Source organism: Sabethes cyaneus, chromosome 1 (genome assembly GCF_943734655.1).
Source record: "Sabethes cyaneus chromosome 1, idSabCyanKW18_F2, whole genome shotgun sequence".
Classification (NCBI taxonomy): domain Eukaryota; kingdom Metazoa; phylum Arthropoda; class Insecta; order Diptera; family Culicidae; genus Sabethes; species Sabethes cyaneus.
The window spans coordinates 141904868-142005862 of NC_071353.1; the positions used below are offsets into that span (position 1 = coordinate 141904868).

Below are 100995 nucleotides of genomic sequence, written 5' to 3' on the forward strand. Positions count from 1 at the left end.
CGGTTGATGACTGTCCCAATTAGTTGGCGAAGCCAGCGTAAGGATTGGTAACAGAATTTTTTATTCCGAAGAAAATGATTCTTACACCAATACAAGGTCGACCAACGGCATCTATGGCAGTCAATATGACCTCTTTCTTACTTCGAGTGTCTTTTACCGCTTGTTACATTCCTCCACTGATATAGGAAAAAAATACAAAAAAAAACAAATTTGGTAGAAGTAACGGGTGGCAACTAAAATTTTGAAATTTTTTTCTCAAGCTGTCAAAATAAGACAAAGATACATGAAGAAGATCTGATTTATCGAAATTAAAGATACATTATCCATTGTTGAAAAAAAAATTAGTGTACATTTGGAAATGGTCCGTAATCGGCTGTTCGGCGAAGCTTTCATTTGACGTCGAAACAGGAGCGTTGTACGGCCGTCATGTTAACTTTGTGAATGCATCTCTTGATTCTACCAATCAACTGTTTGCAATTCGTGGCTCTCCAGTTATTTTTGTGCACCAAGGAACTCAAAATCCCGAAGAAATCTTCGATTGGGCACATTGAGACAGATTTTTCGGGTCGTGGTTTTTGGGTAAAAATGGTATCGAATGGGTATTCAGGAGCGATTGTGTTTTTTTGGCGTTTAATGCGATGATGCTCTATCCGGCCAAAACACGTATTGTCCATCTGCATGATGTTTTTGTAGAAACGGGATCAAAATTTCATTTCTCTCTAAGCTCAACTACAAGAGCATAAGGGCAGCAAAAAAATTCCAAAATTTTAGTAGCCACCCGTTAGGAAAATTTTACAACTCAAAGCACTAAATTTTACGTCCTATAGGTTATATTATTATTTGGGTCTCAAATTCCACTAAATACAGAACTTTAATTTTATCTTTGTCATAATTGATTTTCTAAAAGTGTTTTTTCAACACTTTCACTCATCGAAGCACTGCGTAAAGTTACTTGACGCGCATAAAAGACTGACTTAGCGCCCAAATTGTATTTCAGAAAGTAATGACGTGATGAACGCTCATGAATTAGTAGGACAAACTGCCATGGTACTTGTTGTTTACACGTATCCAAGGCAACGCTTTCTATATATGAAGTGATGCCAACCTCAACTGGGTACATCTACCAGTAGCAGACACTTTGGTTAGTACTTGAGTTGTATTCTTCTATATGGATTAAAAACTGACCATACAAAATACACCCAACCAGTGGCACTTACCATCACGAGCGTGCCCAGACATGAACAAATGATGGGGCACCTGATCTTTCAGAAGTATGTTTTGGCCTGGAAAAACGTAGTAATCGTAGGATGGCAAATCTATTATCACTTACTTACCACAAAAATACCAACCGATTAGCTTGAAAACTCCGGACTTTCGGGTGCAACTGGATTTAATATCAAAGTTATAATTGGAGTTGACATAGCGCTTTTAATTACACTTCAATTTGTACTAATTTGGGTTAGAAGCTTTACTTCAAATAGAACTGAAAATTGTACCTAAAACTGGGTTTGAAATTAGACTTAAATTTGGAATAATTCAAGAATTTTAATAAATTAAAAACTTAGAATTTGGACATGAAAATTTGGAAGTTTTACTTAGAATTTGACATGAAATCAGACTTAAAGGTGAATTGGAAGTTTTTAATTCAAATTGCACTTGAATTTTTTTTAAATTGGAGTTGGAATAGACTTGGAATCAGATTTGATATTAATATTGAAATCTTAAAATTGGAATTGAAGTTGTACTTGAAATTGGGCATAAATTGACTTACATTTGAAATTATACTACAAATTGCATTTGAAATATTCAAATTGTATTTGAAATTGGACCTGCAATCAGAGATTAAATTTAACTTAAAATTGAACCAAGAATTGGAAGCAATAATTGAAATTGGGCTCAAAATTGGACGTTCATTTGAACTTGCAATGACAAATCTCAGTTAGGAGCTAGGCGGTGCTTGTTAAATAGACTCGGTATGATCGATGCATTACCAGCCCCGTAATTGCCCTGTACTCTAACAGAACAGCCGGTTGCGAAGTCTGTCGGTAAAAAAGGGTCAAGTCATAGAAAGACGTTTAAGCCCAAAGCTTTGCTTTTCGAACTTGAAATTAAACGTGAAATTGAACATTAAATTAGACTTGAGTTTGGACTAATTTAAAGTTGAAATTTTACTTCAAACCGGAAAATTCGACACGAAGTTTCACTTAAATTAAAATTGATATTTTTCATCTTATTCTCTCACATTTTACCTCTTTTCTGTTTTGATTTTTCTCTTTTCGAATCCCGTTTTTCGTTTTTTTATCCTGATTTTTCTCCTTTTCTTGATTTTCTTGGTTTTAGCTCTAACTTTCCATCCATTCTTTCGTATTCCATTTTTTCTGTTCCAGGAAACATCCTGTTTACTTATTTCATTTTTTTTCAAGCCGAGTTTTCTTAAGGTTTTTCACTCGTTTTTTTTTGTTATTTTCTTTCCCGTTTATCAACTTTCTCCCTTTTTTTCGTTCTCAGTTTCCCCCTTTTTTTAACTTTTTTTATCAGCTTTATTTTTCGTTTTTCTACTTTATCTGTTCCGTTTTTCTCTTTTTTTGATGCGCAGTTTTTCCGTCTTTTGTATCACGTTTTTGGTTCCCTTTCCCATCCGATTTCCTTTTTTCTTCTGTTCATCATTTTTGTCTCTTCCGTTGTAGCTTTTTCTTTAGTTCATTTTTTCTGTTTTTCTTCCCTCCTTTTCTGTCCCTTTCCCCGTTTTTGTACAATATTTCCTTTTATTTATTTATTTATTATTCTTCTTTTCATTTTTGGTTTCTCTGGTTGTCTTGTTTTTTTGTCTCTTGTTCTTGACAGTTTTTCCTCTTTTTCTCGCTCGTTTTACCTTTTATCGGGCAGCTTTGTCCCTTTTCCCTTTGTGACCCTTTTCCTAAGTTCCAAATTTGCTCTGTTCCGTTTGCCCTCTTTCTTCCACTTCTCTCTTTCTTTCTTTTTTTTAATGTTCGGTCTTTATTCGCTCATTAACACCTTTCCTATCACGTTTCTCGTTCGTTTATTTCGTTAGTTTTCCTTTTATCTGTTGGGTAAGTCACTTATTATGTCCTCCTTTTCCACCTTTTCTGTCACGTTCTGTTATCCTTTTCCCTTTTTGTCCCTTTTGTTTTCTATTTTCATTTTTGTTATTTTATTTTATTTCCAGTGACGTTTTCCCTCTTTTTCTGTTCTCGGTTCTCCATTCTCCTGCTCCTGTATTTTCTTCATTTCTTTTTCTCCTGTTGTATCTCGTTTTCTCGTCTTTATTGTCCCATTTTTTCTCCTTTTCTGTCCAATTTAACCCCATTTTCACTCTCGTTTTCTTAATTTTATTCACGGTCTTTCTTCTTTTCTGTCATTTTTCTTCGTTTCTCTTCCATCCATTAACTGTCTCTCACTAACTTTCTCTCCAGTCTCTTGGTTTTTTGGCTCGTTTACCCTCTTTTTCTCTCCCGTTTTCTCGGTTTGCAGTTTTGACGTAGGACTACGTCTTACGGCAAGTTTTGAGATAGGGTGTCATTCCAAAAAATCGAAAAATGCGAGAGTCACGAAAAATGAAAGGTTTTGAGCGCTAATAGCTCAGCGGTTTTCCGATCGATTTTCAATATTCTTACACCAATCGATCGGAAAATCTTCTAAGAATTGACTCAAATGAAGAAAAGTATGGATTCTTGACGTTGAACTATTGAAAAATTGAAAATAATGAACCTATGTTTTACCAGAATTCTCGCTTCGTGGTTGGTTGGAAGATTCTGTACGATGATCTAAACCTATACCAATTTGATATCTGTGCTTGGGAAGGAAGCCAAAACAAGTGACAAAGCTTCCTCATTTCAACAAGATTTCTTAACACCGCGGTTCAACCTAGACCATTTTGATGTCCTTGCTTGAGAAGTACTCCAGAGAGAGCAACAAAGCCCCTCGTGCCAACAGATTTCTTACAAACGCAATTAAACCTAGTCCAATTTGATGTCTGTGTTAGGAAAGTGTGCCAGAAAAAATGACACAAATTCGTTGTCCCAATAGATCGCAAATTCTTTACTGCGAGACGATTAAACCTAGGCGATTTTGAAATCTATGTTGGAATAATGTGCTACAGCTGTAGTGTTTTATTACAATATGACTCTGTATGAATACGCATGCTTACCGTTTCATTAGAAAAGTGAAAAGATGTGCTGTTGATAAAATAGGATTGAATTTGTAAAATCCCTTCAACGTGGGAAACCATGGATAATAAAAACAATCTTTAATTTCGATAAGGTAGCAGGAAAGCAATAGTTTGTGTTCTTGATTTTGTTAAATTGTTTTCAAATGCACAATCTTTTGAGAATAGAACGTATGCAACGTTACTACTTTGATAAACGTTACATAAAACGCATGTAGCATGTATATATGTTACATATAGCACGTAAACATGAAGAATCGAATGATTACAAGCATGAATACATGCTACTATCACTATACAAAGAGACTTACGTAGTCCTGCGTCACCTATATATGCGGTCGTGTCTTGTACACAACCCCTTTGATTTTTTGTTTCGGTTTTCCATTTTTCTGCTCCCGTAATTCTTCTTTTCTTTTTCTCCTTTTGTATCGCGTTTTTACTTTTGGTTACTCCCGTTTTTTCTCTTTATCGATTCAGTTTATCCCCATTTTCTCTCTTTCGTTTTTTATTTTTTTATCTTCTTCTGTCCAGTTTTTCTACTGTACTATTCTACTGTTCTGTTCTGTTTTTCAGCTGGTTTATTGCCTCGTTTTCCCTCCTTTTCTCTCTCCCGTTTTCTTTTTTTTTTGCACTTTTCGTGTCCCGTTTTCTGCAACGTTTTTTCTTTAATTTTTTTTTCGGGACAGTTTTTTTTCTTTCGCTTTTTTCTAACCCGTTTCTCCAGTTTTGTCACAATTTCCTTTATACTCTTTACAGTTTTTATTTCTTTTTCTGGAGAGCAGCAGGAGACGGACTACCTCTTAGTTCGTCGGAAATCCATCAGTGAATATGGTAACAAAATTTACTAACATTTGTATAAGCAATTTGCTCTACCTTGTTTGGTTTATGTTCATATGTATATTTGGTTCACACGTAATGTGATAGAAATAAACTTTCCGACTTTTCTTTGGAGTTTACTACAATAAAAAAAGCAGAGTCTTGGGTTTAAAGGCTTTTCCACCATCATTTAACTTAAAATTATCAAAACGGAAATTGAATTGTTATTCAACTGAATTTGAAAGAAGACTTGAAATTGACAGAAGACAGAAAATCGAAGACGCTGACCTGGTGAAGGCCAAAAAGGTGTTAAGTTTGTTCAAGCACCGGCCGAAAGTTTTGATTCGCGATGCGGCGAAGCAGACGAAGACACCGAACCGGAACGGCAAACAAAACACAGTGCCAAAACCAGCGCCGGGAAGTAACACCGAGAGGACTGATGAATCCGAAATCCGTCGTGGTGATTTACATCAAGGCAGAGCAGGGGTTTTACAGTGCCACATCACGGTTGACCATTTCTGAAGAAGTAAGAAAAAAGAGCATCTGTGGGTGTAGGAAGATGAGCCAGTCGTACTTCACGACAGGTACCATTAACAGACAAATCTACCGGGATGAATGCCCCCAGAAGCGCCTGCTATCTTTCCTGCGGTCGAACGAAGGCAACACCCTATTTTGGCCCGGTTAGGCCTTCTGCTACTATGCGCCACCGATGTTAAACTAGTACAGAGATAATAATGTTGTTTTTGTACCAAAAGACGTCAAGCCAATGAACTCGCCTGGGCTTCGCCCGATTGAATAGCTACGGCTATCATGACTTCAAGAAATACGTAAAATGTTGGAGAACTAGGCGGCTTTGAGCACTTGATAAAACACTGGAGAAAAATACCAAAATCAGTCCCTTCAGTGCGCTAAACCTTCTGGCTGATGTCAAGTCAAGGTATCAAATTGTCAAAATTCGACTTAAAATGAATTTTTAGCAAAATTTTTTTAACATTTTGTCTTCGAAGCGGCTTCGATCACAGCGTCTCACGGAGGAAAAAGCAGGTCCAACATCCAGATTGAATGCATCTTTGAATCTCCTTACTCGTATTATTGTTGGTGATGGCTAGAGATCCCACCCAGCCAGCACCAACTCGTATATTGATGTACGAAAACTATCGTAAATATCTCTTAACAAATTCGGATTCGTAAATAAAGCCTAGTAAAACGCACACAAGTTGATATTCTATCGTTTATAATGCTAGTAAATGACTAGTAAAGTCGTATAGCTGCATGCAGCTAGTCGCACTTAATCGGATCTTATCGTATTGAAATACCTATATAAGTGTAACGCTCAAAATTATTCCTCAGTGCGTATATCGCCTCCAAAATGGTACGGATATCAGAACGTAACTCTTATTTGCAGTCTAATTATACGTATGAAAATGCTGACTGAGCAATTATATGAACTTATCAACCATTTCCAGTTCATCACCGTCAATAGTCACCGTCCGTGGGATTTGGTTTTCAACAGTTCGTTTGTAACCCAATCCTAACCTCCGTATGGCTAGACTTGTATGACATAAATTGCCTCCGTCGTCCCAAGGTTTCTAGTTATGATGTTAAGATCATCTGCGAAGGCTGGGGGTTGGCTACTTTTACTAAAGATCGTTCCTCTCGTTTCGATGCCCGCACAACGGTTCACACCTTCAATAGTGATGTTGAATAACATACATGATAAACTATCCCCTTGCCACAAACCTCTGCGCGATTCGAAGGAATTCGAAAGCGCTCCCGAATCACGCACGCAGCTCAATACCCGCTGTTGGCGCTCGACAGTCTCGTATGCTGCCCTGAAATCCACGAAAACATGATACGTGGGCACGTTATATCCCTTTGTCTATTTGAGATACTAAAGTGATAAACTATTTTCAAATGCCGAGCCTCATTATAAGTCAAGGTATAAATAGCAAAAAGAGCGTTTATTTCTAAAGGTTTGCTTTGAAATGTAATTCTTACAGTAGGTCTATAACTATTAAGACTTTTTTTCTACCAAGATCAATTTTAAGCAGAATTCAACAAATATTTATTACAGAGAACCAAAAACGTTTCATATATTAATTAATAGACAAATAGAACCAAAACTTGTTTGTGAAGAAAGTTGTAACAAAATCGAAGTTAATAAATAACTTATTCCCTCATTTTTCTTAATTTTAGAAATCTGCTAAAGTAATCGAAATTAAACAACAGTTTTTCTAACAATCTATTGCTTCAAAAATACGTTAAAATAAATAGTTTCTCATAATGCTAAGCTTTGTCTTTATTTTTTAAATATAGGTACCTTAATTTGATCGTTTTTTAAGACTCTTCCGTTTAACTCTTGAAGAAATACCCAAAACAAGTAAATCGAGTGGGCTGAAAAAGAAACTCATTCAGATTCAGAAAGCCGCCGAGACGTGGGAAAAAGAAACGGTTCATTCAGCCAACAAAATTACGCAATTGTCCTACGACGTGCTCCCATTAGGTTTAATGTTTGTTAGATCAATTCATACCTAAATCAAGTCATTAATTCTGCTTCATGGTTCCAGTTCGATTTGCTAGTCCTATCTTCGCACTTGCTAAGAGTACGATGACGTAAGTTGTCATCGATTTGACATTTCGTTCGTTCAGCAGCAGTTGTTCAAGTCACCGACGCGTTGTGTTGTTGGTTGATTCCCAGTAAATCGTCCGCCCAGCAGCAGTTGTCCGGGACGGACGGACGGACCGGACCCGGACGGCCGGACGGACGGAACGAAAATAAATCGCAAGGTATCTGTTTTAATGAAATCCCTAGCCTCCGGATGATGATCTCTCCCGCAGGTTGGCGAGCAAAAATAAACGCATTACAGCAGAACGGATTCCTACGGTGGGTGACGCATGCAGGCTATGTAAAATGGCCAAAAGTTGCAAACTACTTTTTTAACGATCCGAAGCATGGGGCTGCTAAGTTTGTTGCTATCTAGTATGGAACATGTTTCATCGTTAGTCTAGACCCTAGGTGGTAACTGATTTGATAGCTTTAGGTACATCTATTTTTATTATTTAATCAGTGGCGCTTTAAACAAAACAGTTCAATTCAGCTTCAACATGTTTTGGCCGGGCATTTGTTATTCGTCATTGTTTTCTAAAAACAAATACGTCATTGTTTTCGAATCAAAGTTCGATTATTTCAACTAAACACCTTCCATTTTCCAATACAATTCAACTAAATCCCCAAACAACGCGTGATACCATTATTAGCCTCATAAGCATCAAAGGATCCTCATCACCTGTTTGCTCGTTGCTGTTACCGAGATTGGTCACCAACCTCCGCTTTCCATTCGGCTCTCTCTCCGTCGTGAATGCCTCCAACGCCCATGGTGATGTTGGCTCGGTGCCACCCAAGCATCCGTTAATTTTTTTTCTCGCCTTATCCACCCTCTTCCCTTTGCCCTGCCTGGTGGCAGTGTGATTTGACCAACAGCCAGCCAGCCAGCCAGCCTGTTGAATAGGCATTTCAAGCGCGCTTGGAAGGAAAGCAGACATGCGCTTGTTTTACCGTTTCACGGCAGGACACGGCAGCGCTTCTCAGGACTCGTGGACGGTTCATATAAAAGGTGCCAGCAGCTAGCCGAACGGTACCATTCGATTGCAAGAACTGCAAGTTATCTGGCCGAACATCTTGGCCTTACCGGTTCCTCAAATCCAACCACTCTGAGGGGACTCAAGGTGGGCGAGGATCGCAGCATAGTGGTCAAAGAACAAAGTGAACAGAACAGAATATCCTTCGGTAAAATGCTTCCGGTGTCACAATTAAAAATGCTAGTGTACGTCTCGTTATTTCTGGTTGTGCTTTCCACGGCCAAGTTGTGCCACGGTGCTGCCGCCGATGGTGAGTGAAGCGAGCAAAGCTGATTTAATTCAACGGAATAATAACCGACCGGTGCTGTGCCGGATTTGCGCTGGATAATTGCTGGTGTTGCGAGATGGACCTCCGATGACAGATGATAATGTGTTGTGTGCAAATCGGAAACTTAGTGTAGGCGGTGGCAGCTTACAGCGTTACAGTGAAATTTTGAGCTATTTTATTTGAACAAACAATTTTATTCGTTGTGTGTAAATTTGCGAAGGGAATCGACGCGAGAATAGATGTTGTAAACGTTTTATCGTAGCCCCAGCAGAGGGGAAAATATCTCAAGCACTGGGTATTTACGTCTTCCAAAAACTCGTTGTCTACAGTCGAGAAGGTATCCTGTGCAACAGCCTCCAGTAAATGTTTATCGAATCATTGCTCAAACAGATCATATCATGATTGGGTTTTGTAGACTTAAATCACAAGCTCACAGGCCCAAACAAGTGATGCATACGGATATTTAAGCCAAGCCAAATTTTTGGCCACTACTCAGGAACAAAACAATACTATCGTTAAATTTTGTTCATTAAAAGAGGATGAATTGGCAAATAAGAAAAAAAAATTGTGGAAAAATTTGTGCAGATAATATTTTTCCTGCGTAGCTAAGAAAATTTACTTACAATTTCATCAAAGGATATTTACTCTGCGATGCTTTGTTCCAGAGATATGACTTTTTGAAACAAAGAAATTCCTAGAACAATCAAGTTTTTCGAACAAAACTCTACAATAACAAAAAAAAAATGCCATCGTGAAATTTTTGTCACTAAACGAAAATGAATTGGCAAATAAGAAAAAATATTTTGAAAATTGTCCAAAATTTAGGACATGGTTTTTCGACTTTCTTTAGAATTTTCCAACGTCGTGGATAATTTTACGAAAAACTTTTTCCAACTGATATTTTTCCTAGATTACTGAGGAAATTTTCTTGTATCTTCAATAAAAATAAACTATTGTTCTACGGTGCTTGGTTCAAGAGTTCCTGATTAACTTTCAAGTATAGTGAACCAAAATCTTCAACAAAATGGTGACCAGTGACCAGTCTCCCTAGTTTTATTTTGCTATACTAAGTTACCAGGGCTATTTAAGAATCTCGTTTTTGTTATTGGTTGCTGGTTTTGCCAGGAAGCTTTTACATATATGACGGATTTCACGCCAACTCGACCAGAGGTTGGCATGACCCTCTCAGAATTTTATGAAACGTTGTGTGTGTAAAGAGTTCATGTAAATAAACATCTTTGCATACTTAGTTTTTCGAAAATTAGTCTAGGCTAACTTTTGGAAAGGGCTTAATTTTTTTTCTCTTTTTTATTATAAAAAATATAACTCGAAAACTAAAAGACCTACAAAAAATTATCTATGGGTGTCTTTTAGAAAATCGAATTTTCATAAAAAAAATTCTGAAAAAAATAAAAATTAATTGCTATTCTGAGAAAAAAGCATTTTAAAAAATAAAAATCGATTTTCCAAAAAAGGCCATCTCAGAAATTGATAAAAATATTTTGAAGATAGATAATTATATGGACTACAATTCTTCCATACATCACAAAATGGGCATATTTAAGGGAAAAAAGTTTTTCTTACAAAAACTTTTCCGGAAAAAAGGTATTTCAGTATTTTCGAAAATTATAGCATCTACAAAAAATGATCAATGAGTGACTTTTCCAAAATTTGCTAATTTTCATAAAAAAAAATCCAGCTTTTTACACTCGAACAACAAACAATCATGGATGTTTCCATAGTAACTCCGTTAGGGTAAACTCGACGCTCCTGAATGTCAAAAGATTGTGCCCACTTGTGCCCAATATCCACCATTATCGCTCGTGGAAAGATGGATACTGAAAATAATAAAAACCATTTCCACACTGAGAAAAAAAGCATTTTAAAAACTAAAATTCAATTTTCCAAAAACGCCAATCTCGGAAATTGATGAAATTTGTTCTGAAATGTAGATATTTATAAGGCCTACAAATCTACTGATCTAGGATCAATTGTCGTAAAAAATCTTCAACTAAAAGAAAAGTTAACGAAATCACAATAAACAGGAGGTGTATTTATCAGCCATCCTTGCCTGTGAAACAAGCCGATCACGATCAAGAAAATGTATGGGGAAATTCGAATTTGAAACTATTTAGTGATTGAAAAACAAACTTATAATAAAAACCACACAACTGCAACATCCATTATGAATCGATTGGTATGCAAATCAGCAAAATCCTTTTAGAATTGACAGAGCTTTCACCGTTCGACATCTTTCATAGTGTCGTGGCGGTAACTAAGTAGAATCCAAATTAAGGAATGACACCATGTAAGATTTAAAATGTGTTCCTCAAAAAAGTGAAACTTAAATTTCGAAAACCAAAACCATATTTTGCTCGGACAGTTTTGCCCAAGTGTTTGCTATATGATATGCTTTATTAAATTTTACGCGTGCTTGTGTGTAATTGGGTTTTACCCTTCCTTCCATGATAGCGCACAGTATTCCAAAAGGGCGAAAAGTGAAACTTTTTCCTAGTGTCTTTTGCTTTCATTTTATCATTTATGGTCTTCAGCACTTTGCTTCATATAAATATCCCCCTTAATCTAAAACTGTCAAAAGTTAGTCATCGCTTACTATAGTGAAAATAAAAAAATAACTTTTTTGTATTAGGAAATATAGACATAGTTTCTTCGGCAATGTTGAAAATAATGTAAAAACAAGCAACTTTACTGAAGAAATAAAATTTCTATCTTTATCGAGTATTGAGCTATAGGGCATATTCTTTAAAACTACTTTAAAAATTAGTTTTTCAGACTTAGCTTTTCTTTGTTGCATTTTACGAGAATACAATGTTCTAGGCAATTATCGAAGCACTCAAAATGCACGTTTTAGCAGAAGACCGTAAATCTTTTGGGCCTTTACTTGCTGAGTTATCGCATATCCAAGCTATAAATTTCCATAGCTTCACGAGCCCATGGGGTAAAATGGGGCAAGCGGATTTATGAAATCAGCACTTCATCTTAAAGCTTAAGTCGAGTACTATAAACTTGTATGATTTCCGCTTGTCCTCAACCACCCAAATGAGAGTACGGCAGCCATACGTTTTTTGTGTTTCCCATTCGCTATAGACTCGATTCACATCCATTCTTTTGTGTTAGTAGATAGACACATGGTTTCTTCGGCAAAGTTATAGAAAATAAAAAGGCAACTACTTTGCTAAAGGAATCACATTTCTATCTCTATCGAGTGCAGAGCAATTCTTTACAAAGTGGTGCAAAAACTGTGCAACGCTGTCCCCAATTATAGCCATCGCTAGCGCAGACAACCAGTGCATTTAACTATATGAGTCATTTTTGTACTGTCAATAGGCCTTATCGGGATAATATAGAATTCAACATGAACGGATTCCGTGCAGTCTAAATGCAAGTATAAGGGCTCCAAAGAGCTGCCGTCTTCAATGATGAGCGTACAAGTACGTAATACAAAGCTCTCAGGCAGTATGGATCACGAAACTCATTTGCAATTCTCATTATGAATCCCAGCTTCTTGCTTTCTTTGGAACTAATGCTGTTGTAGTGGTCCTGGAATGTAAGTTCGGTATCCAATAGAACACCAAGCTTCTTGACGACTACTACGCGTTGCCGTTTATAGGCTTCATTTACAGTTTTTTGCTCAATAGATGTTCATTTGACTGTAGCACCTCAACTGAACAAAATTCGAAAAAGTAGTGTTTACGGCAATTGTAGAGCTAATTATTATCTACATTATTGTTGAAGAAAGCTTAGTTTAATCTTTTGTATTTACGGCGCTATGCGCTATGGTAGAAACCCCGTTGGTAGCCAACTGAGCGCTCTTTTTGCTACCAACGGGGTAGTAGCCCCACAGCGCCATAAATACGAAAGATAGAACTATTCTTTCTTTAACAATTATGTAGATAATAATTAACTCTACAATTGCCCTTTACATTACTTTTTCGAATTCTGTTTAGTTGAGGCGCTGCAGTCAAATACAAAAAACCGAGAATGAGACCTGTTTATAACTGATTACGGAGTACTTGGCAACGCTAATGTTGAGCCGGTTGCATACACAACATCCGTAAAACATATCGATCAGCTTTTGTAATTCAATACAATCAGCAACTGAGCGAACTGCAAGGTAGATTTTGAGGTCATCAGCATACTTCCTGGAGGGAGTGTCATGCAGATATCGTTGTAATACACCGAAAATAGCAAAAGTCCGATGTTGCTGCCCTGAGGCTCGGCTGAGGTACTCCGGAAGTCGCAAAACTCAATGCTTCCCAGTTTCACAGAAAGACAGCGGGTTTCAAAGAAAAATTTCAACCAACGGACAAAGGCAGCAGAAGCACCGAGAGGCTTTATTTTGGCTAGAAGCATGGCTTGGTCAATACGATCGAACGCAGCTTTGATGTCAGTATATACCGTGTCGACTTGTGCAGCACCTTCTATATGTTGTAGACAAAATAAACTGAACTTCACCAGATTTGTGCTATTCGAGCGACCAGGAAATCAGGCCATGCTGATCAGTTGCGATGTATTGCGCAAAACTTCTGTGCAACGAGCCACTGATAAGGATCTCAAATAATTTCAAGCCAGCACAAAGCGGCGTAATCCGGCGATAAATGGCAATATCGTTTTTGTTTCCCTTTGTAAACACAGGAAATATATAGGATCTTTTCCAGCATACAGGAAATGTTTCCTGAAGAACCGATTAATAATAATAATAAAATGTAGAAGTTTCGAAAGAGTAGATGCGCAATTTTTCAGTAAAATCGAAGATATTTCTTTCGACCCGAGAGACCCGGGATTTCAACTGCTTCAAGGCAACTTCAACTTCATATTGCGTGAATCTAGTTATGTTTATATCGCACACGTTATGTTTATGTCTTAATAAAAGACACGAGCACATAGAATCACGATAGTCTTCTTATAAAATATGCAATGTAATGTTAAAATCAAAAATGCTGTAAGCGAGATTGAATGCATTGGCAATGCTACGGATTGGCTCATTTTGCCCGTATTGTCGAATACGAGCTGTGATATGTAAAAAGTGACGTTGACGTCTATGCTCTCTCTGGAGCATAGAAGTAAAGCTGCCGGAGTAGTTCAGGCGAATCGACTTCCGAAGTGATGATCTTAACAGCAAAGAGAGTGTGTGCAATCTTCTCCTTTCTAGGGTATCAATTCCAAGTAGCCGGAAGCGATCAGTGTATGAAAGCAGGTTGGCGACATCACGCCATAGCACCTAACGAATTGCGCAAGCACAGCGGGACGCAAGAGTCTGAGCCGCGGAGATTTTGAATATAATGGCCAAGTTGTCTGTTAGCTTTTGTCAGAATATCGTTGTAGTGAGATTTGAAGGTCAGCTCGCAGTCAAATGCAGCTCCTAAATCTCTAATCTGATAAACAATTCAACAATAAACAATAAACAGCAATTGAATACGCAAGCATGATCGATTTCTGTCTGCGATAAAAGGTTATCACATTGCATTTGTTGGTGCTAAGTATTAAAAGCAGAGGGACTGTGCACAAGACACGACCGCATATGTGACGTAGGACTACGTAAGTCTCTTTGTAGCGATAATAGGATGCATCCATGTATGTAATAATACGATTCTTTATGTATACAAGCTGCATACGTAACGTTTATCAAAGTAGTAACATTGTATACATTCAATCCTCAACCGATTTTGGAGTTACATCCATGAATTGATTGAATCTATTTTATTAAAACGAAACCAAGTCACATTAAACCAAACAGCAAATAAATTTTTATGATCTAGAAACATTGAATAGTGCTTTTCCTCTGGTAATCGGTAGACGGTACGCGCGAGTTTTCAAAAAGTTGAAAATTTTGCGCAAATTTTCTGCGGCTTACAAAAGAACACTGATAATAAAGCATTTACAACCGGCAGACGTTTTGGAAGTCACAGAAAATGTCGCCCGTGACCAGAAAACTTATTTTCGTCATTTGTTGGTCGTCCGCAATGGCGAAAAATTTAACTTTTTCCTCGTTGCCTGTGTTATTATGGTGTGGCCCTTAAAAGGACCACCAGGCACGGCTTGTTGCAACGGACCAACCGGAGAGCCTTAGCAGCTATGCGATCAACGAAGCCGTTCGTGTATGGTCCTGACTCACGATAAAATCACTCCAAGTGGCCAGCTGCAAGCGACGTGGGATAATTCTGGTCTTTTTGTTCTCGTAAGCAGCACTTCCGCAGTTAATTATTCCATCACGGCAGCCAGCTCCAGCATTAATAGTTTCCATTCCTCAGCAGTCGATGAATACGACTGACCGGGAACTGCAGACCTGTACGACTCGAGCGTGACTTTCGCTTGTCCTTGATGTTTTCTCCTTTGTCGCGTCCAGACATGGCAGTAACTCAGTTAGCGTTTGAATAATGCTGTTCGCTGGCTTACCTCGTATTATGTACCAGAACAAGCGACAAGAATCGGTTCCGCCTATTTTTCGTGGTCTGTCATTCCAACATCTACGTCGAAGAAAATGGAGCATTTCAATTTTAGTCTGAACAAAAGAGCAAAGTTACCAGTGAGCCGTTCACCTTTTGCTGCCAAAGAAAAATTACGCTACATATTATTACTATAGCATTGGTGATGGATAGATTTGTGTTGCTAAAGAAAACCTAGTGAAAAGCTCTAAGTTCTAAGTTTCCTAAGTTTCATCAATTACTGAAAACCGTTCTTTTAAGAATGAACAAATGCTTATACGAAGATGCATCTTCGTATGGTGTTATTAAAACAATTCCAATCCATACTTTTCAATGCATTTTAACGCTTGACCGAACACATTTATTTGGAGGTTAGAGCTGGTATATTAGTTGACTGCTTTGGTACCTTCCGAGACGGCCAACTCAACCGGTAGCAACAAGCGAACATAAGCGCGAGAGATGATCGGTTAAAAATTATTTAATATGAAGCGAACAATTGGAATCAATCGAACTGAATCGAATATCTGTGAGCGAAAATTCCTTAAATCTCCATGAACATACGTTTCGTTCTTAAAAGAATCGTTCTTCAACGTGATATGTTGGAAACTTAAGTCTTCTTTTCCGTCTTCTTGTTAAGCAACAAAACAGCTGGATGTTCGGAAAGACACTTCTCTGTGGTGACACCGGACAGCAATTTGTTCCACTCTTCGTCAAGTGACGATAATTCTGATCGTTTTGTTGTCGCGAACAGCATATTTCCTGCCAATTCCAGAACTTCAGCAGCCAGATATTCCATTACGGCAGCGAAACCACTTTCATTTCCTCAGCAGCCGATGAATACGACTGACCGGAAACTACTGCAGACGTGCACGACTCGAGCGTGACTTTCGCTTGCCCATGATGCTTTGTCAGTAAGATGTTGGCAGTAGCTTAGCTAGCATTTGCATAATGCTGTTAGCTAGCTTACCTCGTGTTATGTACCAGAGTAAGCGACAAGAATTGGTTCCGCGTATTTTTCGTGGTCCGTCATTCCATCATCTACGTTGAAGAAAATGGAGCATTTCAATTTCAGTCTGAACAAAAAAGCAAAGTTACCAATGAACCGTTCATCTTTTGCTGCCAAATAAAAATTACGCTACGTATTACTGTAGCATTGGTGATGGATAGGTTTATGTTGCTAAAGAAAACCTAGTGAAAAGCCCTAAATTCCAAATTTCCTAAGTTTCATCAATTACTGAAAACCGTTCTTTTAAGAATGAACAAATTCTTATATGAAGATGCAAAAGATGTCACTAAAACTGCTAATACTAATACTGCTTATATGAAGATATAAAAGATTGTTGTTCTCCGCTGATCACAATAAAGTATTGGGTTTGGTTTCAATTCATTCTCCTGCGCATTTGTTGCGGTCAATAGTGTTTAATTTGATGTTAACTTGGTTTCAATTGCTATCACTTGTTCACGGCAGACAAGTTTTCAATGTGACGATTATTGAAATTGAAATAACTGCGGCACCGCTCGTGTTGCCGTTGGTGGTACATCACAATAAGGAATTATCAAACCAATCAGCAATAAACGAGAAAGGGTAGGATTGCATTTAATTCTCTTGTAACTTTGTTATAGTAGAATTAAATGGAATTTTCCATCAACTTTCTCGTTGGTTCCTGAATTGTATCAAAACTTATTCGAAAATAATTGGAAATTATTCCAACCAATCACTAAGCGAGAAGTTACACCTCGACGAAGAGTTGAACAAACTGCTGTCTAACTACCGAGTAAGATTTATTTTCAATTTTTCAATGGCGCGCATTGAAAATCAATAGTTTACAATATTTTTCAATTCGATTTTCCGATCTATTGGTGTAAATAGCTTGGAAATCTATTAGGAATTGACTGAATTATTAACCGAAGCGTGAAAACGCATTACCACTTTGATGACGTAATTTCCAACAACCAATCACGAAGCTAGGATTTCTAGGTGGACAAGGCTTCATTATTCCCAATTTTTCAATAGTGCGCACTTAAAAATCAATAGTTTTCTTTATTCGCGTAGATCCGTAGAAGATTTTCCGATCGATTGGTGCAAAAATATTTAAAATCGATCGGGAAACCGCTAAGGTATTAGCGCTCAAAATCTTTCATTTTTCGTGACGCTCGCATTTTTCGATTTTTTGGAATGACCAGGAAGGTAGCTCCTGAAAGACGTAGTCCTACGTCAAAAACTCAAATAATTTCTTACTCTTCCAGAGTATGTTATACTTCTAATAATGAAGCTAAGAGTCATATACATTACCAAAATCAGGCTATCTAAAAATTAGTCTAAGTGGGAGTCGAATGGGGATAAAAACTTCGATCCAAAACTGTTAATCATCCAACATTTTCGAACCGCTTCAAGATTGATTGAATTGTGTTTCAACTCCGCATGTCTAGACGAACCCTTTTTTTTTTGTTCCCAATGGACGACATGTTAAGTGCAGTATAAATTTCGAAGAAAAAATATCATTCATTTACCGGGTATGTGACTGTCAGGTTCAAAGTCAAGCAGCAAACCCAATCCGGGATGTGCCAACCCCTGACCCCATAGATTGAGAAAAGACTGACTGCCGAGAAGCACCTTTTTTGTTCTTCAGAAGCTGGTTTTGTTTGAACAGAATTTTAACCGTTAACGTATATGCTCTGTTTGACAAGTATCTCTTGTTTTAGTCTTTTCTGTCGCAAGCACTCGATTGAAGTGCGACTGCCGTCTGAATCTTCGACAGTACAATGCTGCAGGATATACACGTTTTTCTTTTTTATTTTTTTTTTTTTTGTAGGCTGCTAACATAATTAATATTGATGTTTTAGAATATAACTACCAACCACAATTTTAAAAGGACTGGATTTTAAATTTTAAACCAACCTGAAGCGTGTCCTATTTTCTAAAGAATACAAAATAAAATCTGTTTCCGCTGAAAAGTACAATCGTAATTGAAACTTCTTCAATTCTGAATCAAACTCTCACCGATAGAGCCAGCAAAAAATGGATCTAAAATCAGTTTCTACAGCAAAGTTGGCAACTGTAGGTACACTACAGTTGTGTCGAGCATAGCCGTTGGCATAATCATCATAACGACTAAAGTCTCTATCAATTATGTTTCCCATTGTTTGTCCTTGCAACGTCAGCTTGATCTAGAACTAGTCCGGCTGGGCTCTGGTTATGGTTACCCACTGGCGGACGGAGGAGATAAGTCTCTCTCGGCCCCTCCTGTTCCCGGGCGCTGCGCTCGCAATCAAGAAGGTTTTAATCATTGTGTTGTTTTCTTTCAATTGACACGTCTTTTTTGCACCCATCGTCTCTCGAACAATACCTTTCCTGTGCGTCCGCCCGTGGGCAACAAACTCCAACAGAACTGGATGGTTCCAGCGATGCGATGCGCCACAAGCGAGGACCCACAGTAGGCTTGTTTGCATTTCCACGAGTCGGGCGATCCGATCCGGAGCTGGTGGACTGGGGCGAAGCTGCACTTCCGGTCGAGCTGGCCGATGATTATGGTAAGACGGCGTGTAATTTGGATTAGTAGGTCTGATGACAATCGCAACTGCTATTTTTGTTTGCTGCTCTCTTTGCAGGGGACTATTCGATTCGAGAATACAAACGACAAGGGCTGGTACCGTTTCCACGGGTGGGTCGTTCGGGACCGAGCTTGGCTCGCTTCTGGCCCAAGTCGATGCAGCAGAAACGTGCCGGAAACTCCGGCGCCAGCAGCGGTATGTGGTTCGGTCCTCGGCTGGGTAAACGTGCCAACGCGGCTGCCAGCGAGATCAAAGGTGAACAATTATAAATACAGGTGAATCATTGTTCAATGTTGGATGAAAACTTTAACCCTGCTTTGTTTATATTTTTCCCCGTATTTTTCAACACAAATCTTCATGTTCACTGAGATGACGAAATTAGTTTGTGGGAACTGAAAAATAGGTTCAATTCGATCTGCATGGGGTACAGCACGATGCAAACGAAATGACTGGCAATCGAATGTTTTATTTTTGTTAATGTTATATTTACATAACTAAGGATTTACTGACGGTATTTTTTCAAACGACAGGCAATGAAGTCTACACACCACGTCTTGGTCGCTCCTACTTTAGCAGACTGGTGAACTATGAACGACAATTCCAGTCATCGCTCCCTATACCACTATGTTACTTCCGGTTAAACCCACCACAGACTAAATTGTCCGCTGAAATTCCACTACCTAGCGATGCAATAACGATAACTCGAAAGGCTGGGGAAAGCTTGTTTGGAACGGGTAGCGAAGCATTCCTGATAAACAAGCTTTCCGAAATTTAGCATCCAATGGAACTTTAGCAAACAATTTGTGACCACAGTTTTTCAACCACTTATTTACGAACAACACGAAGTATCACATAGCTCAAATTGTTCACTGAAAAAAAAATTGAAGTTAAATTTTTAAAAACAACAAATAAACCCTATACAGTAGCTGCAATTGTTAGTAGTAGAAGAATATGAAAAGTTGTAAATAAAAACTAGAAGCATATTCGATTTGCATATTGAAGAAAAAAAATAGTGTCAATTTAGTTTCTGTTAAAGAATCAGCAACCAGTAAAGTACACTTACTGTATCCGAAAATTGCTTATCTCCCAGTGTCGACTCATGGTGCGCTAGCACAATCTTGTACAGCAGTGGAAACGTAATTTTCAAAACCTGCACCTAGCAAGGGTCTGCACTCCATGTTAGGAGCGGCTCACGACAGTGTCTGACTCGGTACGGGCTGCTGAATTGAGAAACGTGCTGGCTCAACGGCTAAAGCAAAGATGGGAGCTCCAGCACGAGGCTCGGAAGCGTGGCCCTCTCTGGTCTTTAGGCAACTTACTTGAAAATAAGATTACGAACAATTAAGAAAATACGACTCGGAAAATTTGGCATAGAGCCAAGCAAGCAACGTAACGGTATAGAATAAGAGTGCTAGAGCTGGAGCTACCGAGAGGTACTCGTGCCTACTGGATGAGGCACTAACCTCCTCTCTAGAGCTAGTGCCTCGACTGACAGAGATGACTGGGGAGGATATCGAGGTCGCAACCGCGGCGCTAAGTGAAGAAAATTCGTGGAAAAAAGAGCGTTGAAAATCTATCTCAGCATTGCCACGAGAGAGAAGTTGGCCAAGTATCAGCGAGCATAGAACCAATTAAGCATAATCCCGAGAAAGGAAAAACATCAGAAAGAGGACAGAGTTCGTAAACAATAGGAAAAACAATTTCTGGGCAGCATGCGATACAGTTGATTGAGAACATCTATGACAGATAATGTACGAATACAGATTTCTGGATAAACTGAAGCGGTTAATCAAAGTTAGTCTAGAACAAAATATGTGCTACCACGTGCGCATTTTGAAGGCACGAAGCCTGAAAAATGCATTCCGCCATAATTGTAGGGCCACAACGGCCCTTGAAGCATTGATAGGATTTAGCAAGCTACCACTAAAACCGAGAAATACTTCAGTGATACCGTGACAGCGCAACGGGATAGTTTAAGTCGTACCCTCAACATACCTAATTTAAGTTGTTAAGCAAGAGCTGAAAAAGAGTGACCAAGTGACTGAGGAGTGAAGGTACTGTGTCCAACTTGCCGTTGCCGGATCGCTGGTCGATTCTCCATTTACTTTGCAACTCCGACAGAATTTGCGTCACTGCTCCGCTAACGGCATTCCAAGTGGTCTCTTCTTGACAAATTTCGGCGACAATTCTCTCAAGGTTAAGAGTAGGCATCTCTCTTCGCACTGCCTCGAATCTAGGACAGTCGAATACTACATGCTCTGACGTTTCATCCATGTTTATACATTCTGTACAAAGGACTATCTAAAGCAGCCGTGACCAGACAGAAAATGCGTCAGGTAAAAGTTAACTTTGCCATGCTTTCTGTTCACCCACGTCGAGAGATTCGGTATTAGTCTGTGTGTCCGTCTACCATTCACGCACGGCCGTTTCCCACTGTGACTGCCACTTAGGGACGTAAAATGTACTGGTTGGTGACCAAAATCTGAAGACATTTGACATTTTTTCTTGCGATCAGTCATGCGGCAGATTTCTAGTACATACGCACCGAGAAGAAATACCAGAATAACGATAGCATCGCTTGCTCGTCGTGTCGCACACACTTCGGAGCGGCAGAGACACGCTTCAACATTCTAGCACCATGCATGACAAAAGGTGTAGCAGTTTTTGGTATTCTCGTTTACTGCTTCGTTCGTATGTCTACAGCTTTTCCGCACATAATGCGGATTCAAAGAAGAACGTTCCCAAAATTGAAAACGAACTCTACTGCATCTATTCTTACAAGATCTTTAAAGTAGATGATCAAGCACAAAACCGTGCAAAAATTCAACAATTTTCATTACATAAATTTCAGGTGAAAAACGCATCAATAATTACACCTTATTCTCTATCGCTTGTCCATACTATTCCAGCTAGAACTGTAAGCAAAAAGCGGCGAATGCCTGTTACTTTTATACTGTGACATTTTTTTCGACTGGTCACAGTGAAATAAGAATGTTTGCTTATTATTATGTACGTTTTCCAGCTAGTTTCAACACATCAAGAGATAGGCTCTCTCGATACAGACACAGTACGACGCGACGGTATTGGCTGAGTTTCCTTCCGCCTATAGCACTCACTCCCTACTAGCACGGTTGTTACAAAGTAGTTGTGGTAACCGAATTATAACTAGTTTCAGTCGTAATCCGGTTGCTTCAACTAAATGGACTTACAGTGTGCTACTTGGGCTGCCCTCCTCCAATAGGATGGGATGGGTCGATGGGAATCATCCCGGCGGTAAGGCATACTTCAACTTCGCTTAGTATTCCGTTTAGTATTTAATGCTGCAATCCATGCAGGGCCACCGTACCTAAGTATCGACTAAGATACACCGGCCAGCAAACGTCTTCTACTACTCCTTGATCCTGAGTTGTTCGGCATTATCCTAGCAAGTGCATTGGTGGCCTTCGCCGCCTTCTCGCAAGCGTAATCAACGTGGCTATTGAGATACTCCCAGGTATTTCAGCCTCCGTTGCGAGACTGTGACATGATCTCTGACGGTGATAACGTAGAAACAAGCAACTTTGCTGAAGAAATAAAATTTCTATCTTTATCGAGTGCTGAACTCTAGGGCATATTCTTTAAAACTTCTTTAAAAATTGGTTTTTCATACTTAGCTTTTATTAGTTGCATTTTACAAGAATACAATATTCTAGGCAATTATCGAAGCTCTCAAAATACACGTTTTTGCAGAAGACCGCGAATCTCTTGGGCCTCTACTTACTGAGTTATCGCATATTCAAGCTATAAATTTCCATAGCTTCACGAGCCCATGGGGTAAAATGGGGCAAGCGGCTTTATGAAATCAGCACTTCATCAAAAAGCTTAAGTCGAGTACTAAAAACTTGTATGGGTTCCGCTTGTCCCCAATCACCGAAATGAAAGTACGGCAAGCATACGTTTTATGTGTTTCGCGTTCGCTTTTGTATTAGTTGATAGACACATGGTTTCTTCGGCAAAGTTATAGAAAATGTACAGGCTGACAACTTTGCTAAAGAAATCACATTTCTATCTCAATCGAGTGCATGGCTATAGAGCATTTTCCTTAGAAGTTTTTCAGGAATTAGTTTTTCATACTTAGCTTATGTTGGTTGCATTTTACAAGAACATATAGTTCTAGGCGATTATTGAAGGACTCTAAATACACGTTTTTACAGAAGATTGCAAATCTCTTGGACCTTTCCTTTCAAAGTTATCGCTTTCGACTCGTAAAGTTAAGGAAAAATAAAGCTTTAATAAGCGATTACTTTGTGCTCAGCAAAATTAAAGAACATTAAATTTTGAGTAACTTTGTCGAACCCTACTCGCAAGCACGCATAAAATTTAATAAGCATATCGCTCATTCAATAATAGCAAAGAAATGCAGTACATGTTATACGATAAACACCCGGGCGATATCACAATAGATCAACGATACTCGCAGTGGTCGCAGTGATGAGTCCATACAAGAAAAAAGATCGTTGATCGTTGAAAATCACAATTTTTACGTGAATAGAATGGATAAAAAACGATAATAAGTCTAAATGCTTGTATATATCTTAATCATGGTTGTGTTTTTTTTGTCGACTGGATTCACTTGTAACTATTGAGATATTGGCATGGGCAGTCTTCAGAAAATATCAAGACATAGATTTGATGTTTTCCCGACGTTTCGACACTTTGTTGGTGTCTTTTTCAAGGGGTAATATCATTTACGTCTTTTGTTCTATTTTGGAGAGTGTAGATATTACGGTCATGTAGGATTTTTGAAGGAAGGAGGAGTTTGAATTATTTAAAAAAAAAACTTTTCCTGCTTTGTAGCTGTACTGCGAACACTACGCTTCTTTTTTTTCAAATAATTTAAAATAATTCAAACTTATGTACCAACTACTATCCTCCATGACCGTAATATGTACACTCTCCAAAATAGAACAAAAGACGTAAATGATATAACCCCTTGAAAAAGACACCAACAAAGTGTCGAAACGTCGGGAAAACATCAAATCTATGTCTTGATATTTTCTGAAGACTGCCCATGCCAATATCTCAATAGTTATCTTAATCATGTGTAATCAGCTTATGAAGGTAGCTCTGTTTTTTTCGAGCTGAAACATAGGAGGTCTGAGTGCTGTAACATTAATTAGCTGTGGTTGTCGAAAATATAAGATTAATTCTCGCTGAAACCTGGCCACTGCTGAAACGAGGTCTGCAAATATTGGAACTTTTGTACTTGATTGGTTGGGGTTCGACAGTTTCAAAAAATAATGCTTGATTCCTTTAGAATTGGAATAAACTTTTGCTCATATTGTGGCGCTCTTGGTGGACGGATTGGGAAGTTCTTGGCGCCCACTTGTCGGTAATTTTGTTAGTTTCACCTATGTATTTTTGACATTCCGCAAAACGATTGTATTTTGTAAACAAACAACATGGAAGCCGAAAGAAGGGAAAAAATTGTGCACAGTTATTTGGAAAATCCATCGTGGTCTGCATCTACGCTAGCTAAACAGCTGAAATTGCCCAGAAATACCGTATGGTGCGTTATCAAACGGTATAAGGAAACATTGACGACGATTCGGAAGCCTCGAGCTAATCATCGGAGTGGAACTGTCGACCGAAAACTGCGTGGTAAGATTTTGAAGACCATCAAGAGGAATCCCAATCTGTCGGACCGTGATTTGGCCAGAAAATTCGGTGTTGCCCATAGTACTGTGAGAAGAATTCGACTCCGGGAAGGAATCAAGTCGTATCGAGCTAGCAAATAGCCAAACCGAACCATAAAACAGAATAATGTGGCCAAAATCCGGGCGCGAAAGCTATACGACCGGGTGCTAACCAAGTTCGACGGGTGTCTTCCGAAGGACGATGAAACCTATGTCAAGGCTGACTTCAGGCAAATGCCAGGTCAAAAATTTGACTTGGCAACGGCTCGGGGGGATGTTCCAAACAAAATTAAATTTGATTTTGCCGACAAATTTGCACGAAAATTTATGATTTGGCATGGCATTTGCAGCTGTGGCAGAAAAACGAAAGTTTTCGCTACAAATAAGACAATGACGTCGAAACTGTACCAAAAGGAGTGTCTCCAAAAACGAATTTTGCCGTTCATCCGATCCCACCACCATCCCGTGATGTTTTGGCCAGACTTGGCAAGCTGTCATTACAGCAAAGTCGTTCAAGAATGGTATGCAGAGAAAAGGGTCCAGTTTGTTCCAAAAGACCTTAACCTTAACCCACCCAATTGCCCCCAGTTCCGCCCTATTGAAAAATATTGGAAATTAAATAAAAAGAAAACTTATCCAATTTAAGTCTACTATGTATATTTTATTCTTGACAGATACGTAGGGTATGTTGCTGCTTCGTCGTAATTGCCTATTCCCGTCCTATCCAACACAAATTATTAAAAATATCAGCGATTTTTATGACACACAAGACAGAATGCAAAATTAGCTATTCCCTAATATTTTAGCTTGTTGCCTCTGATACGCGATCAATCAAAGTGAGCTGAGACCTATTTAAATGCTTTTCTTCATTAAAAAATTCCTAGCAGCCAAATTTTCAACGTTTTTTCGTGCGACGAAGAAGAAAATGTCGACTAATCGTTTCAATTTCCGTCATTCATAAATGAAAATAACTCACGCAACGCATTGTTGTTCCTCAGCAGCCGGGAAAACTTGCATAAGCTACAGAAATTTTGCAGAATAACATTTGTCATGCTGTCCTACACAAATACATTCGCGCTAGCTTCGTAAACATTATTATGATTTTTAGTTCGGACGATGAATTTTGATGGACGGATTTTAAAACGGTACGACGAATTTAAGATATGAAGTCAGTTGCGTAATTTCAATCAAATGCTTTATTAATCGCTTTTTAGTGAATTCAAAGGGCACGGATCGGAAGATAGGTGTGTTTGAGTCAAATCTGCAGTAGAGCATTTGGAGTACTCATTAAATCCACCTAAGAAATGATGAAAATTAGAGTGGCTTTCCTTACTACGACGGGAATTAGAAATAAACCCTATTTCGCCTACGACTTGCAGGCTTCCTCAGTGTCTGTTTTCGAACTGAGACACTGAGGAAGCTTGCAAGTCGTAGGCGAAATACGTATCTGTCAAGAATAAAATATACATAGTAGAATTAAATTGGATAAATTTTCTTTTTATTTAATTTCCAGGTTTCGTATTCTACTAAGACGCTTTTAATGAAAAAAATCTTTTTCATTAAAATACATTATTTAGACATGAAAATGGTCGGATACTTTAAATAATACTCAAATACTCAAAACGTCATAGCGCGTCACAATCATGATACGATACATTATAGGAAAAAATCGTTCATTTAGCTAAGTCATACTTTCCCAAAGCTCATCGCCTTATCTGTAATCGCGGATAAACACTGCTCGACCGTATCTAGCCACCTCGTGGCAGGATATAGAAATGAAAATGCTCCAAGGACGATAGTTTATATTGCATAACGCGCGTAACGGTACTACAACCAGGAACAACATTCACTTCTGTTTATGCAATACACAAACCTTCATCGAGTGATGTGCATTATCCTGAAAATTCAAACTCGACAGCGGGAAATACTCTCCGCTTTTGGTGCCGCCGTTCTCTCTTTCTCTCTTTAATTCTCCTTTCTGAAAAGGAGCGAACCCTCGCTGCAGGAAGTTTCTCGCATAAATTTGCCAGCAGGCAGGCTCCGTACCAAAAACGACAACATTTCCTTCGCCATTCGTCAGTCTCGGTCGGGATATCTAGCGAAGCGGAAGTAGCAAAAGCACACACAGGCTGTGCCTGCTAAAGGACTAGGATAGTAAATCTACTCCCTCGTACTACCATTGAAAGTCACTGGCCCACCACAAAAGCAGCTGTGAGCATAAGCAAGCAAGGAAGCAAGTGGGGGTGCAAATCGAGAAAGTGTGGTGGTGGGTGAAGAGCGTTCGTTTCCAAAGCATTCGATCGGACCGACGACGGATGGCGACGGAGACGGCGTCGGAGGCGGTGGTACGACGACGGAGGATGATTTAATCCCGGACCCATCCCAACTGAGCCAGTTCGAGTGAGTGTAGTGCGTTTACCAACCAACACACGGTACTAGGACCCCGGAAGAGAAAGTGCATGCCCACGTGTGTGTTGTTTCGGTTCTACTGTGCGAGGAAGTAGAAGAAGGATGCCGTTGCTCTAACATAGAAGAAGTAGTAGTTCGGTGATAAGAACGGCTCGTTCGGCTACCGTCGTTGGTTAATGTACGTACAGAACAGAACGAAAGTACTCCTGTTTCCTCCCAGGAATATTGAATTCCATTCTTGTAGGAGGCAGCTCTTCTTCGGTACGCTACTGCTGCTGCTGCTACAAGCCATTGTTCGAGGATCAACGCACAGCCAACGAAAGCCAAACGGATAACAACGGTGACACAAAAAACTGGATGAAAAGGATATTTGAAGTGGTTTTGCTTGCTGCTTCATTGAGAGGGGGGAAATCTGAAGTGATAGAGTGATAAAATAGCACAGAAGTTAGTCAATGTTCGCAGTTAGTGTGATAGGCAAAAATTAAAGCCGATGCTTGTACATCGGTTAAAGTTGTTGCGAAGCTGAAGACCGTAATAAAATTAATTGAGGGTAATTTAACATTTAGGCTTGTCGGAAATAAATTGAACACGTGTTCATGCAATTGCTCCGATCGACGTTGGACATCGTCTACATGCTTCAAGCACTGCAGTGATTGAAATCGAAGGCAAGTGAAGAACACCTGCAACTTCGAAACAGATACCGACGACGGACGGTCGACTAAATATAGTTAAGTACCTCGTCGCCTATACGACAGCGATGCATGATGGCTTCGATGATGGATCGATTGTACTAGTGTGGTTCCTCGCCCTTCAGAGAGGGGTGGTCCCCCTAGCAGAGGTTTTTCCGGAAGGCTCGATTTGCGGATGCCCAGTGAACCATCGTAAAAACCAAAGTGCGAAAAGTTGTAAATAGTTGCTTCAGTTGCTCTGCTCCGCTCTGCACGCTTGAAGGCTCATAAAACCACCTGCCTGCCTGCATTGCTAGAATAAAACCATAAAATGAACCGGAAGTGAAAATCAATACACGTTACACGGTCCGGTCGCACAATCATGTGCGAACAATAATAAAGCTAGTCAGCGCATCCTTGCAGAAGGAAATCTCAAATCTCCAGCCCCCCGTATACTGCACTAGGATTAAAGAGATCAAACATAAAAATGGTAAGGAAACAAACCCAACGCACGGAACGCAAGAAGAATCCCCTCCCCCCCGAGGCCAACGCACGGACGGGGGGAAGAACGGATTAATTTAATTACCAACGCATGGTGAAAATTTCTTGCAACTTTTTTGCCGAGTTCCGTTCCCTGCCATATCACAAGGGAAAACTTTTTAATGAAACTTTCAAACAATGAAATCACCAATTTGGAACCGTGTCGCCGGCCGGTTTGCCCCGGGTTGGCAAACACAAAGTGACAAAGTGATGCTTGCCGGGAAAGATTTACGACGCTGTTGAAGAAAAACAAATTCTCATCGAATGTTTTTTTTTCTGTTCTGTACTCTTCTCGGATTTATTACTATGCTCAATCGTGGGAAAACGCCCGGCCCGGGTTTGCATACGGATGGTGGTGACCATGGAAAAACTTCCCCCGCACTCCCCCGCTTCGCGCAGTACGGATTCGTGAACTATGCACTGGAGCTGTTGGTACTTAAAAACTTTGGATTAAACACGTGGGAACAAATAAAGTAAGTTTTCGTTTTGTGGTGCTGCAGAAATAAAGATAAGCTCGAAACGTGTAGCTGAACACACACTCAACAGTAAAACTTAGCTCTGCTTTTTTTTGTCGGGGGAATGTAGCTACCTACCTACCAACCAACGAATGCTTTTTATAGAAGTATAATTTTCACAATTGTTTGGCACTTTTGCTAGAGACGTACAACCGGCGCGGTTAACATTGTTTCGTCTGTTTCGAGGTTCACCACGAAACGTAAATGTGTTGTTGTTTGAGAAAATAAAGAAAACTCCGTGGAAAGCTTACTTAGCTGAGGAGCTGCAAAAAATCTTAACATGTTTGTGTTGGAAGTTAGTTTAGCACAATGGCACAGGAAAAATGGTTCCGTTTTTTAGTTATCCTTCCTGTTTCTCGTAAACTTCGGTATTGAATAGAGTATTATATGAACTAAACTAAAACTAACCGGAAAAATGCAGTAGTCTTACTATGGCGGATGTATTTTTACGCAATTAATTATCGCAAACACTGGCGTACCCAGTTCTAAACAGAAGATGTGGGATCGACCCTTTCAAAAGCATATTTGATGGCTGAGAACTAGACTTTAAACTGAGCATGAATTGAAAGTTAATTGGACTTGTAATCAGACTTTGAATTAAACTGAAATTGAAATTAAATTAAACTCAAATTGGGTTTGAAATTGGATATGAAAGTAGACTTCAAATTAGCATTGGATTTGACTAGGAATTACACTTAAAATCGGATATAAAATTGGACACTTTTTGTTGTTCTTGAGTTAAGATTGAAAAACTCAGTTTTCCTAAATATTTACCAAATTCAAAAAGAAAAAGAAGGCAGACAGATAAACGACAAACGAAAAAGAGCACTGAAAATGTGACAAAAACTGGACAAACATGAGAGAGAAAAAAAGAACAATAACTGGTATGAAAAAAAGAAAAACGAGAGAAAAAACCTGAAAAGGAAAATAGGACATAAAAAGAGAAAAAAAAGCAGCAAAGAAAAAAAGAGGAAAAACGAAGCAAAAAAGAAGGTAACTGGACCGGAAAAATGAAGAACGGACGTGAAAAAAAGGATAATGAGAGAAAAGAAGAAAACCCCATAGAGAAAACCAAGAAAATGTGGACAGAAAAGTTGTAAAAATGGGACAAAAAAGGGCTAAAAAAGGAGAAAATACGGGAGCAATGAAGAAACAGAAAAAGAGGAAAACCGGGACAGAAAAAATGGAGTGAAAATATGAAAACGGAAGACAAAAATGATATAGCGGAAAAGAAAAACAACGTGACACAAAAGGAGGAAAGGTAGGACGTAATAAAAGGAAGAACGGAACAGTCGAAAAAGAAAAACGGAATAGAAAAAGAGATAAAAACGAAAAAAGACAAAAACCGAGAAAACAAGAAAAGTTGGAAGTTGGCTAGAAAATGCCAAAAAATGAGACAGGAAAGGAGGAATAACAGGCCTCAAAACGATCAAAAACAGGAGAAAAAAATACTAACGGTACAGCGGAAAAGCAGTACTTAAGAACGAAACAGAAAAGAGAAAAGAAAAAGAACAAAAAAAAGAGGAAACAGCGGACAGAAAAAAAGGAAAAGCGAGAGAAAAAAGGGGAAACGAACCAAGCTAGGGATTACGGAACAGAAAACAAGGGAAAATAATTTAAAGAATAACGAGAGAGAAAAAAGGAAACTAATAGAGAAAACAAGGAAAACGGGAAAAAGGTCAAACGGAACCATATGAAAGCAGAGAGATGGGGTATAAAACTGAAAAAGAGCAAAAAACGGGCTAAAGAAAAAGTTAAAACGAAAGAGAAAAAGGCGAAAAATGGCAGATAAAAAATGAAACCGAAGAGGAAAGAGAAAAAAGGAAACCAATAACAGAATAAACGTGACAGAAAAGACGAAGAATGGAGGCACCAAAAAGAGAAAAAAACTGAAATTTATTCAAACGTGAAATTGGCTATAAATTAGGACATTGAAATTGAACCTGCAAATGGTATTTGAAACTAAACTTGAATTTACCCTTTATATAGTGTAATTACTTGAAATTAGACCAGAAATCGCAGGAGAATTTCTGGCAACGGTTAACGTCCGTGGGAGACACACGTTTGTTTCCCTTAAGCCTCTTCCTTTCATGTATTTGGCCTTCGACACATTTATTAGATCTGACATCGAAGATACAATTGGAACTGAGCAGTGATGGTAAAAACTCAAAATCTTAAAACTCATCAAAAATCATAATCAACTGTAAATCATGTCAACTTGATCCTATGCAGAAAAACTCACGCGTGAGCTTTTCTGTTTTCATATTTCTTCCTGCTTGATCACATTCTGCTTTGCTTCAACTGCTACCCGGAGCTATGCACATATACATACAAATTCTTTGTTGAACAGCATAGGCATTCTCTCGTGCGATACGTAGCTGTGAGTGAGCGTGAGAGACTGAATGGCAAAATAAATTGCAAAATTAAGCTAAAACACACATTTAAATTACATGTTTATCTAATTCTTATTAGGCTTTTTATTTTCTAGTTAAGAAAATGTCGATTCTCGCAAAGAAAAAATGTAAATTCCGCCAATATGTTTGCCATCTTAATTCATGAATGTGTGCGGCAGTTTTCGCTGCTGATGTTCTCTCTGACGGTAGATTCTCTTTCGCTCTCTGGTTCGTTGTATGGCATTTGGTTGTGGAAGAATTAAGCAAAATACTCACTACTGAATTTGGTTCACATCGCATAGCAATAGAGACATCGCGTATAATAGCGAGAGAAATTCATATGTGAGTTTGGCAAATGTGATCAAGGTTGAAATTTCATGTGCTTGAGTTCTCATTGAGTTTTTTGCTGCTATGAATTTTTCAACACTGGAACTGCGTTGGACTTAAAATGGGACACTAAATCGAACTTTAGAACGGAGGCGAAATTGGAATTAAATCGAACTTGAAATTGAGTTTAAAATGGGGTATTTCATTTGGACTTTAAATTGCGCTTGAAACCTGAATTTTAACTTTATATCGGACTATAAATTACACTTCAGATCTAAAATCGGAGAATAAATTGTGTCGAAATCGGAGGTAAAATCGGAACTAAATTAGATAAGAAATCGGACTTAAAATGGGACATAGAAACTGGACTTCAAATTGCATTTGAACTAATTGGACATTAAATTGCACTTGTAATTGGATCCGAAATCGGAGGTGAAATTGGAACAAAATTAGAAAATCAGACTAAATGGGAGATTAGGACTGTCCTGCACTCAGTGCACTTATTTTGCTTATTTAACTGTAACACCTCAACCAAAAAAAATTCGAAATTGTTATGTATGGGGCATTTATAGAGTCAATTATTATCCATAAGATTGCTAAACTAAGTTTTGCTCGATCTTAAATATTTACGGTGCATTCCCAGTTCAACACCGAAAACATTTTTCATGCGAGGCCATATTGTCATATTCTAGTATTTTTTTAGCCCGCAAACAAAAATTCATCAAAGCAAAATATGAGCAGCAGAAAGAAAGTTATTATTAATCGGTTTTTCTGTCACAGGAAGCACCTAGAACAATTTTATTAGAAATTGAGATTGACTAATTGAGTATATTTATTCTGTTAAAACAAAAATTCGAAACTTCCCAAATTCGTTGGCGCGTTAATTTTACCCGCCAATATGCACGATAAAATTTAAAGCTGGCAAACTGCACAACGGAAACTGTTGAAAATTTATTATTTATTCTTTGAGTTATTTTATTACGCTCAGATCAGGACGAACTGACAGTAAAACTTTACCTTTTCTTCTCATGGCAATATATTTTTTTAAGTTAACAAAGCAGGCTGACTGATTTCCCAGCTAGCATTGTCATATGTATAAAAACCCGATTTAATCCACCTAGTGGTGAAAGGAACCTTTGTTATACGGTCTTACTTGGTATTTGAGATAGAAATCGACACGTTTTCGGAACATAATTCTATTGGTTAACGTTGCGTAATGCGTTGGTTTACATAAAATTTTTAAAAATTGAATAAGTTTACAAATTTTGAACAAAATAGGAACACTTTTAAATTTTGATAGATCCTTTTTTCATGAAATTGCTGAGTAAGGATAAGTAAGTTGTTATTAATTTGAGTAAGTGCAAATAAAAGTAAGTTGTAAGAGGAAATCTTATTCTTTAACATATACATTGCCTAGTAAAGGTCTAGTTTATAGGTTTTTGAACTATGCATAATTTCCTGTAATGCCATTCTATTTGATTCACATCAATAGAGTTTTCTTGAATAATTTTAATCAATTTTTATTAACCTTCGGTTACTCACGCTGTTGTATTTTGTACAACACGTGTAGGTTTTTCAACGCCATATTGTTATAAAGTTACAAATCGATGTTTAACTAACGAATATTCTTCAATAAACTTATTCTGAGCAAAATGTCATAATTATTCAATGCATTAATAATTTAAATTGTTTGAAAAATAGATCAGCATAAACCGTCATCACAGAAACGAAACAATCAGCATGCGAGGTGTACCGCAATTGACCTCAAGTGGAATTTCCTCTCGTTTCTTCATATGGAAAAATGGTGTCTGTATGCTAGCCAATGTAAAATGTTTAAAATGTATCCGTCTGCTGGTAGTCGAGTAATTCGTAGTCAAAATTAAGGTATTTTTTATAATCAAAGTTCTTCAGTTCCTAAACAAGCAAACATAGAGGTATACTATATTCAGCAAAGTTGTGTATTTTTATCATTTGTACAATTTTGTAATACAAGAAAAAGTCATACAACAATTACAAAAAGAGCAAAAATATAAAAACTGAGTTTACAAATTCATATACAATAAATAAGATTTTTCTATCTTAGCTGTAGAGATGGAAGGTTACTGTCTCTAGCAAAATTTCTTGTAATAATATGCTCTATAACTTTGCAGAGCACATCAATGTGTTATATTGACACTGAAGAAAAATAATTTTTTTTATTTCACTTTTAGGGGGATTAATCAAAATTTAGATTCCACCAGACGATAGAGCTTTTAATTTCAAGAAACTATTCTAAAGGTTCGATAAACCTAAAACCAAGTTTTCCCAGTCAAACCTCTAGTGCACACGTTTTCTTTGGTTTGGGGTTATAGTGCGCGCAAGTAACTGTGTTGCAAAAGTTGGCGCGAGTGTTCGAGGGTTAATATCTTTTGACCGGTACAACCAATTCTTATGAAATTTTGCATATATATTCATAGTGCCAAAACCTCTCGTTTGATATTAAAATAATTGAAATTAGGTAAATTATCTTGGTTTAAATCATTATAAATTATTGTTAATTTTGGTGTGGTGTATACGGTTGCTCATAACTTTCAAATTAAACGTCCAATCAAAAAATCATTCAATAGTGATCTATTAGCATATATTATCTTTCAAATGAGACTAATAGCGCATAAATCGGTTTGGCCATCTCTAAGAAACAGGCGATAATTATTACCTTGTCAAAACAGGTTTTTTAAGCATAACTTTTAAACTACTTGTTTGTTTTCAATTAAAAATTTCTGAATAATTTAGCTTTAATAAGGGCTTTCATTTGATACTAAGATCGTTGAAATCGGTCATGTAGTTCCGGAGAAACCCGTGTCACGTATTTTTCACATTTTTGCTTATAACTTTTAAACGAAATGTCGTATCACGAAACAACTCAATAGTGATCTACTAGACAATAATACCTTTCAAACAAAAGTAATAGCGAACGATTCGGTTCAGCCATCTCTGAGAAACAGGCGATAGAAAAAATCATTACATACATACACACACACACACACACACACAGACATTGCTCAAATCGTCGAACCCTATCGATTGGTATATGTGACTTGGCCCTCCGGGCCTCGGATCAATTTCGTGTTTTTCGACCAATTTTTAAACCTTTGTTATAGTATAACAAAGGTAAAAAGGTAAAAATCAGCATTACGTACAGATATACGTGCTAAATAAATCGTATTTCATGCGCAAAATTGGCATATCCGTACTATTTTGGAGGAGATATACGTGATTACGAATAATTTTGAGCGTTACGACTATATAAGTATTTATGTACGATAATATCCGATTAGGCGTGAGTCGCTCCGTACTACTCTGCGATTTTGTGCTGAAATTCGTATGTATGTCAGTCATTATCATTATATACGACAGAAAATCAACTTGATCCCACTTTATCCAGCTTTAGTTACGATTTTGAGTTGGTTAGGAGATATTTACGATAGTTTTCGTACATTGATATACGAATTGGTACTAGCTGGGTTGGCTTCTTTGGTTACCAACAAGCTTTATGCTTTACAACTTCGTCGACCAAAGCGAAAAGCTACATTAAATTATGGCGGAGGCTCTCGAGCAGCAAACTTTTCGCTTATCGGTTTTATTACTACAACTTAAATTATTTCTTGGGAGTGGTCCTAATATTCTGACAAAAAGATAAATCAAAAGTTGGCACACACTCGAAAGTTATAAAACGTAAAGCCTAAAGGATATAAACGTCTTTCACACTTGAACCTTTTTTATCAACAGACTTTGCAGCTGGTTATTAGAGTACGGGACAAACACGTGGCTAGTACAAAGATCCTACTGATTCTAGCAGCATCACCCAAAAGTAAAAAGTTAAAGTTGATATTCAAAAATAAAGTTCAAAAGACTCAAAAGTCAATAATTAAATTGTAAAAAGTTTGTAAATCAAATGAGGAACGTCAGAATTGACGTTCCAACGGTCAAAATTTTAGTCAATTGAACATAAAAACACTAAAGTTTACCTGAAATTCGTCATAAAACCGCACTTAAAATAAAATAACAAATTATACTCGCAACTGAACTTTGAAACAAACTAAAACTTAGACTTAAAATTATGCTTGAAATTGGTTTTTAAGCTCGATATTTTACTTTAAACCGGACTTAAAATTAGGCTTGAAATTGGATTTTAAATCGGACTTAAGATAAACTTGAAACTGGGCCTTCTTACCGTAAAATTATCGGGCGGATAAATTCAATTCTCGGACTTTCGGCTTGAGATTTTTTTTAACAAGTCTGGTGAATGCGGCGGGTAGAATTAAACTTACCAGCCACTATTTTCCAAAAAAATGTTTGAAGATAGATAATGCCATTATTTTCTGAAACACATTTTTTCTCAGTATGGACATAAAAAGTTTTCGTCTTGTGCCTTATTGAGTTACAGGCCCTTTGACACCTCCAGCTACGGTGCTGCTGGGTAATACTGGGCGGAGTAGAGAAAAATCTAAATCGAAATTAAGATGAAGTTGGTTCAACATCAACATCATTTGACTTTCTAAGTTAGCAAACAGGTTGAGAACAAATAAAGACAATATCAGAACAAAGTTGTTACAAAATTTGCAAAATTTCTAGATTTTAATTGAATAGATTCTAGATAAGAAACCATTACCTGATTTTGTCTTCTGAGTTATCTGTTTTTTGTCAAATTTTGGTATGATTTTGTATGAAACATACAAATTTACTTAGATGTAAATTGTAATTAAGATGTAAATTTTACATCTTAACTGTGCTTTAAGTAAATTTTATACATAAACGTTCTACTATATTATGTGTAGAATTGCTTTCAGTTTGGTACAAATGCCCGTATTGGTAATAAACCAGCAATGGTAATTGGAAAGAAAGCAGCAATAAAACCGGTTAAGCTTTCGCTGCTTTACAGCCATCGCCATAATTTAAAAAAAGCTTTTCGCTTTTCGCATTTCTGACAAAACCTAATTCCGCGATCAGAAAAGTTTAAATTTTACACAAAGATCATTCTGAACGATTTGGTTTATAGCGACCAGAATAAAATATCCCATAGAATATTTATTAAATTTTAAGCAATTTCGTTGGTTTGCAGCACGTGCGCATTTAATTTCATCGTGCATATTGATATGATAGGTCGATATAATCAGCGCGCCACTGAAAATTTGCAATTTTCGAAAACTAGTTGTTTTAACAAATTGAGAATATTCAGTTACTCAATTTCAATTTCTAGCAAAGTCATTTTAGTTGCTTCCTCTGACAGGAAAACCGATTGATAATAAATTTCTTTCTGCAAAACACTTTGCTTTGATGAACTGTTGTTTGCGAGCTAAAACAAAATACTACAATATGGCAATATGGCTTCGCATTAAAAAATGATTTTGTTGTTGAACTTTGGTATTCTACATAATAGCAGCAAAAAAACTGTTTGGTTAGGGTGTTACCGTTTGAATAACTCCATAAAACTAACAAATTTATTGCGGTTTGACAAGTAACCGCGATAAGATCAATTTTAATAGATGCGCCATTTTGTATTGCCACGCCACACTTATGGTAAGTTTATAAGAGACGTGGTGCAGCCAAGAAGTTTTAACGTGGTAATATGAGCAACCACAATAAATTTGCTTTATTAGCAGTTTTATTATGGTTTTCTAGCTAGCTATAAGTGTGTTTGGACTCGTATCCTCTTGGTATTGCGCAATACCACAATAAACCCAGAGGTAATGATTAATACCGCAATAAATCCTTTATAAAATTCAAGTAAAACCAAGTGGCTTTAGAATTGTTACTTGGGAATATGCCGTATGAATAAAAGATATAGAGCAAATGCTCCCATACGATTTAAACGGGAAAAGCAAAGTAAACTGTTTTGTTCAAACAGCCTAATGGCTCAAAAAAAGGTACATCTTCAGTTACCATAGAAATTGCATAGAACTGTGCTCCGAAAGACAAGACAGACTATAGAAAGATAGAATACAAGTTCGCTGCTAAAATGGGCCGCCAATCGAATTCATACTGTTCATACCTGCTTCCCATATTCCCCCAAAATGGGGACATAAATGAACATTCCTCTTTAAACACATTTCAGTAGACCAAAGTTGATCGTAACACTTTTACAATGAGTTCTTGAGATTCTTTTAGTTTAAAAGCATTTTCGTTCACTAATTTCACATCACATCAAATTACACCAACAGCTGCAGAAGGTTGAGAAACGTTATCGGAGCATTCCGCTCTCAGTGTAGTGATTTGCTTTCGATTTTCGCTTCCATTCCGGATTGGTCCGCATCGCTCAGATTGATGCTCTACTAAGATATTTTCTGGAAAATTTAGTCGAATTATTGTTATCGTCAAGAGTATGAATTGATTGAACAGCAAAATCAAGTGCCCAATTATGTACAGATAAAAGCAAAGTCGTGGGTTTAAACCGTCATTAGACATTACCCTTCTTTATCGACAGACTTCGCAGCCGGCTGTTTAGAGTACAGGAAAATTACGGGGCCAGTGTAACGATGCTACTGACTCTATCAAGCAAGCACCGTCTAGCCGAGATTCGAACATGCGCCGACTGGCTTGTTAGACCAGCATCGTACCTCGAAGCTAAGTAGGCCGTATTATGTACAGATATGCATCAAATTTTATCTTGCATATTGGAATAATAACCGTTGTAAAATGTGTAAATTTGATTAACCAGCAATAGCCATTGCCATGACAATCATGACAATTTTCTTAATCGGAGTATAAATAAACAAATCAATTCAAAATCTGTGCAACAACAAGTGTTATTTTAAACATGGGGTGTCAAATATATTTACTTGATTAAACCAATTTTCGGTTGGAGAACTCTCTGCAGATAAAACCTATAGCAAATGGCACATCCTCCACTCTTCCGCTCAAATTGCTTCTAATAGTTAGCTTCTCAGGTTTTCCTTCTGTCGCACCGTTCTGTCGATTAAATTCAATATTCTATTACCCGAACTGCCAATCCTGTTTGAAGGGAAAATTTTCACTTTTTCCCCCTATTCCCGCCAACGAACAAATGATCTGTTTTAAAATCTGGCCCAACGCACTCACTCTCTCTCTCTCTTTCTCTTTGACATTGCGATGGTTGGCTGATCCAGCAGTAATCCAATTTGTATCCTCTTCAGTTATGCTGCACACACTGCCACTGCTGCTTACTGACAGCGACGACTAGCGACGCGAAGTAGGCTGTCTGTCTGGTAAATTAGATTTTTATACCATCCCCCCCCCCCCCACAGGCCACAGCCCCAAACAGGAAAAAAAATCAACGTGTTTGGATTGCGGGACTCATAGCCATGGATCGCTTCCGATGATGATGACAACGACTACGATTGGCGCTGCCGACCGATAACACTCGTCGATTTTGCTACTGCCGAATGCTGCCAGTTAGCTGTGCAGACAACAAAAAGCATATTCAAGGAAAAACGACAGATCAATTCCCTTTAACAGAAATCAATTTAAAGCCTACGCCTTTTTTACTGCGAAAGATTTAAGAGGCTTTAGACTTGAACAGTCTAAGGACGCCTACATGTGCGTTGCTGCGTTGAGTTGAAAACTTGTTTACCAACAAGTGTAGGAAACGAGACCGGTGTGTACCCAAGATGGGCTACACTGGGTTCTCTGGTTAAGATATGTGGCAGATCATGTACCGCCCCATCGTTCGCATTGTTCACTGCAGGACACCAGTTTGCCTCAAACTCCGGTATGTTGGACTTGGAAGAGCACTTGTCCTAGGGCACCATCTGCACGTTGTTGGTAGCATACCATTCCAGTGTCTTTGTTCCGTAGTGGCAGGATGGCAAATCCGACCAAAACATCACGGAACAATCGTGTTGCTTCTGAAAAGACAACAGGCAATAGCCGTTTTTCCAGACACTCGTTCACGTAAAATTCCTGTTTGGCGGTCCCTTCAATAGCAATGTTGAATGTCATACAAGACAGTCCATCCCGTCGCCGCAAACCTCTGCGCGATTCGCAGGGACTTGAAAGTGCCCCCGAAACACGCACGTAGCATATCACTCGCTCTAAGATAGCTTTGATCAGCTGCGTAAGTTTGTCCGGAAAACCGTTCTTATGCATTCTCTGCCATGGCTATTCGCGCTCGACTGTATCGTCTGCTACCTTGAAATTCACGAAAACATGATGCGTGATGGGTACGTTGTACTACCGACAATTTCTGAAGGATTTGTCGGTGTAAAATTTAAGCCGTAGTAGCACGGTCCCCCATAAAATCCGCCTGATACTACCCTACGAGTTCTCTTGCTATTGGGGATAGACGACGTAACAAAATCTGGGAGAACATTTTGTAGGCGGCGTAGACCAGCGTAGGTACAACCACACATTCTATCCACCCCTCCGGTAATTTCTCCTCCTCCCAAATTCTTGAAATTTATCCAATGGAGTGTCATTGCTAGCGGTTCTTGGCCATTTTTGTAGAGTTCCGCTCACGAGCCGGCACGCTGTTATCGTTAGTAGGTACTTCTAGGTTAACTTCCGTTCCGTATCCTCCTAAGTTTAAAAAAACGTATTAACCACAAAACAAACGAAAGTCAAAAGCATGTTGCCTAGCTTCGAACTTTTTAACTAAATAAGTTCTAAGACTTGTTGGTGGCTACCAACCACAGAACACAAAACGCTCACCAAATTGTCCCTTCCGTTAGCACTGTCCTTTGTGCTCTCTGTAATGGCCCCTATATTCGAGGCTATAAAACAAACGTTTCAATTTAAGTGCCCAGTAGGGCCACTCGGAGGTGGTAAATGGAACCTGCAAGCGAAATATGTATCGAACAGACAATTTTTCCCCATCACAATCGCCATTATCGTTGCGCTGCGGTGCGGTGTCACTTATGCTGCTACATTATGCAACGCTCCGTCGTCCCTGTGGTGGCTGGCTACAGGAGGAACCATGTGCTGACTACTATGTACCTTCACCTGCTGCTTATTGGTTTACATAGTGCTATTTTTATATACCTCCCGGGTGGAATTCAGAACGGTGGCCGTTTCGATGCCTGGAGCATCCTCTTCGAGGACCCATCAAGGCGTACGGTGCCACACTACTGACACTGTGGCAATGACAAAGAAGTGAATCGTTTCAATCGTTATTCGGTGAAAGTGGCTGCAAACCTTAATTGCTCGTTTCCGTTCAGCTTCAAGTGATTGCAAAGCGGAACTCGGAGAAAACCACGTTCGTTTCCAAGTATACTAGTACATAGCACGTGATAGAACTGTCGAAATTTATTCTGCAGGCTGACACAATGCTCGTTTTGTTACGAAAAGAATTCGAACGAAATAATATGCACTGCCAGCGAGGGATTTCATTCACATTCATTTTAGATTATTCCTATCCAAGTGTTTTATGGAGTTCCAAAACCATGAATATCATGAACCAGTATTTTTTTACCCACTCGGGTCACACAGTTTCTAAGATCGTTTGACATCTCGACATTATTGGACCCCAAAATGCTTAAGCCTGCAATCTATTTAATCCTCAATAACGTTAGTTTCAAATTGAATACACACTAGAATACATAGCAAAATTTAATCTCACCGCCTTATAAATGGAAAAACGGACAGCGGAGCGTCCTGTTGTAGCGAGCGTGACATAACCCGTCATCGTGCACAGCACGGCAAACAGAGAAGGTCGGAAAATCGGAAAATCGGAAGCCCTTTTTTTCGCAGGCTACTTTGTTGACAGCATACAAACGAGCGTCTGTATATAGATGTGCGTGTATTTATATAGGTGTACGTCAAAGAAGGTGTGCAAAAGCAAAAACCTAACCCTAAACAAGTTAGAATATGGTTTGCGGGATCCCCGATGATAGGTACAACAAAATACAGAAAAAAAACTCCGGTACAAAGGGAAACGATAAGATTCCGGTTTATTGCTGCTGACCATCCCGCCTGCTGAAAGTGTATGGGAGATCAAACTGCTGATACTGACAGTATTATTTGCGCATTGTCCCTGAAAATTGAAATGATTATGGTGCTGTACCCTTTTCTTTCCGGGTTGGTTGCTAGAACGCTTGCTGCTGAACGCCTCACTGACTGGCAGTTCAAATATTTATTGAAAATACTTAAATTTAATATACCGGCATGATAAACATCGGCTAAAGGAGCCTCTTTCAGATAGACCGGATGGACCGCTCTAGCTAAGAAGGGATTCTTTGTTGTTCTCGGTTTGGGACGCAGAATGAAGTCCTTAACTTTTTTTTAAAACTTATCAAGCTGTTGTAAGTTGTAACCTTTAGTCACAAAGGTATGTAAATTGATGGTTTTATAGGGTGTTTTGCTGATGATTTACACTGGCGTGCCCAGTCTGGGGCATATTGGGGCACGTGCTCCACTTTATCTGTAAAATTCACTCTAAAACAAAACAATTTCTGTAACCCAGAAATCCTAAAATATGAATTCAGAAGGATCGTCGTTCGATCTACTAACCTTTCCAACCTGAAGAACTGATATGCCTTCTAAAACATCTTAGGTAAAACTATCAAATTGGTATTTTGATTGTCTACCAAAATTCTTGAGTAAATTGGGGCAAATTAGACCCCTAGATAAAATTGTATTGGAATTAAATTTTGCGCATTCCTTTTTCGTAATATTCTTATCCTATGCTTACCATAGAATCTCAAATTAGAGAGAAATTGATATAGAGGTGTTAATAAGATATAGAGGTTAATGGTGCAAAATGGGTAACTTTTCCCCGTTTCCGCGCATTGAGACCATCGCCAATCGATTTCTCATGATTTTTTACATAAAAAATTCCATCAGTCAGAAAATAGCGGCAATAAAAAGTTGCGTTTTTTCGATTTTACAATGCACTGCAATACGAGGGAAGATAGACAGTAATAAGGCACGTAATAAGAGAAAAAAGAGAAAGGAAGCAAATAGGAGACAAAAAGGAAAAATTAGGTAAAGAAAGCAGAGATTGGACAAAAGAGTAGGGTGAACGCAACAGAAAAAACGAAAAATGAGAAAAAGGATCTAGAAAAACGAAAGAGAAAATGAGGACAAATGTGGACAGAAAAGCAACAGAACACAAAAAACGAAACCGGAAAAGAGGTAAAACGGGCCTGAAAATGGAAAAAAGACAGAAAACGGAACAGAAATGAGAAAAACAAGCGGAAAATTAGGACAAAAACGGGACAGGAAAAAAAGATAAAGAAGAAGCAGCGAACTGAAATAAGGAAAAACGAGAGAAAAAAGGAGGGAAAACGACACAACAAAGAGAAGACGGAACAGATAACGAATAAAAACATGATAAAAAAGCCAACAAGAAATCGAAAATGAGTTTATAAAGTGTCAAGAAAGAGTTAAAAAAACTGTAAGTGTCACAAAAGTCCAAAAAGTGTCAAACAGAATCCAGAATTCCTAAAAAATATATAAATAGTGCAAAAGGAACCCAAAAAGGGACCTAAAAATGAAAAAGAGGTGCCAAAAACAAAATCCAAAATGGATCCAAAAATATTCCAAAAGAAATCCAAAAGACTCCAACAAGTCTCAAAAGAGTCTGTAGAGAGTTCAAGAAGAGTCCAATACGAATTTAAAAAGATTCCAAAAAACTGTCCAAAAAGAATTCATAAAGTGACCAAAAAGAGTCCAAAATAAATCTCATAAGAGGCCAAAAGGACTTGAAAATATTTCAAAGTTAAAAAAAGTCCAGAAAATCATAAAAATCCTAAAAGAGTTCAAATGTGTCCACAGAAAATCCAAAACAAATTAAAAAATTTCGAAGAAAAGTACATACAGAAAGAGCCCAAAAGAGTCCAAAAATTAACCTGCTTTAGTTAAGTTCAGAATCCGAATCCGAAATAGGTCCCAAAATAATTCAAAAGGTGGCCAAAATAAGACCAAAAAATCGAAAATATTCCAAAAAACAAAGTTAAATCCAAAATAAGTCTCAAAAGAATTCAAAATATATCCAACGGAACTTTTGACCAAAAAGAAAAAAAGTCTAATAGCTGCTCAACAGACTCCAAAAAGAGTTCAAGAAGAGTCTAAAAAGACACAAAAAGGTTCAAACGGAATCTAAAAGAGGCGAAAAAGAATCCAAAACTATTCCAAAAACATTCTAAAAGTAATCCAAGAATTCAAAGAGTTTCGAAAAAGTTCAAAATACGACCATAAACCCAAAAAAGATTAAAAAGAACACAAAATTCATATAAAATAAGAAAGGATCCATAAATATTCCAAAAGAAATCCAAAAGAGTCCAAAAAGTACCAAACGAGTCTAAAGAGTTCAAGAAGGATCCAAAAAGAGTTTAAAAAGAATCCAAAAATAGTCCAAAAAGAGTTCAAAAAGTGTCCAAATGGAGTTCAAAGAGACTCGAAAATATTTCAGACTCCAAAAGAGACCCGCAAATCGAAAAAATCCTAAAAGTGTTCCAAAGTGTTCACAAGGAGTCCAAAACAAATTAAGAAATTTCAAAAAGTAGTATAAAAAGACGGCAAAAGACTCCAGAATAGGTCTAAAAATAGTTCAAAAAGTGACCAGAATAAGACCAAAAATAAACCAAACCAGAAGTAAGAAAAAATCCAAACGAATCCAAAAAGACATCAAACATTTAAGCATCCTTAAAGAGTCTAACGATAGTTTAACTCAGTGACGGCCAAACTGCGGCCCGCGGGCCGCATGCGGTTCTTCACAACAGTCCTTGCCTAACTAAAGAAAAATAGTCAAAACAAAGATTGCGATTTAAAAAAAATCCAAAAACATTCTAAAAGAAATCCAAGAGTTCAAAAACTTTCAAGAATGTCCAAAAACTGTCCAAAACGACCATAAAAAGTCCTAAAAAGATCAAAGAGATCTCAAAATTCGTATGAAAAACTCAAAAATAATCCAAAACGAGTTCAAGTAGGTCCAAAATGTGTTCAAACATAATCCTGAATGAATATTAAAAGAGTCCAGAAAGAGTTCAAACGAGTCTAAAAATCCAGAATGAGGCCAAAAAGAGTCCAAAAACACATTACAAAAATTTTCTGAAAGGCTCCAAAAAGATGCAAGTTTTTAAAAATTCCAAAAGTCTCTAAAAAGTGTACTAAAAATGATACAAAACAAGCATAAAGAAAACAAGGAAAAAGAAAATGAGGACAGAAAAAGACAGAACATAAAAAACGAGACTAGAAGAGGATAAACGGGCCACAAAATGGAAGAAAAAGACAAAACATGGAACAGGAAAGAGAAAAACAAAAGAAAAATTAGAGCAGAAAAGGGCGGAAAACGGGACAGGAAAAGAAGAGAAAGAGAATGCATCGAGCAAAAGAGAAAGTAAAACGGAGATAAGCAGTCTCTGTAACCGCAAGGTTACCGAGTCTGCTTTGACAAACGAGTCATGGTGGGTTCGAATCTTAGTCGAATCAAGCCATTCCATGTCAAGTGACTTTAGCATGGATTTATTCTCAGGCCCCTCATTTACCCTTTCTTCATGCTGAATTCTATATTTACCCACTAAAGCCTCTTGACAGTGCAAATGTGCCTCTTATAGTTAAGTTTACTGGTCAGAGAAATGAATGAGTCCTCGCCATGGACGGCTACAATATGGGATAGTACTGGCAGCGAGGAATAAATCGGTAAAGTAGATCAAGCTTTGAAGGAAGGGTAAACCTCAATACACACAAGCACGCATAAATTTTATTAAGCATATCGCTCACACCTTAGCGAGTATAGCAAAATGAAATGCAGTGCAAGTTATACAGCAAATACCCACTGCAAACACTGGTCGCAGTGATGAGTCCACGCATGGAAAAAACGGAAATAACCCGAGACAATAGAGGGCAGACGGATAAGAAACCGAAAAAAACATGAAAAGAAAAGAGTCCAAAAGGAATCGAAAATGCCTCTGGCTGTGTGTCACAAAAGTCCAAAAAGTGTCAAATAGAATCCAGAAAAAACCCATGAAGAGTACCTAAGAAATATAAATAGTGCCAAAAGGCGTCCAAAAAGAGTCCTAAAAATCAAAGAGATGTCAAAAAAGTACAAAAAGATCCAAAAATATTCCAAAAGAGTCCAAAAAGTCCAAGGCGAATCCACAAAGTTCATGAAGAATCCACAAAATTCATGAAGAATCCAAAAATAGTCTAAAAAGAATTCAAGAAATGCCCATAAAAAGTTCAAAAAGGCTCGAAAATATTTCAGAGTCCAAAAAAAATCCGAAAAATCCTTAAAGTGTTCCAAAGTGTCCACAAGGAGTCCAAAATGAATCAAAAAATTTTAAAGGAGTGTACAAAATGAGCCCAAAAAGAATCCAAAATAGTTCCAACAATAATTTAAAATGAAAATGGCCAAAAGAAGACCAAAAATTACCCAAAAAAAAATTCAAAGACGTTAAAAAATCCACAATAAGTCTTAAAAGAATCCAAAAGGTTTCCCACGGAAATTCAAAGGTCCAAACAGTGTCCTGAAAGAGTCTAACAACTGTAAAACAGATTCCAAAAAAAGAGCAAGAAGAGTCTAAAAAGAGGTCATGCAGCCCAAAAAGGTTCGAATAGAATACAAAAAGAGCCCAAAAAGACTGCGATTTCGAAAAGAATGCAAAAATAATTGCAAAAGCATTCTAAAAGAAGTCTAAGAGTTTAAAAAGCTTAAAAACTCCAAAAGCTGTACAAAATGACCAGAAAAAGTCCAAAAAAATCAAAGTGAACACAAAATTCGTATAAAAACAGTCCAAAAAGAGTTCAAAACGAGTCCAGATGGGCCCAAAACGAGTTCAAAAAGAATCCTAAATGGATCTTAAAAGAGTTCAAGAAGAGTTCAAAACGAGTCCAAAAACACATCACAAAAATTTTCTGAAAAGCTCAAAAAAAGACTCAGTCTAAAAACTTTAAAAGTCTCTAAAAAGTGTACTAAAAGAACCTAAAATGTTCTAGAAGATTGTTAGTGAAAGAATTAAAAGACTCTATGAAGAATCCTAAGTGTCCAAAATAAGTCTCATAAGGGCCCACAAAGAGCCTAAAAACCGTCCATAAGAAGTCGAAAAGAATTCAAAATAGTTTAAAGAAATACTACATAAGCTCAAAAATCCGGTTCGAAAAAAGTGCAAAAAATAACCAAAAGAGCTTCAAATGTGTCCAAAAAGAGCGAAAAAGAAAGTGAATACGGAACAAGAAAAGGAAAACGAAACAAAAAACAAGAGAAACCATAAGGAAAAAGAAAAATAGTGTAAGAGAGGGAGAAAACCCTTAGGAGAAACGAGCAAAATGGTAATAACGTGATATAAAAAAGGTCAAACGTGATATAAAAAGGGGGACAGAATGGGAATGGCAAAGGAATGCGAAAATATGACAGACAAAGAAGAAAAAAAAAACAGGAAAAACCGACCAACGGAATAGGTAAAACTGAAGAGAAAAAGAAAGAAATATTGTCCTGTCCCGCAAAGCCGGAGAGCAAAGAGAAAATAGGGCCGAAATAGAATAAACGTGATAGAAAATAAGGGCATCTTAAAGAAGAAAATAACACAATAGATCAAAATAATGGACGCACACCTTCCGACAAAAGAGTAAAAACGGAACAGGCGAAGATGAAATACAAAAATGGGAACAGTTAAAACAAGACGAAAACTGGAAACAAAAAGGAAACATGGAAGAAGAAAGACGGAAAACTGGAAGAAAAATTGCAAAATGTATGTATGCACTGTATGAAAAACCAGAGGAAAAACAAGATAACAAAATAAACCTGACAGAAAACATGGAAAAGGAAACAAAGAAAAATGGAACAATAAAAGAGAAACCACGTGAAAACCATGAGAAAAAATGAAAAACGGAAGCTAAAACAAGAAAAGTGAGAGTACAACCCAGAAAAACAGTACTATACACAAGAAAAAAGTATCGGGAAAATAGTAAAACGTGTGAAAGAGTAAGATGTCAATCCTAAATTCAAGTAAAAATTTGTGTCTAATTTCGTGTCCATGTCCAAATTCAAGTGCAACGGGTTAAGTACAACTTCATGTCAAATTACATGTCCAATTTCAAGTCTATTTTTGATTCCAATTTCAAGTCAAATTTAAACTTTGATTTAAAGTCCAATATCTCTTCTAAAATTTGAGCTCCAATTTTAAATCTAATTCCAAGTCAAGAGACAAGACCAATTTATCCAATTTACGTCAAAGCCGATTTTGTGTCCAGTTGCAACTTTAATTTCAAATTCAATTTCAAGTCCAATTCAAAGTCTAATTCAATTCCAATTTCAAATAAAATTTTAAGTCCAAAACCCAAATAAAATCTTCAAATTCTATTCTAAGTCTGATTTCGTGTCCAAATTCCAAATCAAACTTCCATTCCAAATTTAAGTCCAATTTCCAGTTCAATTGGAAATTTAGCTACAATTTCACCCGTAGTCCAAATTCCAGTGTAATTTAATGCCCCCCCAAGTAACAATCCAAAAGCCAATTGGTCTTATTCATTTCTTATAGTAGTTTTATCAGAGCATTGCTAAGTGTATCAGATTTTATAATGTTTTTCCCCAAGTGAATTTTATCTTATTTGATTAATATTTCTGAAGTATGACTGAAGGAGACTTGAAGAAACACTCATAAAACTGTATTATCAATAAGTGTAATTCACCTTATAAGCAGTTTTAAGGGATACTTGATTTACGCTTAAAAACGACGCTCCTCAAAGTTTAGCAATAGATTTGAGAAAAAATTATGACATTCTTCTGCAAGATTGGTTTATCTCAACAATACTGCCATAAAACTCTCTTAAAACCGTGTATTCTTGAAAGAGAAATCATACTCTTAAGAAAGAACATTCTAGCGTAAACAACTGATCTGTCAAAACGGATGTCTGAACCTGGAGAAAATTGAAAAAATATGGATCTTTCAAACGGAAATTAAGCTAAAATCGGCCCAATATTTTGAAAACACTTTCATATAAACAATCAGCGGAGTCACAAAATGAATGACGAGAGCAACATAGCTGGGGAATGACGGTGCCGGTGATGATTTATCAGTAGTAGATTTGTACGTAAGCATAAGCATAAGCATAGGATACCGCCCGTGTGCTGCTACTCCGTTATTGATCAGTAGTAGATTTGTACGTAATTAGATAAATTTGGTTCGATTGTGTTTTGCCGTAGACGGTGCGGGTTTCCTTTAGAGTTGTTTGTATTTTTTAAACTGAATGACCTCAATGTCACTAGTATCTTTGTTTGGAAAATGATTGAAGGGATCGAAGTAATTGAAGCGTATTTTGTAAAAGCGATGGTAACGATAAAGTGTATAAAAAATTCTGTAGAAGAAATTTTCCGCATGGAACTGTCCTCTTAATTTTGAAAATCAATTTATATTGACAATCAACATGTCTGCTGTACTTAAAAATTATCGCGCTAAGGGGAAGTATATGAATCTCCAGCACGTCCACGTCGTTGACGTTTTCTTTGTTTATACTAGAATGGTTGCGAAAAAGCTTGGTTCCCTTAAGTAATTCTAACAATTCTTATTCAAGCGCAGCTTGTCTTCTTCAAGAATGCAATAAGTATAGATGAACTTATTGCTCTCTTGCAAAAGTTTTCTTGGTCTTGTGCAAGAAATATTAGTCTACGAATCGCTTTCTGGTTGATTTAGATAAAACCATTGAAAAAATGGCGAACAGGGCTATTTTGAACTACTTTTGAAATTGTAGCCAATTGCATGTAGGCGTTTATAAACATGGTGTTTTGCAATACCATAAGTGATTTTATCTTTTTAAATAAATGTTTGAACATATAATAGGCTTTTCGCCGCAATTTGTTCAAAATTTGGTAGCAATCAACTTTTTATTGAAACTATTGAATTTTTTTAATTAATTATATTTTTCAATAATCTAGCAAAAATAACCGGCGCGTTAAAATTTTCTAACTTTCATGTGACAAAACATCGACAAACTGAGCTTGGCAAGAAATTTTTTTATTTATGGGCAGCAAAGCAGCTGCTTTTGTTACCATTTTTATTTTCAATTTTCATCTATATCCATTTTGGAAAAGAAATATCTGTGAATGCTTTTTTCTCTTATAGCTCTCAGTCAATTAAAAACTTTAAGGCTGCGAAAAGTGTATGATGTCTTGCAAGCGTTCTTTGAGAAGACAACCATAAAATCAGCAACACTTGTGGTGGTTTTCTTTTAGTTTCAAGCGACTCTTGAAAGTCACTACAAATAGATATCGATAAAAATTACAAGTTTTAAAAGGACCTTTGGAATTATTCTTAAGAACCTTCTTTAGTGTGGGCCTCCCAAGTTTTGTAAGGGTTTTATGGCTGTTTTATCGCAATTTTGTAGAATTATAATTCTTATCATCGGTTTTAAGAAGAAAATGCTGGAAACCTCTTCAAGTGCACCTTAAAATGAATTTTGTTACTTGGGCCGCGTTAAGGCCGATTTCAAGTTCAATTTCAGCTATAATTCTAGTCCAGTTCCAAGTCTAATTTCCAGTCCAATTTCAACTTTGATTTTAAATCCAATTTCACCCGAAACTCCGAAGTTTTCAATCTAATCTGCCAGTATCGTTATCGATTTTCCAGGCTAAAGCATTCACCGGAAAGGTCGGGTGGTCCACCTATTGTTTATGTCTGGGCACACTAGTGATGATTTAACTCTTTACACAGTACAGTTTAGCTGAAATTGACCCACGTTTTTGCAAAGTAAACACGGGCTGGTAAATTTTGACCGCACCCTTCAAGTTCAACAACAAACATACCAATAATGGTAGTAGGAATCAGGAGCTTTCAGGACATCAAACATAAACGAAAAGTTAATCCAACTACTTGGTAATGTTCTCTACACGGTACAAAAGGTGTATTTTTTTATATACCTTTCATATAAGAATCTCTCGTGAAATTCAACAGTTTTTCGGAAAAATTAAAGAAAAATCCATATAAAAAGAATTATTCTAGAAATTTATCAACAAATCGATTATCCAGAGTTAACAAACACACTTTATGCTACTCATACTTTGGACGACTTCAACTTGTTGAATCAGCACCAAACAACGTATAACAAATGCTATATAGAACCCTACAGCAGTACGAACATAAGTTTAATCTACTGCGAATTATGTTTATTGCCATTTTACCCTCCCAATGCAATGTTCTGCAAGAAGCAGCGTTTTGTTATATCAACTAATTCTCTATACCTACCTACAGCAGACAACCCGTAAGCGTATTCCCGGGAAAGAGTTCCAATAAAATACCTAACCAGTAAGTTTCGTTCATTAAAAACTTTCGTTTAAGTGGATCCTTCTCCTACCAGTGCCAGTGCCAGTGCAGCTCGCTACAGCTACAGCGGGTTAGCTAACTTGCACGAAGAGCAAACAACCGTGCAATGAATGCTACGCACGTAACCAGCCAGCAGCGCCAGCGTAGCACTTCCTGCTGAATGCACTCGAAAAGTAGACTGCAGCAGCAGAAAGTTCATTTACTGATCATTGATGCACAGAGCACAGAAAGTTCTTAGCGAAATTATGTGCCCTTCTAGAGATATCTTCTTTCTTTTTTTTTTGTTCCGGATAAAAACTTAGAGCACATACGACGCGACCTTTCTGATTTTCTCAACACTTTAATTGTGTGTAGATGGAGATTCAAAGTTTTCGAACAAACATTATCACTATCGGTGTACTTTTGAAAATCTTTGTGTATAAATGGAGGTGGTATATTCAAAAGAAAGGAAACACTAAATAATAATTATAATAAGTATGTCCCCTTTTGTTTCAACGTAAGAGCCGTAATCGTTGTGGCATGTTTTCAACAATGTTTTCTGACATGAAAAGGATTACTATTCATCCATGCGTTATTTGTTTAAGATTCGAACAGATTATTGCGGTTGGTCACATCTCCTTTGTCAACATTCTGATCCAAAATAAACAATAAGTGTTCTGTTGAATTCGAGTCCGGTTTGTGGAGTGGTCATTCCTATAGTCTTAATGCTTAAAGCAGAGATTTTTGCTGAAAAAAATGAGCTTGCTTCCTTAGGACAGTAATCAGTGAGATTACTTTTTTGGGAATGCTGATGCACCATTTTCCCGTCCTTATTCCATTTGTAATTGCTTAGCTTTTTTAACCAGGGCACTTTTAAACACGACAGTGTCTATGTTATTGGCGCAAGTGTCATAAAATGACAATTTTGTTTTGTTTTGACTTTTGCTGCAATAAACGAGGCGTCTCCTTCATGCAAAGAAAGGTGGCTGCAGAACGACGGCGACGCATGGTTGTTTTTCACGAAACCCAATCGATGGTTTACCAAGCGTCTCCTGGGAAAACTTAAAACATGAATTCCGTTAACCTAGTTAACCTAAATTGCCCAAATTACTGTAATTTGTTCTATAATGGTAATAATGGTAATTATAGAATAAGAGTCTTTGTGCCTAAATAATAACTCGAGTTTGGCATTGAATTTTGAAAAAAATACTCCTGTCAAACGGTGGACCTGTGGCTGCAGGTCCACTTGCAGAAACCTGGCAAGTCGGCTTCCTCAGCTTCCGGATCAAGTGCAGGACGTAGACTGCAACTGTCCAGGAGAATAGCCAACGGTACTTAAACATTTCCCCGTTTCTTTTCAGCTTATGCGTCATTATTAACTCCTTAGCGAGTCCTCCTTGCCGTGTTGCAGTAGGATCGTATAGAATTCCGCTTCGATGGTAGCCAAATCTTGTACCTCACTCATCCGGCGCGCGAGATCATCGTATTAGATTACTAGGTCCACGTATTGGCTGTGTAAACCTTAGCCCAGATGAGATCTTGTTGATCATAACACCGAGCTTCGCTACCTCTCTATCCAGTACGTTTGGCCAGTACACGGGCATCTGTTCAACTCCGGGGTACCCCTTGTGCAGCTGTTGGAGAAATGCTTTCTAAACATTGGTAGAACGACCAACCCTTCGCTGCAATGGAAGGCATCTTGCTATCAACAATTCCCGGCATTGGAAGAATTATTGAATTTGGCTCTTCGACGACCAGTCTTCTTTGACAAAGCGAATGTTTCTCGGCTAGATTGTTTGAAGCCGATTTGCGTCTGTCGAGGCGCTAAACGAATTGGCGACGAGTAGCCTAGAACAAAGTACAGTGGAGAGGAGTTCTTGATACGACAAGAGACAGACTGGTAGAAGTAAGTTGGTCACTCGTTCTGAATGTCCTTCAACGACAGCGGAAAAATCTGTAGTCACTCATCAATCGTGTTGTAAACGCTATCCTCCAGTTCGAGATTGGCGATTATGTGCTCCTCCCATGGCAGCACATGACGGTTGTTGAGTTTTGAGAGTACGTCAGCGGGACCGAAACTATTCGCGGAAATATAGTCGAAGTCATAGAGGAGAAGGGTTACAGCCCACCGTTGAAGCATGTTGGCGATGCACATGAGAATGCTCTTCTCCGGCCCAAATATCTGTAGAAGCAGTTTGTGGTCTGTGAGTCACGCGAGCTTCCAGCAAGACCGTTGGTGAACCCACACTACTACAGGCGAGTGTGACTACGGTACAGATTCCGTCGATAGTCCTCTGGAGTTCGGTCCGTCCATACCATTATGTAGTCTAGATAATCAGCGGTGCACTCTAGACCAGTGAGCTTGGCATTTATTATTTGCTGCAATACCCTAGGATTGCTTTTATGCTAGGCAACAACCGAAAGTACCTTTGTGCGTGTTGTAAGAAGTAGTTAACTTGCTTCATCGACCTACACTTGGAGGTAGGCGCACGACAAGTCTATGTGGCTAAAGTACCGGCAGTTAGCCATTTTCATATAGATGTCTTCGAGCACGAGGATCGAATAACAATTCGGTTCTAGCGCGGCATTCAAACCAGTCGAGTAATCCTCGCATATGCGAACCGTTTCATTCGGCTTCCGTACGACCACTATCGGTGCCGCCCAGTCGGAAAAGTCAACTTTCTTGATGATTCCGAGACTTTCGAACCGGTGCACAGTGGTTTGATTGCTCTGGAATCGTGAACTTTTTTAATAACTCTTTTCATAGTATTTTTTCTATATGGTGTCTTCGGAAGAATTTCTGTATATCAATAGACGCAACAACTGGTGGTTAGTATTGGTTCGGAACTCACACACAGGTGGCGCTGCAAAATTTAACTTTCTAATTTGATGATATAGAGCTAGTATGTTCTAGAAAGTTTTAGATAATCTTATTATGAAGCATTTTGCTGAAAACATTATTCCTCTAAGTATCACAGTTTTCGAGATATTAAGCGTCTTTCATGACGGACCCCAAGAATCGGAGTAATCACTGTAGCTTAAAAACTATGTGATTTAGAGAAAAATAGTGTTCTGCAAACATTTGCATCTATCAAAATTACACACTTTTGCAGAAAAAAGTGAACACGTATCTTCTGTACAGAGCGAGTTACTGAACGATTTAAGTAAAAATTAGCCATATGTTGTACTGCTATACAATAAAAACTTGGAAAAACTGGCGACCGAGATATAATTTAAGTGAAAGTACATTCAAAACTCATCTTAAAACATGCTAAGTCATTTGTCTCTTTAAGTATCTTCATCATGTAATTTGCATTTAAAAAACCATCTAGTCGTCTAAGTGACAATGCGCATATGTGAAAAACTACATCATAGTAAGCTATGTAATGAAAAAAATCGTTTCACTACGTGTGGTTGATTTTTCTAATTCATAATCGTGAGCTTTTGTATCGTTGGAAAACAATAATAAGGTGATTGTTACAGTTTCATAACATCACAACATCCAAGAACCAGAAGCATGTCCTTCAATAATGCAGGTTAGTGTAATGCGACAAACATGGCGCTTCAGTTAATTTAAAATCGATGAAATAAAAATGTCGGTTTATTCCAAAGAAAGACATGTGTTTCTTATATAATATAAAGTTACAATATAAACATGATATTTCAGCTGCAATCGACAAACGAAAGCTTTTTGAATTGTGGAAGTATTTTAAAGGAAACGGTATCGAAAGTGTTTAATTGTTATGGTATCGATACTGTTCTAATGACAGATGTGGCAGCTGATGTCCACAATTACGTGGAGGTAACATGCAAATATTTTTAAAAATTGTGGAAAAAGTGCCATAAGTCAATGCCGTTTACTTTCGAACGGCATCGTGCTTATTTCGATAGCCCTTTTAAGTTACCACAAAATATTATCGACAAAATATTTCTTCCTCTGGAAAGTCCCAATGTGGAAGGGAGGCTTTGACTTTCGAAGAAAGCTGCGAAGCTGTAAAGAGACGTAAAACGGCAGCAATGCGATCGCGAACACCAAACTGATGAACTGGCGTTTGCAGCCCAAATGAAGCTGCGCGAAGATGGTAGAGGTGATGCAGCTTTCATTGTACAACAGGCAACTCAAACAACTCCGACAAGAGCTGTGAAAATGGTAACAACTCTACAACAATCAACTAAGTCCGAATTTGTACTGTATTCGGAAACGGAAGCCTTGGGTTTAATATTAGATCTCAATTTGTCCAAGGATCAATACGAAAAACTTCGTAAAGGTGCTCTGGACCGCAACGTACATTTATATCCATCCTACTATAAAGTTCTGCAAGCTAAAAAATGTTGCTATCCTAGTAGAGGATTAGAAATTTCGGAAACTTCAGCAGAAGTTAATTTGAAATATTTATTAGAGCATACTGTAGCTAGAATCGTATATTTGTATTTATTAAATAAAAATTTATGTATGTATATGTTTATTTTTTATATATTTATTTTTTATATATTTATTTTTTATATATTTATTTTTTATAGATTTATTTACAATTATGTTGTCATTTACCTGAAATTAAAAACCCCTAACATTACGAGTTGAAGAAAAAGTTTAAACGGAAAACAAAAACGGAAACATTACAAAAATCTATCACAATATTCCTGTATTCGAGATTCTGCTAAGACGCTCAAAGTAATGACTTTTAATTACCTAACATTAGTTTACTTTTCTTACTAGTCTCTTGCGATGCAAGTAGAGCAAAGCTTTGAGTATAACCGTCTTGAGGACATTACTCTTGTATATCAGCAGGCTTCGCAGCCAATTATTAGAGTACAGGACAATTACAGGGCTAGTGTAAGGATCCTATTAAACTCTAGCAGTACCACACAGCCGAGATTAGTACATACGACGACTGGCTTGTTAGATTAGCATCATACCTTGCTGTTAACAGGGCGATGGGATGTAGTAAACTCTATGATATATATATGTCTCTAAAAGACTGAGTAACACTTTTTGGAAATGCAAATTAAATGATGAAGATACTTAAAGAGACAAATGACGTAGCATGTTTTAAGATCAGTTTTGAATGTACTTTCACTTTAATTATATCTCGGTCGCCAGTTTTTCCAAGTTTTTATTGTATAGCAGTACGAAATAAGGCTAATTTTTACCTAAATCGTTCAGTAACTCGCTCTGTATAGAAGATACGTGTTCACTTTCTTCTGCAAAAGTGTGTGATTTTAATAGATGCAAATGTTTGCAGAACACTATTTTTCTCTAAATCACAGTTTTGAAGTTACAGTGAAAAACCCGATTTTTGGGGGTCCGTCATGAAAGACGCTTAATATCTCAAAAACTGTGATACTTAGAGGAATAATGTTTTCAGCAAAAAGCTTCATAATAAGATTATCTAAAACTTTCTAGAACATACTATAGCTCTATATCATCAAATTAGAAAGTTAAATTTTGCAGGGCCACCTGTGTGTGAGTTCCAAACTAATACTAACCACCAGTTGTTGCATCTATTGATATACAGAAATTCTTCCGAATACGTCATATTGAAAAAAACACTATGAAAAGAGTTATTAAAAAAGTTCACGAATCCGAGCAATCAAACCACTGTGCGGTGTAGTCGCTCTGCATTATGTAGGCCCCCGGTTTAATCGAAACACCGCACAGGGCAAATGGGCGAAAAGTGGAACTTTTTTCCTAGTGTCTTTTGTTTTCATTTTATCATTATAAAGTTATCGCTTATTTAAGCTTTATTTTTCCTTACCTTCACAAGCAAAAAGCGATAACTTTGTGAGGAAGGGTCCAAGAGATTTGCAATCTTCTGTGAAAACGTGTATTTTGAATCCTTCAATAATCGCCTAGAACCATATATTCCCGTAAAATGCAACCAACATAAGCTAAGTATGAAAAACTAATTTTTAAAGAATTTCCAAGGAAAATACTCTATAGCTCTGCACTCGATAGAGATAGAAATGTCATTTCTTTAGCAAAATTGTTTGTCTTTATGTTTTCCATAACTTTGCCGAAGAAACCATGTGTCTATCTACTAACACAAAAAATGGACGTGTATCGAGCCTTTAGCGAACGCAAAACACTTAAAACGTATGCTTGCCGTTCTCTCATTTTGTGTAGTTGGGGACAAGCGGAACCCATACAAGTTCATAGTACTCGACTTAAGCTTCAAGATGAAGCGCTGATTTCATAAATCCGTTTGCTCCATTTTACCCCATGGGCTCGTGAAGCTATAAAAATTTAAAACTTGAATATGCGATAATTCAGCAATAAAAGGTCCAAGAGATTTGCGGTCTTCAGCAAAAACCTGTATTTTGAGAGCTTCGATAATTGCCTAGAACATTGTATTCTTGAAAAATGCAACTGAGAAAAGCTAAGTATGAAAAACCAATTTTTAAAGAAGTTTTAAAGAATATGCCCTATAGTTCAGCACTCGATAAAGATAGAAGTTTTATTTCTTCAGCAAAGTTGCTTGTTTTTACAATATTTACAACTTTGCCGAAGAAACTATGTCTATATTTCCTAACTTAAAAAGTTATTTTTTTTATTTTCGTCATAGTAAGCGATGACTTTTGACAGTTTTAGATTAAGGGGGATATTCATACGAACATAAGTGCTGAAGACCATAAATGATAAAATGAAAACAAAAGACACTAGGAAAAAAGTTCCGCTTTTTGCCCTTTTGGACCACTGTGCACCGGCTTGAAATTGTCCTTCAGCACAAATTGTATCAGAGTTTATTTTACAGGCCCATTTTCGTGGTAAACACATCAGGGAAATGGGCCCGATCATTGGCAATAACTTGAGTCTTTTGAGTGGTTGCAGAATGCAATGATCGGTTGATACCGTAACTTGAACTGATCCATCAGATCGATGCTTAAAATTTCGAGAGGAACGTTAGGAGCTGATATATAATACTTACCATTTCTGGTGATGTTGTTGAGGGTTATGCCACATTGCAGCCCTGAATTGAGATTAAGTGGTTCTCCAGACGCTGTTTTGGACGCTTTAGAACTATCAAGCTTGACTCAAGACTAGATATGTCTGACCCATTATTCAATTGCAGCCATCGCGGGACACCATTGAGCTGTACGTCAACGACTTTCCGACTTTGGTGGATGTTTCGCATCGCAAGTTCTTCCTGTGTTCGCTTGGTCAGAGTGCTAGACGATGATTTCGATGAAAAGCGTCATGCACAATGCCCTTCTCGATGACTTCGCTTACCAAAGTCGCGACAACTATTATCGTAAAAACGGCATTCCTTGCTAAAATTTATCCTTGCGCAAGACCAACAGGGTGTTTTGGGTTGATCACACGATGGTATACTGCTGATCGATCGATGACTGACGATAACTGATTTTTCTTTCATAAACTATATATTGATAGCGAAAATTATGAAGCATTGTTTATTAATCAGTATAAAGAATAGTATAATATCACTAAATTACGCGCGCGTGACTGTGATATCATCGGGAGTTTACTGCATCGACAACGAGAATTATTCCAGAACAACGAGAACGCATTCGAAGGCCGCCCGCCCGAAGCAACACGACATGTTTCAAATGCACGAATGACAAAAGCAAAAACTCTTCTTCCCCGTTCATAGCACGGATCTACCACGAACTACATCAATATATTTTAATAGAGCATTATGTAATACACAAATGAAAAACCAAATACTTATCTCAGGTTCCCAATAGATTTAAATACTGATGTCAGATCAGTAGGTATTTCACGAAATTGGTTTTTTTGATTCCTCTTCGATTCGATTTAAGAAGAATAAAACACAGATAGTGTGAAACTGCGTTTCAAGCATTTGCACAATTCACAAACAAATTATTCTTGTACTGTTTAACCTAAAACACTAGAATTTAGCACTATTTGCGTCGGAAATCACTATACACTCAAGTCTCTTTTTACACGGTTTTTTTACGATTTTTGAATTAACACGGTTTTTTTATGATATTTTTTTAATTACCGCGGTTTTTTTTAAACGGTTTTTTTACACGGCACGTATCCCCCGTGTAAAAAAAGACTTGAGTGTATTTGATTAATTATAGATAGCAAGGACTTTATTCGTGTTTACTGTGCAAAACCTAAACTACTACCACAAGGAATCGCCCAAGTCTCGATTGTTTAACCAACTGAATACGACTGGCCGTCCTCAGCAGTCAGCTCTATGAACGCCTCCGAGCTTTCGGGTACAATCACAGAGAACAGACTAACAGGCTCGAAGGAAGTAATTTGTTTTTTGTGTGTAAAATCTGTCGGTGGCGCCCTCCAGAAATAGTTTGCCAAACGCATAAAAAAATATCCATGTACCTTTATCAATATTTCTTTGTGCTAGAGTTACATAGCAACGATGGCAGCGACATCAAGATTTAGTTTGCCACTTACTGCTCGAGGGGTGCTCTATTGAGGGATTACTGGTAGATTACATAAAAACCTTTTACACACTTTTTGTCGATTACCTGGTAATCTGTTCGCTGTGGTACAATTGCATTTAAAATCAAAATTGAAAATGTACAAGAAGTTAGACTTGGAATGACAAGAAATTACTAGTTAAAATTGGACTTGAAATCAGACTTGTCGTAGGACATTCAATTAGGCTTGAATTTGGACTAATTTGGGCTTAAGCTTTAATTCATATAGAACTGCAAATTGGAATCGTCATTGGAACAGATAATCATTTTTCCATCTCTAAAACTGAATATCAAATGTCAGTATCAATGAATTCGAAAAGAAAAATGATACTCAGTATCAAAAATGTCAGTTACATCTCGAGGTGTTGATATTTTCACTAAGCGTTGTTTTCATCATAAACGTTTGATTTCAACGCAAACTGCACAAACAGTTATCTCAACTTTAAAGTAAATTGTCATCACAAAGCGTACTGCAATCTGCTGCGTCCCAATCCACTAGAATATAAATATTCAGTGCAAGGCGCTGAAACTAATATTCATATTCACTGCCATGGAACTGAAAATGGTATTCAGCCCTGACTTTTTTGTAACGCATTATGAATTTTTCGAAACGAATATACAGCAACATCGAAAGTCAGCGGCTTGGTTTATCAACGAATTTTTATTTCAATGATATTCATATTCCTTCTGGAAAAAAGAGTTATGATGTTGAATTGACTCAAAATCAATCATTTTGAGTTTCGATAAAGTGATTTTTTCCAGCACTGCACTATGGGTAAAAACGAGAGAAAAAACGGACGCAATTAAGATACGGCCTGCAGACTTGTAAAATATAGGTGATCTTATGTGAAATTTTCCGGAGAATCGCGTGGTTCCCACCTCTTTCCTGTTTGTCATCGGGTAGTGCCCCATTTTGCACATTTTGCCCTATTTTTAACATTTTTCATCCTTACTGGATTATCAAACGCTCAAACACGTTTGATAAAGGCGTATGATTTGTAGTTGCTAGTGTGTGGGGTTAATCTATAGATGTCTGTACCAATGTTGAAAAATTCATAGCAGCAAAAAACTCAATGATTCAAACACATGAAATTTCAACCTTGATCACAAGTGCGAAACTCACATATGAATTTCTCTCGCTATTATCTCTGTTGCTATGTGATGTGAGTCAAATTCAGCTGTGAGCGTTTTGCTTCCACAGCTGGCATTTCATACAACGAACCAGAAAGCAAAAGAGAATTTACCGTCAGAGAAAACATCAGCACCGAAAACTGCAACACACATTCATGAATTAAGATGGCAAACATATTGGCGGAATTTAAATTTTTCTTTCGCGGGAATCGACATTTTCTTAACTAGAAAATAACAAACCTAATAAGATTTAGATAAACATGTAATTTGAATGTGCGTTTTAGTTTAACTTTGCGATTTATTTAGAGATTCATTCCCTCGCGCTCAGTCACAGCTACGTATCACACGAGAGAATGCCTTTGCTGTTCAACAAGGAATTTGTATGTATATGTGCATAGCTCCGGGTAGCAATTGAAGCAAAGCAGAATGTGATCAAGCGGAAAGAAATATGTGTGAGTTTTGTGATTCTTGCCATGAAAATAGAAAACTCAGGCGTGATTTTTTCTGCATAGGGGACGATTCAAATAAGACGTCCACCAAATTTCTACTTTTTTAGACCCCCCCCCCCTCTCCCTCTGTCCGATTGTGTCACAAAACTCAACCTCCCCCCCCCTTTTGGACGTCACACAAACCTAAACTAGAAATAAAAAGCGTGTTAAAAGTAAAAAGTGTTTTATAAAAATAGCTTAATCTTTTAAGAAGTAGCCTAAGATTAAAAAATCATAGAAAATAACAGTCGCCCATTTTCTCGAAAAAAAGAAATTTAAATTTCTAGATTTTTCCGAATAAACTGATCTTATAGTTATCTTTTTAACGAAATTATAAAAAGATTCCACGTTTTGCTAACTTTCTCCACCCAGCAAGTAGACTTTTACTGATTTTTTACAGATTTTTTTTACCGAATTGCTGTATGAAATTTTATTAGTAAAAATATTTTTATGGGCACGATTTATGAGCTGCGAACAAAGGCTCTAACAACCTTCAATTGCAAAACGTCACAAATCAATGAAGAAATGAAGTTTTGGTTTCAATTGAAGAGCACCGCCCCGTTTTAAAACAGCTTCAATCTGCATCGGCGAAGCAGGTTTCACTACATCTCTCACTTTCCATCCGTTTTTCCTCTTTTTTCCTCTCATTTTTCTTTTTCTGTCTCGTGTTTCTTGTACAATTGTTCCGTTATTCTTTGTTTGCTGTGCGATTTTTTCTTATTTTCAGTCTTGTTTTTCCTCATATTTTCCCTCGTTTCTTGTTGTTTCCTCTCCCGTTTTCGCTTCTCTTTTTCCCTTTTGTTCGTTTTCTGTTTCGCCTTTTTCTAACTCTATTAATCTCGTTTTTCGTCTTCATCTGTTCTGTTTTTCCTCTTTTTGATACCCCGTTTGCCCATCTTTTCTGTCACATTTATTCTGTTTTTAGCTTGCATTGTTCTCTTTCCTCTCCAATTTTCCTTTTTTATCTCCCGTTTTTCGTTTTTTTTCTCTGCTGTTTTACTTTTTTCGTTAGTCCGTTTTTGCTATTTTTGTTTTGTTCTCCTTCTGTCTCATTTTCCCGTGTTTTGTCCCATTTTTTCTTTTGATTTCTCTTGTTTTCTGTTTCCCTAGTCTCGTTCTCCCTCTTTTTCTCTTTCGTTTTTCCATTTTTCGCTGTTTCCTCTTTCTTTGTTGCTTTGCTCTTCTTCTCCTGTTCTGTTTTTCACCCATTTCCTGAGTCTTGATTTTCCTCTGTTTTGCGTTTTTTCTCGTTTTCAGGCCCATTTTTGCTATACATTTTGCTTGCTTGCACACTGGCACCCTCTGTTATGCATTTTGCGGAGTAGCTTATATTTGTAGGGTTTTATACTGTGTAATTTTTACGTTTGTACGATTTTTAACTGAAAACTCAAAGAAACACTCGAGCGCCACGGTGTGGACATGTGAAACATGCTTTTTTGAAAAATGAGCAATTTTTGGATGGACGATGGAATTAATGCGAGTGTCTCATCTGTTTGTCTGTGATTTTACCTTTTTCTTTAGTCCGTTTTTCCTGTTTTGGTTTCTTCTTCTGTCCCATTTTCTGTCTTTTGGTTTCTTTGGTTTTCTGTTCCGTCTTCCCTTATTTCGTTTATTCTCTTTTTCTGTCTTGTTTTTCCATTTCTCGCTTATCCTTTGCTCTTCTTTGCCTATCCTGTTTTTGTCCATTTTCTGAATAATGAGTTTCCTTATTACCGTTTTTCGTCTTTTTTCCGTTTTATTCCCGTTTTCTGGCTTTCCTTTGTTCTATTTTCCAGTCTCGTTTTTTGTCATTTTCTATCACCTTTCAAATTTTTAATATTTTTCGATCCGGTTTTGCCTGTTTTCGCTTTTAAACTTCTTTCCTATTCCGTTTTGCATTTGTTCCGTTCTTTTTCTTTTAAGTCTTTTTCTGCCACATTCTGTTTTTCTTTTCGGTTTTATCTCTGCTATCTACCGTTTTCATTTTTTTCTCTTTCTGTTTATTTTGTATTTTCTATCAACGAATAGAAAGGATACTTTATTTTTACTGATGATTAAATCACTTAGCGATTCCGTACGTCAGCACGGCTCAAATACGAATGAACTAATCTATAGTTCGGCATTGATCATATACTCAGAGAGTACTTATTTTTAGTACAAAGCAGCTTTAAACGTGTAATCAGAATTGTACAAAATACAGTGTTATATACTCTATAAGCAAATTTCTGGAAAAATTTTGAGCATGGTCGCTTTATCTAGCACGCAGTCAAAAATCTGACAAAATCCATATTTAACTGGCAACCTTCGGCCTAACTCAGGAACAACAAAAAATTTCATGATTCTTTTCATTTAGAGGGTTATAAATCAGAACACGATTGGACTGAATTGACTTTTGTGAAAAAATCTGGGTATGCCCGTAGGAAAATCTCATTTACTCACTTGTGTTTGTTCGATTCGTTTTGGCGTTTACCAATAATTTCTCTATAATGGGCAAATAAATAGTTGATTAACTTAGATGATAATTAGTTATTAGCAATCATGCTTAAATCTCAATCGTAATGAGCGTGAAAGTTCTTTCCCGAAACTCGAACACCAACCGTCTTTTGTCTTATGAACTCAGAAGGGAGAAACTTTCAGCGCAAACATCGCGAAAGAACAAGAAAATGGGCAACAACTCGTATTTAATTGGTCGAATTACACAGCACCAGCACCGGCACCGGTTACGCGTCGATGAACATCATAATGAGATTAGATCGTTTTCCCTTTTCAAACCATTTTCATATGAGAGAAGGATGGGAAATGAAAACTCAACCGAACCCCGAAGCTATAACCCAAAGTCCAAACCGTTCCCGACCACGACCGTCGCGTCGCGTCGCGTCGTCGGGTTCACAGGCAACAGGAACAGCGGAAAATCTGCTCCGTTCCGGTTGGTACCGAGGAAAAACAGATTATTGTGAAATCATTACACATTTGGTCCTTTCTGTGGCTATGGCTGTTTTCATCCTAGACGAGATATTTATTTCCAACCAACGAGTGTTCTTTGCAGGTGTTTCCAGCGGAAAACGCAACGTACGTGACTTTTAGGAAAATTCCTAACCCACACGTTTCCGCAAGCGTTTTCTACCGAACAGACAAAATCCACTTTCTACCGGGAATTGCGGGAATGCTCATTTTAAAGGTGCTTCTTGTTATACGGTTTCCGGCACGTATGAAGTGTTAAAAAGATGCTGACGAGTTGTAGCTGAGTTGTATCATAAGAGCGTATATTGTCACATCAAATAGATACTATTGATTGCTTTTTTTCTTAACCTTGATTATTTTCAGAAAAAAAGCTCAGGTCAACATGGAGGGCCAGTTTTTGGTTCGCCAAATTTACGAAGATGACATCACGTACAACCTGATAGAAGCTGCCGTGGACATCCTAAGTGAGTACCGACACTTGTTTCGATTGGTTACAACCATATTACCCGTCATCTTTGATACAGACATTCCCGCTGGCGACATACTGGAATTGTTCGGCAAGACTTTTTTCGAATTCTGTCAAGACTCCGGTTATGACAAAATTCTTCAAGTGCTCGGTGCTACGCCGCGCGATTTCCTGCAGAACTTGGACGCTCTGCACGATCATCTCGGAACGCTGTATCCGGGAATGAGGGCACCTTCGTTTCGCTGCACGGAAACGGACGGCCAGCTGGTGCTGCACTACTACTCGGAACGTCCCGGGCTGGAGCACATTGTGATAGGAATAGTAAAAGCCGTGGCCTCAAAACTGCACGGAGTAGATGTAGAGTGTAAAATCATCCGAAGAAAAGGTGACCCTATCGAGGTATCCTCTCCCAAACCGGAAGAGAAGTCCAAATCTATCGTCTCACCTGCAACAATAGCGGAAAAGCCAGTTCCTGTAATCACTTCGGCCGATCCGGCTGTGCCTGAATTAGCAAATCTAGGGTTATGTAAACGAATACTGCTGTCGAAAACGTACGGTGAATCTTATCTATCGAATAGACTGAATAGTACGTCGCACCCGGTGTTGTTTCCTACCCGATCCGTAGTACTAACATGTAGTTTTCCTGTTTGCTTGTTTTTTTTCTTCTCCTCCTACTCTTTACTGATTCCCGCGGTAGATTTAGCCACCTCCAAAAGCTCGACAACGCTTGCATCCCGAACCGAAGCTACGTATTGCAACGGCAATAAATCTAGCTTAAGTAGTAGTCAAAACGGAAGCAATAGTAGACTGTTTTTCGATGATAGCCAAACGATGGTGACCACTAGTAGTAACGATACCAATAATTGTGATAGCAATCAGCAGCAGCAGCCCCAGGCGACGAAGGCAACGAAGACGACGAACCCCAGCGCAAGGAACGCAGCACCGGGAACGGTGGAACGCTCCGATCACATACAGTTTTTGATAACGGAAATCTCGGGCCCGAAGACACCAACCCGGCGGAGCGAGGACAGGGAGCAGCAGGCCGACTTTCAGCTGGTTGCTAAAGGTGAGTGATGAGGTTTTTTTCCTTATTTTCTACCGCAAATGTTGTTATTACGAACGGTTCGTATTTGGTTCGAGAACACATTCGTAGCATATTTTGCACCAGAACGTATTTAATGCTGGGTTATTATCTGGAATCGTTATCGACGAGATCGGGCTGCGAAGATTGTATGAAGAGAAAATATACTGGTACAATTAGGACCTGCCTTATATGCAGTGGTCGTATTCTGTGGTTTGCGGTATCGTCGGCTGTACTAACGCTAATATAGCAAACGAGCTCAACTTCGATTCCCGATCATATCAGCACTGACGAACTGGCATGACACATAGAAAAAAATCCTTTAAAAACATCGTCATACACATTTTGCTTGCACACTAGCACCCTCTGTTATGCATGTTGCGGAGTAGCTTGCATTTGCAGGGTTTTACGATGTAGGGTTTTTACATTTGTATGGTTTTATACTGAAAACTCGAAGCAACACTCACGCGCCGCGGAGTGGTCATGTTGCGAAACAGGCTTTTTCGAATAATAAGTGGTTTTTGATTGGACGGTGGAATTAACGTCTGTTTGTCTGTGATCTTTCCCGATAGGTGTCGGTATTATGCTATTTTTACCATAAAGTTTTATAGCATTCGTATAATGCACGAAGTATTTTGTTTAAATACAATGATTCGAACGGATACGCCGATTCAAATTCTTAGTGTAATCAGTCTTTTTGGGAACCCATTTTCGAGAATAACCCTCCATTACTATTGCTGCTTAATTGAATCGTGCGCCACTTGGAAGTCTGTGTCTTTGAACTTTGAGGCCACCACAAGGGTAAGTCGCTGAGATCATTCCGTCCGCTTCATTTCATGTAAATTTTGTTCAGTCTGTGCCTTACTGTGCTGCCGAGGTGCTGATCGTGTGAAACCTGCCAAACTCGCCTCCGCTTATACTGACTGTTTTTATCGTTTTGATAATAACAAACATTGGCAGGGCTGCCAATTTCTAACGTTTTAAAATTTAAATGTCAAAAAGGTGGGCCACAGTGTGCCATAAACTGTGAAATGAATGTACTGCAATTGCAATCTATGAGGTAAGCTGTTCCCTAAATTGAGCCTGCCACAATGTTCTAAGCGACTTACCCTTGGGTCACCAGCTTTAAGATGGTTGGTCGGCAAATACTATTCTGGAAATTGATCAAGGACCTGTCGCAAGGAACTCAGTCGTTCCGAAATGTTCCTCTCAAAAACCGTAACAGACTAAGCCTTTTGAACAGGAAACTGGAGAAAATTTTATACGTGGAATTTGAAAGTGCAGTTTCGCGGTGATGTTCGACTTTCAAAAGTTCAGGAAAATGCTGTCCTCTTCAGCAGCATTTCTGACCACAGTTTGTCCATCTTCCGCAGTCTCTGTCCTGTTTCGGCTTGTATGTATTTTAAAGCACCGTCCGACTTCCCTGTATTGTCTATAGTCGGATCTTTTTCAAGCAGCACGAGTTCAGTTCATGGTTCATGCCTTTTCGCTATTCTTTCGTTCATTCTTCATTGAATATATTCCGCTACATTTCCCGTTTAAAAACTCTAGAACTTCCTAGAGGTCAGCAAGCAGTTTAATCGCCTCAATCCGATCTATCTTCGCATTTACATTCTGTACAGAAGACTAAGTAAAATTCAGCGGCGCACTTGATTCAACAGCTCAACATCTTTCGAAGCGAAAGTAGTCATGAATGATTTCCAAATTGAGTTTGCCTTAGCTGTTCTCAATCCATTTAGCACGTCTTATGACAAGGTCTGCGTAACGTAATTTCTCCATCTAATTCGGTCCCTGGCAGCTGGTCTCCAGTTCCGCGGGCTCCCAGTTCTCGCCAGATCTCGCTCCACCTGGTCTTGCCACCTCGCCCGCTGTTTCCCTCTTCGTCTTGTGCCTTCCGGATGCAATGCGACCCCAGTATTTAGCCACTTACTGAATACTGGGCTCGCCGCGTTCGTGATTCATTATTCGGTTTTATGCACCGTTCTCTTGCATGCTACCATCGTGTTCTTCATAGTGCTGCCTCCCCTTTTCGATCACCGCACGATCGTCAGTCAAAAAAAGTCTCGGCACATTTCGGCCCGCGATACAAAACCTTTGCGAGATTCGTGGAGTCTATGATAGAACTTCCTTGTGTCGAGACAGCGGTATAGCTGCTCGAGTTCTTCGCACTCCTTCTCCTCTTGGCGGTAGTTCTTCGGTAGTTCGGTAGTTCCTGAAAGAGTCGGGTTTGCTATCTCCGCTTCTGTTTGTATTGCTTCCCATTCTGACGGGTGGCTTTCCGCAGCATTTGTGCCCGCGCTACGTTCTTCTCACCAAATATCTGCTGGCACTCCTCGTCAAACCATTCGCTACATCGCGTCGATTCGGTGCCAAACGGCCTAAGACGTTCTCCGCTACGGCTTTGATGACTGTTTTCACGGCATTCCAACTACAGTCCTTAAGAGGGACTTTATCCAGCTTACCCTCTTCCGGCAGCGTGGCTTCGAGAGATAACGCACAGCTGTCAGCGACATCCGGTTGCTTCGGTCGCGTTAGATTATACCGTGGCGGGCACCGCTATCGTATCATACGTTCTCAATAGTTACTATTATAGTTACTATATATATATAGTTCGGCGAATAGAAAACCAGGCGAATTTGCAACTCTGATTTTGGAAATTAAATTTGAAATTATGGAGAAATGTGCAGGTTTTTACGAAAAACGATTATAATCGCTAGTGGGTGTTGAAAATGACTAGTTCTATGAAAATAAAGTGTGTTTACTAACATTACTCCCACAGCTCAAATTTTGAAAAACGTTTGGCTCCGCTTTTGACGTTTACTTGGCTCCCGATTTTTATTACCACCGAACTATATATATAGTAACTTTAGTTACTATTCACTATTCACTACTCACTTCTCACTACTTACTTCCCATTACTCACTTCTCACCACTCACTTCTCACCAGTCACTTCTCACCACTCACTTCTCATCACTCACTTCTCACCACTCACTTCTCATCACTCACTTCTCACCACTTACTTCTCACTACTCATTTCACACTACTCCTTACTACTCACTTCTCCCTCCTCATTAACTTCTCGTGATTCGTTTCTCCCTTCTTACTTCTCACTACTCACTTTTCACTACTTTCTTCTCTCTACTCTTTCTGGAACTGGAGGGCGTGGTACAAAGGACGACCAAAGGTGGCGAGTGTTGCCGGTCACTTCTATGTCTCACTTGCGTATGACTCACGGGTGTCATCCTCTATCGCTTTGGATAGCCGACAGTTTTGAGTGCATGCATGATCTGAGTCGATGGTCGCACTTCGCTGGTGATGTACGTGACGTCCGTTTGAACAGGAAGTGATGAACAGGAAAGCACATTATAAATTTGGTTTCCCATTCGTTGGTCAGGTTGGTGGAACCGCCAGGCATAACCGTCAAAGCTAGGATCAAAACTTCTCGCACTCTCGGTACCGACAGCGCCATAGATGAGCTTCCACTAATCATTCCGAATCTACTTCACTTGATCTTCGATACTCTGATCATCCTTGTTTCGAAGGTACTCCGCAGTACTTCTTTCCATTGACAGCAGCTGAATGTTCAACCGTATCTGCCTCGTTGATTTCACTTTCAGTCGTATTACAAAGAAGTATACAGAACAAAGAAGGTTTTATTGCATTCTTATAGCAGTTTTTATGATCAAAGTTGGTCATAAAACCTACCATAAGTGTAGAATAAAACTAAAATTGTTGGTACCCTGAAGAAACGCACGTTCCTACTGTTTTAGACTGATTCTTCGTATGTTTTCTCAAGAAGCTCTTAAAACCCTTCCTTCACATTGGTTAGATGTTTCCCGAACAGCACGAAACCAGCGCCACATATCGCTCTTCCACATCGCCTGTAATACAAGTGGTACTTAAGAGATGTGCCTGCAGTATGATTGTACTGTCCGCAATTCAGGAAACTCTCGTTGACTCTCGTTCGATTCTTGTTGGGATCATCTTGGAGTCTTTTTGGTACCTTCGTGGACTCCACTTGAACTCTACTAATTTTCCTAGACTCTTCCTACCTCTTCTTGGACACTTCCTAGACTTCTACTGAATTCTCCCTGGATTCTTCTTTGGCTCTTTTTGAACTTTTTCTGGACTCTTTCTGGACTCTTGCTGGACTTTTTCTGAAAACTTCCTAGACTCTGTTAAGACTTCTTGGACTCTTCTTAACCTCTTTTCGGACTCTCCATGGACTCATCCCGATCAAAGGAAAATATCAAATGGATGAGGATGGAATTTTAAACGAGTTTTGAGGATGAGGATGAGTTTTAAATAACAAGTATTTTATAACAAAATCTCCTTAGTGTTTTGTCATAAACTTGGTCTCGTTAGTAGTTAAAATAACAAAAATTGTAACAAAATTTACTCTGGTCATATCACAAATATATCAAAATATGTTATAATTTGATCCAGTTTATATCAACAAGCCAATCGTCGTGTGTTCGAATCTCGGCTAGGCGGTGCTGCTAGATAGAGACAGTAGGATCGTTGCACTAGCCCCGTAGCTGTCCTGTACTCTATTAACCGGCTGCGAAGTCTGTCGATAAAGAAGGGACAAGTTCTTAGCAGAACGTTTATACCCATGGCTTTGCTATATCAAGATGAGTTACAAAAATCAGTACTCTGTCCTGCTTCATAACCAAATTGTAACAAAGCGTGTTATAAGTAACAGAACGAGATAGAATCTTGGTAGAGCATTTTGTGTGTCGTAGGTTTTTCTATCACATTTATAATAAAGTTTGATAGAAATATCAACTTGAGCTACAATTCTGTAATATTTTTGTTAAAATCATCTGATCGGGATCTCAGGCTTTTACTGAATTCCTCCTGGATTCTTCTGGAACTCTTCTTTAGCTTTCTATGGACATTTTGTGAACTCTTTCTAAATTATTCCTGGGCTCATTCTGGATGCTTCTTGGATTTTTCCTGGAGTCTTCTTGAACTCTTTTTGAACTTTTCCTGGGTACTTCTTGAACCCTTTTTTGACACTTGTTCGACTCTTTTTGGGCCTTCTTGGAATCTTCTTGAACTCTTTTTGGACTCTTTTTGGGCTCTTCCTGGACTCTCCATGGACTCTTCTCAGATTTTTACTGAAAACCTCCTGGAATCTTCTGGAACTCTTCTCTGGCTCTTCGTGGACATTTTGTGAACTCTTTCTGCATTATTCCTGGGCTTTTATTGGATGTTTCTTGGATTTTTCCAGAACTTTTCCTAGAGTCTTCTTGAACTCTTCCTGAACTCTTTTTGGACTCTTCCATAGATACTTCTTGAACCCTGCTTTGACTCTTGCTCGACTCTTTTTGGGCTCATCTTGGAGTTCTCTTGAACCCTTCCTGGACTCTTTTTGAGCTTTTCCAGGACTCTTCCTGGGTACTTCTTGAACCCTTCTTTAACTCTTGTTCGACTCTTTTCAGAATTTCTCTGAATTTTTCCTAGACTCTTACAGGCTCTACTTGGACTCTTTTTGGACTTTTCTTGGACTCTTCCTGGATACTTCTTGAACCCTTCTTTGACTCTAGTTCGACTCTATTTGGGCTCTTCTTGGAATCTTCTTGAACTCTTTTTGGACTCTTCTTGGACTCTTCCAGACTCGGACTCTTTTTTTGGGTTTTTCCTCAACTCTCCATGGACTCTTCTCAGAATTTTACTGAAAACAACCTGGAACTTTTCTCTGGTTCTTCGTGGGCATTTAGTGAACTCTTCCTGAATTATTCCTAGGCTCTTATTGGATGCCTCTTCAATTTTTCCTGGACTTTTCCTAGAGTATTCTCGAGTTCTTCCTGAACTCCTTTTTGGACTTTTCTTTATATACTTCTTGAACCCTGCTTTGACTCTTGCTCGACACTTTTTGGGCTCATCTCGAAGTCTTCTTGAACTCTTCCTGGACTCTTCCTGAACTCTCTTTTGACTCTTGTTCGACCGTTTTTGGGCCCATCTTAAATTCTTCCTGGACTCTTCCTAGACTCTGTTTGAACTTCTTGGACTATTTTCGGATTCTTCCTGAATTTTTCTCCGAAGCATAACCATTTCACCTCTTGAATGAATACTGCAACCTTCAATCAACAATTTGGAACTCCACAATTGACTAAAAATTAACATTTTTGACTGTCGCTAATATTCCCTATAATAATACAAATCTATCTCTTGATACTCTCATAGAACTGTCCATCCGGAGTGTTGTGAAAATTTGTGCAAAGTATTGTCTATCTTTTGCACTCTTTAACAAATCCCTATTTCGCTTCAGCACAGTTTCGCACGCATAGCGAATGGCCTACTACGTGAGTTACACCAGTACCAAAAAGAGTTTAACACTCTGATTGCTGTTGGTTCAAAACCAATTTTATAAAAACACCATAGCAATAGCAGATTTTTCAAAAAGTTTTAGCAATTCTCATCACATCTCACATTCTCACACATCTCATCAGTGAGCGTCCTAAACTTTTATCCACTACGTGATTTCATGTGCCCCAACATTTCAAATAGAATTATATAAATGCAAAAGAAACTAACTGAACTACACACGGACACACCTCCTCCAGCTAACGATTTCATCCATTTCCAGCGCCAATGATTTCCCCGACCACCTTCTGCAAGGCGTTCCCGTTCCACCTGATGTTCAACCGTGATTTAACTATCGTACAAGCAGGAAAATCGGTGTCCCGTGTTATACCGAAGTAGGTTGAAAACGCCGCCATTCATTCGTATGGCTTCCCACAAGCTATAGGCTGATCATATAACCTTCTGTATAATAACCTTCCCGCAGGATTTCCGAAACCAACTGCCCGCTGATGGCCATTTTCGAAGCGGTTCGGCCGCACCTGCAGCTTAGCTTCGGAAACATTTTGGCACACATCAACACCATCTACGTGCTCAAGACCAAGGCGGGCGTAATGTCCATCAGCGAGCGCTACCTGAGGCTGAAGGTTTGTTTGCTTTGGCTCTTTAGAAAGGGGATGATTTTGAACAAAAAAAAATTTTTCAGGGTCAAATGATGTACATCCCGGAATCGGATCTGATTCTTTTCCAATGTTATCCCAGTGTGATGAATCTGGATGATTTGACCAAGTATTTCGCATTCCTTGGTTAACCAATAAATTCGTGTAATTCTAATGTTCTTTCCCACAGAAAAGGCCTTCACATCTCGGACATCCCACTGCACGATGCTTCTCGCGATCTGGTGCTGCTGTCCGAAAAGTTCGAAGCCGAATACAAACTGACGACCAACCTGGAGATTCTAACGGATCGACTTCAGCAGACGTATCGGGATCTGGAAAGTGAAAAACAGAAAACGGATCGCCTGCTGTACTCGGTCCTACCGAAAACGGTAGCCAACGAGCTTCGACATCAGCGGCCGGTGGCCCCGAAGCGGTACGACTCCGTAACCCTGATGTTCTCCGGTGTCGTCGGATTCGGACAGTACTGCGCCGCCAACACGGATGCCGAGGGTGCAATGAAAATCGTCAAGATGCTTAACGAACTGTATACGATTTTCGACGAACTGACAGACTCGAAAAGCAATTCAAACATCTACAAGGTGGAAACCGTCGGAGATAAGTATATGGCCGTGTCCGGGCTGCCGGACGAGTGCGAAAACCATGCGAAATGCATTGCCCGGTTAGCCCTGGATATGATGGATATGGCACGGAATGTTAAGATGGGTTCCGAGTCGCTGGTAAGTTAGTGGCTAATTTAAATAACAAACAAATCCGGATGACGGTTTTAATGGCTTTTATTAAACTAGAAAATTACAATCGGTATTCACTCGGGTGAGGTGGTAACGGGCGTGATAGGTAATCGGATGCCTCGCTATTGTCTGTTTGGCAACACGGTCAACCTGACGAGTCGAACGGAAACTACCGGCGTCCACGGGAAGATCAACATTAGCGAAACGACATACAAGTAAGTACACTGCCCCACCTAGGGGAGACTTGTATCAATCGAGTAAGTCTATGTATTTTTTAATTTTACGTGGAACGAGAAGCTTGTTGATTCCGCGTGGAAGCTGAAAGCTGTCCCGAAGCTGATTGCGTACGTGACAGCGACATATTGCTTTTAGGGAAGGAACTCCGAAGACCTGCTTTGGAGAGATAATCTTGTCTTGCAAGAGCACGGCATATTTGGTTTCGAACATTTCCCTGCGTACGTGGAAGAGATGTGGTTTGTAGGGCAGCTCAACCATGATAGTACAACGGAGTAGCAAGTCAAGACAGGAGACCAGCTGGTAAGGATAGGCACGGCTTTCGTATTCGAGTAGTTTATCCAGGATACTAATGACAGGAGAAGCTCCGCCATCGTCAGGATTCGGGTCGGCTCCGTGGCTGCAAGATGAAAAAGTTTAGAATAGAAATCCTTCAAGTTCGCTCAGTTTGTTAACCGTAAAAGAATCATTAGAATATCAGGAGCAGACGCTTGAATAGCTACACGGAGAGGGGCCGCTTTTCCGCATGATTCTATAGGAATGTCTATGAATCTAGAACAAATTTAAAGTATTAATCAAAAGTTCATAATTTTAACGACTCTACCTACTGTTTAGGGACCATATCGTGGAAAGCATACGAATAGCTTAGAAAACACGATTTGCTTTGTCCAGCATGATGCAGAAAAAATACCAAAGCTCGAAGGTTTTCATCCTGATCCTTGAAGTCGCTCTTCCAGCCTGCAATAAAGTGAGGCGCAGTCGATCCAAACAGGGCTCCCAGAAAAATTCTTTCAAATGTTTTTTCACAACCGTAAATCTCCTCTGAAAACAAATCAAATATCATAACATGCACCCAGCAGATTCGTAATTCAATTACCCAGCAAAGTCCCGATCACTTCCGAATCCTCCAAGCTCCAATCCCAAGCGATCCGCAGCGCAATGTACAGCACGTTGTGGTACTTGCCCATCATGCAAATCTTGAAATTGTCACTCTTCATCTTCCGATGGTAATCGATGGCCGATTTTACGGCCAGTCCGACCGCCAGCTGTACGCTGGCCGTCTGCCGACCCTGAATGCAGCCGGAAATCACCGAGTTCAAGTGGTCAATGACGTCCCGTCGACCGCTGCGCGTTTTTAGCCCGCTGCGTTCCATCACCAGGAACGATTCTTCGAAAAACACATCGAAAACGTACTCCATTTTGCCCGCTTCTCCCCAACTAAACCAAACGATGAAGTTTTTCCAAATATTAATTTCCGTTTCCCGAACTGGCGGCTCTAGTTGCCGTTTGAGATTGTGAAGAAAGTTTTGATAACTGCTGCTGCAAGGATTGCAGCATTAACACGCATACCAAAACACCGAACGACTAAGTTGACTGTCGCGGAGGAACTAAAGGGAAAACTTTAATTACCTTGTCCGAAGCCTACTACACCGTTCCGGTTAGAACGACAGTAATCGATTCCCTTTTTTCCAATGCCTACTAGGTAGGTTGGCATTTTTCAGTTTGCTTCGAACACATGCATGTGTGAAAAAACGAACATTACAGATTATATGATTGCTTGCCTACAATGGCTTCCCTTATAACCAAATCGAAACAAAACCAATGAAGAACTGCACTCCAAGTTTCCTACGTTGTCGGGTAATTTTCAAACTTTATTGCTAAGAATAGTAACTAAGTGGGGGACACACTTAACGAAAAAAATAGTTAAACCACTATTATTGATCGGGGGAGGCGACATTCTAAAAGAAAAGGTAAAGTATAAGCCATACCGAAACTGTCGGCCGTCGTCCCTACAAAGAACAACTAGAAATAAACTGAAACAAAATACTGCGTAATCCCTCGGGGGATTTCCTATCAACAATGTGTTTTTTCGATGTACCTTTTATCCTGGTCCGATAATATTTTCAGTTAGACGGTACCTAACCTATCCATAAGACGGTCCCACAGCTGAGAGGTTTCCTATTTGCAACGTTTACCTGTTCCTAATTTTCCGGCCTACACAGATAAACGGATATCGTTTGCCAAATGGGGGCCTATCAAACGCTAAATAAGTTTGAAAACAAACTGATATCTATTAATTTGGCTGATTTTTAAATTAACATTATTTTCATTCATTTAATCTTTGCATATTGAATTTTTCGTTATATCATTATTGAAACGTTGAAGCTCTAAGTAACAATGACTCATCGGATAAGGCTTAAAAATATTATTTTACTACTAGGTGAAAACTCAAAACTTAGTCCTATTCAGCAAAACGTATGTTCTGCTTTATACTTTATACTTATACTTATCGCCTTGGGTCTAATTCGACGAATCTTCCAACCTTGGTGCAGATTCCGAATGAATCAGCTTCTATTTCCTCCATTAGCTGCTTTTTATCAACAACATGCTTCTGTTAAACTTCCGTGCCAATTTCATTCGACCAATGTTCGATTAGTTTCGAATGCAAACTTTAAAAGAACCTAAACCTAGACGTAACTTTTGATGATGGGCTGCACTTTCAGGAAGGTGGTGATTAATCAAAATTTAAAAATCGATCCAATTTTGAACGTTCATAACCAACATAGTCTATAAAAGTCCAAATATAACACTAGCCCGAATGTATGACCATGTTCGCAGTAGGCCGTTAAAGCATTAAATGAAATTTCCAGCGATGGTTCTTGCCAAAACAACCAGGAGTCGCAAATGTTGCGGATAATCTGCCAGCGCGAAGTGCCAATCTGTCACATCTGTCAAGGCTTATCTATTTTAGTAGGTCTGATAACCATCAGGAACGCGACACAAGGCATACAGTTGTGTTTTCTCACTCACTTCCCACTACCTACTTTTCACTTCTCATTTTCTCACTACTTGCAATGCATTTCTCTCTCCTTACCACTCATTTCTCACTTTTCACAGCTTACTTCTCATTACTCACTTTTCACTGCCCAACAAACACTTACAGCTCGTTAGTCACTGCTCACTTCTCATGTGTCATTACTCATTCTTCATTATTCACTTATCATTCTCATTTTTTCTCACTTTTGCACAGACTTTTGACAGTGTCGCCTTTTTATCTTTTGGCTTTTGACTTTTGAGCTTCCAATTTGTAACTTTTCAGCATTTTGCTTTTTCGATTTTTCAACTTTTCAATCTTTTTTTCCAATTCTTCAATTTTGTAACTTTTTAACTTTTTCCGCTGTTTGATTTTTGAACATTTCGGCATTCCGGCTTTGCGACTTTTCAACTGGTCGACTTTTACACTAGTCGAATTGTCGACTCTAAGATTGTTCGACTTAAACTTTTCAAATATTTGAATTTTCGACTTGGCGATTGTTCACCTGTTCGATTTCTCGATTCATACTTATCGAATGTATAGCCATCGTCGCATTAGATAGCTAAAACAATTAATGGAATTTCCATTGATGATTCAGAGCAAGACGGCCACAGGTCGTAAGTATTATTGGCCGTCGGAAACGCCAACCCACAGTGGTGGTGAAACAAGTCCCCACCATAAAATCACTTAGAAGTGAACACTGTCTAGGCTTATCCGTTTTCCTAGGTCTAATGACTGGGAATACGACACGAGACATACGGATATATTTTCATTACTTTTTTCTCGTCACTTACTCCTCACTACTCACTGCTCACTTCTCGGTACGTACTTTTCACTTTTCATTTCTCGCTGCTCACTACTTTTTCTCTTCTAATTACTTGTCACTGCTCACTTCTCACTACTCACTTCTCATTAATTATTTTTTATTTCTCATTTTTAACTACTCATTACTCATTTTTCGCTTCTCTCTAGTTATCACAACTTACTCGTCTCATTTCTCACTACTTACTTTTCACTTGTCGCTAATCACTGCTCATTTCTCACTTCTCTCTACTGACTTATCACTACTTACCTTTCTCTTTTCTCATTACTTATTTTTCACTTCTCACGACTCCCTACTCATTTCTAACTTGTCAATATTTACTCACTTCTCTCATTTCTCACTACTCACTTTTCACTTCTCACCACTCCCTATTCATTTCTCACAATTCTACTCACATGTCAATATTCACTCACTTCTCTCATTTCTCACTACTCACTTTTCACTTTTCACTGCTCCCTACTGATTTCTCACTTCTCTCTCACTCGTCAATATTCACTCACTTCTCTCATTTCTCACTTTCCACTTCTCACCACTCCCTACTCATTTCTCACTACTCATTTCTCACTACTCATTTCTCACTAATCATTTTTCACTTCTTACCACTCCCTTCTCATTTCTCTACTTACTTGTCAATACTCACTTCTCAGTACCCAATTTTCACCACTCATTTCTCACTTCTCAATACCACTGCCTAATTCCTACTATTCACTGCTCACTTCTCGTTGCTTATTTCTTTTTCCTCGCTTTTCATTCTCTTGACTTGACTTTTCGCTGTTTTCTCCTCTTGATTTTTGACTTTTGAGCCTCGAATTTTTAACTTCGGCTTTGTAGGTAATTGTTTTTTAACTTTTAAATTTTTTTAACTTCAAATTTTCGACTTTTCAACTTTTTGAACTTGACGATTTTTCTTCGACCATTTCAAGTTTGCGGCTTGCCGCTATTTTTGATTTTGAGTTGATTTTTCAACTTTTCGCCATTTCAACCTCTCGACTTTTCGATTTCTCGATTCTTCGACTTATCGAAGTTCAACTATTCACAGCAACTTCGACTTTTTGACTTTCCGACCGATTTTTTGACTTAATTTTTAAGTTTTTAATTTTTTACTTTTAGGCTGTGAACCATTTCGCGAAATTTTTAACTTTTTAGTTAAAATTTGACAGTTCGATGGTTATTTCTCCTCGAGTGGTTGAAATCAGTTCAGAATGCGAACCATTTCATATTTGACAGATTGATAGCCGTTTTACTCAATGAGAGCATATATAAGATGAGGATGAAAATATGTTTCTATAACAGCGAATTTATTTATTCAGTCCATGTTGTAATTGGATGAATTTTTGGTATTCATTTGCTCCTATTGATAGATTTCATTTACTCCTTGATAGATACAATTTATCTTATTTCCTTTCGGGTTGAATAAACAAATTTGTTATATGTTAAACATCCATACATTGGTGAAAAAAAATCAAGGAAAAATCAGTGAAACCCACCGAAGCTCTTTCCTCACCTGTGGCATATCTCATTGGCTCTCAGAAGCGAACCATCGAACTGTCAAAACCAACCATGCTGCCGAGCAGGGTTATTTTCGAAAAACCATCGAAATATCAAATTGTAACCAAAAAGTTAAAAATTTCGCGAAATGGTTCACAGCCTTAGTTGTTTTGACTTTCTGACTTTTCTTCTTTTCAACTCTTCTAGTTCTCCATTTTCAACTATTTAACTCTTTGACTTTTCAACATTTCAACTTTTTGAATTTATTGGTTTTTTATTTTGGCTTTTGACTATTCTAACTATTGACTTGTGACTTTTGACTAATGAATTTTAACTATTGACTATTATTTACCATTGACTTTTAACTGTTGCCTTTTGATTTTTGACTTTTGACTTCAGATTTTTAGCTATTCACTTCCTGGCTTTCGATTTTGGACGTTAGGCTTTAGGATTTTAACTTCACAATTATCGACGCTGGACTCTTCAAATTTTCTAAAGCTGGATTTTTCGGATATCCGATTTTCAACTTTACGATTTATCGCCTTTTCAACTTATCGACTTTTCTACCCTTTCAAATTTTCGGTACCTGATTGCTCCGGCTGTTTGCCTTTTGATTATTTATCTTTTTGCTTACGTTTTGTCTCTCTTTGCCTTATTTTTGAAGTCTTTTTGCCACCTTTTTTCATTACTTATTGCACTTTCCATTATTTTTCATTCTTCCATTCTTACTTCTCATTATTAACTTTTCATTAAGGGGGTCAATCCCGGTGTAGTGGTTGGCATTCACGCCTCTCACGTCGAGGACCCGGGCTCAAATCCCAACTCTACAGAAGTCACGATTGACCCAAGCTGTTAAAGTGACTATGTATGATCAAAAACAAAAAAAATCATAATCATTTTTTACTTTTTCTTTTTTTTTCTTTTAACCTTTTGGATTTTTCGATGTTTTAACTTTTTAATTTATTTTTTCAACTCGACTCGAATTTTCAACTTTTCTGCTATTCAATTTTTTTTATTATTCAACATTTCGACTTCGAATTTCCCACTCTGTGTTAAGTTGACTTTTCGATTTTAACACTTTTTGAATTATTCAACTTTTGGACATTACGACTTTTCAAATTTTCGATTATTCGCCATTTCAACTTTTTGATTTTTTAACTTTTCCAATTTTTATATTTTTCCTTTTTCGACTCTAACATTTTTTTACCATTTTAACTTTTCGATTTCGACCTAAACTTTTCTTAAACTCTCTTTTGAACTTTTTAATGATTTGACTTAGACTTTTCTTTGTTTAGTGTTTGTCTATTTTTTTACTTTTCAACTTGGACTTTTGATTTTTGAAGCTTAACCTTTTAGATTTTCGACTGTTTATTTTTCGTCTTTCCTGCTTTTCAACTTTACGATTTTTCGCCTTTTCAACTTATCGACCTTTCTACTCTTCAACTCTTCAATTTTTCGCCGTTCCGACTGTTTGCCTTTTTACTTGTTGCATAAAGGAGACAACATGCCTCGTTTTTACTTTATTTTCAACTCTTTTTGCTTTTTTCGGACATGTTTTTGCAATTTTGCCGTTTTTTACAAAGGGTTTCCGAAGGTTTTTTATTTATTTATTTTATTAGAGTGGTTTTAACCCAGAGGATCATTCACCACTTAAGGTGTTTTATGTTTCATATTACTCTTAGTCATTTTTAAAGTTTCAGCAGCATCTTATCTGATTAGAAGTTCAATCAATTATGGCGAATAATCCTATCCACTGAATACTAGTTTAATGTGAACATTCGAATAATACACCCACATTCTGCTTTCAGATTGCTGTGCGATCCTATCAATCATGATCCATCCTTCCACCTGGAATACCGGGGACCAGTGGTAATGAAAGGCAAACCGGAACCGATGAAGTGCTGGTTTCTGACTCGCAAACCCACTAGCAGCAACGGAGAAGCATCAAAGTCTTCAAGTTTGACGGAAACATCCGATAAAACTTCCGAAAAATAAAAACTGCGCTTTATAAGCCAACCAAATGAAACATCATCATTATAGTCATGAAGTAGTAAAAATTTAAAAACTAAACAAATCCTACTGAAAGTAGAAAAACAGTGAGAATCAGCTATTTTTCCACAGTCGCATTCTGTAGAGAAAAAAAACAGGTAAATATTTTTCCCAGTAAAACTGTAAACGCGTTGTACATAATACGATGAGCGAGAGATAGCAAAAGTACCATTTATCCAAAACTAGATCCAAACAAAAAACCAATCAAGATTAACTAATAAACAGCCAAAGCCGTCAAAGTAACGCTTCTTAGTAGTAGTAGTTGATGTTGTGACGCCGCGTAAACAAAAAAAAACAAAAAAGATCAGTATCAGCGTGCTGGCGCAATTGTTAAGATGTAGATAAACAGTGCGAAAAACTAAAGCTATTTCTAAAAAACAGGAGAGCAGAACTATTACAATAATAAGTTGTTGTGAACATACCTAGGGAACTGCGTTGACTTATTACGTTGAGACGATTTTGTTGATTCTATATTTTACTTTAGGACTATTTTTATGTGAAAGTTCCGATTTTTTATCCGACAATCATTTCAAGTAGTAGACAAGCATAGATGCCCCCAGATGGCATAATCATTCTCAGCTTAAACAAGAAAGCAAACGGCTTACTGTTGCTGCAATCTAACATTGAACGTAGACCTATATCTAGAATGTATGAATGACCGACCCACAGCGGAAGTAATACACGGAAATAAATAAACGTAATAATGCCGCGCGCGTTCTGTTGTGAGATAATAAAAATAAAAAATTCCAAAAAAATAACAATCTTCATTCGGAATAGATAACTAACATATTTTTACTTCAAGAATTGCTTCGAAACAGTCTATAATCATGGTTCATGGTGACATTAAAACCAACAATTAAAACAACAATGTGAGTTTTATTGTACTCTTATGGCGGTTTTCATGACCAATTTTGGTCTTAAATGCTAGCATAAAAGTGTAATAAAACCCAAATTATTATTTGGGAAGTGTTTCCACCGTTATTCTAACAATCAAGTTTAACGTAATTAGCGATTGTTAATTCTAAACAACGTATAGTCCTTTCGATCTTGACCTTTAATTTTTGACGTTTGTCAACTCTTCACTCTTTTTTTCACGACGTTTTGACTCCTGACTCTGTGACTTTTTGACTGTTCGTGTTATTAAATTATTGACTTTCTGGATTTGGAATTTCGATTTTCTGACAGTCGCCTTTTCCACTCTACGACTATGCGACTCTTCGATACTTCAACTTTTTGACTTTACGACTTTTAACTTTGGTTTTGATTTTTGATTTTACTTCTACATTTGACTTTGCAATTTTTCTACATTTCAACCTGACTTTTGGACTTTGCGACTTTTTATTACATTTTGACTCTTTAATTTATCGATTTCACTTTTTGATTTTTTGACTTCTGACTCTATGACATTTTGACTTTTTTTTGTTTACGGGGCTTTGACCACCAAACAGTCATTCGCCCCAGGACATTTTGACTGTTTGCGTTATTAACATATTGATATTCTGGTTTTGAATTTTCGATTTTCCGACACACGCCTTTTTCCATTCTGTGACTTTTCGATACTTCAACTCTTCAACCAATCAAAACTATGATTTTTTGACTTTTGACTTCGGTTCCGTTTTTTCTTTTTCACTTCTACTATTGACTATTCAACATTTGTACATTTTAATACGACTTTTTGACTTCTTGATTTTCTGACTATTTAATTTATCGATGTATCACTTTTTGATTCTTTTGACTTTACATGAATTTCAAGTCAATTAATAATTTATTGGTCTTTTGGTTTTGAATTTCGGATTTTCGACAGTCGCTATTTCCACTTTACGGCTTTTTGACTTTTCGACTCTTCCGATACTTCAACTTTTTTAGTTTCGGACACTTCAAATTTGTGACTTTTTGATTGTTCGACTAACTGATTTTGCAACTTTTTTACATTTCATTCTTCGACCTTTTGATTTGTCGACTTTCCGAATTTTCGTCTTATCATCATTTTGGAGTTTACAGTTTCAGATTTTCCGACATTCTAATTTTCTAACTTTTTAACTTGTCCGTTTGATTTTCTTAATTTTACGCAAAAAGTATTCGATTTTTTGTCTTTTCGACTCTTTTATTTCAACTGTTTGACGTTTCGGTTTATTGACTTTCAGCTTTTCGACTATTGACTGTAGATTCTTTACATTTGAATATTGTCTTTTGACTTTTAATTTTTTCCTGCCATGACTTTTGTATTTTGACCTTAAACTTCACGAGTTTTGACGCTTCATTTTAAAAATTTCGATTTTCACCTTTACGACTTTTCAATTTTATTGACTTTGCGGCCCTCCGATTGCTTGCTTTTTTGCTTTTTGCCACCATTTTGTCTTCTTCTGTCATTTTGTTTTATGACATTTTTCCACTTTTGCCTATTTCCGCAATTTTACCATTTTTCCACTTTATTGCAACCTTTTTGACTCATATTTATCTCCTTTTGTCAACTTTTTAACTTTCTATTCAGTATTTCTTTTTTTTACTACGTTTCTTGCTCCTTTTTTGCCCCCTCTTTGCCTCTTTAGTACCTTCATTTTAGTACTTTCATTGTTTTAACCTTTTTACCTCTTTTTAGTCTTCTTTACGTACCTTATTTTCCATCCCCTATTTTTTCACCTACCAGCTTCCTCTACGTTCCATTTTTACCTCTATTCTGCCTATATTGCTTCTTTTCTATCTCCTTATTACCTCATTTTTGCTCCCTTTTCGGCTTCCTGTATGCTTCATTATAACCTTTATCTACTTTTCGCCTCATTTTGACCTTCTTTTTTGCCTTTTTCTCCCTCTTTTAGCTTCCTTTTGTGCTTTTCATCTCAAGCCTACATACCTCATTTTTACCTTCTTTTGCGACCTTTTGTCTCCTGTTGTTTCCTCATTATCACATTTTTACCTCTAGTCTATATTCTTTTTCCATTCTGGTTGCTTTGTTGTCATTTTTTTTCGCAGATGCGCATTTTTGCCGTCTTTTGCCCCTTTACCTTTTCCCCGGTTTTACTTTTTTGCCTGTTTTTTTTTTGAAACGATGGTTCTACAATTGATGAAGGGACGGTAAGGGAAACTAATAAAGGATTTTTTTGGGAATGGAGGGGAAGAGTGGAAAGAAAGGGGTGGGGTGCTTTCCTTGCCAATTTTTCTATTCTTTTTTGCTTACTTTTTCGCTCTTTTTGTCTCCTTGTTTCGCTCATCCTTCATTGCTTCCGTTTTACCCCCTTTTTACCTTTCCTTACCGTTTGTTGCCTAGTTTTTATTTTCCTTTTTGCCTTTTTCTGCCTCTTTTTGTTGCCTCATTTATAGCTCTTTTTTTTTTTTGTTTTCTTCGTGCCTCAGTTTTACCTAATTTTTGCCTTCTTTCTGCTTTCTTTCCAACTCTCTTTTACCTTATTTTTGCCTCTATTTTGGCTTTCTTTTTGCCTCTTTTCAATTCCCATTTTGCCTTTTTTTGCCGCTTTTTGCTTTCTTGTTGCTTTCTATACATTTCAATTCTATCTCATTATCGATTCCGATTTGCTAGCCTCCTTGTTATTTCCTTTCCGCCTCATTTTCACCTAATGTTTGCTTCCTTCCAGCTCCATTTACGCATCATTTTTGACCACATTCATTTCACCTTTTTTCTTTCTTTTTGCCTCAATTGTGCCCCTTCCTCGTCTCCTTCACACCTCATTAGTGCCTGATTTTTAAATATTTTCATGTCATTTTCATTGCCATGGTTACGCTTTCTTGTTGACCTATTTTTTGCCTTTTTCTGCCTCTTTTTATTTTCATCTCAATTCTACCTGGTTCTTGCCTCCATTTTGCCTTTATTAGTAACCTTTTTGACTCCATTTGCTTTCGTATTGTCACATTTTTGTCTTCACTATTTTACCTTTTTCGCAATTTTACTTTTCCCCTCCTTTTCTTGTTTCTTTTTACCATTCTCCCTACTTTTTCATTTTCTTTATTGCCTCCTTTTTAGCACTTTCTAGTCACCTTTTCCCCCTGTTTTATTTTCTCTTCAAACCTCTCTTTTTTGCTTCCTTTTGGTTTTGTTTTACCTCCTTCGTACCTTTTGCATACATTTTAGCTTAATGTTTTGTATTTTTCTTGCCTCCTTTTTACCTTTTTTGCCTCATTTTTTACTTTTATCCATTTTATTTTCATTTTATGCCTCTTTTTGTGCTTTTCATCTCAAGTCTACGTCGTTCTTGCCTCCATATGCAACCATTCTGCTTTCATTCTGCCTCATTTTTAGCTAATTACTATCTCCTTTCAGGCTTCTTTTTCATCTTTATTTTCCCTTCTTTTTGCCTTTTCTTACTTCTTTTTTGCCATATCCTGCCGCCTTCCACCTCTTTTACTTCTATTTTCCTCCTATTTGCCTAACTTATCGCCTTCTTTTTTGTTTCATTTCCGCCTAATTTTCGCATCTTTCAAGCATAAAGGCATCCCTTTTTCTCATTTTTTCTTACTTTTTGCCTCCTTCTTACCTTTTGACCTTCGTTTTGCACCCTATTTTCGGTTTGCATTTTCCCACTTCATTTTTACCTAGTGTTTCCTTACCCATTTGCTTCCTTTTAGCCCCCTTTTTACCTTATTTGTGTCCCTTGTTTACTTTATTCTCACCTCATTTTTACATAATTTTTATCAAGGAGAAACCGAAAATGGCTAGCGTTATTGTGTTAGTGCGACAAATACTGTACTATACATCTCATGTTTTCGTTAAAAACCTAACAGTTTATTTGAATGTTGCATAAGTATTGGTAATACATGTCAAATAGGGGAGCTTGCAAACATAAACACAGCTGATCCGCAGCCAACCACACTGACTACGAATATCCCGAAATATAGTTTGTTTTCTTTATGAAGACATTCCGATGCATTTGGGGTTGCCAGCAGCAACTGAATAATGCATAGGTTCAATAGGATGGTTAATTAATTCGTTTGCATTGAAGGTCAGTTTTTGATTCCTGGACAGCGGGTTCCCCTTAAATGCCTTCATTTTTGCCACATTTTCGCTTCGTTTTTTCTCGCTTTTTGCCCCATTTTTCCAATTTTTTGTCTTTTTCTGCCTATTATTTGCCTCATTTTGCCTTTTTTTCCTCTCAATTCTACCTCATTGTTGATTCCACTTTACCTCTATTTGCCTCCTGTTTACTAGCTTTTCTCCACATTTTCACCTAATGTTTGCCTCCTTCCCGCTCTATTTATGCATAAATTTTGACCTCATTTTTTCCTTTTTTCTTAAGTTTTGCCTCCTTTTTACATTTAACCTTCATGTTGCACCCTGTTTTCGTTTTGCATCTTTCCAACTTCATTTTTATTTACTTAGTTTTTGCCTGGAACGTTCCTTCTCGTTTCATGTTTACCTTCATTTTATCTGTTGGCCTTCGTTTCACCTCATTTTTGCCTCGTTTACGCTTGCTTTTTGCCTCATGTTGACATGATTTTTGCCTTTTTCTACCTCTTTGTGCTTTTCATAGCTCATTCTTGCCTCCATTCAACCTTTATAAGCCACCCTTTTGATTCCATTTGCCTTCCTACTGCCACATTTTTATCTTCGGGCAATTTTACTTTTTCCCTCCTTATCTTGCTTTTTTTCCGCCCTCCATAGTTTTTCACTTCCTTTATTGCCTCCTTTTTACTTCTTTTTGTGAGGGGTAAACCCCTCTTTTATCTCCTCCATTCTGCCTCCTTTTTGCTTCTTTTGCGCCTAATTTTCACCTAATCTTCAACTCCTTTCAGCTTCCTTTACGTATAATTTTTAACTCATTATTGCCTCCAAGTTCTGTTGCACCTTGTCATTTTTACCTCCGTTTTAGCACCATTTAGCCTCCTTTCGAGTTTTTCTGCCTCATTTTACCTCTAATTCTATCTTATTGTTGCTTCTTTTTTATTTTGAATACAATCACATTAACAGCTTAGGTCATTCGTGACTTCTACGGAGTTGGGGTTTGAACCCTGTTCCTCGGCATGAGTGACGAGAATGCTAATCTCTATTGATCAAGATTGACCCCTGTTGTTACTTCTTTGCTTCCTTTCTTTCTCATTTGTATTATTTTATTTTTGCCTCCATTTTGCTTCCTCCTTTTGAACTTGTGGATTTAAGGTTGAAGTAATTCAAAAGAATTACTAAGGTCTTAGACCAATGATTTTCTATTCTCATGATAGAAAATAAATTTTAACAAAAATGACAGCTTCCCAGAAGTGTGTGTATGTGAAAAACTGCTAACGGAAAATTAAAATCTTAAACCTCTGGACGATTTTCTAGTTGCCGTTTTATGAAATTCGTTGCAATAGCAATGTGCAATGGAGCGCGGTATTGTCTAAAATTTGAACAAAAAACAAATCCATCTACATCTACATCCTCCACTACACTTTTGTTAGTTCAACTGGTATCCAGCAAAATTCTTATGACGGTGAAAAAATCAGCGATAACAGCGTCCACATTAACACAAACACAATTTCTTCGACAAATCGCGTTATCTAATTCTTCAATCATCAATTATTTTTTAGTTTGCATATTGATTTGTAAGCTCTCTATAGATTACATTAAAATCAATTACATTAAAATCAATAAAAAAAAGTTTTAAGCCTGAATATAAATTTTACATTAAAATAAAACTTTTTTTTTTCTCAACTTTTAATACAAAAGAATGTTTGACTTAGTGGAATACGAAGATTGAGTTCGAAAATAGACACTGATGAAGCCTGAAAGTCGTAGGCGAATTACGTATCTGTTGTGAATAAAATTAATAGTAAAACTCAATCGTGAAAGTTTTCTTTAATTAAAAAAATATTTTTTTATGATTTCATTTTTATTATTTATTATCTTGATTGCTTATAAATGTATTGAATAAATATCGGAAATCACTGGAGCACTGTAATAAACGGAACAACTGAATTTCACATTGATTGAAATGCAATGATACATTCATCCTATATTCTCGGAACAAAGCTCTAAATATGACTCACTATCAAATCGTAATTAGTAGACCACTATCATCATCCAAATCCCAGACAAGGTTCGTGTATGGTTCAGAAACCGAACCCGTAATCGAACAGGAACGCAGCAAACGCAAAACTAACACTTTCGCGCTGTCGTTACCTACGTATCCGCAGGATACTCGACTCGCGCACACCTTACCATCCAAGAGATTCACCTGTTCGGAAAAAAACAACGAACCACTATCAACGACGCTTATCTTATCAGTACGACGACGCAAATCGGGGTTCGAATCGAATCGGCGAACCGCGAGGAACTCAACCGGCCGATATCCGAACGGAACGGTTCAGTCTACGTTCAGACAACGCCCCGACCGGACCGAAAAAAACGGAACGGAATCCCGCTCGAACCCCGGAATGATAGTGATAAGATAAGCAGGTGTGACTAAATTTTTTTTATTAATTAGTGACAAACGGTGATATAAAGTGAATTTTTCTGGCAATTGTGAGAAAAAATGCGTTGGAAGTTCTGGCTGCTACTGCTGGCAGCAGTAGCTGTGCTGGACAGGACGGTTCCAGTGAAAGCGGAAGATGAAACCATCGAAGACGATAGTGAGAAGGTTGAACTGTCTGCGGAAAATGTAGAGCATGACACGGAATCTGTGGCGGAACCGCAAGCAGTTGACGAGGAAGTTACAGAAAGTGAGGACGAAGATGAAGATACAAAAGTGAATGAAGATGCCGTCGAGGTGGATCCGCAAAGTTCCGGCAAAGCTAGGCAGGGAAAGTATTACAACTACGACGATTTCCTGTCCAACCTGGATACGTATGATTCAAGCTACGATTGGACTGGTAAGTTTTCTTGTTTTTCGATTACACAGTAGAACTTTATTTCGAGGTAACCAGTTATGATTCGCAAGTTAGGTACCAGCGGTTCTCAGAATGTGATCCACGTGTTATCTTATCGAATGTATGTACGAGCAGGTACCTACCGAGATACGGTTCCACTATGCCCTGAATATTCACCTGTCGCAATCGAGACGGTGGTTGGTTGGTCGGTTGGTTGGTTTATTTCACATATATTGATTAGATTAGGTGTTGGCGGGCTAGCTATGCTTTATTTGTATGGTGATATCATACCGAATAAGCGTTGATATGTTTCCCTTGAGTACTCAAGTGTTTGGCAATGTTTGAGGAGTGATAACGTCCGATGATGGTGAAAACGAGGAAAATAAGCATTCAATGACAGCCCAATAGAAATGGCTGCAGTAAACGAGTCATCATTTACATTGTTGCGTAATTATTTGACCCTTGCAATGTCGAATTTGACATTGATCCAATATAAATTCTATGTCATTTTGTGTTTGAATATCATTTCAGTTCCATTTTGTCTCTCTGGAACACGATTTTTTTTCGGTATTTTCCATTGACCGGAATCAAATAGCTAAAGCGTTCATCTTGCAATTTGTGAATGCCAGATTAAGTTTCCCAGACACAACACAAAATCCAATCCACAACATGAAAGATCCTCCTTCCAAATTGCGAGTAGAAAAGTATTCTGGATCCTTCCTTCTGCAGAAGTCGAAGGCCGATAGGCCGAGATCTATCGGAACCAACTAAATTCAACTAAGTTTTTCATCAGAAATGATAATCTACAGTGAAAGTCACAAAAAATTTATCGTGTTTTGCATGGCGGTTAGAAGCTTTGTCCATTTTAGATTGAATAATATTGGGGCTGGTCCGTAAAATCTTACGAGCTGTCTCGTTACAAACTGTGTAGTCTTAATCTTTGATAGTGAGATGATGGAATATGAAGCGACTTTAACAACCGATCGTTTAACCCTGGATGAAAACTTTGATTTTCACTCTAGTGTGATCGTAGCACATACTTCTGGATCCTCCAAATAGTTTCTTACCAATTAACCCGATCTACTGAACCATCGTCCGAATTTTCCATTGCTTTTTCTTTCTCACTTAAAACACTGCTTTCCGGTATTTTTGAGTTGCATATGAAAAAAAAATTCAAAACCCAACTTATACGAAAAATAACGTGGCAAAATGCTCCGTGCGGTTATAGCACATGGACAGCTCCGATTTATTGAAAGCACGTGTTTTTGACAGATGTAACGAACAAACGTAGCCCTTAAAAAACATATGTCAGAACTACACTCTCAAAACACCGAGACGCCCTTCTACGTGAAAAATCATGTAAACTGATATGGACTTCGTGAATGTTTAATCCGGTGAAATTTACTAAAGGGTTTTCCACATCAAATTGCACCACCGAAGAAACGCTGTAGAAAATTACCTAATTGACCGATCGTATTCAAACTTTCAGACAATAAAATATAACCTATTAGTAAGCTTTTGGCATATCTATTTTATTCAACTTCAATACTATAAGCGTATACTCGCACCTTACGCTTAACTCCATTCTAAAAGTTTTGTACAACATCTGACTGGAGCTGTACACTGCTGTCTGTACGAAAACTCACTTTTTCTTCATCTCTTTCTCAGATTTGACATCCTTGGGATGCTTTTGTAATGCCTGCTTCATAATAGCCTAGTATTTTTCGATGGGACTTAGTTCCGGAGTAACCCCGTTGGCTTCGTACTACTTTGACTGGTGGCACGAAGCTAGATCCGGCCAGAAGATCGTAGGGTCATCGTATTGCTTCGACAGAGGATGCAGACGCTACTGCAGACACTCCTTGAGGTAGATCTGTCCATTTACAGTCCCCGTAGTCACGAACGAAGCACTCCGTTTGCCACATGAGCAGATCGCTTGCCAAATCATGTATTTCTTGGCAAATTTTAAAACCTTCTGTATCCTTACTTCCACCGGAATATTAAACTTGTGCTGGGCGATGAAGTACAGTAGCCCCGGAAGTCCGCCTTGACGTATGTCTCATCATCTATGATGAAAGAGTTTAGGATTTTCCAGGCATTTGCGCAAAATAAATTCGCGATGTTGCTTTTTGGATGACGCCATTTTTTTCAATTTTCGAAAAACTGACTGCGATAAAAATACAGTGCTAACAATACATTCTAAACTAGTTCTACCCAAATTTTCAAGACAAAATACCCAATGGGTAATTTTCTACAGTGTTTCTTCCGTGGTGCAATTTGATGTGGGACACCCTTTAGGATCGCACGTATACGAATTCGTATGAATGCGAGCTAAAGACTATGCTCGCAAAAAAATGCAACAAAATTAATTTTAAGTTGGATATTTTTGAAACTCTCGGGGAATATTAGCTATGTTTTTGCAAAGTTAGTTTATCTAACCTACTGTCCTAGGTTAAATGCCCGCACCGTCGACTTAACACTACCCATCAAATACTGAGCAACACATTCGACATCTTTCTTACACACATTCATCCACTCTTTTTTTCAAATCTTGGACGATTTTGAAGACTTTCCATGTTTTCCGGAGCTTGACCTGCATAATCGCCCAGAATTGTTCTATTAAGGCACAAAAACAAAATCGTTGTTGGTTTCGTACCACACCATCACCGGTTTCGCGTAATGGCACGATGTCAGATCCGACCAAAACAGAGTGTCACCTTCGTGGGACCGGAGAAAGGCCAGCAGGCGCTTCTGAAAATATTCTTATTTATATATTTGGCCGTAGATGGTGCTGGTCGTTATGTACGACTTGCTGAATTTGCCGCACCCGCAGATCGTCTGCCACACCAAGTACTTCTTAGTAAATTTGTCACCCTTCTTCTTCCGGTACTACTACTACTCCGGAACATCCACGCGGGATTTGCCGACGAAAAACTCCAGGTCGAGGATCTGATTGGCGTCCGATTTAATGTGTGTCTCGTCGTCCATTACAATGCATTTCGACTGCACCAACCACTCACCGTACAGCTTTCTGGCGCGGGATTTGACCACCGTATTATGTTTATCGGTTCGGTTTGGTACCATCTTCCTCACCTTGAAGACATGAAGTCCGGCCCGCTTCATAGTCTGCTGGACGAACCAGACGTAAAAATTCACCATCTTGGCTACGTCCTGAATCGAAAGGTTCGGAATGTGCTTGAAGTAATCCCTCACCTTCCTTGCCTTTACGAGGTCGGTCGTCTTCGCTTTTCTTCCGGAGCCAGCTCGTCGCTCCTTGAATGAATTTATCACATGGTGTGCGGTCGATTTCCAACAGTTTCGCGATCCTCAGGTCTGGATTTTCCACGACCGCGCCCATAATTTTTTGTCGTAGCCCTTCTTGCTTGGAAGCTATCTCGACAAATTGTTGATAAATTTAGTCCAAAACTTTGGTTTCGTTTTTCATGTCCAACGCTATACCCAAATATTTTTTCAAATAGTTTCAGGGAATGCCGTCGTGGTGGGGCATTCGCCCATAACTTCCGTTTCAAGAGGAATTTCGGAAATCTAATTACGTCGCTGCAAAGGTCCAAGAAGAAGGTACAGTTCTGGAAAACTCGAACTGATTGCTTGAAAAATAAGGCATTTTCGTGAAGACAAAAAATGTTGTCAAAGTCGGGCCATGTTGTACTGGTTGGGCCACCGCTGAAAATCCAAGAAATGCGTATTGAAATTCTATATGAAGATATGAAATGAATGGAGATATGAAATAAATAAGTACAAATTCTCTATTTTCATTACATTTTTACGAAATTTTGGCGATCTTGTAAAATCAATATAACTACGATCACCATTTCCGAAGTGTACCGCTACAACAAAAACCACAACAATCCAACAATGTAATCCTCGATTTATAATCCTCTACCCAAGCAAAGGGATCCACTAAAAAAAGAGAAACGGTACACCTATTTAATGAGCGTTGCTTCAATAACCCTCCCTTACCTAATTTTCCGCTCTTTCCCCTTCACGACTCACTGTATTTGGGTACTATAAACACCTTTGTTTCATTACTTTCTTCTACTTCGTCGATTGTAAAAACTAACGTTATAAAAATTAATTGTTGTTGTTGTTGTTGAGTTTATTATAGTGTGGTTTAACCGACGGGTCATTCACCACTCATAAGATTTCAAGTGTACAAGTGTAATAAAAATTAATTAAATACCTAAAGATTAAAGGCAAAAGATCAAGACAAAAACACGAGATTGATCTATTTTAATTTAAACATTCTAATTATAAATATTTTGAACGAAATACATTAATGATGCAATGCACTAAAAGATGTCTTTAGAAGAAGCTTCTGAATTCAACCAACATCGTACTTCCCTGATAAGAATGTTTACTGACCAGTTCTGACTGAAGTTTTTGGAGCGGCTTAGTACAATACGAAACCTGGAAATTAAATAAAAAGAAAACTTATCCAATTTAATTCTACTACACTAGAATCTCGTTTTACGTCCGTTCATTTTACGTGATTTCGTTTTACGTCACTTTTTTTACGTCCAAATTTTGAATTAACGTCCTCTCGTTTTACGTCCAAAATTTGAATTAACGTCCACTTTTTTTACGTCCAAAACTTGAATTAACGTCCTCTCGTTTTACGTCCGAAATTTGAATTAACGTCTTCGGGAAGTTACTTAAATAACTGCCACCTTCAAGATGGTATGGAAAATAGCGCAGAATTGACTCACTACGTGGCGCTAGCGTATATGTACATTCTTATACAAGCTTTATCTTGCGCTGCTGGCTATCCAGAAAGTTACAGTCTTCGGGAAGGTTACTTAAATAACTGCCGCCTTCAAGATGGTATGGAAAATTCAAGGTGGTATGGAACCGGCTGCACTAGTGTATGTTTTTTTGTATTTGCCATAACTCATGATCTTGGTTGTACAAGAAGATCCTTTCTTCGGAAAGGTAGTTTAAGTTACCGAACCGTCCATTCATTTTACGTGATTTCATTTTATGTCCGAAATTTGAATTAACGTCCTATCGATTACGTCCAAAATTTGAATTAACGTGCAAGGATTTTTGGGGCCGGGGGAGTTTCTTAGGATGATTGTTTATTTTTTATCCCTCACTTTCCCGCTTGGTCAACCGTCCATAAAAATTCTACAAAATTTACACCCGTATTTTTCCATTTGGCACTTAGGGAACCCCGTTTTGAGAAAGAGTGGTCCCAAAATATCCCAACTTTTGCCAAGCTTTCCTTCTTTAATAATTTATCACTTTTGAACCACTGAATTGATTTTTATTATTTTGGTACCAAATATGGAGTTAAAGCTCAAGGTTTTCATTGACTGCTCAAACATTTAAAATAGTTTGACGTAGGACTACGTCTTTGCTTACTATACTGGGACTGGGTAGCACTTTGTGAAAACGAAAATAGAAGTGTAACGTTTGAATGAAAGATTTCAAATGCGAATAAAACTACTAAACTACTGAACGAAACTGAACGATTTATATGTCGTTTATATTGTCGTAAAATGACCAGCAATTTTATGGATGGGTGAAAGAGCAATTTTAAGGAGGGCGTAAGAGGGAGGGCTGCTACACAAATTTCCTCAAAACTCGAGAACTTATCAAGCAAATGGAACCAAATTTGGCTTGTGGGTGTTTTTGGAGACTTGAATTTATTTTACGATGCTTTGAGACCCCTCACCCCTGTGGTACGAGGATAAGGACTCTCATACAAATAAAACAGAAATTTTTCCGAAATTTCCCGAAGACCGTAACTTTCTAGATAGTAAGCAGCGCAAGATGCAGCTTGTATAAGAATGCTACATATACGCTAGCGCCACGTAGTGAGTCAATTCTGCGCTATTTTCCATGCCATCTTGAAGGTGGCAGTCATTTGAGTAACCTTCCTGAAGATCGCAACTTTCTAAATAGTCAGCAGCGCAAGATAAAGCTTGTATAAGAATGCTATATATATACGCTAGCGCCACGTAGTGAGTCAATTCTGCGCTATTTTCCATACCATCTTGAATGTGGCAGTCATTTGAGTAACCTTCCCGAAGATCGCAACTTTCTAAATAGTCAGCAGCGCAAGATACAGCTTGTATAAGAATGCTGCATATACGCTAGCGCCACGTAGTGAGTCAATTCTGCGCTATTTTCCATACCATCTTGAAGGCGGCAGTCATTTGAGTAACCTTCCCGAAGACTGCAACTTTCTAAATAGTCAGCAGCGCAAGATAAAGCTTGTATAAGAATGCTATATATACGCTAGCGCCACGTAGTGAGTCAATTCTGCGCTATTTTCCATACCATTTTGAAGGCGGCAATTATTTAAGTAACCTTCCCGAAGACCGTAACTTTCTAGATAGTCAGCAGAGCAAGGTACAGCTTGTATAAGAATGCTACATATACGCTAGCGCCACGTAGTGAGTCAATTCTGCGCTATTTTCCAAGCCATCTTGAAGGTGGCAGTCATTTGAGTAACCTTTCCGAAGACCGCAACTTTCTAAATAGTCAGCAGGGCAAGATACAGCTTGTATAAGAATGCTACATATACGCTAGCGCCACGTAATGAGCGAATTCTGCATTATTTTCCATACCATCTTGAAGGTGTCAGTCATTTGAGTAAACTTCCCGAAGACCGCAACTTTCTAGATAGTCAGCAGCGCAAGATATGGCCTGCATAAGAGTACTACATATACACTAGCGCCACGTAGTGAGACAATTCTATAATCCATACAATCCGACGAAAAGCCCTTGATCTGCTAAACAACTTTGTCGAAGACACCAACGTTCTATACGGTCAGGATCACGAGTTATTCCATGTTGGAACCAATTATGTCAATTCGTCCACTTTTTTTACGTCCAAAACTTGAATTAACGTCCTCTCGTTTTACGTCCAAAATTTGAATTAACGTCCTCTCGTTTTGCGTCCGAAATTTGAATTAACGTCCACTTTTTTTACGACCGATTTGATTTACGTCCCCCCAGTAGTGGACGTAAAACGAGATTTGAGTGTATGTATATTTTATTCTTGACAGATACGTCCAATGCTGGAACGTGCAACGTGCAGCTTGTTTAACTTGTTGAAAGCGACCAAAGTGAAACTCCGAAGAAGGAGGTATAAATGACAAGGACTGTTCTTCTGAGACCCTTCAGCATTTGTGAAAAGACTGCTTTCTTTTAATTTAAACTAAAATTTGAAAATTAGAGAAAGAATCACAATCGCTACTATGAATATATTACCGATTAAAAACAAAGTTGATCTAAATAGAGCAAAAACACTAGAATTTGTTTCGAAATGAAGTTTAAAATACAATCCTTCTGCATGCCTTCTGAATACTGAAAAAATGCTTGGCATCTCTGGGTACAGATAGCTTGCCAAATCTGATATTCTTTAGTGATCGTCGACAATTTCATATGCTTGAAAGTGTCCGTCACATTTCCGGTTCGGATTGCCATAAGAAACACCTTCACAGGAAACTACTTGAAGTTTTCGATTCTGAGCTTAATTTGGGGTCTTTTTCTTTTTTGGCCTTTTCCGACCTTTCTAAGGGGCTTAGAGCGATTCTGAGCTTAATTTGGTTTCATTTTCTTTTCCGGCCAAATGTCAAAACCAAAATAGAGACACCATTCTACATGCATAAATCAAGTTTAAGTCAACCAAATCTTGACAATGTTGATTTTCACTTTCGGATCAACGAAAGTTGCCTTTTCGCGAAACAGCTCCGCAATGCGCCACTCTCGTCAAGATAGGAAAACGTGCAACAGCCAGATGAGAATGAGAAAGTATTGTTACAATAGTTCTTCTGGTCGAAGGTTGAAAGTCTTTATGATTCTTAGAATACTAATTTACTTTCCAATCAAGTTAAACAGCAAACATAGATACATAGATATTAAAACGCGCATTGAATGTATTTCTGACTAAACAGTAACCAAACAATGCTACCATTCCGCATCCATGTATCATTAAGCCTACTTATCAGATTGCAAGCAGCACACTTGACGCTTGTGGATGACTCACAACCTCACATCAAAGCAGTTATCTCGCAATATGATTACATTCTGAGAACCCTACGATGGCTCACCGACAGTAGAGCTAATTCCAACCGACTAATTTCTCCACTCCACTAGATCCAATGAACCGCGTCCAGCCGAAGGATCCGCCCAACTTCCAAAATGATGGCACTGCGTACAGCATAACTTCCGCCCGTCTGGCGGAGATTCGGCGCCAGTTTTTCTACCCCTTCTACGACCGTGGTGGACCGGAAAACATTGGCGATCTGCAGCGGGATATCCACGCCTCGATGCCACAGGTGCACAAGAACTTCAACTTCCAGCTTCCGTTCTACGGGTTCCGGTTCAACTATACCCGCGTGTCGATGAACGGGTTTCTCGAATTTTCCGATCCACCGGAGCACTACACCTACCCGCTGACGTTCCCGATCAAGGACTGGCCCCGCCGCAACGATCCATCCTTTATCGGGATCTTCTTTTCCAAGTGCCGAATCGGTCGAATCTACGATACGGACGTTGATCAGCGTGCTCCCGGGGTGTACTTCCGAATGGAGCGTGACTTGCAGACGCGAACCGATCGGCCGGGAGTTGAAATGCGCGAGCGAACCATGTGGGACATCCGGGAGGGAGTCGTCGGATCGGATACCTTCATTCCGAAACACGTCATCATTACGACCTGGAAAAATATGAGCTTCGCCGGTGGAATCGATAATTCGTTGTTTAGGGTAAGTTCTCTTGACGGGATGGATTTTTATGAAAGGTTTAATCGGTGCGGTATCATTTCAGACAAACAGTTTTCAAATGATTCTGGCTACAGATGAAGTGTACACTTATGCGATCTTCAACTACGCGATCATCAATTGGTCCTCGCACACTGAAGCCGGTGGTGATACGACTGGAGGAGAAGGTGGTGTTCCGGCTTTCGTAAGTTATAACTCTACTGGATTGTACGTGGAAATTAACTTTAATGTTTTCGTAGATCGGATTCAACGCAGGTAACGGTACACAGGCGTACGAGTACAAGCCCTACAGTCAAGCTTCGGTACTGCGTGATTTGACTGGACGCGGTTGGGCTAACGGATTCCCTGGAAGACACATCTTCCGTCTTGATGAACGTATTATGCTTGGTACTTGCAACAAGGATATAGACGCCGCTCACCTGCCGCTGGTGTTTGCTCCGGAATCAGGCAATATGCTGGGTGGAACAGTGGTTAACATTACCGGACCGTGCTTCATGCCCAACGATCGCGTAGCCTGTCGGTTCGATACCGAAGAAGTCATCGGAACGGTAGTGGATACAAACCGCGCCATTTGCGTACAACCTTTCCTGAAGGCACAGGGGTACATTCGGTTGGAAATTTCCGTCGGTACGGAGCGATTCAAGTGGAGAGGTCGCTACTTCGTGGAAACCCCTGCCACGGCAACGGATCGTATCTTTTTCGAATCCGATGACGTGCATCGACGCAATCCGTCGGAAATTAGAATCACCTGGAATCGGTATAATCTTACGACTAACCTTAACGCGAACGTGCAGATCTCACTGTGGGGATATCGTGAGGCCACGATTCGGTAAATTCATAATATCTAATAAGCCCGGCACAATTAAAAGCTTGAATTTTATTTCAGACCGGAGTTGGAATACATCGACATGATTGAAGCCCAGCTAACAAACACGGGATCATACACGATTGCTCCTGCAAACTTCAGGCTTCGTGATAATCCACGTACCGTGGACATGCAGTTCGGATTCATTCAAATCAACTTGACTAACCCCGAGCAATTCAACGGATTGGCAATTTCACCGTAAGTGGATTGACAACTTCACCAAAAATAAATTTTAATGACACACAACCCATTGCAGAGTTCTATGGTCAAAGCCAATCCCTCTAGGGTGGTACTTTGGACCACAGTGGGAGCGAATCCACGGTAGAAACTGGCCGCGGGCGCTTTGCGACAACTGGCTGATGACCGATCGCTTCCTGCGTAACTTCGCCCACGAACTACCGATCTGCCCGTGCATGATGGAACATGCAATCTACGACAAAGGTCGTTACCTACCGGACCCGGACTGCGATCGAGATACAAATCCAACCTGTTTGCATCATCGCGGCGCGATCCACTGTATGAGATCCGGTCAACCATCGGCCCAGGGCTCGGAACAGCAGTGCTGCTACGATCGTAACGGTTATCTAATGCTTTCCTACGATCAGATGTGGGGATCACGACCGCGTCGTAATCACAACATTGGACAGATGCCATGGAATGAAGCCAACAAGGTACCTACGCTGTCCACTTGGTTCCACGACGTCCGACCGTACTACTCGTGCTGTATGTGGCAAGATGAACAGGCCGTCGGATGTGAAACGTTCCGCTTCGAAAGGCGTCCTTCGCAAGATTGCATTGCCTACCAGTCACCGGCCGTCGGTGCCGTATTCGGTGATCCACACGTTGTGACGTTCGATGGGTTGCAGTACACGTTCAACGGAATGGGCGAGTTCGTGCTTCTGCGTGGCAACAATGGTCAAGAGCGCATTGACGTTCAGGGTCGCTTCGAGCAGGTTCCACGTAATATTCACGGACCAGTTATGGCAACACACCTGACGTCGATCGCTGCTCGAGGTAACACTTCTACGATTATCGAGGTACGGCTACGGCCGCAGTACGCCCAGTGGAGATATCGGCTGGATGTTTTCGCCGATCAGCGCAGAATCTACTTCGACAGGCAGAGCTTGAAGTTCCAGCATTTCCACGGAGTGACCGTTTATACTCCGACTTATATTTTGAATCAGTCCGAAGTGGTTATCATGTTTTCCTCAGGAGTAGGCGTTGAAGTGGTCGAAAACAATGGCTTCATGACGGCTAGGGTTTATACGCCTTGGAGTTTCATAGTAGGCTTCGCCTTTTTTGTCCGCCCAACAATAGGATGTGTTTAGTAAATCATTGTTTACTTTCAGAATAAAACGCGTGGACTTTTCGGTAATTGGAGCTGGAATATGGCCGATGATTTGGTTCGACCAGACGGAACCGTCATAGCGCCCAACTTGAACCACTTTGGAGACATACACAATAACTTTGCTATGCACTGTGGGTACATTCTAACCTTAAAACAAGCAAACATGATGATTCCATGCCTTTTACAGGGATGTTGTCCGATCGGGAACAGGAAGGTGTCGGGCAGGCACTCTTTACTCGAGAGTTTGGACGGACATCTAGTTACTTTGCAAACGCTACCTTCCTACCGGAGTTCCGAAGAGAACCGAGAGAATTCCTGCCGCCTAATCGAACGCATGATATAGAACGAGCGGAGGAACTTTGCGGTGAAAGCTACCAGTGTCGGTACGACTTCGGCATGACGCTGAACCGTGAAATGGCTCACTTCACCAAAAACTATCACGCCAGTGCCATCAACATACAGACGCTAAACAATGAGTAAGTTAACCCCGCCTAATATACGCTTGACCGTTCAGTTTCTTAGTGCACAATTTCCGTCAGGCGGATCATATCTTGCGGCATCCTGGAGACACCCCGCTTTGGTCGGAAGTCCAACTTTATGTTCACACCGGGTGCTCGGGTGTCATTCGAGTGCAACGAAGGATTCTTCCTGATAGGCGACGCACGACGTGTCTGTCGAGAGAACGGTCAATGGGACGTCCCCGAGTATGGCTACACCGAATGTCTACGTAAGTACCGCTCAGAGCATACAGGCTTTCGTGCGATAGGGAACATATCTAACCGGAGATTTCTTTGCCCATCTAGGCAAGGTATTCTATGCCCGTCGTACCGCCTGGATCACAACGGGCATTGTCCTAGCTGTAATGCTACCGTTGATTATGTGTATTGTTTGTGGAGTCTATTGCTTCCGTAAGCGCAAGTTGAAAGAAGATCCGGACTGGCGAATGCCACTCCCGTCGCGGTCGGGTTCGCGCGCGACGCTGCGCAACCTGAACGGAGACGGCAGTGAATATGATGACAACACGATCAAAAAGGTTCGCAGGTACGATGCTACCTACAAGACGCACGAACCGTTGGCCGGCAAGCCCGACATACAGTTCGAACCGAAGAAGATGGACCTGGATGAAGAAGACATTACGTCCTCGGAAGGAGGTGAATATAGAGATAAAGTTACGAATGATTTCCTATATAAGAACATGGCTGATCAAAAACAACTAGGTCGACGAAGATTTACTGCCGGAACAGAGAACGGACCCGGCGCCGGGCCGTCGATGTTCAGCGACGATGAAGAAAACACTTATCCAGCACCGCCGGCCGAGTCTCCAACGCGAGCCTACGGAGCCTACAGTCCGACCTTCAGCGGAATAGATCGCAACAGTAGCTTCGCCACAGAGGAACCGTCCCCGGTCAACCAAAGACGACCCGGTGAATTCCCGACAACAACACAGCCCAATAGTACTTTCTACGGTGGAGAACCCAGCAACCAGCCGCTGGTTCAAAACGTAGGACTTCCGGCTCGATTGGACAGCCGGTCGACTGAAGTGTAACTTTTCAAAATCCTTGACAAAACAACAAACACATTAAAACATAACCTCAGAGAGCGCAAGCAGTCAGGTATTCTTCGACATCACTGATTCCGTCATTTTATTTTCGTTTCTACAATTAGTTTCATACACGGCTCAAGTAGATAACATGCATTTTTTTCCTCTAGTGATAAGACCAAACCAAGTGTATTTTATGATAAGCGTAAATGGTGAAATCAATAAAACTAACTCAATGTCCTAACCAATGTCTGCTAGCTACTAACACACTCCCACCTTTTATAACTTTTCTGAAGGTTTCATTTTCAGCGCAGACAATGCCCGTTGAACACAGCAAACAACTTAGGGTTTATTTTCTGTAACATAAAAATTCAACCAATTTTTTCAACAGGTGAAGAAGAGTACACCGCTCGGAAGGCG

At 38.6% G+C, this 100995-nt stretch overlaps 4 protein-coding genes across 4 annotated transcripts; 3 read left to right on the forward strand and 1 right to left on the reverse strand.

Annotated features, from left to right (window-relative positions):
* Positions 1-8794: 8794 nt before the first annotated feature.
* On the forward strand, positions 8795-19682 carry LOC128746312 (uncharacterized). The gene is made up of 4 exons (XM_053843361.1): positions 8795-8891; positions 18713-18886; positions 18965-19162; positions 19438-19682. The coding sequence occupies exons 1-4, from the start codon at positions 8795-8797 to the stop codon at positions 19680-19682; spliced, it is 714 nt and encodes a 237-aa protein (XP_053699336.1).
* Positions 19683-28505: 8823 nt separating this feature from the next.
* Positions 28506-80227, forward strand: LOC128746313 (guanylate cyclase soluble subunit beta-1). The gene is made up of 10 exons (XM_053843362.1): positions 28506-28672; positions 63971-64071; positions 64132-64659; positions 64771-65139; positions 71751-71862; positions 71952-72111; positions 72171-72253; positions 72314-72860; positions 72930-73087; positions 80041-80227. The coding sequence occupies exons 1-10, from the start codon at positions 28506-28508 to the stop codon at positions 80225-80227; spliced, it is 2412 nt and encodes an 803-aa protein (XP_053699337.1).
* Positions 73122-74305, reverse strand: LOC128743156 (uncharacterized). Its single transcript, XM_053839684.1, has 4 exons — positions 73984-74305; positions 73715-73928; positions 73563-73658; positions 73122-73506 (listed from the first exon to the last, which is right to left on the reverse strand). The coding sequence occupies exons 1-4, from the start codon at positions 74303-74305 to the stop codon at positions 73122-73124; spliced, it is 1017 nt and encodes a 338-aa protein (XP_053695659.1).
* Positions 80228-87738: 7511 nt separating the features above from the next.
* LOC128743692 (protein mesh) lies at positions 87739-100581 on the forward strand. The gene is made up of 10 exons (XM_053840323.1): positions 87739-88075; positions 96200-96807; positions 96869-97006; positions 97062-97651; positions 97709-97885; positions 97944-98970; positions 99037-99166; positions 99223-99511; positions 99575-99762; positions 99839-100581. Exons 1-10 carry the CDS (start codon positions 87739-87741, stop codon positions 100579-100581), a joined length of 4227 nt encoding a protein of 1408 aa, XP_053696298.1.
* The last annotated feature ends 414 nt before the right edge of the window (positions 100582-100995 follow it).

Bases quoted from the DNA above. Each gene is read 5' to 3' on its own strand.
- LOC128746312 (XM_053843361.1), top strand. From the start codon at position 8,795: ATGCTTCCGGTGTCACAATTAAAAATGCTAGTGTACGTCTCGTTATTT. The intron at 8,892-18,712 runs GTGAGTGAAGCG...ACCTTTCCTGTG, and splicing joins CCACGGTGCTGCCGCCGATG to CGTCCGCCCGTGGGCAACAA. The intron at 19,163-19,437 runs GTGAACAATTAT...TTCAAACGACAG, and splicing joins GGCTGCCAGCGAGATCAAAG to GCAATGAAGTCTACACACCA.
- LOC128746313 (XM_053843362.1), top strand. From the start codon at position 28,506: ATGCTCAATCGTGGGAAAACGCCCGGCCCGGGTTTGCATACGGATGGT. The intron at 65,140-71,750 runs GTGAGTGATGAG...ATCCATTTCCAG, and splicing joins CTTTCAGCTGGTTGCTAAAG to CGCCAATGATTTCCCCGACC. The intron at 73,088-80,040 runs GTAAGTACACTG...TTCTGCTTTCAG, and splicing joins ATTAGCGAAACGACATACAA to ATTGCTGTGCGATCCTATCA.
- LOC128743156 (XM_053839684.1), bottom strand. From the start codon at position 74,305: ATGGAGTACGTTTTCGATGTGTTTTTCGAAGAATCGTTCCTGGTGATG. The intron at 73,659-73,714 runs GTAGGTAGAGTC...AATTTGTTCTAG, and splicing joins CACGATATGGTCCCTAAACA to ATTCATAGACATTCCTATAG. The intron at 73,507-73,562 runs GTTAACAAACTG...TTCATCTTGCAG, and splicing joins ATTCTAATGATTCTTTTACG to CCACGGAGCCGACCCGAATC.
- LOC128743692 (XM_053840323.1), top strand. From the start codon at position 87,739: ATGCGTTGGAAGTTCTGGCTGCTACTGCTGGCAGCAGTAGCTGTGCTG. The intron at 96,808-96,868 runs GTAAGTTCTCTT...GTATCATTTCAG, and splicing joins TCGATAATTCGTTGTTTAGG to ACAAACAGTTTTCAAATGAT. The intron at 98,971-99,036 runs GTAGGCTTCGCC...GTTTACTTTCAG, and splicing joins ATACGCCTTGGAGTTTCATA to AATAAAACGCGTGGACTTTT.